The sequence below is a fragment of the Cetorhinus maximus genome, chromosome 27 (assembly GCF_964194155.1).
Source record: "Cetorhinus maximus chromosome 27, sCetMax3.hap1.1, whole genome shotgun sequence".
Taxonomy (NCBI): Eukaryota; Metazoa; Chordata; class Chondrichthyes; order Lamniformes; family Cetorhinidae; genus Cetorhinus; species Cetorhinus maximus.
This window is the reverse complement of record NC_135905.1, coordinates 15,805,629-15,945,910: the sequence shown is the minus strand read 5'-3', so window position 1 is coordinate 15,945,910 and position 140,282 is coordinate 15,805,629. Positions and strand designations below refer to the sequence as shown.

At 40.3% G+C, this 140,282-nt stretch overlaps 2 protein-coding genes across 4 annotated transcripts; both read right to left on the bottom strand.

The window, feature by feature from the left end:
* Positions 1 to 7,392: 7,392 nt before the first annotated feature.
* LOC144668611 (erlin-1-like) lies at positions 7,393 to 42,391 on the bottom strand. Of its 3 annotated transcripts, none has more exons than XM_078530798.1 (12): positions 42,289 to 42,391; positions 34,270 to 34,392; positions 23,845 to 23,926; positions 21,719 to 21,765; positions 20,686 to 20,747; positions 18,952 to 19,077; positions 18,129 to 18,202; positions 17,597 to 17,655; positions 16,792 to 16,883; positions 12,246 to 12,335; positions 10,661 to 10,740; positions 7,393 to 9,710 (listed from the first exon to the last, which is right to left on the bottom strand). In XM_078530798.1, exons 2-12 carry the CDS (start codon positions 34,380 to 34,382, stop codon positions 9,462 to 9,464), a joined length of 1,074 nt encoding a protein of 357 aa, XP_078386924.1. In that variant the 5' UTR covers positions 34,383 to 34,392; positions 42,289 to 42,391; the 3' UTR covers positions 7,393 to 9,461. The 3 variants fall into 3 exon arrangements, with proteins under 3 accessions (XP_078386924.1, XP_078386925.1, XP_078386926.1); XM_078530799.1 differs by having other exon boundaries at positions 34,270 to 34,387; positions 42,223 to 42,321; XM_078530800.1 differs by lacking the exon at positions 42,289 to 42,391 and adding an exon at positions 28,063 to 28,180 and having other exon boundaries at positions 34,270 to 34,344.
* A 12,549-nt stretch (positions 42,392 to 54,940) lies between these two features.
* chuk (component of inhibitor of nuclear factor kappa B kinase complex) lies at positions 54,941 to 135,842 on the bottom strand. Its single transcript, XM_078530797.1, has 22 exons — positions 135,701 to 135,842; positions 115,687 to 115,811; positions 108,507 to 108,601; positions 106,108 to 106,225; positions 104,107 to 104,176; positions 102,651 to 102,739; positions 100,910 to 100,999; positions 99,882 to 100,006; positions 98,375 to 98,482; positions 94,378 to 94,513; positions 91,943 to 92,134; positions 90,913 to 91,015; positions 84,282 to 84,405; positions 80,187 to 80,338; positions 72,514 to 72,575; positions 70,460 to 70,569; positions 69,088 to 69,137; positions 67,705 to 67,804; positions 60,961 to 61,108; positions 58,370 to 58,512; positions 57,788 to 57,887; positions 54,941 to 57,008 (listed from the first exon to the last, which is right to left on the bottom strand). Exons 2-22 carry the CDS (start codon positions 115,789 to 115,791, stop codon positions 56,961 to 56,963), a joined length of 2,268 nt encoding a protein of 755 aa, XP_078386923.1. The 5' UTR covers positions 115,792 to 115,811; positions 135,701 to 135,842; the 3' UTR covers positions 54,941 to 56,960.
* Positions 135,843 to 140,282: the final 4,440 nt, after the last annotated feature.

Sequence of the window (140,282 nt, the reverse complement as noted above, 5' to 3'; positions counted from 1 at the left end):
CGTCCGGACAGTCTACACCCAAGCCATGCTGGGACATTGTTCTAGCAAGCCATGTAACTAGGGCCATAGAGAGCGTTTTAAACTAAAGAGTGGGGACAAATTTAGGAAGATGTGATAAATCAAAGTACAGAGACAAGGGAAGAGAGAGAGGTATCAATATGGGAAATGATAAACAGACCATGACAGGAAGGGAGTGTGGACAAATCTAAGAGTAAATCAGTCGATAAGGCTAGAGGTCGCAAAAATAATAAAAGGACTAAACTGAAGGCTCTGTATCTGAATGCATGTAGCAGTCGAAACAAAACAGATGAACTAATAGCGCAAATAGAAATGAATAACTACGATCTGATAGCCATTACAGGGACATGGCTGCAGAATGACATACATTGGGGTCTGAATATTGACGGTTACATGACATTTAGGAAGGACAAGAAGCTAGGAAAAAGGTGAAGGGTGGCTCTGTTAGTTAATTATGGTATTAGAACAATAGAGAGGGATAAAGCAAGTTCAAGGAACCAGGATGTAGCAGCAGTTTGGGTAGAGATGAGAAATGATAAGGAAAGAAGTCACTTATGGGTTTGGTGTACAGGCTGCCCCAACAGTAACCACATGGTAGGACAGAAGAAATAATGAGATTGTCAGAAAGGTGCAGCAAGTCATGGGGGTTTCTAATCTTCATATAGACTGGAAAAATCAGATGTGCAAAGGTAGCCTGGATGAGGAATTCATAGAATGTTTTCAGGAGAGTTTCTTAGAACAGCATGTTCTGGAGCCAGAGAGGTGGTTATACCAGACCTTGTATTGTGCAACAAGATTAATTAATTACCTCGTAGTGAAGGTGGCCCTAGGTAGCAACAAATCATAATATGATTGAATTTTACATTGTTTGAGGGAAAAAGAGTGGGTCTAAGGCTGGTATTTTAAACTTAAATAAGGGCAATTATAAGGGCATGAAAACACAGCTAGCTAAAGTGAACTGGCAAATTAAGTTAAGGGTTAGGTCAATAGAGATGTAGTGCAGACATTTAAAGGGATATTCCATCGTACACAGAATTGATACATTCCAACAAGTAAGAAAGGGGAGGACCCGCCATCAGTGGTTAACTAAAAAAGTTAAAGATAGTATCAAACTTAAGAAAAAGCATATAATTACACAAAGATAGGTGGCAGGTCAAAAGGTTGGTCAGAAAATGAAAAACAGCAAAGACTGACTATAGGATTAATAAGGAGGAAAAAAAATTAGAGTACGAGAGAAAGCTAGCTAGAAATATAAAGACAGGTAGTAAGAATTTCTATTGATATTTTAAAGAGTTAAAGTGAGCGTTGGTCCTATAGAAAGTGAGTCTGGAGAATAAGGAAATAGCAGATGAATTGAACAGGTACAGTGTTTTGCATCAGTTTTCACTATAGAGGATACAAGTATCATCCCAGAAATGGCTGTAAATCAGAAAATGGAAGGGAGGGAGGGGCTCAAGAAAATTACAATCACCAGGGAAGTGGTACTGAGCAAATTGTTGGAGCTGGGGGCTGACAAGTCCCCGGGTCCTGATGGACTTCATCTAGGGTCTTAAAAGTGGTAGCTAGTGAGATAGTTGATGTGTTGGTTTTAATTTTCCAAAATGCCCTAGATTTGGAAAAGGATCCATTAGATTGGAAAGTAGCAAAGGGAGGGAGACAAAAAACAGGAAACTACAGACCAGTTAGCTTAACATGTCATAAGGAAAATGTTAGAAGCTGTTATTAAAGGTATTATAGCAGAGCACTTAGATAAATTCAAGGTAGTCAAGCAGAGTCAACATGGTTTGAGAGTGCGAAATCATGTTTAACCAATTTATTGGAGTTCTTTGAAGAAGTAACGTGCTGTGGATAAAGGGAAACTGGTGGATGTACTGTACTTAGATTTCCTGAAGGCATTTAATAAGGTGCCACATCAAAGATTGTGGAAAATAAAAGCGTATGGTATAGGGGGCAATGTATTGGTCTGGATAGGAGATTACTGTTTCATTTAAACTAGTCAGACATAAATGGGTCACTTTCTGGTTGGTAAGATGTAACACATGGTGTGCCACAGGGATCAGTGCTGGGGCCTCAACTTTTTATAATTTACATGAAGGGACCCCAAGGTATGGTTGCTAAATTTGCTGATGGGACAAAGATAGGTAGGAAAGTAAGTTGTGAAGAGGACATAGAGGCTACAAAGGGATAAGTGAGTGAGCAAAGATGTGGCAAATGGAGTATAACGTGGGAAAATGTGAAATTGTCCATTTGGCAGGAAGAATAAAAAATGCATTATCTAAATGTTGAGAGATTGCAGAGCTCTTAGATGCAGAGGGATCTGGGTGTCCTAGTGCATGAATCGCAAAACGTTAGTATGCAAGTAATTAGAAAAGCTAATAGGACATAATTTATTGTAAAGGGGATTAAATACAAAAGTAGAGAGGTCATGCTTCAGTTATACATTGCTTTGGTGAGACCACATCTTGAACACTTATGTACTGTATTGGTTTCCTTATTTAAGGAAGGATGTAAATGTGTTGGAAGCAATTCAGAGAAGGTTTACTAGACTGATACCTGGAATGGGCGGGTTGTCTTATGAGGAAAGGTTGGACAGGCTAGGATTGTATCCACTGAAGTTTAGAAGAGTAAGAGGTGACTTGACTGAAACATAAAAGATCCTGAGGGGTTTTGACAGGTTGGGTGTGGGATGTTTCCCCTTGTGGGAGAATCTAGAACGAGGGATCACTGTTTAAAAATAAAGAGGTCACTCATCTGGGGGGAGTTGAAGAAGGATCTTATAGCAGTTGTTTGGGGTAGCATCTGTCAATTGATGTCAGGTGTGGGGTGCCTGACTATAGGTCACCTATTGTTTTACATGGACTGTGTACTTACTGTGTACATTAGGGTATAAGATAGCTTTTATAGCTTGTGTTATCCTTACAAATCTATATAAATCTGTAAAGGTATAGTTGTGGTGAAAGAGTATTGTAATATAGTTTCATCTTTTTTTGTTTAATAAATGTTTTATTCTTTTGTTAAAAGTTCATCAGCTAACTCCTATGACTGTTCAGTAGCTGCCCTCCATGTTTCTAAACAAAAAATAAAAATTAGGATCTATCAAGCCAGATTCCACCCTGGGATCTGCTTGTCCAGTAGTATCAGCTGGGATCATAAGATGAGTTTCACTGAAACAGTATAGGACGCTTGAGTGTCATGGAGGGATCAGTACCCTTGGAAGTCTGAAAGGGAATATGAGGGAAAACGTGTTTGATAGTGGCATCATTATCAACATGCTCAAGGTGGCCGAAATAGCAGAGAATAGTCGAGTGGGTGTGGAAGTTTGTGGGTAGATGATAAGGGGAACCTTATTGTGGTTCTGAGGGGGGCCATTCCCTCTTAGACACCCAACCACCTTCCCCTTGATGAATGGGATTCCATGCCAATTCTACACATCATACACATATAGCTATGGCTCTATTACCTGCTTCCCCACCCCAATCCATGGACTACAGTTGCCCCTCACACAGTAACCCTATACATTTCATTTTATTTACAGTAACTTCCTAATTGTATTTCCAATCCACAGAAACCCATTCCTATTGGTTGCATTTCTCCTCCACAGTTGGCTGGGTCAATCAGCCAAAATGTCACTGATAAGAGTTCCCTTTCCCTTCTTCTCCCTCACCATTGTCCCACTTACCCCACTTCCTTTAATTGGCTTCATCCTCCTTACCCCTTCCGACATTTGTTCCAATAACCCCCCACCCACTAATCCTGCTCAACCCAAAATATTAAAATTGATCTCACCTTCTCATGTGCAATGCCATAGAAAACCAACTAGTAACTAATACAAGGGCATCAAAACTGTAACATTTTAATGCACATGTAAATCAATAGTCACCTTAGCAAGATGTTTAAAGAATTTTGAATATATTGCACTGCAGGACTGAGTAGTAAGGGTAGTGAACAGGTTCAGGCTTCATTACCACAACTTCCCCAACTTTAAAAAGCTGCTATAAAGGCTTGGAGGTGGTCAGGTGTTTAACTTTAAGAGCGGAGTCATCATTAAAGCTACTTATTTGTATGTGGCTTTCACACAAAAATGGTTTGAATCATACAATGCCATCCCCAATCGCCAGTAAAAATATTCTGTAATCAAGGTCTATTCAGTCACTGAACCAGAGGAGCTGGTCACTCTCCAAATTGACAAATACTACTCTGCATGGTCCAGTCCTCCCCTACAAAGGTGTAAATAGTTCAAGGAGATAATATTTAAGAAACAAGTTGACCCAATTTATGATTGTTCACACAGCTGTTAACCTGTACTTTAATCCAACATGTAAACAGCAATTAGGACGACAGTAAAAGAAAGTGGAATTTCAATGATGCATACAAGTCAGTAATTAGTTAGGATTAGACTTCAGTGGGGATGTCAATTATCAATTTGATTATGCAGCTTTTCTAAATAAACTTGGCAAACACTTTCTTTTAAAAAACTTATCTGATATACTTTAAGAGAAGCGTTAAATGTTAGGGAATTGTAATATTACCATGAAAGGCAGTCTATGCCAGTAGGAGCTTGACAGGGTAGGTGCTGAGAAAATGCTTCCCCTAGCTAGGGAATCTAGAACATAGGGTTACAGTCTCAGAATAAGGGATCAGCCATTTAGGACTGAGGTGAGGAGAAATTTCTTCCCTCAAGGGGTTGTGAATCTTTGGAATTGTCAATGTGCCTCCACAGCACCTTTGCTGTAGCAGTGAAATGTTTTTACCCCATTTCCAAACCAGACAGATTGACAGTCTGTCAATTTTGTGTTGCGGATCTTTGCTAACCAACAGAAAGTGTTTACAAAATTATGTCGTCTATTCACTCAGCAAATAGTCTTCTCATTGGATGCCAGTACAGACAGGATCTGTAGCTAGTTCTCAGTTTAAAAGGCCAGCATTCTAATCGCTAAAAAGCAAGACACATTTCCAGGTTTTTTTTTAAAACCTCTTTCCAATGGTTCACATGACACCAATTTTAGACTTTACACACCTGTGTGTGCCTCAGCAGTAATTTACACTAGAATGAGCTATGCTGGGTAGAGTTTGTGCTAACTTGGTAGGAGTCTTGAAGGAAGCCTCCAGCCCGTTTGGGGTCAGTGCCTCTGTTGGTGGGCCTAACCCTGCCAGGGGTATCCTCCATGGGCCTCGGTCCATGTGCTGCTGCTGCTTGGTTCTCTTCCAAGGTCAACCCTAGCTCCTGCCCCAATAGATCTAACCTTGCAACTGGTCTCTCTTTTCTGCCACTTTTGGAGGAGGATATGGGAGTTAAAATTGACAGGTGTTTACCCAATTGCGATCTTTCCAAATGGTGTGACCACCAATGAAATACCAAATGTCTTCCAGATAAAGAGAGTCTGGTCACCCCCTTATCACCAACCTCTCAGAGCACAAGGCGTTCTCAAGTGGTTCTCAAGATTCCATATCCCTTTGGTTGACCAATCATTGGCCTGTTACATTAGAAAAGGTTGTTTCGCATCTTTTCTCATCATAATTCTTTTAAAGCTCTCATCAGTAAATTTGGCCCTGTTATCTTATATCCCTGGTCTGTTCTCAGGCTTGTTACCTCGTGTCTGCTTGGTCCCACACTACTTGTTCTGAAGCCCTATTGTCAGAAGAGTCTCTTGTGATGGAGGAACAACTTGTTAATGTAGCTGTAGTTTCTATGTTAGCTATTTCACATTTTATTAATTACGTTAAGTGAAGAATGTTTCTTTTACCCATCAGTTTTGTAAAGCTTGACAGTTTTTAGGTTATACAGTGGCAAACACCAATGAGGTTATTGTATACCTATGAGACTAATATAAAAAGGTGATAATACTAAGTTAGTAAAGTTACATATTCAAAAATGCATGTTACAATAAATCGAGGCAAATTAATTTCCAATATTTCCCATCTGTTAATAGTCATTAGGTATATCATTTGTTAATACAAAAAGTAATTACAAAAAAAATATATATATACGGAAGAGAATTTCTGTGCACATGAGAACTCTGCTGATCAATATGTCTCCAGTACAAGTTGTAAGGAAGTGGTATTGGATCTGGTCTGCGAAGTAAGGCAAGTACATGTTGTAGAAAGACTAACATTTTTAGAATTAATATAGGAAATGAGTCAACAGAAATAGCTTTCAAGAACTGTAAATAGGCAGAATCATAGAAACTTATAGCACAAGAGACAGTCATTTGATCTGTCGTGCTGGTTCTTAGAAAGATCAGTCATGCTGGGTTCTACATCCTTTAACTAACCCTGTTAAGTTCCTCAACCTCAAGTACCTGTCCAATTCCTGTTGAAAATTCTTTACGAAATCAGCTTCCACACCTTTTCAGGTAGAACGTTCTAGATCTCAACTAGTCAATCATGTGTTATCTTCCCTCTAGACCATTTTCCAATGGTTTTGGGATCCATGCCCACTGGTTATTGTGCCAGTCAACAGAGACTATATTTTCCCTATTTACTTCATCAAAACTTCTTATAGACCACTTCTTAGCCTTCTCTGTTGCAAGGAAAATGGTCCTAACTTTTCCAACCTTACCTTATAACTGAAGTCCCAAAGCCCTGGTAGGATCCTGGTAAATCTCCGCTGTGCCCTTTCTAACACCTTTAATCTTTCCTGAAGCATGGTGTCCAGAATTCTCCACAATATTGAGGCCGAACCAGTGATTTATGAAGTTCAATTGTGACCTCTTTAGTTTTATATTCTATTCCTCTATTAATAAACCTGATTCCCCATATGCCCTTTTAACCACCTTATCAACTTGCCCTGCACCACGTTTATAGGTATGGATACCAATGTGTCTCTGCTCATCTACATTTTTCAAGATTGCCCCATTTATGATGTACTGTTGTTCCATTATGTCCTCCTAAAGTGCACACTTAACTGCATCGCTCAGTTGCAGTTTCACCCTAACTTTTCCAATCTAACCGTGTTATGTACCTTCTGAAAGCAGGTTAAATTAGCTCTTTGCCAGTTGAGCATTTTTACCTTCAATATTTTATGGTTTCTTTCCACAATTACTTTAAATCAAATTGTGTGGCCACTTATCTAGATGATCCCTTGCTGTAAGGCATTTCATGTGCCTTACTTCATTTCCCAGACCAGATCTAGTACTGCTTGCTTATTTGTTGTACTGGAGACATGTTGATCAAGAAAGTTCTCCTGTGCACAGAAATTCTTCTCCTTCCATATCCATAGCATGATGTTTTCTCCAGTCTCAGAGTAATTAAAATCTCCAAATATTCCTACCCTATCTTTAGGAACAATGGCGGTACTTACTTGAAAACAGCTTAAAATGTAAAATATGTACAATAGAATTATCCCTTTTAAATAACACAAATAGTCAGATAATATGGTATTAAAATAAGTTTATTTTTGAGTTATTGGAAAAGGTCAATTTTGTGCCTTTATATGGTTTACAAAATTTGTTTTAGAAGAGTTACTCATGTTCTTCATATGCTCCGAACCCATCCACCAGGTATTTGTTTTTAAAAACATAAAATTCCAGACCCCTGCTCAAAAGCATTCAACACTTGCACACAATCAGCATCCTCCAATAGATGGTTTCAAAATGTATGTAAACTTAAATTTCCCAGATGCAGAAAAAAATCCTAAGATGCTAAACAACTGAAAAGAGATAAGACATCAGAATTTTGGAATTACTTAAGTGCAAATGATTTTGTATGTTTCACATCAAAAATACCAATCTAAGACACAAACCTGCATCGTATATTCAGTGCCAAAAGGAGCAACATTAAAAACCCAACAAATCCCAATATAATGAAATCAAATTTAAATCAATCCAAAACAAGTTGTTTATATAGATTTTTTTGAAGACTTTTTTGGTACATCATTTGAGACAGGCACAGCTTTATACCATGAGAAATAAGTCAGACCCACTGGAACCAATATTTAATTTTCACATCAAAACCTTAAATCTGGAAGGAAAGGTAAGTATTAGCTCAATACAAACATTGCATATAAAAGCTACAACACTACAAGATATCAACTACACAGCATGATGTAAAATGGTTCTATTGTATGACGAATTATCAAAAATAAACATTAGTATCTGCATATACCAACTGCCCAGAAATCAGAGAAGGGCTCTTTGCAAGGAAAAGTGCCTTTAACATTTGCCTGCAATTCAACCAACACATTTAATATTTATTTTAAACTCATTTAATTTTTCCAACAATTAAGCAATACATGTGTGGGAAAACTCAATTAGAAAAGGCTATTAATGAAATCTAAGAAATTTGCATCATCGCCTAAAGTTCAAGGTAAGTTGTGAACGTCTACAGCAAATTTTAAGGGCAAATCTTTCGACCTGGCAGTACTGGTTCCCACATCAGGACTGTAACTTGCAACTTTGAGAGTTAAAGACAAGTGACTATGCACTACAGCCTTCAATGGCATTGTATCCCTGCAATGGGTGATTTCTAGTCAGCGTGAAAAATGTTGATAAGTTGGAAAAATAGCCTTATAAAAATGATTTCCCAAATTTTACACTGCAGGAAATATGACAATGCCAAAAGAGTTTCCAAAACCACCAGCACCCAAATCTACCCAAAATGGCAATGATGCACCTTCAACAAAAATCAACACTTCCTTTCACAAAGCTACCTAAAAGGTGCTTGTTGCAGTCTACAAGTCAACATCTTTTTACTGCCTTCCAAAAGTAGTCATAGAGCACAGCTGCCAATGTATTTTTGAGGCTGCGATGTATTTTTGAGAGGCAGTGTAAAGTTATGTACTATCAGAAATAAAACATGTTTAACATAGATCATGGTATTAGCCAACTGGTGACTAGAAAGGTTGATTTTCATCATTTCCAATAATAAAGGTAAATAGGGGCATGTGAACTGTGAAAATACAGTGGCATCTTGATAATTCTAAAGTGTATTTTCCAATTCCACTGATCTGTTTTCAAGAGTACTGTAGCTTGTCCAAAGTTAAAAAGGATTTCTTCACACCTGTCAATCATTTTCCTGTTGATTTGATCATAACCAAAATCACAATAGCAAAATACTTGATCACAGCATTTAGACATTCCAACCATAAATCTCTACAAATACACAAAGTAATCCTTATTACATGTATTTGTAAATTCACAGAATGTCACAATCAGCTTTCGGTTAGGCGCAACATTTTGTATCAGACACACAGCAGCTTTTGACATGGAAGTAGTGTTTGGGAACACTGGTCATAGTTAGAGTTTTAGGCATCAGTAACATGTCAAAATTTCATCCTGTTGCCATGCCAGCATTGCTTTATAAAACCACTGAGTACCCCTTAATATAATGCTGCACCCAATCTGATGGTAGTCATACCAGAGTCCATGTGAGCATAATCCAACAACGTTGTGTAATCCATATTCTGCCACATTTAACAAAACATTGCCATCTTTCACATGCTCACACTAAGTTGCAGTCTCTGTGGAGTCCTTTATTGCATCTTTTTGTTTCTTGCTTGGTGCTGCTTTAGGTGCAGACATTACCTTGTCCTTCTCCTTGCTGGAGGAAGCTTCCTCAGTCCTCATTTCAGTGTTTTGCTGAAAGATATCAGTATCCAAAAACATGTCTGGGATGTCACTACCAAAATAAATCTTGCTGTTTGCTGCAATTGCCTGGTATTTAGCCAGCTCCAAATACTCTTTAGTCAGTTTCAACTATTGTCAGGAAGGAAGGTAGAAAAAGCACAAAATATCAATTCACTTCTCAAACATGAATAATCCCATACCCACTAATCTTCATGAATGGCATATAATTAATAGCTGAAAAGAATTCCTGAGTCCTTATCATGATTCATTTGCTTCCATTTGAAATGAACTGAACACTCTCTTTTCTACTCTCCCCCTTTGTTCTCAGTTGGAATCTTAATTTATTCAATAGATTATTTACTTTAAAAAAGACAAAATTACAACTTAGCATTTTTCTAAACCAAGTAATATTTGCCAGTGTCAGCAGGTATCTTCTAGTGTACATGTGCATAAACATCCCAAGTGTCATACTGATAAAAGCAGAAGAGATTATAGAATCACCTGCTCAAGTCAAAACTTCATTAGTTGAGCACAGATGTACACTAAAAATTGAGTGGAAGCACGGAATATTTCTTTAATGAAGTGAAACTTGTTAATTGCTTACATTGTAGAAAACCATTGCTGAAAGCTAACTTGGTAGGTGATAAAATGGACAACAACACTGTCTAAACAACTTCCATAGTGTGAACGCATTCAACAGCTAACAGACAACAAAAATTTCAGATGATCATTTAAAATTGCACATCAGAATGCCTGAGCCTTCTCTAAACCAACCAGTTCTGACTGGAATAGTGACATAATCATAAAATATCTATAACTTATCAAAGTTGGTTTGACGGAGTGGACGGTGGGAGAATGATTTTTTAAAAATCAAAACAGGGTCTGTATACTGAAAAAAAAAAGGAAAACCAGGGACCCATTCTATACATTGCCAAGTCACATACAGTTCCTGCTTATCCATACATGTGGAATCTCCTCTTTCATTACAAATATTCTACAATGGAACATATAAAACACTGTTGCTTGTATTTAGCAATTATATATGGAAATTAAATGCACAAAAAGAATGGGTTCCATACCTGGTTGGCTTGTGCAGTCTTCTGAGCAGTATAGAAGTTTGCATTTGCTTTAGCTTTTTCTTTAGCTAAATAAGTAGTATCTACAAGCAAACAAAAACTATTGAATCTCTATTTCTCACTTTAAACATAGGATGCTATCTGAAAATTACAGTAAAAATTATTTTAACATTTAATCTATGTAGTGACTATAGATTGCCACTTATTTACCAATGAGAATACAGTGAACCAGGCTGTTAAAACCAGGGGCCCCACATTACCTCTTCCTGTGCTCCATTTTGAAACTGCCACATCAGGAAAAAGTTTGTATGACACATTATTATTGACAAAGAATTCAAGTTAAGAGTTATTTGTTTGTAAATTCCAAAACTATAAAATAAAAAACTAGCCAAGACCTCTTTAATGCACATGAAACTCTCTTGCCTCTTCCCCCATGACAAATAATATGAATGCAATAATGATGAAGCACAGACCAAATCTACAGACTGTAAAATAAAAACATTTATTTAACAAGGTTTCAATAGAATCAAATAGGAAGTAAGATTATTTGCATGTAGCTTTAGTGGTAACTTTTTGCATGGACGTGATACTCCATATATTGAAAGTATTGCAGACAGACAGAAGTGGGGGTCGGGGCGGGTGGTGAAGTCAGAGATACCAGCTGAAATTAAGTTCTACTTTGTCGCGCAACTTAAATGAATTCTGTCCTAGGAGCTGGAATTCACCCACTCTTATTATTCCACTTTGGGAGGTAACCGCATAATCTGGTCAAGGGTTGTACAATTCCTGAATGTATTCAAAGACGACCCATAAGAACTGTTTATTGAAGGGAAATGAGATTACATGGAAGAAGATCTTAATCCACGAGTCCCTAACGGCTTGGGATGCAAACTCTTTGGACATAAATGTCTCCAGGGACTAGAATCATTAATACTGTCTCAACTGGTGGCTTCAAGACCTCTCTTCCCTTATGAGGGACAGAGATGGCTGCCGTTTGAAGCAGGTCGACCAAGATTTTCAGAGTGGGCTGTATTCCTGCCTTGCCAGCTCACAGAATCCATTTGCAGAGATCCCCAATGATGCATGGCATTTATTCAGTAAAGAGCTGGCCACAAAAACTGAAGGTCCCAGGTTTGATACGCGAGTTAGCATCAGGCTGCTAAAATTGATCCTGCGCCCATTGAGGGGAAAACGTATTGCAGGATTCTAGCTTGTGATCACTATTCAGCAGCAATAACTGAGAAACAATTGTGAACATGGTCAAATAGTCCTCTGCTACTCACTGAAAGGACTATTGCCCATTTGGGTCAGGTACTAGAGGGTGATTGGCACCATAGAATTATACCCAGAAAGAAGTCAATGTCTTTTACAGGAGATGAGAAATTGGAAGAAAAGGGACATGAATTAGATGGGTAGTTAGATAATTTGAGGCCGAGTAACAAGTATATGAATCTAGTCATGAGATTGGATAATTAAGATTCAAGCTATTAGGAATCTGAGATACAGAGCATGTCACCTCCCAGATTAAGAGCACATATTGAAATTAGTTTACACGTTAAGATGACAATCAGATGTTGACAAAACACACCTTCAATTTCTGAAATCTTCTTGTGTGTTTCCTTTTCCATAACCTTCTGTTGGAACTGAATCTGTGCTACTTGTGCAACTTTTTCTGCCTCTGTACATTTTTAAAAAAAGATAAATCTAAATATACTGTAATGCACAAGTCACAACATTTAAAAACCCAAGCACAAGTCTTTAAAAATTAAAGCAGTCAATACAGTATTTCTCAATTTGCTGAAGGTTGTATAAAATCGTATGCTTGATTATGGTACAAAAAATGTTGTTTCTGATCAACTAAAGAAATTTTTCTTTTTGTGCCATTTATATTAACTGTATTCTTAATGTGCAATACTTATTTAAAGTACCAAGCACTAGCATCATATACATAAAAAGTGGAATACCAAGTATGTCTTGTACTACTTTGTTCTGCAAACCTTCACACTAAAACGTTACAGGACAAATCCACATCTCTCTAGCAAGCTAGAACATGGGCATCTAACCAACATGTGAAAAATTGGCTAGGTATGTCCTGTCCAGAAAAAGCAGGGCAAATTCAACCTAGCCAACTACTGTCTCATCAGCCAACTCCCTAACATCAGCTAAGTGACAGAAGATGTCATCAACAGTGCTATCAAGCGGCACTTACTCAACGATAATCTGCTCACTGATGCTCAGTTTAGGTTCCGCCATGGCCAACTCTGCTCTTGACCTCATTACAGCCTTGGTCCAAAAGATCTGAACTCCAGAGGTGAGGCGAGTGATTGCTCTTAGCATCAAGGAGCCCAAGTGAAATTGAAGTTCATGGCAATCGGGGGGGAAAACTCTCCACTAGTTGAATCATACCTAGCACAAAGGAAGATGGTTGCATCTGTTGGAGGCTAATCAGCTCATCCTAGGACATCGCTGCAGGAGTTCCTCAGAATGGTGTCCTAGGCCCAACCATCTTCATCTGCTTTAATGACCTTCCCTCCATCATTTGATCGAACTGGAGATGTTTGCTGATAATTGCACTGTATTCAGTACCATTTGCGGTTCCTCAGATCCTCAGCAATCAGTGTCAATATGCAGCAAGACCTGGACAACATACTGGTCACTTATCAGCCCAAGCCTGAAACATTTGTGCCACACAAGTGCCAGGCAATGACTATCTCCAACGAGAGAGAATTTAACCATCTCCCCTTGACATTCAACGACATTTCACTCAAACCTTTCATTACTCATTGTGCCTGTAAGGCTCAGAAGCCTAAGTCTTATGGGAAACATGCCCCCTTTCTATACAACAAAAACAAGGTGACTTCAGTGAAGTAACTTTGCTACATTGAGGTTACCAGAGAATAAAACTAACAGGATTATTTTCAGATCGCTGATGTTGCAGGAGATAAATGTTTGTTGGTTGTTACAATATAATTTGTTGTATACCTTTTTCAGATCCCATAAAGGTTCCACTGTGGGTACTGCCACCATTGTCAAAACTCCTTTTCATGTATCAGTTTCCTTACAGACTTAAAAAGTTGCATTTAATAAAACTAGCAACAATTACAAAGGAAACGGAGCTGAAAAAGGACTATAGATCTCATTGGAGGCAAGAAACACACTATTTGAAAGAAAATTGCAGGGCCAAGGGGAGCGAGTAATGGAGTGGGACTAACCAGATACCTCTTTCAAAGAGCTGACGCTGACGTGACAGCCTGAAATAATCCTCCAGCAAGGAAGGAAGCTTATGGCTGAGCTATAGTGGACAATAAAAAGACATCTTGAGGCCTTTTCAGTTACAACTCATCAGTCCCAGACAAAAATTGTTGCTGCTGCTGAAGAAAATACCAACTCAATGTGATCCTTGTACATGGAAAGCAATAAATATAAAAATAAAATTTCACACTATTGCTACTGAACTTTTGTTCAAAGGATCTTTCACATCATGAGCTGATGAGATGTAAAAAAAAAATACACATCTGGAAGGACTGAAATCTCAAGGTGAGTTAGATATTGCGCATTAATAAACCTTTGGCTTAATGACTTGAGCCTATTTCAAATTTAAAATGACATTTTGTTCATCTTCCCACAACATTTTTTCAGTATGTGAAGATCCAAGAACTTAGTTTATTCTTCACTCTCCAGACCCTCACTACTTTTTCAGAGTTATTTGCATGATTGAGAGATTTCCTCCTTGCTCATTCATCAAGGTCTGGGCTTACCTGGCTAGATGTCGTACCTGGTGAGATGCCTCAAAAGATTATTTCACTGCCTGCCCACCACCCTTCCTGGCACTTTGAAGCAACAGTACCCCCAGCAACACCAGAAACTTTACCACAACCCCACAATAAGCTCTGAGCTTGTATTTAATGAGCCAAACTTAATTGAACATACAATGCGGCGAAGAGCAGTGGAAAACCAGGGGGTTGGGAAGCCTACAAAAACCAACAGAGGACAACTAAAAAAGAAATAAGGAGGAAGAAGATTAAATATGAGGGTAAACTAGCCAGTAATATAAAAGAATATTGCATGAGTTTTTTTAGATATATAAAGGGTAAGAGAGAGGCAAAAGTGGACATTGGGCCGCTGGAAAATGACGCTGGAGAAGTAGTAGTGGGGAACAAAGAAATGGCGGAGGAACTGAATAGGTACTTTGCATCAGTCTTCATGGTGGAAGACACGAGTAACATCCCCAAAGTTCAAGAGAGTCGGGGGGCAGAGGTGAGTATGGTGGCCATTACCAAGGAGAAGGTGCTAGAAAAACTGAAAGGTCTGAAGGTGGATAAATCACCTGGACCAGATGGATTACACCCCAGAGTTCTGAAGGAGATAGCTGAAGAGATAGTGGAGGCATTAGTGGTGATCTTTCAGGAATCACTGGAGTCAGGGAGGGTCCCAGAGGACTAGAAAATCGCTAACGTAAGCCCCCTGTTTAAGAAGGGAGTGAGGCAAAAGACGGGAAATTACAGGCCGATTAGCCTGACCTCAGTCGTTGGTAAGATTTTAGAGTCCATTATTAAGGATGAGATTTCAGAATACTTGGAAGTGCATGGTAAAATCGGGCAAAGTCAGCATGGTTTCATCAAGGGGAGGTCATGCCTGACAAATCTGTTAGAATTCTTTGAGGAGGTAACGAGTAGGTTAGACAAAGGAGAGCCAATGGATGTTATCTACTTGGACTTCCAGAAGGCCTTTGACAAGGTGCCTCACAGGAGGCTGCTCAGTAAGATAAGAGCCCATGGTGTTAGAGGCAAGGTACTAGCATGGATAGAAGATTGGCTGTCTGGCAGGAGGCAGAGAGTAGGGATAAGGGGTCCTTCTCAGGATGGCGGCCGGTAACTAGTGGAGTTCCGCAGGGGTCAGTGTTGGGACCACAACTTTTCACTTTATACATTAATGAGCTAGATGAAGGAACTGAGGGCATCCTGTTTGCAGATGATACAAAGATAGGTGGAGTGACAGGTAATATTGAGGAGGTGGGGAGGCTGCAGAAGGATTTGGACAGGTTAGGAGAATGGGCAAAGAAGTGGCAGATGGAATACAATGTGGGCAAGTGTGAGGTCATGCACTTTGGTAGGAAGAATAGAGGCATAGACTATTTTATAAATGGGGAGAGAATTCAGAAATCTGGAGTGCAAAGGGACTTGGGAGTCCTAGTCCAGGATTCTCTTAAGGTTAACTTGCAGGTTGATGCGGTAGTTAGGAAGGCAAATGCAATGTTGGCATTTATTTCGAGAGGACTAGAATATAAAAGCAGGGACGTGCTGCTGAGGCTTTAAGGCTATGGTTAGACCACATTTAGAATATTGTGAGCAATTTTGGGCCCCGTATCTCAGGAAGGATGTGCTGGCCCTGGAGAGGGTGCAGAGGAGGTTCACGAGAATGATCCCAGGAATGAAAGGCTTAACACATGAGGATCGTTTGAGGACTCTGGGTCTATACTCGATGGAGTTTAGAAGGATGAGGGGGGATCTGATTGAAACTTACAGAATACTGAGAGGCCTGGATAGGGTGGACGTGGGGAAGATGTTTCCATTAGTAGGAGAGACTAGGACCCGAGGGCACAGCCTCAGAGTAAAAGGAAGACCTTTTAGAACAGAGATGAGGAGAAACTTCTTTAGCCAGAGAGTGGTGAATCTATGGAATTCATTGCCACAGAAGGCTGTGGAGGCCAGGTCATTGAGTGTATTTAGGACCGAGATAGATAGGTTCTTGATTGGTATGGGGATCAAAGGTTACGGGGAGAGGGCGGGAGAATGGGGTTGAGAAACTTATCAGCCATGTTTGAATGGCGGACCAGACTCGATGGGCCAAATGGCCTAATTTCTGCTCCTATGCCTTATGGTCTTATGAACAAGTTTTATTTTTCCTGCCATACTCAACTCAAATAAGGTAAAACAGCAAATTCCCATTATACATCACACACACACACTTGACTGTTATGATATGGATTCCACTTGTGTACTCTGGGTATTGTAATTCCACAGGAGCAGAGCAAAAGCAACACCACAAAGTCAACAGCAGCTGGGATTGCCACCACACAGGCAGGTGTTAAATTTTCAACTCAAGCAAGAGGTTCTCCAAATTGGCACACATACCAATAATAGCTCGTTTTCTTTCAGTTTCAGCCTCTTGTTCTACAACCTTTTGCCTCTGTGTAGAAATAAGCAACTGTGTCTTCTCTGCTTCCCTGAAATAAACAGTATAGAAAATGACAAGGCTAAGATGCTCACCAAGAAGCCACAAATATTGTGTGCTGTAATAACTGCTAGGCCTCCCAAGTGAAAATCCAATACACAAGTTTTGGGGGTCAAACAAGAAATTCCAAAGGTTGGAAATGAATTACTACGATTTTTAAACCCATTGGTGTGTGTGTATGTATACATCTGTGTGCATGTGCATATTTGTGTTGACACAGAATTTAAGAGATCAAGAGCAAATGGTAATCCATTTTGTATTAAGTCCCAAGGTTAAAAATGCGCAGAAATTTGCCAACAGTGGGACTTATCGCAGAGGTCACAAATAGCTTGGTTTTGAGGTCAAATGCATTGATTACACTCATATGTATTTAGAGACTAGCTTATCAATAGTTCAGCTATAGAAGGTATGTTTTGGTCTTATGCTTGTTTTAAACAACAGCAACTCCTCCTGGGCCACAGAATTACTTGATAAAAACTGATAAGTGTACAAAGATCATGGAATATAGATGGAAGTACATAAGTAAAGACAATGAGAGTAGGATGAACTTGATTTAAAAAGCTGAGCTTAACAACTACAATGTACAATCTTCTACAGCAAAGCATTGCTTCTACGTGGACTTTTGTTTAAAACTCTCATTCCTAAAGCAACAAATATTGAAGAGTTGATCTAATATTGCACAAGATTGCGAAGCAATCAACTTACATAAGTTCAAAATTTCTTCTAATTGCCTCTGGAATTTTAGGTTTTGTAACTCGAACAGCCTGTTGGTTCGCAAGAAAAGCACAGTTACTAAGAAAATAGACCTTTCAACAGAGACAGTCATTTCAATGGTACAAAAAATTCCTCAAGACTTCAGCATGTTAAATTGACCAATTCCCCTGAACTTAAGTAGCGAAACTTCCACATATCTCATTATATTGCAAGGGACAAAACCTTCCAAATGTTGTCTTTCAGGAAAGACTGAACATTTAAAATACCACACTATTCAACATGCTCCTTCGTCCAACTATTTTCTTTATTAGACCATCTGACAGTATAAAACTTTGGATACAGAAAGAACCACATCAAGTTTCAGTTAGAATTCAGTTCAAGTGAAGGAACTGAAAATAAGAACAAGGTTTAGAAAGTGCCTAAGGAAAATTGCATGGGCTCTCTGCAATTGATGAGTATATGCAAAGGGCACATCCTATAGACCTTGAAAAGGTATTGTAAAGTCAAAAATTTTTTCACTTACTTGTATTGTAAGGCCTGGTGCCATAACGGTTAAGTCTTTTTGTAAAGCCAATTTTAAGTTCTCATCTATTTGATCTAGAGCATAAACAAGACAAAATGTATGAATACAAACAAGGCTGAAACATGTATGCATGTAGTCATGTGCCATATTAAATCATTTTATTATTCAAAATGCCAATTAATCCAAGATAAAATTTCTAATTTTAAACATTGTTGTCCCACAATCGCTGCTTCCATGTACTGTACAATAGCAGAGGTTCAGTATTCCACATGACAGAGTGAAATTTGCAGCCACATCACCCATGCGCTGCTCTCACACCCATTTGTGACCCCCTCGGTGGCAAAGGTCTATGATCAGGTCCCCAACCTGCCCTCTCAGCAAAAGAATGCTGTGCAGGTTAAATGAAAACCAGATAGGTTGAGTAATATTTAGTATTTTACACTCCATCATCTGCTCTTCCAATCTAAAGCATTTTGCTTAAAATAAGACTATCAAAAGCAATTCCACAAACTGGGGTTCCTCATCATGCCAAGAGAAATTAAATCGCTTTTCATCTAGAATTACAATTACAGTTAACTAAATAATTCTAGCTTTTCACCTTTTCAAATGACTACGTGCAACTTTTTTGTTTACATTCAAGTGAACACTTGTTCACTTGGATTAACACATTACAGTATTATGTTTAATAGTGCATATTTACAACTTTTGGCTGATTTTAAACAATGTCAGTAAATGGAACAAATGATTGAAAGGTTTCATAAGCGAATAGCAACCTTCCATTACAATTAAAGGTCTCTTCAAATTAAGATTAATAAACCCTCACCAAATAATTCAATGTAGACCTCCTGTAAGGTGTGCACACTACAAAACTGGTTCAGCTCATGGTGAATTTTGTTGAAAATCAAAGTCTTGTCATAGTCAGCTGTGTAGTTCTTAGCAATATCATACACTGAAGGAAGCAAGAGAAATGTGTTATTGTTACATTTGTTCAATAATCGTGATTTTGCAAATTAGAATCATGGAATCCACAGATATCTACATCCAAATTATTCAGATAAGAGGAATGATATAGAAATTTGTCATCAATATAGGAGGTATGACAAACTGTAAGGTATAATACAGGAAGGCACAAAACACATTAGCAGAGTATATCAGCATGTCTGACAGCATCTGTGGAGAGAGAAACAAGAGTTAATGTTTCAGGTCTTGTGACCTTTTAATCAGAACAGACCTGAAAACTTAACTCAGTTTCCCTTTCCACAGACCTGCTGAGCACTTCCAGCATTTTGCTTTTTGCTGTTGTAGCAGAGCAGGTCATCGCTGGCAGATACAGTTCAATGTACACAAACGTAAGTACAGTTTGTGCTTGATAATTCAAAGTTGCTTTTTGTACTAAAAACGTTTGCATTATCCAATAATCGGTATTCAGTAACACAGCAAGTAGGAATTTGTGGATAAACATTTTCTCTAATACTCCGAATAAAGCAACTTCTATTTCAGAGTAAATTGTAGTACATTTTGGGAAATAAAGAACACAGGAAAAGACCTAAGGGTATCAATTAATAAATCTTTAAAAAGGCGACAGTAAAGATAGAAAATGCCATGAAATGGCAAATCACATTCAGGCATCATATATCGCGGCACTGAATACAAAAAGTGTAAATATCCTAGTCCCCTTGGGGATGATTACAGTGGCTCCTCTGTTGGCCTTAAGAGATACTTTTTCACCTGCACAATTGAGTTTGATTAAGGAAAAAGACATTAGCATCGTAGGAATGGAACAGTTCCCACATTCGTCATCAGTATTTCACACTCAGGTCAGATTCAGGTTAAAACTCCCAGCACGCACTTCAGCCCACCTCAACAAACCACACCAGTTTTAACAGTTAAACCGGTCACCTTAGAACCTTGTATACACTGAAAATGAAGAAAGCAACAAAAGGTATTTATGAAGCCCTGTTACTTGCTTAAAAACACTGGGGGAATAAGGCCGTGGCATTTTATGTTGAAGTCTCATTTCAAAAATTGAGGGCAACAATTCAATTTCTTATTCACTCATTTGGGGTTTGGCAGGTAAGATGCTGAGAGGGTGTTTTCCTGGCTGGGGAGTCTGGAACAAGGGTTTCACCATCCTCGAATAAGGAGTCAGCCGTTTAGCTCCAAGACAAGGAGAATTTTTTTCACTCAAAGGGTTGTGGATCTTTGGAATTCTCTACTCTAGGGTGCTCAAGTCATTAAGTGTATTAAAAACAGGAAAGACAATAGTTTTTTTTATACTATGGGAATTAAAGGATATGCAGATAATACGAGAAAATGAAGTTGAGGTAGCTCATCCACGATCGTACTGAATGGCAGGGCAGGCTTGAAGGGCCAAACAGCCTATTCCTGCTCCGATATCTTACGTTCTTGTGAAATAACTTGTTCTAGATAGCAGGTTGTGCCTTAATGTTGTTGGTCATTGTTTTTATAAGGAAGCGGATACACTGAAGCAAGTTAAATCCTGAATTAACCATTGTGGCTGAAGTCTCAAAAATTACAGGGCTCACCAAATGCTGACCTGCACTTGGAGCAAGGCTGTTTACCACCTCTATTCTGTCGAAATAGATCATGACACCGCCACTGCAAAGAAAAAAAGCAAAAATGTTAAGCATTTCTTAAAACAGATCAGCCATCAAAACAGCCTCAAAAGTTATGGTCTGCAACAAAATAACTAAAAAAGCCTTCTGTCGACCAAGAAGCACAAAATATTTTTAAAAAACACCTGCATGAAAAAACTCGTAAGGTAAACCACACAGGACGAATAAGTCATGATTCATTACACCTAACCCAGTTCCACCTGTTTGCTCGATTAGCTGCAGCAGTAAACAAGGTGAGGACATATTTCACAATTATATAATACACTACCTGGGTAGCATGCTTAGGACACAAGCACAGCTTCAATCTGTTTAATATGCCCATGTTATCAATCACTCCACCACTTCAAAATAAAATTCAATATTCAGTGTATTTTTAATGGGCAAACTGGTAAAATTTGGTTGAGTTATTGGCTCCACCAAAGCCATGCCATTTAAAAGTGCATTTAATCTTAGGTAAACTGCGTGAATCATTTAAAGCTGGTTACATGACTGCACATTGGAGAAACAAGTCTGCAGTTCACACCTGACAAACCTCATGCAGTTATGTTGCAAGTCACAGTGAAAGCTATTTCCAGACAAAACAAATAATACACAGGAAAATCTGATAAACTCTCCTCTCCCTAATTTATCCAATGCACAAACACCCATAGCAAGTTATTAGACAGTGGCACAAGCAGATTAGAAGATCACTAATCTGGCCTCAGGGTCGAATATGAATGTGTGCCATAAGTTCTTAACTATCCAAAATGATTTCTCCAAAGTGAAATACTACAATTGCAGTCAATAAATAAATCAAAAATGTGAATAATATTCCCAAGTGATATAACCTTAACTAAAAACCCAATGATTGAAAGAAGTTACTAAATCTAAGAACTTCTCCCAGCTCTTTTCTATAAATTCAAAAAAACTGTAGTCACACGAGGACCCAACCCATAAAACAAAAACGTAACATACCTCGTTCCACAAGGCACATTTTTCACTTCATCTGTTTGTAAAGTTGTCTGAAAGAAAAAAAATTAAATGTATTTTTAATATAAAAGTGTCCATTGTTACCATCAAAGTTCATGTATTGCGCTGGAGAAAATACATAGTTCAGTGGGAAACGACTTATAGCACCTCATCGCACGGATTAACTTAGATCTCCTGTGCTTACTGCTAGACTAGCTTCTATAAGCAATAGAGTTTCACATGAACTGAAAACATTTGTCTTTATTGTTCAATACGTATGGATTTAAATATCCCCCGGGTTTAAATTAAATCTTTCTTCCCTGCTCCCCAGCCACTCAAATTTAATCCCTTTCTGGGAAATATACGGTATTTCCATCACTTCATAAGGCAGAAAAATCAGAGCTTTAAACTACTGCAAGCAGACTAAACCTATCTGCACAAATGTTATTAATATACAGGCAATATACAATAGCATAATCAGATTTATATTCAATACAAATTGCATGTCATTTTTTTCAACCATCTCGGCATGCTAATTGCAGTATTCAAGATTTCTTTAAGCTCCAAATATGAGTAAAAGGGTAGAATTTGCTGAAGTAACGTTCATGGCTGGGATGATAGAATTGCACGGGAGCGGCAGAGACTGAATCCCAATGGCGGAAATCAATAGAGGAATTAAGTGGCTGGTGGGTCGGCAGCGAGGCAACAAACCGACAAGAAAGCGGTGGGAAACCAATTAAGATTGTTAAGTGGACAGTTAAGAATCATTTGCATGCTCCTGAATGCTGCCAAATGCACCTTTTGGAATTAAGCGAGTGACAAGCAGAGATCATGGGCCATCAGACCCCTGGCCAATGAAAGCTGGCAGTGTTGAAGTGAGGTGCCTCTCCAAGATGGTAGGTCAGCTATTTGGCAGCTGCCTTCCACTGGAGGATAGCAAGAGTTTGCAAAGTTGTAGTCCGAGGAGGCGTAGACATGGACTGCAGCAGTTAAAGGCGGCGGCTCACCTTCACCACCACGTTTTTATTACCCTTGAAAATGATGGCCTAGCCAGTGATACCCATGTCCTGTGAAAGAATTTTTTCTTTAAAACAATCGGAAGGGGAGGAACAGTCTGAGGGGCATACATTGGCACTTTAAAATCAAGGCTCAGCTGCCAGTGAAAGGGCTAAAATCAGATCCAGGAGATCACAAACTTGTTGGAAATGTGAGCGGTAGAGGAGCAGTGTTAAGAAAGGTGACTGCAGGCACCATTATTGGAGAGGAAGGAGCTGTAAAAGAGCACATTCCTGCTACGTAATTGGATGGGCCCCACACGTCACTTCCCCAAAATGGCTGGCTGCTACGATCATGGTTGCCCAGCCCTTTCCTGTATGCTTGGGAATTCCACCAGGAAGGGCCTGTCACCTGGATTAAATTCTACCCAATGTGTATTTGGATACCATGCCCAAAACCACATAAAACAGGCCTAGATCTCATTTTCTCTTTCTTCCATACTCCAATAGCTCACTGTCCAGGCTGGCTGATGAAGGAATGGTCACTTGGCTGATGTACCAAAGGGCAATCAACAGTCATGAAGTCACAGCCAAGCACTGGTCCTCAACAGCAGGTGGGGTAACAAATACTGGCTTTGACAATGATGCTCACATCCCAAGAAGAAATTAAAAAGAAAACCTAAGCCACAGCTCCACCATCAGTAGCTGGCTCCACAGCTTCCTTCCTTCAGTAACTCCATCTTTCTCTCCACCTTCAAAAGACCCAACAAGATCCTCTAATTGCTATCCATTGCAATATTATGTTCTCCCAGTTGTCCCTTTGAATTCAAACAGTGCTATATGGAAATATTCATTATCAATGCATTCTGAAGTGGACAAGTAAATCTGTGGCAATAAAAAAATGCATTTTGACTAATCATTACAGTTTCTACACTGTCAATGGTCTCTTAAACTGATTTCCAATAACTACGAAGGTCAATTCATAACACTGTCAAAACTAAAAAGGATTTAGGAAAAGAGCATTCCAGAAAATCACAACAGCAGTACAATTCTCAAAGCTATTACAGAATGCAAACCAGACAAGTCACACTGCATCCTACCTTGCACCATTTGGCAACTTGAATAAGGATTGCTAACCTGAACAGATCTGAAGGATGTAATGAATGGTATCATGATGTGGTATCCTGGGGAACTTGGACTGGCCAATAAAGCACCACCTCTAAAGAGGAGAAAGTTAAATATGTTTTAGCAAAAATAAACTCAAACAGCATCACACAAAAAAATGGTATCACATTGATGCAGCACACAACAGGTTGTTGTCTAAATTTCAGTAAAACTGTGTACTGAACTTGGAGAAATTATAAAGTATTAACAGCACAGAATCATGCCATTTGACGTGACAGGTGTATGCTCTACAGAAGCCTCCTCTAATCTTACTTCATCTCACCCTGAATGTGTCAGCCGTGGCTTAGTTGGTAGCATGCTTGATTTCGAAATACTTAGTTGAAATGTGATTGGCACTTATTTGCATACAGAACTTCTTTCCTCGTTCTACCTACGTTGTTGGCCACGTAGACCACCACTACTGGATCCTCTCCCTCCCACTGCAAGTTCCTCTCTAGTTCAAAGCGGATGTTCCGAACCCTGGCACTGAGCAGGCAACATAGTCATCTGGACTCCCGTTCTCGGTTGCAAAGAACAGCTTCTATCCCCCTGTCTATACTGTCTCCTACTACTGCTACAGTCCTATCAACTCCCCCACTTGTACCATGGTCAGTTTGCTCATCCACATTACAACCACCACTTTCATCCACACAGGTTGCAAGAACCTCGAACCTGTTGGACAATTGCAAAGGCTGAGGCTCTTCCACTTTTACCTTCTGGGTCCCCATAGCTACCTCACTCGCAGTCACATCTCCCTGTCCCTGACTACTGACCAAATCAGAAATCCCTACCCTAAGGGGTGTGACTGCCTCCTGGTACAAAGCATCCAGGTAACTTTTCCCCCTCCCTGATAGATCACTGTCTGCAGCTCAGCCTCCAGCTCAATGGCTCTGAGCTAAAGTTCTTCAAGCCGCAGACACTTACTGCAGGCATGTTTGCCCTGGATTATCCTGGTGTTCAGAAATCCCCACGTTCTGCAATTGCAACACATCACCTGCCCTGCCATCTTTGTTGTGAAAATTTATTATAAACTAATTAATAAATTAACACTGCTACTCCCAATTAACCTTTACTACTGCGAGTAAACCTTACAACCAATAAAACCTTACAATTACTAATAAATTACGTGAGTTTTGAAGATAACCAAGCAAAATATTCACCAATCACTTAAGTTTTCCTGTGGTGCCACACTTCAATTTCTCTCCGAAAATAGCCACGCCACTCAGAAGCCACAAACTGGGCTGGATTGGATAGCTCTTATAGGTAGTGGTTACTGCCTCTGGGTGCTCTTTTTCCCCCCAGTCTCCCAATCCACCTGTCATTACCTTGTTCACTTATCCAGTTCACTTGGATTTTTACTTGTCTTTCTTCCTTAAACTCCTTCATTTTTTTGTTTATTTCCTCTTTTTTCATTACTCCTCCCCTCAACTCCTGTCATTTCCTTCAATTATCTCTTGTTCCTCTTTTGCCTTTGAACTCCCACATTTCCTTGCATTTCTTCAGGTCCTCATTCCCAAACCATCAACCCACAGAGGTATCGAAGGAACGAGCAAAAGGCTGAAGGTGAAGCTTCAGTAAAATTCCAAGTCAAGAATTCTACATAACACACTGTGCCCGGGGGTACCAATCATCCTTATGGCACAGAGCGGAGACAAAAAAAACTCAACAACAAACAAAGTTGAAGGATTGATAAGCTTCTCTTACAGATCAATGTGTGGTTACTATTTCATTTTTTCTGCTTCATGGAAGCAAACCTTTCTGAAAGCATAATGACAGGCCAACAAAACCTGTTGATAGTTTTGTAATAAAATTTTAAAAAAGGATATTGGATCAATGAGTAAACCCATGCACGAAGCACATGGATCAGCAAATGATCCATTTCACAAGAAAATGCATAAGCTTAAAGTACAGCTGAAAACATTCTATGCCCCTCGATCTAAACAACTGATTACATTTTATAATGTCATAAATTAACTTGTGGGCTGGAGCAAATAACAAAAATATAAATAAAACTGTGTTTAAAAGCCATGCAAAGGATGAGTGATTTATACAACAGCTCACATCATTGCCAGTATCAACAACCATAAGCAGCAGAGAACTTGCTGGCCATCATTATAATCAATTCTCAACAGTCAATAAGCCAGGCATATCATGTAAAGAACTTTTTACTTTAAAGAAAATAATCTGTCAGAAAGGGAAAGTGAAACAAAAAGGAACTGTGCTGTTTCTCAGGGTACAATTTATTCCCTAGAAATCTTCCAGACTCATGCACTTAAGTCATCTGAATTATACTCTGTAATATTAAAAACAATGTAAACACATAAGTAATATGATTAATATGCTTCCAAATATTTCATTCATATTGACTGTTGGAATCATCTCTCTCAAGACTGAAGCTTTCTATTACAAGATGGAAAAACTTGACATAATCTGTACATTTGGATGTTGACCTGGGATTTTTTTTAAAGATCACCTTGGAATTGTCAACAAGCAGGCCTCTTCCAAGAATCACCTGACCTTTATGGTATTTCAGGAAGATCTGGCTGTTTGTTTGAACTTCAATCACTTTAATTGACGGGGAAAAAAGTTTGAAGACAAGCAAAGGTTAGTAACTTGCTGGAAGTCATACGGCAGAGAGAAAAACCTTGAGTTTTGAACCTGCTGGCTTTGAAGGCTGTCATGTTGGGGAACAAGCTGAGGAAGGAAGGCTACCCTAACTGGCGCACTTTCTCTCTACGTTGCCTGCAATTGTGTGGCTATCAACCTGTAGCCAGAGAACCCTCATCTGAGTGTAGCTAGTCTGCATTTGGACCTGCAAAGCAGAGACCAGTTGATGAGAACTTCCAGACATCCACCGGGACCAGCAGCCCATCTTCACATGAGGGTGACAGCATCGAGACCATGCAAACTTTATCCTTTATTTTATAACGCCCATTCTCTAAAGCCCATCTCTGCAGAGAGACCATTTGTCCTTTGTTTGTCTGCATGCACGTGTCTGTGCGCGCACGCTGGGGGAATTATTTAGGAGAGATAGTTAGTTCTACTTCCCGATTACAATCATGCTAACCAGTACTTGCAACTTGTTGAAAAGAAGTCGTGTGTTATAATAAACAAACAATCATTCTGAGTTTATTGGAAGAAGCCTGGGTGAAGACATTTTCATTCTGGGCACCAGTAGGGGAAATAGACGATTGGCTATTTTGGTGAGAAAATTAAACTTTTATATTAATGGCACAGTCTGCGTAGTAGTGAGGATCATACACACACTCCTCCCACCCTAGTTGTAACAAACTGAATGGGGCCTTAACAGTTTCCAAGGCAAAGAACTATTTGGTGGGTGGGGGGATGAAAAAGAAAATTGCCACTTGGACTTAAAATATATAGCATTTGGTGGAGGGGGGGGTTGGCGTAGCGATAATGTAGTAAGCCAAAGGCCCAGGTTAATGCTCCGGGGACAATGGTTCAAATCAGCTGGTGGAATTTAAATTCAATTAATTAATAAATCTGGAATATAAAGCGCTAGTCTTAATAGTGACCTTGAAACTACCTATCTAAATGGTAGTTAAAAAAACCCCACCTGGTTCATTAATGTCCTTCAGGGAGGAGATCTGCTGTCCTTACCCAGTCTGGCCTACACGTGACTCCAGACACCCACAATGTGGTTGACTCTCAACTGCCCACTCATTTGCATCAAACCGCTACAGAAAAGTTGAAAAGGAATAAAACCAGTCAGAACTCCCCCAGCACTGATCTAAACATCAGAAATAGCAACAGCACACCAGCCCTATGGACCTTGCAAAGTCCTCCTTCCTAACAGCTGGGGGGGTTTCTGCCAAAATTAGGAGCTGTCAGGACAATATTCAAGACCTCAGCTGAAGTGGCATGAATGTTATTTGCTACTTAAGTTCCAGGCAATGACCATTTCCAACAAGGGAGAATCTAACCATCTCCCCATGACATTCAATAGCATCACCATTCCTGAAATTAGCACCAACATCGAATCAGACTTGCTAAAGCACAGGAAGCAGCCATTTGATCAATCTTGTCTGTGCCAGCTCTCTGCACGAACAATTCACCTAGTGCCATTCCCCACCTAGTGTTACCACTGACCAAAAACAGGATAGGACTAGGCATATAAATACTGAGGATAGAAGAGGTCAGAGGCTGAGAATTCTCTGGCAAGTAACTCACCTTCTGACTCCTCAAACCCTATCCACCATCTACAAGACACAAGACAGGAGCATGATGGAATACTCTCCACTTGCTGGATGAGTGCAGTTCCAATAATATTTCAGAAGCTCGAAATTATCTGGAACAAAGCAACCCTCAATCAGCACCCAGTCCACCAACAGCACAGTGGCAGCGTGTACCATCTTTTAGAACCATAGAAAAGTTACAGCACAGAAGGAGGCCCTTCGGCCCATCTTGTCCATGCCAGCCCGAGGACACCCAGGTGCACTTTCTAATCCCACCTTCCTGCACCCGACCCATAGCCCTGCAGCTTACAGCACTTTAGGTGCAGATCCAGGTACTTTTTAAAAGAGTTTAAAGTTTCTGCCTCTACCACCAACTTGGGCAGCGAATTCCAGACACCCACTACCCTCTGTGTAAAAAAGTTCTTCCTCATGTCCCCCCTACACTTTCTGCCACTTATCTTGAATCTATGTCCCCTGGTTCTAGAATTCTCCATCAAGGGAAACAATTTTATCCTGTCCACTCTATCTATTTCCCTCAATTTTGTACACCTCAATCAAGTCACCTCTCAGCCTTCTTTGTTCCAAGGAAAATAACCCCAACCTATCCAATCTCTCCTCGTAGCTACACTTTTCTAACCCTGGCAACATTCTTGTAAACCTCCTCTGCACTCTCTCCAGAGCTATTATGTCCTTCCTGTAATGTGGTGACCAGAACTGCACACAATACTCCAGTTGTGGCCTCACCAGTGTTTTATACAATTCCAACATTATATCCTTACTTTTATATTCTATACCTCTACCAATGAAGGAGAGCATTCCATATGCCTTCTTTACGACCTTGTCTACTTGAACTGCTGCCTTCAGGGACCTGTGTACTTGTACGCCAAGATCTCTCACTTCATCTACCCCTCTTAGTATATTCCCATTTATTTTGTAATCCCTGTAACTGTTTGACCTCCCTAAATGTATGACCTCACACTTCTCTATGTTAAAATCCATCTGCCACTTTACCGCCCACTCCACCAAGCCATCTAAATCGTTTTGGAGATTATGCTTATCCTCTACACTATCCACTACTCGGCCAATCTTTGCGTCATCTGCAAATTTCCCAAATTGTGCCCCCCATGTTCACGTCCAAACCATTAATATATAACACAAACAGCAAGGGTTCCAACACTGAGCCCTGTGGAACACCACTTGAGACAACTTTCCATTCGCAAGGGCATCCATCAGCCATTACCCTTTGTTTCCTGTTACAAAGCCAACCATTTATCCAGTTTGCCACATTACCCTGAATCCCATGGGCTTTTACTTTCCTGACCAATCTGCCATGTGGGACCTTGTCAAATGCCTTGCTAAAATCCATGTACACAACATCCACTGCACTACCTTCATCAACCCTTCTCGTCACTTCCTCAAAGAATTCAATCAAATTTGTGAGGCAAGACCTTCCTTTAACAAATCCATGCTGACCATCCCTGACTAGTCCATGCCTTTCCACATGACAGTTAATCCTATCGCTCAGGATTGATTCTACTAATTTGCTCACCACCGATGTAAGATTAACTGGCCTATAATTATTTGGCATTTCCTTTAACCCCTTTTGAAACAACGGAACTACGTTTGCATTTCTCCAGTCCTCCGGTACCTCCCCTGTATCTAGTGAAGATTGGAAAATCATCCTCAGAGCATCTGCTATCTCCTCCCTGACTTCCTTCAGCAGCCTCGGAAACAATCCATCTGGCCCTGGCGACGTATCAACTTTCAAGGATTTCAACCATTCGAGTACTCTTCTTTACTATTCCTTCATGGGATGTGGGCTAGACCAGCATTTATTGCCCGGTCTTATTGCCCTTGTGAAGGTGGAGGTCTACTGCCTTCTTAAACCACTGCAGTCCATATAATGAAGGAACATCCAGTGTTGTTAGGAAGGGGGTTCCAGGATTTTGACCCAGCAACAGTGAAGGAACAGCGATATAGTTCCAATGGTTTGTGACTTGGAGTGGAACTTGCAGGTGTTGGTGTTCCAAGGCATCTGCTGCCCTTGTCCGCCAAGGTGAGAGGGGTTGTGGGCTTGACAGGTGCAGTGCATCTTGTAGATGGTACACACTGCTGCCACTGTGCATCAATGGCAGAGGCAGTGTATGCTGAAGGTGGTGGGTGGGGTCCCAATCAAGCAGACTGCTCTCTCCTGGATGGTGTCAAGCTTCTTGAGTGTTGGAGGAACTGCACTCATCCCAGCAAGCGGAGAGTATTCCATCACACTCCTGAGTTGTACCTTGTAGATGGTGGACAGGCTGTGGGGAGTCTGGAGTTGAGTTACAAGTTGAATTCCCAGCCTCTGACCTGTTGTTGTAACCACAGCATTTATATGGCAGGTCCAGTTCAGTTTCTAGTCAATGGTAATCCCCAGGATGTTGATATTTGGGAATTTAGCAATGGTAATGCCATTGAATGTCAAAGGGAGCTGGTTCAAAGGTTCTCTTATTGGAAATGACCATTGCCTGGTATAAATGCTACTTGGCACTTGTCAGCCCAAGCCTTTATATTGTCCAGGTCTTGCTGCATAGAGACAAGGGCTGCTTCAGCATCTAGTGCTAAACATTGTGCAATCATCTGCGAACAGCCCCACTTCTGACCCTATGATGTAGGACAGGTCATTGATGAAACAGCTGGAGGTGGTTGGGCCTAGGAAACAACCCTGAGGAACTCCTGCAGTGATGTTCCGGGACTGAGATGACAGACCTCCAACAAACACATCTACTTTCCTTTGTGCTAGGTATGTCTCTGACCAACGGAGAGTTTTCCCCGATTCCCACTTTTAGTTTGGCTGGGGCTCCTCGGTGCCACACTTGCTGCCTTGATGTCAAGGGCAGTCACTCTCACCTCACTTGAGGAGTTCAACTCTCTTGTTCAAGTTTGGACCAAGGCTGTAATGTGGTCAGGAGCTGAGTGGCCCTGGTGGAACCCAGACCAAGTGCCTGCAAGCAGGTTATTGCTGAGTAAATGCCACTCGATAGCATTGTTAACGACACTTTCCATCATTTTGCTGATGATTGAGAGCAGACTGAAAGGGCAGCCATTGGCAGAGTTGGATTTGTCCTGCTTTTTGTGGACAGGATTTAACTGGGCACATTGCCAGGTTAGATGTGCTGAGGCAGCTTGGTTAGGCACACAGCAAGATCTGGAGCACAAGTCTACGGTACTATTGCCAGAATGTTGTCAGGGCCCATAGCCTTTGCAGTATCCAGTGCCTTCAGCCGTTTCTTGACATCACGTGGAGTGAATTTAATTGGCTGAAGACTGGTATCTGCGATGGTGTTCAACATGGAGTACTGATCCCATCAGCTGAAGATGACAGCAGGTGATAACCAGCTGGAGGTTTCCTTGTCTGTGTTTGATCTGATGCCACGAGGCTTCAGGGTCCAGAGTCAATGCTGAGGACTCCCAGGATAACTCTCCCAATACTATATAACATTGTGCTGCCACTCTGGTGGGTCTGTCTTGTCGGTGGGACAGGACATACCCAGGGATAGTGTGGTGGTGTCTGGGATGTTATCTATAAGATATGATTCAGAGAGTATGGCTATGTCAAACTGTTTGTCTGTAGGATAGCTCTCCCAATTGCGGCACAAGACCCAGCTGTTAGTAAGAAGAGTTTTGCAGGGTCAATATGTCCAAGTGTGCCATTGTCATTTCCAGTGCCTTGGCTGATGCAGGGTAGTCCGTTCAGTTTCAGTCCTTTTAGATTTTGTAGTAACTTGATACAACTGATTGGCTTCCAAGGCCATTGCAGAGGGCAGTTAAGAGTCAACCACATAGCTGTGGGTCTGGAGTCACGTGTAGGCCAAACCAGGTAAGGATGAGGATGGCAGATCTCCTTCCCTAAAGGGCATTAGTGAACCAGATGGGTTTTCCTTTTTAATGACAATCGACAATGGTTTCATGATTCCAGATTTATTAACTGGATTTAAATTCCACCATCTGCCGTGGTGGGATTTGAATCAGTGTCTCCATTAGCCTGGGCCTCTGGATTACGAGTCCTGAGAGATTATCACTACGCCACCGCGCGCACACCTCCCCCCAAACAAAATGCACTGCAGTAATTTGCAAGCCTCCTTCAACAGCATCTTCCAAACCTGCGACCTCAAGCACCTAAAAGGCCAAAGGCAGCAGATGCATGGGAACACCACTGCCTGCAAGTTAGCTTCCAAGCCACATACCATCTTGCCTTGGAACTATATCACTGCTCCTTCAATGTCACTGATTCAAAAACCTGGAACTCCCTCATTAACAGCATTTGAGTGTACCTAGACCAGATGGACTGCAGTGGTTCGCCACCAAGTTCTCAAGGGTTAAGGAGGCTCTGGATAGGTAGATGATGGGCTGATAATGTAGCATGAGTGCCTAATATATCACTATGCGTATTGCTGGAAAAAAGAGACACGTCGAAGCTTTTCCTCTTGCTCTCATCAGGACACTTCACAAGAATACCAATATAAGAGAAAAAGGGTGAGGCTGAACCAGTGTCTTATATTGGTCCTGATGAGTACAAAACAAAAAGCTTCAACATGTCTCTTTTTTCCAGCAATACTCAAGTCTGTATGACCAAATGACTATATTACTATGCATTTTTCCACATGCATGTCATAAATATTCAGTTTTCATCATGATTGCCAAGGGATCCATCAAGAGTAGGAAGATGAGGGAATAATTCTGGTCTCCTCTTTTGGTAGAGAACACAGTAAATGCAAGTTGGTAAACAATTTTAAGCCAGTTTCTAAGACAGTTGTCATGAAACTATTAACGTATGTAATATTTTGGAAAACATTTTTCTTTTAAAATAGAGGTTTAGACTGGGGGTCTGTCTTAATTGGATTAAAGCCAGCTAGTCTGGGTGCTTTGATGGGTACTGGTTTTGATATGGAAGAGAGATAGCGTGCATTTGCATTTTTTGAAGAGAGCATTCAAGAAGTGGAGTAAAAACTTGACACCTAGCTAGCAGGCAGATACCAAGCCTTATGTTTATATTACTAATAAATTTGGTACTACGAAAGGGGTTTCATTGTTGAAAAGTGAAGTTCAAAGAGGTTGTTGATACAATGAGAATTAATATTCAATCGGGCTGGTAGGTATAACTTCAGCAGTTTTCAGATGTACAGGGCAGAGGCAATGTAAGATCAAAAGGCAGCTGCAAGCCTCCAACTGGCTCCACAGTGAAAAGAGCCTCATTCTGAATTCGTAAGGTGAAAATGCTTTGCCTGGCGTTTGGTTAAGTCTACGTTGCTGTTGCCTTAATGGAGATGAGTTTGGGAATTTATTAGAAGTTATGATTGTAGTAATTTGTAGCCATGTCTACATTAATTTTAACCTGTATAAATTAAAACAATTTAGTTTAATGTAAAGCCTCAAGAATTAGTGGTCTGATTCCTGAGTTTAAATTAGAGTCACATCTTAACATAACATTTAAAATTATTGGTTATGACAGTTGTTTAAAAGTTTCCCTCTGGGATTTTTTAAATAACTCCGCTTCACCAACTGCATGGGTCATAACACTGTTGTAATGATTACTTTAGAACAGATATCCAGAAATCTAATCTACTCAATTAAATGACTGCCCTACATCCAAGGAAAATACCAAGGTTAGCGTAGCTGTACTGGTGCACTGGTGTAACATGTCAAATAAGCCGACAGGCTTACTACACGTGTATCTAACCCATTTTCTCTTCTCCTTCAAAAGATGAGCGGAAAAATGTAGAAAATCAGTCCATTAAGTACCATCCCTGTAAAAAGTTTCATGGTTATTACGAACAAAGCTTCTGAGCAAGGATTGGATGGTGGTGGGCAGGGAAAAAACATTCTAAAGGGTACATAACCTAACTATTAACTTATCTGTTCTCTCCATAACAACCGAGTTGTTCTTTCGCCTGCACTTTCCATTTCTTGGTTTCACATTTCCAACAAAGAGACTTCACACCCCCACACTACCATTATATATAAATCAACTTCTCACTTCTGAAATTCACCAATGGGATCAACTATACATTCTGAAATATCTATTCTGAGGGAAAATTGGAATTGCTTATCAAATATCTAAATTTACTAAGCAAATTTTGACAAGTTGGTCTGCTTACATTTTTTTATTTTATAATCTATATGCTACATATCCTCAAGTCTGCTTCCACTAAAATTATTTTAATACCTGTAGTAAATGCCGAGATGCCCCTCTTCAATCTTGTGTATGGAAGAGTAAAGGAAGAAAACTACCACTCCAGTTAATGCAGCCACGATTGCTCCAACATGAGTCATGGTCATCTCGCCTTACCTGCAAGAAAGGATATGTAACAGCAGATCATAATGAAGCAAGGCGAGACTGAAACAAATATTTCACAATAATAATCTGATGTATAAGTTAGGATTTACTTCTCCAAAGATGAAGGCATGGAATATTCAGAAATGAACATGTGCCGGAGAAGCAATTTTATATCATAACTTTGTAATATCGGAGCAGCTTAAGCAGGATTCTGACATTTGATTAATTAGCAAAATGTTTAGCAAAACCTATTTATACTTTTAAAAATGACAATTTTATGCACTTATTTAACACCTTTAATATAAAATAAATTAAAGCACCAGAATCTTATGCTTAGTCATCTGGAAACTGATCAAAATTAAACTTATGCCCCATTTCAACATGGGGACATTTTTTTGAAACTCTCAATTTCTTGGCAGCACCAGCATTTTTTCTGAAGCATTGTTGAGATTACTCTAAAAAGGCATCTGCAAAAGGTTTTAACTTTGCCAAGTAAAATTTCCACCCTTTTTCTTTGAATCTGATCCAGTTTCAGGAATCCAAAGTTTTGGCCAGTTACACGTAGTCAATTTCAAACCCAACTTCCTGGTTTCTTAATCATCTTCAAGTACAAAAGTACAATAATTGTTGTCAACAGTGAAACATGGACATGGTAGAAGAGGAGAGCAAAAAAAGAAAGATTCCAATGCAGTAAAAATTACCTGCAAGTTGCTTAGTAACTAAAGTAAAACCTATTCGGTCAAGATGGCTTAACTGGTTTCTTACATGCTGAACCAAACCATAAACTATTACATTTGAAGAAACACTGGAAATTGTACATGTAGCAGTCAATAATCAGTTAAACATTACTTCTCCCAAGAGTTAAAAATAGTACAGATACTGTGCCAAACATTGCTTTTAAAAGGTTGAGAATTTATTTCCAACATTATAACATAAATGCCTGGTCTTAGTTCAAACATCATTTATATATTCAGCAAAGGCCTTTTAAAACACACTTCAAAATACAATATTGGATTGCTTTCCCCAATCAAGATGCAGCTTCAGAAATTAAAATCACAGGCCATCAACTCGGTTGAGTCAGGCATTCTTATTATCAGGGAGGTCTTGAGGTGCAGTGGTTGCCTCTTTACCTTTGGGCCAGAAGCCCTGGGTTCAAGTCCCACTTCAGGGCTTGATGGCCATGGAAGATATGTGCATAACCTGGCCAAACAGGTTGATTATCAGACTGTAAATCTTTCCAACATGCCTGATGGCAGGAGCTAACAGCAGGAGAGTTTCCTGGTCGGCCATACTGCAGAAGGCATTGCCAAACCACCCAAGTACTTTGCCAAGCATAATCATGGACCAATCCAATGGAAGTCCATGGTTGGCAACACCCTCTTAGGGCATGATACCTGATGGAGAGCATTCTTAGTATCATTGCTTAATTAATTACCTTAATACACTAATTTGCTGATAGCAGACACCCTGATATTTAAATTTCTAAAACATGTATTGAGGCCGATGTCTTCCAGCAGCAGTTAACAATTCTGGTCACATGTTGGGGACTGTTACATGTAGGACAACAGTTTATTCACGAATGATATCAAAAGTTAACAAAATAGAAAGAACCAAGTAATACAGGCTAAAAAGACTATACAATTTTCACAAGACAGAGGGACTTGCAAAATAGTGTTGAGAAATAGCTAAAGAACAAAGTACTGCTAATTTTCCAGTACAGTATGGAATAAATTGTACTTGCAATATTTTTTTGAAATCAAAATCATACATGTTAGTGTAGTCTCAAAAAGGTCAATTTGAAGCAAGTAATGTTAAAAAACATTCTGGGAACAAAGTTGTAAGTATTGTCAGTGACTGTGTGGAGAATTTCCAATTGAGTATAGATGATTATTTTAAATCAAGGACTATCTCATAGGTAGTACCTATCACAATGCATTCCAGGTCCAGGTTGCTATTATCTTGTAGCAAATCAGAGCAGGAGTTTCACATTGCTCGATTTCTTTGGTCAGGAGATACACTTTAGGTATATGGAAAATGCCACAGGTGTACACAGTGGCTCTACAGATCCTGCAATCAACATTCAGTGTCACAGGGAAATAAAATGGCTTGGCAAAGTTCTGCGCACATGAACCAGGGACTGTCCAAGAGCCATATAAAGTTAATGTTGTACACATTTGTTTGCTCTTTAGCTTGTCCATTGACATTTTCACCAGGTGCTGGGCTTTTATTTCCATACTTTTAGTATTATATTGAGCTGATTCTGAGTCAGCTATCGTTTTGCACCATTGCAGCAGCAATGCCAAAGCTGCTGTGTGTGTAGACATTAAAGCCAGTGTGTGAACCTAACCCAGAAGTAGCTCTTTAGCACGTTCAGCATATTATGATCCTCAATTTCACTTTAGGGTTTTGATTTCCTGTTTATTATAGAATAACATTTTTTAGTTTTATGCTATCTTCTGGTGCTTTAGCAATAGTCACTCCAAGACCATAAGACGTAGGAGCAGAAGTAGGCCATTCAGCCCATCGAGTCTGCTCCACCATTCAATGAGATCATGGATGATCTGATAATCCTCAACTCCACTTTCCTGTCTTTTCCCCATAACCCTTGATTCCCTTACTGATTAAAAGTCAGTCTATGTCAGCCTTGAATATATTTAATGACCAAGCCTCTACAGCCCTCTGTGGAAAAGAATTCCAGATTCACTGCCCTCAGAGAAGAAATTCCTCCTCATCTCTGTCTGAAATGTGCGACCCCATCCTCAGATTACGCCTTCTGGTCTTAGACTCTCCGGAAGGGGAAACAACCTCTCAGCATCTACCCTGTCAAGCCCCCTAAGAATCTCATAAGTTTCAATAAGTTTCATTCTTCTAAACCCTGATGTGTACAGGCCCAAGCTACTTGATCTCTCCTCTTAAGAAAATCCCTCCATACCTGGGATCAACCTAGTGAAGCTTCTCTGGACTGCCTCCAATGCCAGTATATCTTTCCTCAGATAAGGGGACCAAAATTGTTCACAGTATTCTAGGTGTGGTCTAACTAGTGCCTTGCATAGTTTCAGCAAGATTTCCCTATTTTTATACTCCATTCCCTTTGAAACAAAGGCCAATATTCCATTTGCCTTCCCTATTACCTGATGAACTTATATGCTAGCTTTTAGGGATTCATGCATGAGAACTCCTAAATCCCTCTGTGCTGTAGCTTTCTGCAGTCTTTTGCCATTTAAATAATATTCAGCTCTTCTATTCTTCCTGCTAAAATGCATAATCTTACATTTTCACATATTATATTCCATCTGCCAAATTTTTGCCCATTCACTTAACCTGTCTACATCCTTCTGTAGACTCTGTCATCCTCACCACTTGCCTTCCCACCTATTTTTGTGTCATCCGCAAACTTTGCGATAGTACATTCACTTCCCTCATCCAAGTCATTAACATATAGTAAATAATTGTGGCCCCAGCACTGATCCCTGTGGCACTCCACTAGTTACAGGTTGCCATCCTGAAATTGCCCCCCTTTTCCCAACTCTCTGTCTTCTATCAGTTAGCCACTCTATCCATGCTAATATATTACCCCCAACATCATGGGCTCTTATCTTATTAAGTAGCCTTATGTGCAGTACCTTATCGAATGCCTTTTCAAAATCCAAATATATTACATATACTGGTTCTCTTTATCTATCCTGCTTGTTAACTCCTCAAAGGATTCTAATAAATTTGTCAGGCATGATCTCCCCTTCATGAAGCCATGCTGACTCTGCTCCACTATATTATGCATTTCTAAATGCTGTTATTAGATCCTTTATAATAAACTCTAACATTTTCCCAATGACAGATGTTAAGCCAACTGGCCTATAGTTAAAAACAAAAACAAAAACAGAAATACCTGGAAAAACTCAGCAGGTCTGGCAGCATCGGCGGAGGAGAGCACAGTTGACGTTTCGAGTCCTTATGACCCTTCAACAGAACTTGTTGAAGGGTCATGAGGACTCGAAACGTCAACTGTGCTCTCCTCCGCCGATGCTGCCAGACCTGCTGAGTTTTTCCAGGTATTTCTGTTTCTGTTTTTGTTTTGGATTTCCAGCAGCCGCAGTTTTTTGCTTTTATTTTTTGGCCTATAGCTACCTGCTTTTTTTCTCCCGCCCTTTTTAAATGAGGACATTATATTGGCAGTTTTCCAATTTTCTGGGACTTTTCCAGGTTCTAAGGATTCTTGAGAGATTACTATCAGTGCATCCACTATCTTTGTAGCTACTTCCTTTAATATCCTAGGATGCAACCCAAAAGGTCCAGGGGACTAATTGGCCTTTAGCCCCATTAGTTTCACTAGAGAAAAAGTACTAGGGATAGTTATTGTACTTATTTCACCCCCCTTTGCCCCTCGATTATTTAGTATTTTTGGAATGCTATTAGTGTCTTCTACAGTGAAGACTGATGCAAAGTATTTATTTAACTCCTCTGCTATTTCCTGGTTCCCCATTATTATTTCCCAGCCTCATTCTCTAAGGGGCCTATATTCACTTTGCCCTCTCTCTTCCTTTATATACATTTAAAGAAGCTCTTACTGCCCATTATTATATTACTCGCTAGTTTACCCTCAAAGTTTATTTTCTCCCTCTATTATTTCTTTGGTAATCTTTTGCTGGTTTTTAAAAAACTTTCCCAATCCTCTGACTTACCACTGATCTTTGTCACATTGTATGTTTTTTCTTTCAATCTGATACTATCCTTAACTTCCTAGGTTAACCATGGTTGGTTTATCCCCTGCCGAGAATCCTTCTTTCTCACTGGGATATATCTTTGCTGTGAGTCATGAACTATTTTCTTAAACGCCTGCCATTGTTCATCAACCATCTTTTCTGTTCAACTCCTTTCCCAGTCCACTCCAGCCAACTCTGCCCTCATTCCTTTGTAATTACCCTTATTTAAATTTAGCACAGTTGTTTCTGACCCAAGTTTCTCACTCTTAAACTGAATGCTAAATTCTATCATGTTACAGTCGCTGTTTCCAAGGGGATCTTTTACTCTGAGATAATTTTTAAACATGCCTCATTACACATTACCAGATCTAAAATAGCCTGATCCCAGGTTGGATCCACAACATATTGTTCTAGGAAACTGACCCGAATACACTATGAATTCTTGCTCGTGGCTACCTCTGTACTAATTCCATTACTTCGAGTATTTTTATTTGCTTTGTCCCTCTTGCAAGTTAGAGTAATTATTATGTGACGGCATCACTAAATTGTTCAACAAAAGCTGGAGCTCTGAAAGTCTCAAGAACCAAATATCAGACACAGCTTCTACTAAGCTCCCTAAGCACAGAGGTAACAGCATTTCACTACATTAAAAGGCTCTCATTTCCACTTTAGCCCTCTCAATGTGTACGGGCATATACGAAAGCCCTATCTTAATTCTCTATCCCCAACCCCCAACCTATCCTCAATCCCATCATCCAAGGCTAGCCACATTTCCGCATTCCAATATGAATTTAGTTCAACCACTACCTTCCTGCTCTCACAATTGTCCTACTAAACCAATCTCTCTATATTGTTCTCCTGCATTTGTACATCATTTGCTCCCTCTATCTTTTAGCGCCATTAAAAAAGGTCCACAAAAGACAAAACCCATTTACCTTAGAGGACCAGTGAATGCAGGAAAGCCAGGTGCCAATCACTGACATAACTCAAAAATAAAAACATATTTGTCCTGAATTATCCTCCAGGTCTAGGTGACATTTCCAGAAGTTTATCTTCAAACTGTCACTGACAGGGAGAGTACCACACATTGGCAGTTGACAAAACTCTCAAAAGGAATTTTAACCATCCATCTGGTTGTCTGCTTATATCATCCAGAGGTTTAACATACTGTCACTGGTTTAGTGTGGATCTTGATACAGTAGGTCCAATTAACCAGATATCAGGACTTATGGCATTAAACCTGGTTTGCTTATCCCAACACCATACACACCTCAAAAATTTAGTTTAAATGGAGCTTAATTAACAAAGCTATACTTATTACAGCTTCCAAGTACCTTCAGCCTACAGTTTCTAATGCAGAATGGCTTGAAATCAGACACTCAATGCAAATTAATCAAATTTGCAGCTGATACCAAACCAGGAGGGTTAGTGAGCTAGAAAATAGCAGCTCAAATTACAGAATAACCTAAACAAAAAAGCTAAGCGGACAGAACAGAGGCAGATTAAATTTTATATCGGTATATGTGAAGTGCAATACTTAAGGAGAAGAACCGGAAAACATAAAACGCCTTGATTGAAATAGCAAAAGATGAAGCTGAAAAAGGCCTTTGTACACCATATGCAAAATGGCAGAGTGCCAAGGGATCATTAAAAGAAAAAAGAACTTGCAATTATACAGCACAACCAATAAAATGCTTCTGAAGTGTAGTCACTGCTGTAATATAAGACACAGCCAATTAGCGCACAGCAAGGTCCCACAAAAAATATTGCACAAATAACCAGTTAACCAACATCAAGAAAAAGCGGAGGTATAAATATCGTCGAGGAAAAATAGCATTGTGGGATCTTTGACATTCACTCAATTATTCAGCCAAAACAGTAGAATGCATCAGGAGATTTGATCACACTTTGCAGTGCTCTGGTCAGAGCAGACGAGCACTGTCCAGTTCTGGTCACTGAAACATTTACACCCTGGAGGCAATACATAAGTCTTAGCAGTTCTCAATCATGAAGAAATTTGGACTCCTTAATCTTGAAAGTAGATGGGTGTGAGTGATTTTATAGGAGATTTACAAGATATAAACAGTGTGGAAAAGGAAAATTACTTTAAATTGTAAGAGTAGAACGGGTCACAGGTTCAGGGACTCTCAAATGATTAACTTGCCTCCCAAGTATGCACCATCCTCTATGTAAAGTAAATTTGAAGCTCTTAATCTCATTAACAAACTTTCCTATCATTTTTGCATATGCCATGTACTTGCACCTGGCATTTTTAAGTTTGTTCAAACCTATCAAGTGGCACTTTCAGGCAATTAGCAACATGTCAAAACATCCAAGTTATCCCAACTGCACCCAAGAAAAGGGAAAACTTTTATCAGCTAGTAAGCTCACATTTATAACTCAAGCAATTCACACCAAGCAGGGGAGGTGACTGAAGCATTGAGATAGGCCTTACAAAGCTGAGAGGATCAGTAAAGCAAAAATAAAGCTTAGGAAGTGAATTGTCAGGAGAAAACAAAACATAGCACATAAGTTGGAACAACAGAGGGATGACAAAAACTCAGAACTGGATAAAACTGCACCAATCAGGGAGAGTAAAACCTGCAGAGTTTAAAAGTAAATACAATAATTTAAAAGTCTATTATGATTAATTAACATGGGGGGGGGTGTAATCAGTAAAAACAAGAGAGCTGACTGTACAGGGTACGAATCAAGAGTTCTGCAGCTTGTCTGGAGTCAGGAAAGGGGAATTATTGGAAGATTGTGTTCTGGATGAAGATAAAGGCACAGAGCAGGAAATTAACACAATTATGAGAATTTAAAACAGTTTCGACATAAACAGGAAGTATTTAAACATAGCTTCACATGCAAGTCAACTGGGGGAAAAATGCATCCATTCAGTTACAGTTTAAAATGGTGTTGCCTGGAAAGCTGGGGGGGGGGGGGGGGGGGGTTTGCCTCTCCCTGCAGCAGGTTTTCGTTACCAAGTTTTAAAATAAAACATATGTAATTTTTTTTTTCCGTATAAAAGTTGCTCGCTGGAAAGGGAAATGGAGGGAGCGCGCATGGGGGTGGGGGGGTCAAGCGGCCCACGAGGCGCCCACTGGGCCTGGGCCTGGGCCGGGGCCGGAGCCTCACTCACCGGGACCCGGCCCGGGCCCGAACCCGCATCTCCCGCTCCGCACAATCCCCGAACGCCGGTACTCACCGCCCGCCCGCCGGCCGGCCACCCCAATCCTGCCTATTGCCGCCGACACAGCAACTTCTGACTCACCCGCCCGGCCCCCAAACACATAAACACACCCACACTCACCAGCAGCAGCTCCTTCACTACCGGGTCAATTAACAACCCCTCCTTAAAGGGGAGGTCCCTGCATCCCCTTTAACTGCACTGCCGACAAATATTTAAGACCTTCACTCATGAGGGAAGAACTGATACATCTTCTATCCTACACTGATGTGATTTTTTTTTTAAAAAAGTCTCATTACTTTCAACAATCTGATATTCCCAACTGTCAGAAACCAAATGACTTTTGATTTTAAAAAAATAACCTTTCAAATTGCACATGCATGTTGTACAGAAGAGGAAGCAGTTACAAGGAAAAAATGTGACCTTCCTGGAATTAAATTAGTACCATCAAAAGCAGTAGTGGCCATGCCCATCAGGGTTCTGAGTGCGAGACATTTTGTTGACCATTGCCTGCACGCAGGGCTGCCAGATTCCGCTGGTTTCTGTCCACGGTTTTTTTTTCCTACCGGTATTACTAAAATGATACACATGCAAAGTACAGGTATGAGAAGTAAGGTGCATGCTGATTGCACACAACATTGACTGTGAGAGCCATGCACTCCCTCTGCATCCAATCAAAGCACTGCTACGGTTCAATTGGCACACCCTGCAAATTATTATTCATGGGATCATGGTTAGTGCACATGCCCAATTTCAATCTTGCAGCCCACTGAGATGAAGGTGGGCCACTCATGTGGCCCACTCACTAGCCTAGGTTACCCTGCACTGATCAAAATAAATCATCATTCATTGTGAATATCACAAAGGCATTTAACTATGCACCACTCAATATGACTCAAACAGATTACCTGGTCATTTTCACATTGTTATATTTGTAGGAGCTTGCTGTGCACAAATTCACTGGGCGTTTCCTACATTACAGCAGTTGGCTGTAAACTGCTTTGGGAGGTTCTGAGGTTATGAAGGTGCTATATAAATGCAAATATTTCTTTCTTAGCAAGTTGCATGTTTTTCATGCTCCAGGTTAGTGCCGGGAAATGGAACTCTTCTACAGTCCCGGCATCAAGCACTCCTGGATCACATATAACACAGTCAGGTTCAGAGTAAAGCCCCTCTACACTGTCCTACCAGCAATCTCACTGACAAAGTCATTGCTCATACTGTATTAAACGTTCCAGCTATTTTGAGTACACTCAGCTGTCTACTTTGTAAAAGTGTAATTACTTTGGCTACTTCATTTCCTGTCATTGGTATTGGATTACAGTACACATGGATGGACTGCAGCAGCAAACAAGGCTGGAAAGAGAAGAGCAATGCAGAACAAGAAGGATGAGCTGTCAAAATTTATTTCAAAATAAGTAACCCTCTACCACCTGTCCCAACCCCTCCACTGCCACTATGTTGTCTGACTGCTTGTCAATTTTTGGATGAACCTCAATTTCCACCAGTTAAAGACCTCAACCATCATCTTCAGTGACTACCACAGGTTTAATACTCTTGCCAACGATTCCATCCCTCTTCCTTACATAAGTTCATTTGAACTAGGTTGTTTGCAATCTTAACATCCGATTCAACCCTGGGTTGAGCTTCTGACGATATATCCTTCTATGAGAGTTGGCTTATGCTACCTTATATCTGTTTGAATGATAATGTAACCCAGGGATGTAACATTCTAAATCCTTTGCAACCTGAACTGAAAGTGTATATCATATGCATGTGTACCTCTTCATTTCCTCTTAAGGGGGAACAAGAATGCACTGGGAGAGATGAGGCCTGGTATGAAAAAATAAGTTAACTTCACATTAAGATAAAAATAGAGAATAGCACTAATGATTGTAACTCAAACAATACATGTCATTTTCATGTAATGATAGAAAATGAAGAAAATAACAAGCTTTTCCACATTAGTGGGTTGTGTTAATTGAGTTAAATGAGAAGTCTTCTAACTATTCTCCCAATATTTCCGCCTTTCAGAGCCTAAAGCTTTTTTCTGCTGAATTCTTTTAATTTTGCCTGCCCTCCCAGTCTTCATGTTTCAAATTGCCTCTCTGCAAGACTAGGTGCTGGCCTCTATCTTTTATTCTTCCACGGACGGACATATGACAAAGGGCATAACACTAAGTATGAGCAAGCAAAGACACTGACTTAATATGGCTGCCACAAGTCACCTGACATCTGGTATTACAAGTTGACCAGTTTTCTGGAAGGTTCCAATGTGGAATACAAGTAAGACATGCCCAGACATCCTCCTATGGAATTTCACATCTGCTGACATCAAGAACTACTTCAAAGGATGAACTGAAACTGCACTGTTTCTTACCATTTGCAATTCTGTAAAGCTACCTCTCAAGCAGAGACAGAAAGTCTACCAGGACAAAAGCTATATGGAAAGGTATTCTTCCTATCTCATCATGATGGCTAATGGATCACTCAGAAGTTAATGGCTGAGACATTACAGAATCTAATCACCTCGGCCATAAAACAATAACCACGGTCTGTCCAGACATGGGGCAGGATTTTCCCGTCGGCGAGCGGGGGGTGGGGCACGCTCGCCGACGCGTAAAATGATGCACGGTGACGTCGGGCAGAACTCTCGACATCCGTCACCGCGCCCTGTTTAAATTTTCTGGTAGGCGGAGGCACAGCAAAAAAAGCTGCACGCCCGCCGACCTGTCAATGGCCAATTGAGGCCATTGACAGAGTCATTTAACTAATTAATGGACCTGCCTGTCCAACCTTCCCAGTGGGAATTAGAAAAAGCATGAAACCTCATCCACGGGCAGGATGAGGTTTCATGTTGGTTTTAAAACATTTTATTAAAGCTTTTGTAAAAATTATGGACATGTCCCAACTCATGTGACAGTGTCACATGAGGGGCCATGTCAGGAATTTTTTTTTCTATTTTTGATTTTTGTCACAGAACAGCCGATCTCCCTGAGACAGCACTTAGCCTCAGGGAGATGAGTGCGCTTTTTCGTGCGCATGCATGAAAGAGTGCACTCTCAGGTTTAGGGAATCTCCCCACCCCCCCATTCCTGCACAGGGACTGCATATCGCTTCCATGTGGACATCATGCTGGGCGGGCCATGTAAAATGGCACTGCACTCCTAATCGGGGGCACTGATCGGAGGCGCGCCTCCGGCATTCAACATCACCTCCGACAGACAGAAAGTCCTGTCCATGAGCTTCTGAATACCTTTTGAAACCATTATGGGTGGAGCAGGCTCAAGGAGCCAAATGGCCTACTCCTGCTCCTAATTTGTATGTATGTTCATTCGTAATCCAACAAAAAAGGGGCAGTGAGGCAGCAAGACTGGAATTGGTGTCAACTGCAGTACTGCCAGAGAATGAATCTTAGTGAAGTGTTGTCCCGAGCACTGTGGAAAACTGGATTGGATCTGTGTTTTAACTGTGGGTGCTAAGGAGTTGGGTTAGAAGGAAGTCTCCAGCAGAGCCTTTTAGGCATGAAAATGAAGTACAAACAGAGAAAAATAGCCATTATTGATTTTTCTATTGAGGAACTGAATGGAGTAAGATTCGTATAAATTATTTTTATATTACATTTGGTACATTGCATAAGAATAGGTGGCTTACAGTGTTTATTCACCAGTTAGCAGCATTAGTGAATGGAGTTGAAAGATAGACCAAGGAAGAACTTAGTCATAACAGACCAATGGAAATTAGTATTTTAAAGTATTGTAAAAGTCATTGACAGATATGACAGAATTATAACTAAAGTAAGTTGAACAGTACTAAAAAAGTGTTAGAACCATATCTTCAAAAACAATATTTTCTTTTAAAATTTGGAAGGACATCGCATTGCATTATTTGGACACTTGGAAACTGACCTGGGTTTTTTCAAAAAAGAGGTCATAAGCTCACCTTGGATTGTGGGCACGCTTGCCTTTTCCAAGAAATCACGTGACATCAGCCAAATGACCAGCATGGCAATTGTGGAAGAGAACTATTTGTTTATTTGAACTATAATCACTTTAATTGATGGGAAAAAAAACTTTTAAGGGCAAAGGCCTGGTGATTTACTGGAGGATGGAGGAGCTTTATGTTTTGAATTTGTTGTTGTGAACTCAGTTGGGAAGGGGGAAATCTGCCCAGCTCACACTCTCCTTGCCTTGCTTGAAATCCAGTGTGGCTATCAGTATCCAGCTAGGAATTCTCATCTCAGGGGACCTTGTCTCTATTTGGAAACCCGAGAGGCTGAGACGAGAAGGATTGATCTGGTTCTGTTTTCCTCTATGCTCAAGCTCCGTTGGTGAGTTTCTCCAAACATCTACTGGGACTAGCAACCTGTCCTTGCACAAGGGAGCACAAAATTGACAGTGTCAAACCTCTGCGAACTTTATCCTTTTTATAAAGTTTTTTTCTTCAACCGCCCATCTCTGCAGAGACACTATTTGTTTCTCCTTTGTTTTTTTGTGTGTGTCTGTGTGCATGCATGCAAATTTTAAAAGGGTTAGATAGTTACACTTAAAGATTACAAATAGTGTGTTAACTAGTTCCTGCAACCTGCTTTAAAATAAAGTATTGTTTTATAATAAATCAATCATTGAGTTTATTGAAAGAAGCCTGGTTAAAGCCTCTTTTATTCTGGGTCTAACAGTAGCGAAGGTAAATAATTGGCCATTTTAGTTAAACATCTACATTAATGGTACAACTTGGGGAGTAGTGGGACTAGATAAACTGTGTGCTCCTCCCATCCCAGTCATAACAGTGTGGTATAGTGCAAAATGTTTACAACATTACACATATAGTGCAGTCAAACATACAATCTCTCCACTCACTTATATATACTTAATTACAACTTTACACAGCAGTATTTAATCATTTGCAGCTTTGTATGACCAAACAAATATTAGCACACTTAGCACAGAGTCAGAGCTTGTAAGTTCAAGTGCCTTTCCTAAAGAAACCAGCCCCCCAGCAAAGAATTCCAACACTTAATACAGACTGGCACTTTAGTGAGGAGTTGAGACACTGCTACATTGTCATAGTTGCCATCCCCGAGATGAGATGATTTTAACAGTTGACTCAGAACTCAGAGAAGGGTTCTCCACCCAAGACATTAATTAATCTGCCTTTTCTTTCACATTTCTGATCCTGCTCTGAATTTGCAGCAATTTATTAAGGAAATAAGTTTGCGAAGAATGTTCCACTTTTGTATCACAAATGACAGTAAAACAGTTTTGTGGACTCAATGTTGGCCTGATGGTAGTATCCAGTTACAGGAAGAATGTACATAAGATTACATAGGATATATGGTACAGAAACAAGCCATTCGGCCCAATCAGTCTATGGCCTTGCCAACCTGTGGCCCAACCTTTAGTGATTGATGTATTTGTACTCTGAAATCACTTTGTTCCTCCACACCACCTAGTTTTGCATTTTCCATGTAATAAGTTTATGCTCCACTTGAGCCCCTCCCATCTTTCCTCATCTAAATCTACCATCGTAACCTTCCATTCCATTCTCCCTAAGATTTTGTCTAGCTTCCACTTAAATACATCTATAACTATTTGCTTCAATCCACCCCTTTGCTGGCAAGCTCCACATTCTCGTCATTCTTTGGGTAAAGAAGTTTCTTCTGAACTCCCTATTGGATTTCTTGATGACTATCTAATATTGATGGACTCCAGTTAAGCTCTTCCCCACAAGAAACATTCTCTCTGCATCAAAACATCTCAATTTTAAATACCTTTTAGGTCACACCAGCCTTTTTTCAAGAGTAAAGAGGCAGAGTCTGTCAATCTTTCCTGATATGTATACCACACATTTCTGGTGTTATCTTGTGAATTCTCTTTGCACCTTCTCCAATGCCCCCATATCCTTTTTATATGACCAGGGATGCACACAATACTCCAAGAGTGGTCTAGCCAAGGTACGGTACAGGTTTAGCACAACTTCCCTACTTGTCAATTCTATCACTCTAGAAATAAAGCTGAGCGCTTGGTTTGCTTTTTTATGGCCTTGCCAACCTGTGGCCCAACTTTTAGTGATTGATGTATTTGTACTCTGAAATCACTTTGTTCCTCCACACCACCTAGTTTTGCATTTTCCATGTAATAAGTGACCTCTCTATAAGCATACTCTCTCACATTTGTGTTGATATTTATTTATAAATTATTTATCCATTCTGCAAGTTTATTAATGTCCTCCTGTAGCTTGTCATAGGCCATAGTATTGACTATCTTTAAATTTAGAAATTGTATTTTTGATTCCAAAGTCCAAGTTGTTAATGTGAATAGTAATCATCCCAGCACTCAATCCTTGTGGAATATCACTTCCCACTTTCTGCCACTCTGAATATCTACCCTTTACTCCCACTCTCTATTTTCTGTCTTGACTTACTTAGAGGCTTACCCATGTCCGGTGACACATAAGGCAGTCAAAGCATGTGCTTATATCTGTTTCCAGAGTTTCCCTGGAACAAGTCACCAGCCTGACACCAGGGCTTTAGCCTGGGGGGTGCCACTCCAATTCAAGCAAGGCTGATCACAAGACACTCCCATTCTTAACGTCTGCCATAGATATATTGGAAGGACTTACAGGTTGATAATCAACCTGTTTGGCCCCTTATGAACACACAGTCCTGGAGTGGGACTCAAACCCAGAGAGCTTCTGGCTCAGAGGCAGGAACGCTACCCACTGCACCACAAGACCTCCATTCTGTCTTGAGGCCAGCTAGCAATCCATTCTGTCACTTGTCCCCAACTCTAAATTCCCTAACTTGATCTATTAATCTATTATAGGGCACCTTATCTAAAAATCAAGATAAATTGCATCTACTCCATTATCATTGTGTACTCTCTCTGTTACCACCCCCTCAAAGAAATCAGCAAGATAAAGTCCGATAGAAGTTTAAGGTAACTTCTCTGCTTTTGAATACTAGATTTCTAGGCCCTCTTTGTCCTCTCCTCCATTTCTTTTTTTAATTCATTCACAGGATGTGGGCATTGCTGGCAAGCCAGCATTTAATGCCCTTGAGAAGGCGATGGTGAGCCACCCCCTTGAATACAATTGAGTGGCTTGCTAGGCCCATTTCAAGGGCAGTTAAGAGTCAACAACGTCGCTGTAGGTCAGGAGTCACAAATAGGCCAGACCTATCAATTAGAAACTACATTTGAGGTGGGTTTCTGTTCTGGATACATACCAACTGTGGACCAAATCGAGACGTTTAGAACTGTTCTGGAATGTAACAATTGTTATAAGACCATAAGACATAGGAGCAGAAATTAGGCCACTCGGCCCATCGAGTCTGCTCCGCCATTCAATCATGGCTGATAAGTTTCTCAAACCCCATTCTCCTGCCTTCTCCCCATAACCTTTGATTCCCCTACCAATCAAGAACCTATCTATCTCAGTCTTAAAAGGGTACATTGGAACCCCACAGATTGACATGGTTTTCTTGTCTCAATACCAAGTGGGAACATTTTGTACCAGCCAATTACATAATAGTAGCTGATCAAAAAAAAGTCAGAAAGGATATTAATCTGTAAAATTTCCAACTGAACCAGTTGATGGGTCCCATAACTAATGCCATTGGCCTGCTTTCTGCTGAATGTTGACATGTAAATAGGTTCCTGCAGTGATGGGAACACTTAAACCACAGACATACATACATTTAAGGTCCAATAGCCAAACGCAATATGAATGTGAAATTTAAAACATTACTAGGTTTTGGGACTGTCTCTTTAATTCCAGGTAAGATGGAGACATGTACACAACTCTGAATTTTGCCTGGTTTGGTTGCTGGGGGCAGGGAGGCCCAGGTTGGGTGCAAGATGGTCATACCTATTCGTATGACCAACCACACAGAATAACATGAAATGGGTCCTGTGACTGAGACTAAAAAAAAAGCACATGAACAGTGTAGGAGACAAAGGACAGAAAGAGGTCAGAGTGGGACTGAGAATTAAAATGGCAAGCGACCAGGAGTTCAAGGTCACGCTTGTGGACTGAACAAAATGTTCTGCAAAGCAACCACTCAATCTGTGTTTGATCTCTCCAATGTAAAAGAGACCGCATTGTAAGTAGCAAACACAGTACACTTAAGTGAAAGTACAACTAGATTGGTGTTTCGTGTGGAAAACGTTTAGATCCATGAACTTTGGGAAGGGAGAAGGCAAAAGTGTGGATTGTTGTATCACATGGGAAGGTGCTGTGGAAAAGGGACATTTTCTTGGGGGTGGTGGAGGAGTGGACCAGGGTGTCACAGAGGGAATGGTTCCTTTAGAATGGTGAAAGTGGAGAGCAAGTTGTGTTTGGTGGCAGCATTGCATTGGAAGTGGCAAGAATGGCTGAGGATGATCCACTTAATGTGGAGGCTGGTTGGATGGAAGGCAAGGGGAACCTTGTCATGGTTCTGAGAGGGAGGGTAAGCAGTGAGGGTACAGTCGGGGAAATGAGACAGAAATTGTTGAGGGCTCAGTTAACAACAGCAGAGGGGACTCCTTGGTGAAGGCGTATCAGAAGCACTGGTGTTGAAGGTGACATCAACAGAAGATGCGACAGCGATGGAGAAACAAAGAGAGTAGAATAGAGTCCTTACATAAAGCAAGGTAAAAGGAAAGTCCCAAACCTAAAACATTAACTGTTTTTGTCTGACCTGCGTACTTCCAGCGTTTTCTGTTTATCTGGCAGACTTCCAGACTTGCATTTAGGTTATGAATATTCACCTTAAAATTAAATCCATCAATATTCAAGTCAAGAAAGAAATTATTTCAATTGCATAAAACCTTAAATACAAAGAAACTTTCATGAAAGCCACCCAGTTTATTAATGCCCTTTAGGAAAAGGAATCTGTCACTTTTTCCTGGTCAAGTCTATATGTGACTCTGGCCCTGCAAGTATGGATTCTTAATGTCCTCCTCAGGTGGCCAATCAAAACACTTAGTTGTCAGGGAAATTAGGGATATACAAGAAATGCTTTCACCACACCTCAAGAATAAGCTTTATAAATGAAAAATATTAAAAGAACTTTCTCATTAGGATTTCTATTGCAGAAAACAAAATTAAAACTCCCACGGGGGTTGCAGCGTGGTACAGAAAGATTCATTGGTATTTTCATATACATCTTAAAATTAGTCAACTGACAAAATTATTTTAATGATCTGAATAGAAGCATAACTTGCAACTGAGATCCTCTTCCATGCCTTTGATACCCGTGGAAACGATTGTTCCAACGCATACCTGCCTGACCTCCCACAAAAGATCATTAGAGATGGACTGCATAGGTGCACGGTCAATCCGCTGTTGAAATCCTCATCCATGCCTTTGGTACCTATAGACATGATTATTCCGAAGCACCCCTCTTCAGCCTCCCACATTCTACCATCCATAAACTTAGGGCAATCCAAAACTCAGCTACCAGCATCCTAGATCACACTAAGTCCCTGTGCTTGCTGACCTCCCTTGACTCCCAGTTAAGCAATGCCTTGATTTTAAAATCATCCCTTGATAGCCTCGCCATTTCTATCTCTGTAACCTTCTCCAGCCCTACAACCCTCAGAGATCTCTGCACTCGTCCGATTTGAACTTCTTGAGCATCCCTGATTTTAATCGCTCCAGCACTGGTGGCCATGCCTTCAATTGCTAATACCCTAAAACTTTGCAATATCCTCCATAAGCTCCCGCACCTTCAAGATGCTCCTTAAAACCTATCTATTTGAACTTGCCCCAATATCACTTTATTTGGCTCAGTGTCAAATTTAGTTTGACAATGCCTCTGTGAAGTTACTTGGGGCGTTTAATTATGGTAAAGGCACAATATAAATACAAGTTATTATTGGTAAATTGCGTCCCAAGAATGGAAGGGGAGGAAAAACTGACTCAAATGAAGAGAACAATGTTTAAATCTGTAAATTTATAGTTCTTTAATGTCAGTTTTATTGCAACAAAATAGCTCCACAGCAGTGGATTTGAGAACCATTTATATCTCACATAGTTTAAAACATTGATTCAAGGTGATCTTAGAGCATACAAAAAACCAAAGATGTCAAAAGTACAAATGAATGACAGAAACAAAATATATATTTTTGCTACCTCAGAACTAATTAAATTAAAGTTTAAAACATAAAAGTACAAAGACAATAACAAATTCAACATGAGCAATTGTGTCGGAACTTAAAATGTACAAAAAAAACAAAACTTGAAGTTATCACAATCAATACTCACATACGTCTCTTTTTCTTTGGTTACTGAAGGAATTTGGATATGTGACTACACTTTAAAACAGAAACACTCATCAACAGAATTCATTTGCTCAACAACTTCTTGTGTTTTGAATAAATGTTTCAGGTTTTGTTATGATAAATTAAGCCAATCGCACATTAGCTTACAGGGTATGAGTAAAATAAGTATTTTCTTATATTAGCTAATGTCGGAGAAAAAGACATCACATACATAAAGCAGACACATCAACAATTTTATTATCAATAGGTGGTGGTGGATAATACGCCCATTGCTGAGCAAGTTGCATAAATTATAATGATCTGACAGCGTTTTATATAATGTAAACAAAACAATTAAAATTAAAACAAGATTCAAACAATGTTACATTTTAAAAGTGCAATCAACGCTGTCATGAGTAAAATTGGAAATTATACAAGAGATACATGACTGACAGCAGTACAATCTGTTTGGCTATAAAAGATGTAAGTGTGCTACGATGAACTGAGTATATTCATTGTCTCTCTCCATCGATCTCGTAACTCTTTACATCATATATAAAATTTAGACAAGCACTAAAATGTACTTCCAACTCGTCCCAATATTTGTTGCATTAACCCTGTGCAGTCCCAGTTTATACATAAAGTTTTAAGTGGTTTATACTTTCATTGAAAGTTTATTTCCCTAAACCATTGTAAACATGTATGCATGAATGACACTGCTTTACAAAACGATACAACATTTTGTGAGGGAGTTACAAAACTTTTCATGTGATTTCATACTTCAAGGTTCAGCCTCAGCCAGCATGATCGCAGAAACATGCACAAGATCAAAAAAAAAAGAAATTTTCCACTCATATAGCATCAACAGCAAAAGCCCAGGGGACAGGTAATTATATCATGTCAGGTCACTGCAACACACGAACAGTAGGCACCATTATTATGCATAAACATTGGGTTATTTGGTATAAATAATTGGACATGTATTCGCCACTTAATTATTTTTGTCACACAAACAATGTAAATCATTTTTGGTGCTCATTCAATGACTCCTATCGAACCAACCCATGACCAGAAACACATCTATCTCCAGCTGTTTGTCAATTACACTATTTCAATTTATATTTGTCACTTAAAAAACAAAAATAGATGGATTTGTTACAGTGCCAGATGCAATCTACAGTTGGTCACAGAACTGGTAAAAGGTTTTAGCACAATGGCTGACTGAACAGATCATTGAAAAATTAAATCATCTTGCATCTGCTATTATCACATACAGATGGAAATTTTTCAAAGGGTATTGAGTCAGTTAGGAACTATACAGAATGTTTGAGGGTCAATGCATTGAGCCAAGCAGCAAGTCATATAGGCTCAAGATCAAAATTTCCATCAGTCAAGTTGCCAATTTCAGTTGTACTGCTCATGTCAGATTCCTTTGTATGGGGCAAAAAATGCTCAGCAATCCCTTGGCTGCTGGGTCAGGTCTGCAATCAGTTTTGTAGCAATACTAGTAGTACTCTAGGAGCAATTATCTACACTTTCAGCCATGTGCTTGGTTCAGGAAGATGAGGAAAGAGGATTTGGGAAAAATATATTTAAAAAGAGTTTCATCCTCAAAAATAATAAAGTACAGGGCTGATGTAGCTCATACATAATTTGGCACTTGTCTTTCAACCGATAGATCCATTAGGTCAGTTAGAAATTACAATAAGTAGGACATTATACTGCAGGACACAATCCAGCAAACCCTTAGACACAGGGGCAGGATTTTACCGTCGGCGAGCGGGGGCAGGGCCTGCATGCCGACGCATAAAATGACACAGGATGACGTTGGGCGGAATTCCCGACGTCGCCCCGCCCCATTTAAATTTTCAGGAAGGCAGAAGCACAGCAAAATCAGCCAATTGAGGCCATTGACAGATCAATTAAAGTAATTAGCGGACCTGCCTGTCCAACCTTAAGGTTGGCAGGCAGGCCAGGAGCCCCGGCAGGAAGTAGAAAAAACATGAAACCTCATCCACAGGCAGGATGAGGTTTCATGTAGGGTTTTAAAAATTTTAATAAAGTTTTGTTGGAAATTATGAACATGTCCCAATGGGACATGTAAGGGAATTTTTTTTTCTCTATTTTTAATATTTTTGCATGTACAGCCTATCTCCCTGAGGCTGCACTTAGCCCATGTAAAATGGTGCTGTGCCTCCAATCGGGGGCGCCGATCGGAAGCGCACCCGCACGAGCCTGCCCATCAACATCCCCCCTGACAGGGGGAAAATTCTGCCCAGGATGAAGTCTCAGCTATTCTGTCATAAAGATTAAAATATTTAATAGGTGAAATATGAAAACATTGATCCTGTATTACATAGATTGTCCATTTGAACAATTTCAATAAAGTAGACAAACTAACTGAACAACACTGGAAGCTGTCTTTGGAGTTAAAACAGTTGTATTTAGAATAGCTTTTGTTTGAACCACAATTGGTGAACTTTAGCACTCAAAATGGATAGAGTAAACCTCAAATTTTCCAAAAACACATCAGTGGAGAACATGTTCTCCACTTAACCACAAAGTAACAAAACATTCTTTAAATATATTCCTAAATCTGAAAAAGTAGAAGAGGTGATTTGTAGAGTGCAGACCTTTCCTGCTTCTGCGTATAAATCATTTTTTACTTAAGCTTTCATTGCAATCTTGGTTCAAGATTTGCCCTTATTTCCAGTCTGGTTTCTTAGTTTCCATTTCCACAGTGCCCGCCAAACTAAGTATTATCTGAGTATTTTCCACACCTTTTTAGTTTAAAATGGTGAAAGCAACAAAATATTGGGTGAACTTTGAAATGATTGTTTTTTCCCCCCAATCTACAGAGAGCTGAACACAATTAAAATCATAGCACCCAATCCTCTGAAAGTTAAAAACTAAAGTGACTATTGGGATAGGACAACTAACTTGGATCAGAAACAAATTTCAAATCCACCACAGACAAAGCCACGTTCCAGATGTTATAAATGCAATTTAACAAAGGTTATTGTCATTGGCATGCTTAGTCTTAATACATTCCACAAGTAGGAACCTTATTTTCATTAATTTTTAAATCATGATGCTTTAGCCAGAATATCAGATATTCTTATAGTATACAAATTGTGTTAATGAACATTATGGCTGCTTAAAATCCTATTCCGAATGGTAGTCAACGCAATGTTAGAGAGACAACAGGTTTTAAAACTGACTTCTACAAACATCATGGAAGTTTTCAAAAAATTAAAGCTCTTCAAACAACTACACACTCATGTCACAAACATTGCAGAGGATATTTATAAAATTTAGTTCCTTTAAATGAATGCAGCTTCTAAGCAGTGAGGAGCGCTTGTGGGTTGCTCTGCAGAAATTGAAACTGGAGTGGTAGGAAAATCTGCACACCGTCTTTTTATTGAATAAAATGACAGCCAGAAGAATTTCATTTGATGTTTATATAAAATTCAATTTGAAAGCTGTATGCGAAGTCTTCAATCGGTTTTTCCTCCTTGGTAGGTTATTCTGTGTACATCAGCAGTGGGAAATGCCATTGTGCAGGTGCCATAACTTCAGACCAAGCTAAGAATGATGAGACACCACAAAACCATGGTAACTTTGTAGTTGTTAATCAATTAAGTAACCCCCTAGGGCTCTATGGATCTTTGGCCACTTTAAAGTCATGGCCTACAAGACTGCTCCAAGATGCAGGAGGATACTCATCCATCAGTGGCATTACCCAAGTAATATAGTAGGGAGATGGATTTCATTTGGTTGTAGCTACACGGGACCAAGTAGGTTTATTTATATGTTATATATTTTTTTAAATAATTGAAGTGGCCAATAAAATTCTTCTGGGATTATTTTCCATTTCATATATAATATAGAGGAGAATTTGGAAAAACATTACATCTTGAGATTTCCTCCCCTTTTAGAAAATACCAATGTAATTTAACAAGCAAAATAAAAAAGAAGAAATGGCAAATGTTGTGGTATACAGCAGGTCTAGCAGCTGATAAAAAAGCATGACATTTGAGGTGTAGATCCTCCAATTTCAATGAACAACCTCCACTCAAAATGTAAATCCACCTTTTTCTTTCCAACTGCTGACAGACTTGTATATTTTCAGCAATTTCTGTTTTCATTAAACATATAATACAATTTTACCTGAATTATTATCGTAACTGTGGTATAAAAATGGATAGTGACAAAGCTATAAGCAGTATAATATACAGGTACAGTACTTTCTTGCATTGTCCTGCACTGAACTGAAACAGTGTGATTGAAGTCCAAGAGACGTAGGTCTGAGGCATAGCAGGATTCAGTTGCCAGGTCCAGAAATATGTTTTTCTTTATAGTGTTCACAACAGCAAATCATCACTGACTCAAAGTCTTCTGGTGTTCAGCACTCAAGAAATCAACTGTCATGCCAAAATATGTATTTCAGAGTCTGTCTGATAACATTTCTTCAAGCCAGCTCCAATCAAGAGACTGAAAAAGAAGAGCTGATCAATACTGACTACTGGGTACTGCAATGAAAATCAATTTTTCATTCACTCTACCCATCAAACAAGGAGGCTGTCTTTTATCTTAGGCTGTAAAAGTCTAAACTTGGTAACAGTGATACTAAACCTTCAGGTCAACTAAGCAATACAAGTCAGAGTTCAAGAGGTTACAAGGCACCAGACTGCTCCGGTGTGCAGAACATAACAAATTTCAGATTTAGCTGTTCTCTGCTGAATTGGTTACACCAAACAACCTCATGAACATCAATGCATATCCCTTAGTTTTGATGAAAATGTTTACATCATCATAAAGAATGGTCATTGAGTTTATTACTATAGGAGCACTTTCATATTGTAATCTATTATAATATTATTTCATAATGTTAAGATATTCAGTAATAGTTGAAATTTACTCTTCCAAAACTGTTGAACTGCGAGAGTGTTTTGGTGGTAGAAGATGATTGTACGGCCAGGATTTGTAACAAAAGTGCATTGCAGCAGACATGGTTACCTACTGCAGCTATAACTACTTTGCAAAGGAAACCATGTTGTTGTAATGCCAGTGATTCAGGAGTGCAAATAAACTCATCAGGCTAACCATGTCATTATGCCCTCCCGTGTATAAATCAGGGTACATATCATGGAAAAAAACTTCACAACAGCAAAACTGTACTTTAAGGGAATCTCAGCATTCTAAAGAGAGAATCAGTCATTGTCATCTAAAGACAAAAAATACTGTTAGTTAAAATTCTGGATAGTGCTTACCGATATGCTATTATTCTGTTCTAATAGAGTTTCCCGCATCAAACTATGCAACTGGCTGCAGAAATTTTGGTTCTCTTCAATTACAGACATTGAAGATTCACTGTAAGAAATATGCATAGGATTGTACAATGAGCTCATCGAGTGGATTATTTGTGTTCAGCAATTAGACTTGGTTTGAACTCAAGACTGGTGGTGTATGTAACAGAGAACACATTTTGAAAAACAAAATATCTTTTTGTAAAAGCCACATAAACGCCATCACATTGATTAGCTTTTTTTCTTCTCAGATATTTGTGTTTACACATTTTGAAAGCATTTCTCAGATGATGATCAGCATCTAAAGCAAAGAGCAAGTTCAGAATGTTCATGAAACTAACGAAGTATAGAACATTAAAATGTCATTGCATCAACAGGTTTCAAAACCAAACATTTTCACTTTTGTACACTTTCTCCATAAATTTTAGCCAATTTTCAATGTATATTAATCAAATGTAGCTCAGTTATAATTCACACTGAAAATCCTAAGAGTAAATATTGAAGTATCTACAAAATAAAAGCAGGCAATATCCTGATAGTTCCTACCTGTTTTTCACTACAGATATAGAGGACAAAGGGTTAGGTATGGCATTTTGTGGCATAAAATTCTGCCCTTGCTGTGCCCACCCTAAACCATGGGGTGAACCAGAAGACATTGGACTCGCACTATCAGGGCCTCGAGCTGTGCTCTGAAAGAAACAAAACATCCAAAGGAATGTTAAAGATCAACTCGTTGCATTAAACAGGTTCTTTTCATTTCAAAAAAGGGCAGTGTTAAAGCTCATTGCCATACAGTAGACATGGATGCACGTTCAAGCTGCTTCCCATTCAATTCCCAAGCACAAGCTACAGCTTATCCCAGTAGGAAGAGTTAATTAAAGCTGGGTTTGAAGTACTGCACCAAGGAATATCAGTTTTCATCAAAAAATCTCCCCCATAATAAATTCCCGATTTTGGCTGGGTTAGGATAACGAAGCACCAAGAAGGTAGGAAATATTGACAGGGAATCTATTCTAGTTACACTCAGATATTTCACAGGCTGATGTCAAAGTTTCTCAAAAGGGTCTCTAGCAGTCAGTCACCTATCAGTTCATGTGGCAGAGGATGATGTGCAGTGATATAAGAGCATTGGAAAAGAAAGAAATATAGAGAAGAGAATGCTCTCTTGTTTAAAAGGTGACTAATTAATCGATTGTTAGCAAAACTACAAAACGGGAGAGACATAGCACAGGCATTGGAAGATACATTACATATAAATTAAAGATCTTTGTAGTTGTGCCTTTGAGGAAAAAATTCTTTCCTTCATCTGCCCAATAGGTGCCACAACGCATTCAAAGCAGAGGCTAAATTTGTGTGGACTTCAAACTCTGCTAAATTCTAGAGTAATAAGGCAGGAGATAGCTTCAAGACGACAATAGATTCATGTTTTGCTATAGAATCACAGAAAGTTTATAGCACAGAAAGACGCCACTTGGCCTAATATGTCTACACCAGTCAAAAAATGAGCCACCTAGCCCAATCCCACTTTCCAACATTCGGCCCGTAGCCCTGCAGGTTACGGCACTACATAGCATACAGAGTAAATTATTCTACATCAGAGAAAATAGGAGGACAATGACCAGAAGAACGATCAATTTTTGTGGTTTTATGGTGTCACGTGGTGGCAAAGGGACGTATAAGTGAACGTTGAAAGATATGAAATGTACTCAAGCTAAACTTTTTTTGGCAATTCAAAGAACTTCCCGCATATAAGCAAAGCTGATGTTTTAAAAAAATTCATTCATGGGATGTGGGCTTTGCTGGCTAGGTCAGCATTTACTGCCCATCTCTAATTGCCCTTAATTGGTGGTGGTGAGCTGCCTTCTTGAACCGCTGAAGTCCATCTGGTGTAGGTACATCCCAGAGTGTTGTTAGGAAGGGAGTTCCTGGATTTTGACCCAACGACAATGAAGGAACGGCAATATTTTTCCAAGTCCGGATGGTGAATGGCTTGGAGGAGAGCTTGCAGGTGGTGGTGTTCCTGTGTGCCTGCTGCCCTTGTCCTTCTAGGTGGCACCTGTCGTGGGTTTGGAAGGTGCTGTCTAAGGAGGCTTGGCGAGTTCCTACAGTGCATCTAGTAGATGGTACACACTGCTGCCACTTAGTGTCAATGATGGAGGGAGTGAATGTTTGTGGAAGGGGTGCCAATCAAGCGAGCTGCTTTGTCCTGGATGGTGTCAAGCTTATTGCGTATTGTTCATCCAGGGAAGTGGAGAGTATTCCATCACACTCCCGACTTGTGCCTTATAGATGGTGGGCAGGCTTTGGGGAGTCAGGAAGTGAGTTACTCACTGCATGATTCCTAGCCTCTGACCTGCTCTTGTAGCCACAGTATTTATATAGCTAGTCTAGTTCAGTTTCTGGTTGATGGTAACCCCCAGGATGTTGATAGTGGGGAAATCAGCGATGGTAATGCCAATGAATGTCAAGGGTGGATGGTCTGATTCTCTCTTGTTGGAGATAGTCCTTTCCTGGCACTTATGGTGTGAATGTTGCTTGCCATTTGTCAGACCAAGACCGGATGTTGTCCAGGTCTTGCTGTGCTTGGACATGGGACTGCTTCAGTATCTGAGGAATTGAGAATGATGCTAAACGTTGTGCAATCAACAGCGAACATCCCCACCCTGACTTTATGATGGAAGAAAGGGCATTGATGAAGCAACTGAAGATGGTTGGGCCTAGGACTTGAAATATAAGATCCTGGGACTGAGCAATCATAACCAAGTTCGGAAGTGAAGTTACCATCCTATCCAAAAGCTTTATTACAGGTGCAAGAGTCAAGTCACCTGTTCACTCCCAGTCAGAGAATTTAGCACAGGAGTAACTTGGATGGAGAAAAATCATTAAGCAAATGTGACAGTGAACAAACAATACTGGTGATATAAAGAGAAAAATAACACAAAAAATCCGAACATTCATTATCTTAAAGATTTACTACTTGGTGATAGCATGGAGTAAGAAAAAAGCATACCCATTGCATCTAAGTTTAGGGTAATTGAGATGACAATAGTGATGATATTATAATAAAAATGACTGTACTGATAGATTTTTTTTACTCTACCTCAATACCTCTAGATTTTGGGGAAGGAAGTACTTACACAAGCAATTTTTAACAAATACCAAATTTCTTTCTGCCTCTTTTCTTGTGATCTCAATAACATTTTTTCATTTTCTCTAATGTTATCAAGTGCTTGTTCAATCTTTGGAAAAAGATCAATGATCTTCTGTTTGCAAGCTAGAAGTTTACTGTAAGACACAAAGAAAGCCAATGGTTAAAGGAAGAGCTATCCAGACAGTTTGGTGATAATATATCACTTACAAAGGAAGCATTGATTAACATCAAAACACACAGCAAGAAAGGAAATCAACAAACTTGGTTTGACAACAGTGTAAAACTTTGTTTGCCAGAGCTAATAATTTTCATTTAAGGAGTTGAAACAAACAAAGGGTTTTTTTCAACACTTATACCAGTGTTGGGAGTGTTAAATAATGGGAAGACCAAAGGCATTGGAATCCCCTGGACACATCCTGTTCCCTAGCCACTGACTCCTTCTCTTTCCCCAGCAACTGTCTGAGGTTGAACCAGACTGTTTGCAACCTTGGTGTGATACTTTATCCCGAGACGAGCTTCCAACTATGCATCTGTGTGTCTTTCTTCCTTTGCAGTAACGCCTGACTCTACCTCTGCTGAAATCCTCAATGTCTTTGATAGCTCTAGGCTTGATTATTCGAATGCACTCCTTCCTGACCTACCATATTTTTTACCTTCTATAAACTAGAAATCATTCAAAGCTCTGCTGCCCGTATCCTAACTCACTCCAAGTCCTGTTCACCCATCATCCCCTCACTGACCTACAATTTCTCCTGGTTAGGTGATGTCTTGATTTTAAAATACTCAACCTTCTTTTCAAACCCCTCCATGGCCTTGCCCCTCCCCATCATCATAATCTCCTCCAGCCCCACAACGCTCCAAGTTATCTGCGCTCCTCTAATTCTGGCCACTAGAACATCCCTAGTTTTAATTACACCACCATTGGTGGCCATGCTTTCAGCTGCCAAGGTCCTAAGCTCCAGAGTTCCCTCTCTAAACCTAGTCACCTCTCTAATTTTCTTTCTTCCCCTAGTCACTCCTTAAAACTTGCTTCTATAACTAAGCTTTTGTTCATCTGACCTTATACTTTATGTGGTGGTGTCAAATTTTGCTTCATAACACACCTGTGAAGAGCCTTGGGATGTTTTATTATGTTAAAAATGCTATAAAAATACAAGATGCTGTTCTTTTCATCTCACCAATAAATGTAGTGCGCAGTATAAGCCTTCTCTCACTCTCTCTTTTAAAGCTAAATAGTAGGAAACATAACCAGATCAGAAAGTGTATTGTTATAACCATTTAGAAGCGTTATATAAAACATAGACATTATAGGTTCACTGGATCCAATTTTTATCCAGTGAGTGAGTTTTGTCACACATGCATTTTTGAGTTGCATGGGTAATGAATGCACCAACCGATATGGAACAGAACTAAATAGGTCAGCAGGTGAAATAAATGACTGGGAACTAGTGAATATGGCCAGAAGGACTAAGAGGAAGAGCAGGCAGGGAGAAGTTACTGAACACAGTGGGACTGGGGGGTCTGAAACGTATTTGTTTCAATGCGAGAAGTATAACAGGCAAGGCAGATGAGCTTAAAGCTTGGATTAGTACTTGGGACTATGATGTTATTGCTATTACAGAGACTTGGTTGAAGAATGGGCAGGATTGGCAGATAAATGTTCCAGGATTTAGATGTTTCAGGCAGGATAGAGAGGGATGTAGAAGAGGTGGGGGAGTTGCACTGCTGGTTAAGGAGAATATCACAGCTGTACGACAGGAGGACACCTCGGAGGGCTCATGCAGTGAGGCAATATGGGTAGAGCTCCGGAATAGGAAGGGTGCAGTCACAATGTTGGGGGTTTACTATAGGCCTCCCAATTGCCGGTGGGAGATTGAGGAACAGTTATGTAGGCAGATTTTGGAAAGATGTAAAAGCAATAGGGTTGTTGTGGTGGGTGATTTTAACTTTCCCTATATTGACTGGGAATCACTTAGTGCTAGGGGTTTGGATGGTGCAGAATTTGTAAGGTGCATCCAGGAGGGCTTCCTGAGACAATATGTAGATAGTCCAACTAGGGAAGGGTCAATACTGGACCTGGTATTAGGGAATGAACCCAGCCAGGTGGTCGAAGTTTCAATAGGGCAGCATTTCGAGAAAAGTGACCATAATTCAGTAAGTTTCAAGGTACTGGTGGATAAGGATAACAGGAGTCCTCGGGTTAAGGTGCTTAATTGGGGGAAGGCTAATTATAACAATATTAGGCAGGAACTAGGGAATCTAGACTGGAGGCGGATGTTTGAGGGCAAATCAACAACTGACATGTGGGGGGCTTTCAAACGTCAGTTGATAAGAATTCAGGACCGGCATGTTCCTGCTAGGATGAAGGATAAGTATGGCAAGTTTCAGGAACCTTGGATAACAAAGGATATTGTGAGATTAGTCAAAAAGAAAAGGGAAGCATTCATAAGAGCTAGAAGGCTAGGAACAGATGAAGCCCATGGAGAATATAAAGAAAGTAGGAAGAAACTTAAGCAAGGAGTCAGGAGGGCTAAAAGGGGTCATGAAGAAAGGGGTCATTGGCAACCAGGATTAAGGAAAATCCCAAGGCCTTTTATACATATGTAAAAAGCAAGAGGGTAGCCAGGGAAAGGGTAGGCCCACTCAGGGACAGAGGTGGGAATGTGTGTGTGGAGCCAGGAGAAATGAGAGATATACTAAATGAGTACTTCTCATCAGTATTCACCAAAGAGAAGGACTAGCGGTCGATTTGTGTAGGGAAGAGTGTGTAGATAGCCTGGATCATGTTGAGATCAAAAAAGAGGTGTTAGGCGTCTTGAAGAATATTAAGGTGGATAAGTCCCCAGGGCCAGATGGGATCTACCCCAGAGTACTGAGGGAGGCAAGGGAGCAGATTACTGGGGTCTTGACAGAAATCTTTGTATCCTCACTGGCTACAGGTGAGGTCCCAGAGGACTGGAGAATGGCCAATGTTGTTCCATTGTTTAAGAAGGGTAGCAGGGATAATCCAGGAAATTACAGGCCGGTGAGCCTTACGTCAGTGGTAGGGACATTATTGGAGAAGATTCTTCGTGACAGGATTTACTACCACTTGGAAGCAAATGGGTGTATTAGTGAGAGGCAGCATGGTTTTGTGAAGGGGAGGTCGTGTCTCACTAACTTGATTGAGTTTTTCGAGGAAGTGACAAAGATGATCGACGATGGAAGGGCAGTGGATGTTATCTACATGGATTTCAGTAAGGCCTTTGACAAGGTCTCTCATGGCAGACTGGTACAGAAGGTAAAGTCGCAAGGGATCAGAGATGAGCTGGCAAGATGGATACAGAATTGGCTTGGTCATAGAAGACAGAGGGTAGCAGTGGAAGGGTGCTTTTCTGAATGGAGAACTGTGACTAGTGGAGTTCCGCAGGGATCAGTGCTGGGACCTTTGCTGTTTGCAGTATACATAAATGATTTGGAGGAAAATGTAACTGGGCTAATTAGTAAGTTTGCAGACGACACTAAGGTTGGAGGAGTTGCAGATAGTGAAGAGGATTGTCAAAGGATACAACGGGATATAGATTGGTTGGAGACTTGGGCGGAGAAATGGCAGATGGAGTTTAATCCGGACAAATGCGAGGTAATGCATTTTGGAAGGTCTAATACAGATAGGAATTATACAGTAAATGGCAGAACCCTTAAGTGCATCGATGGGCAGAGAGATCTGGGTGTACAGGTCCACAGGTCACTGAAAGTGGCAACACAGGTGGATAAGGTAGTCAGGAAGGCATATGGCATGCTTGCCTTCATTGGCAAGGGTATTGAGTATAAAAGCTGGGAAGTCATGCTGCAGCTATATAGAACCTTGGTTAGGCCACACTTGGAATATTGCGTGCAATTCTGGTCGCCACATTACCAGAAGGATATGGAGGCGTTGGAGGGGGTGCAGAGGAGGTTTTCAGGATGCTGCCTGGTCTGGAGGTTATTAGCTATGAGGAGAGGTTGGAGAAACTCGGATTGTTCTCACAAGAGCGATGGAGATTGAGGGGCGACTTGATAGAAGTTTACAAAATTATGAGTGGCATGGACAGAGTAGATAGTCAGAAGCTTTTTCCCAGGGTGGAAGAGTCAATTACTAGGGGACATAGATTTAAGGTGAGAGGAGAAAACTTTAGAGGAGATGTGCAGGGCAAGTTTTTTACGCAGAGGGTAGTGAGTGTCTGGAATTCGCTGCCAGAGGAGGTGGTGGAAGCAGGTACGATAGTGGTGTTTAAGAGGCAGCTTGACAAATACATGAATAGGATGGGAATAGAGGAATACGGACCCCGGAAGTGCAAAATGTTTTAGTTTGACAGGCAATATGATCGGCGCAGGCTTGGAGGGCTGAAGGGCCTGTTCCTGTGCTGTACTTTTCTTTGTTCTAAACAAAAGCACTTTCAAAATGTTAGGAGATGCAAATTAAAAGGAAAATTGACTGTGGGCAAGGATAATGCAGCATATAATGATTATGCTGTCACGGAAGACATAACCTAAATCAATAAAACAAATCATAAGTTTTGTAAGGGCATCCATGACAGAGTTTTGAGTCTGTTGGATAGTCTAGATCTTCTGTTCATTGGCTGTGGTGTGGTGTGGTTGCTAAAAGGAGTATTTTGCTATGTATCACAAAATACACTGCATAATGTGGCTGATGGGAACAAGCTTTTAATATTGAAAAAGCAAGTAAATGTTGTCATCCCCATAAACAGAATGAAAACAGCCCTACAGATTAAGTGGACGATGCAGCCCACAACTTTAATGGCAATTTTGAAAGACTGCACAATGAGTCGAGGATCATGTATGTCATTAAAGATAAAACTGTATTAACATTCTGTATTTTTAATATCCAGTTGAAAAATTACATGGCCAATACAACTGATCTGCCAAACTGCAGCATTAATAATGTAAAGCAGTTAACAATATAGTTACAATGACCAGAAACTAAACTGGACCTGCCACAAAAACGTCATGACTACAAGAACAGGTATCCTCTAGCGACTGGCTCACATCCTGACTACCCAAAGCCTCTCAGCCACTTGCAAGGTGCAAGTCAGGAGCATGAAAGAATACTTTCTACTCTCCACTTGCCTGCAAGGGTGCAGCTGCAACAACACTTGAAGTTCTGCAGGATAAAACAGTCTGCTTAGTCAGCGCTTCATCCACAAGCCTAAACATCCACCTTCTCTAACACTGGCGTACCGTGGCTATTATGTGTACAAGGATACTTTGCAGCAACTCAGAAAGGCTTAATAACAGTTTCCAAACCTGCGACCTCCACCATCGAGAAAGGCAAGGACAGCAATACCATCACCTGCAAGTTCCCCTTACATCATGACTTGGAAATATATTGCTGCCCTTTACCGTCACTGAGTAAAACTCCTGGAAATCCCTTCCCAACAGCGCTGTGACAATGAACACCACATGAACCAAAGTGGTTCAGGAAAACTTCCCACCACAACTTTTTCCAAGGACAATGAGGGGGGGGAAAAGAAATAAATGTTGACCTTATAATGATGTCTATACCCAAGAATGAATTAAAAGAATTGTAGTGTTAAATTCAGTGACAACCAGTAAGAAGCAGAGCCAATAAATAGTGAATGAGTTACACCCATACAGATTTACACGAAAACACCAAAGGTAAATCCGTTAGTAATGAATAATGATCAACTGGAGATGAAATTCAGCCCACCTTCTCAAATGTGCAACTTTGTAGGTCCCTCATCACAATTCTTACAAAAACACCAGATTTACAAATTTTCATTTTTGTAGCAGCTATAAATCATAGCCTATGTCTTTGTATTAAAAGCATAACTTAGAAATATTAAAATCATGGCACTCTAGCTTTTCAAAACAACACAATCTACATACAAAATTGAATAAATACAACATTTCTTGTATAAGAACTGGTGGGAAGAAAGAAAACTGGTAACTTAAATCTAGTGCTATAGCTGATGCAGATACAAGTTTCAATGTTATAAATGCTGGATGACAAGATGATTAAGCAGGAGGTATGCCTGAGCTTTTTAATTACTACTGTGTTCTTGTGCAGCTCAGAGGCTCATTGAAATATTTGTTGTAATCATTAACAGAATTTTCAAATCTATTCTTGGAATGCAGTGGTGCATGGAACCATTAAGATTGCATAAGTGACACATACATTTGATCTGCTACGATTATTTCAAAATGTGGTTTTTTTAAAAAACAATAAATTAATGCCCAATTTCTTGGCCACTCTGATTGATGGCTTATTACCAACAATCTATTAATGGTATACATCAAATGGCCACTATTCATATGCAAGTCTTGACATTGATTATTGACATTGATCATGGGAGAGGGGGCACAGGTATTGCAGCGAAGCCTGACCTTACTCTAATCCAACATCAATACATGCAGACACTCCGTGGGGGTCAATAGTCAGGAATCAGGGCAAGAATTATGGCTGATTTTTCTGCTCCCTAAGCCTATTGCAATGAACTCAAATGGATTCCCCTTAAAACTGGCTCAACTGAACGGAAGATTGAGTTACAAAAACACATTGTATGAATTTTATCTGTGGTTTTTTTTAAATCATTCTTATACTTTCAATAACAATCTTCCCAAAAAATTGCATGCTACTTCACTGTTAGCTTTATTGTAGACTGTATCACTGAAATGTTAATAAATCTTTCAACTACTTATAAACTGGCTCCAATGACTTGAGTATTCATACCTGAGGTGGGCATATAACTCCTTCAGCACCCGATCTTGATTCTGAACTGTTTGAACAATGATCTTTACCATTTCTGTACTGTCTCCATATTGATGTGAATCTTAAAACAGAATAATATATTACTATTTCACTTGGAAAGGGTATTTTTTGGAATGCATTGAACTTAGAATGATAAAGAAAAGCAAGCTGCTCTATCAATTATTTTGTAAAATAATCCTATTTCTAGCACTTGTACATGGAGCCTGCACTGAAATATTTCAAAAGGCCAGATGCACTGGAGCATATCTATTCAATAATATTGATGGCAGTGGGATTGGTGCCATCTGTTAACAGACAAATCATGGGCTTCTCATCCTCCAGACTCTGAGGTTATTTGTTTTGAAGAGACTAAAATAAATTGCCCCATAACCAGGTTGTTAACAGGTCAAAGATAGACCAATTCCACTGCCACCAATGTTATTGAGTAGATACACCAAGGCTTTAAATGATTAGATGAGCATCAAATTTGTGCAGTGTCAAGGATTAAGATGGTACTGCTTTGTTCCAGGAGGTTTCCAACCCAGGAAATTCCAACAATTAGTAGATGCTGCAGCGTATGTTTCTAGCACTAAAGCTCCTGCTCAAGCCAGACCAAAGCACTGAATTCTATGACAGCGAATAGATTTGATGTGGACCGTGCCAATAAACCAAACAATTGGAGAAGCCTGAACGGAAGGACAGAAAAATGAGTCATTAAATTGAAAGTGATCTAATATATCATTTGTTTGGACAACAAATACTATTTCATTCCTACTACTCTGCCTGTAAGGGTGATAGACACTGAAATTGCATTTAAAAAACACTTGGAAATACACTTGAGGTGGGCACTTTGCATGACAGTTGCTCAAAGGCATTACCCAGAGACTGGTTACAAGAATACAGTCATATATTTAGAACTCAGTGACTGGGTTGAAAAGAGACAAGAATGGTTTTTGGTGAAACCATTGTTGCTAAGGGATAGCATGTGCCCACACTTTGGTCAGAAAGATGATCGTAATGTATCCCCATGCATTCTATGAGTTTTGCTGCTCATTTTCATCATTTATTCTATCCTAACATGGTTCCTCAAATTTCCACGCTCTTCCCTCTCTGCAACAGTTCCCAAATATTAATTCAGGCCCTCACAAATATTGACTGAGTTCAGACAAACTAGAGCATCACACAAAACTGGTTACTCTTCTTTCTGAGAAGGACCCTAACACCAGCTTGAAGTCAATGAGGATCAAACGTTTATGGGTTGTCAAGGATAAAATTTAATTATAAATCTGAGAAGTGTATTTTGTTTGCTGTTCTACATTCACAAAGATAAAGCTAAGTCTGCAGAGTTAAAAACATGCACAATACCTTTAGGTTTTCCCTTGAGCTTCCTGTATAAATCAACGGCTTTCTGTTCTCTAGAAAGGAAAATTATGATTAGCAAAATGATTTATTTCGTCAACATGCTTGTAAATCAATCTAATGAATTGTTATGTCTGTTGAAGGACCATTACTTGCCATAAATAGTTCCTTTCATAAATTAATCTAAACATGTGGATGATTGCACTGATCTGCTGAAAGCATACTTATAGATTTTTCTGGTTTTATTCAATCTAAGCACAGTCTTAAAGCATTTGTCCCCATGAAAGCTCTGAATTAAATTACTGCTTTCTGTTCAACTGCACAATACATTTTCCTTTAAGTTTGGAAATATATTTACCCTCCTGTTTGTTCAGGAGCAAAGCACTTCCCATATCTGTGTTCTCAGGTTCAAGTTTTGCATCTATTAACAGAACTGGACAATGATAGATTTGCTTGTCCTGAACCCAAATTTGGATTTTTTCCCACTCAAAAACAGATTCTATGCTATTCAATGAAATCACACCTGACAACGATTGAGAAGTAACAATGTCTAAAACACACTAAGTGATTGAATCAGATATGAACAGTAGTTTATAACCTATTTGACTATTGTTTTCCATGATATTGAATATGAAATTATTGTTTTTCTAGGAATCAATGTATGCCCTGTCAAGGGACTGGAGTGCTAAAAGGAAACACCTCTTTCAATTATATCTCTTGTATTCAAAAGTTTATTTTAAATATTTTTATTAAAAAAATATGATTTTGGTCATTGTCAGTGCATAGCAATTGGCCTCAGTATCCAAGGTTCTGCAGAGCAAACTTCTTAAGAGGAGAAAAGCTGTAGCTTAATGGGGCAGGGTATTGGAGGAAATATTCCTGGAATCATTTAAGAAATATTTGGGTGCTGAAGGCATTTTCTGAATGGATTAGCTAGAATAGACTGAATGGCCTTATCAAATCTGTATCTACATTTACATGGGTGGCAATTAAAGCATGTCTGCATATTTTCATGATTGTTGTGGCAGCGGAAACAAAGATATTTGAGACTCTCTGCACAATATCCTTTTATTGTATATTTTATCACTACAGTCACTCTTGACTGGAGAAGAGCAATGAGTTTAATGTAAAAAATTAAATAGAAATGAGCAGAACTGAGTTTATATTGAGACTTAATAGCCATCAAGAAGTCAAGACTTTTGGCAGTTAATCCTGCTCTTGTTCTTTGAATTAAGACTGACTAGGGATTGAGGATGGTACTTTTGACCACTGCGTTAACCCACTGATTTCCACAATTTTCTTTTAGGAAGATACCAGTTGCCACTTTAGAAGATTATGCAGAAATCTATTGTATGAGGAATAATAATTTTTTTCTTACAGGTTTTCCATAACATCTCCCTGACGTCTTGCATATGGGCTCCTCTGCAGTTCCACTATTTCACTGTGCAGTCCCACGATTTGTTCTTCCAAATGACCAATTTCAGCAGCCTAAAATGTCCAAAACATGCTTCTGTAAATGAAATGGGCTGTAGATTTCATTATTGCTGCTATTCTTGAAGTGAAATATCCCAAAAAGGCTGTTAAATATAGAATAATTAGCTTATTCAGTTGCTTAGATATACATATAGAATATCTGAAGGACAGTAATAGGACTGCATCTCTCCCTCTACGCCATTATAGAAATAGGCAATAACATAGTCTAACTTCCTACTATTGCCTTTCACCATCTGCCTAAGAAGGATGGCACTTAGGCAATGTATTGCCACATCTAAGGAGTCACATCGAGTCCTCAGAATTGGCATTCCATTGGTGTTACAGCAATTTTTAAACTGGTCAGATTTCTGCACTGTTGATGGGGACAATCTCCAAGTTTGACCTCCTTGCATGAGCAGTTTTGTCTTAAAGTTGCTCTGCCAGCTCAAATGAATGTAACAAAATGATTCTAGTACCAATAACCAAACGGTGCTTTATTTTTACCATAAGACTGAAAAATGCGGCTCAACCCTTTACCAGCAATGTGCCAACTGTATGCTGCTGCAGTTGGCACAGATTTCAAAACTAGTCCATATGCTAACCAACATAAATTTAATTTCATCCCTTCCCAGTTCAGGTTGATCAATTTGAGCCGCTAAATAGCAATGTATAAATACAAGCTGCTATTGTTATTGTTAAGTAGATGCAAGTATGTGACTATGCAAGTGAATTAAATGCCCCTTTCCCCCAAACTGCATGCAAAAGCACAAAGGTGCAGCTGTTTGTATACATGCTCAAGTTTTGAAAGATATTTTTGCACTGCTGAACAACCAGCCAACAATACTTATAAACACAAGCAACATAACATTGTTTGTATTCCTTACTACCCTTGGCATAGCATGGTGATAAGTTAGTGTTCTTTGAGTAAAACAATGAGGATATTGAGAGTCTGAAACACCATATCCTAAATTTTAATTAAAATTTTTTTTTAAACTTCTTCAGGATTCATCTCACATATAGAGGCATTAGAAACTGGCCTGTTGTTTGCCTTATGCACACATATATTTGCACAGTTTTACTTCTTGCTTTAGCTCAAACATGAAAATTAGCTTTCTGGAGGTTAAATTTTAAAATCCATCTTTACTTCAAACAACTGCAGTGCTAACTGCTGACATGTTGTGTACGGGAGGAACAAAGTGCCATTTAAATGCCGTTCTTGTGCTAGTAGCTGGTCAGAAAAGCTATTTGTACAATTAAATGCTATATCACTGTACCAGCTCCAAAACTGGGTCAAGTGTGTCATTAAGTTTTTTAAAAAGCACATGTTTTACTAACTGGCACTTTACTTCCTCAGCTACAAACAATTGTTTATTAATTTACTATTTTAAGTCAAGGGAAATTAAAAAGGTACTTAGTAATGTATATTTTATGTTCACAAATTGTAACAATTGTAGCATTGTAACAAGGTGCAGCCAGAGGAAAATGTTGGACAAATTTGAACTGAATATATGTTGAGAACCCGAGAATCTTTGGAGCGTATATACTCAGTTGGTACAAGGCTGAGTCATAGACTTTCCATACCCTTATCCCAGGAGCACAGCTGTAAACAGCATTACTGTCATGATCTCCTGCACAAACACCAAGTAAACAAAGCACTGTGTTTTGATCTTTCTCACTAACAGGGCCAATAAAAAGCTAATCATCCCAGCACACCAAAGAACATTTCATGGTTGTGTAAAAGGTCACCAGAAATATATATTAATTCAAACAATCATTCATTTAGTGGAGCTAACATTCCACTACATACTGTTAAATCATCCCAGAGTGCTGTAGACTGCATTGAACATCAGAATTTTTAATGTGTTACTTATCACTCAGTAAGTTTTGAAGCATAAAATTAGGAATGATTCCTTCCAGTTAAACAATTTTAAGCACTAACAAAGCTTGTGATTTACTCACCTGTTTACAAGCCTCTGCCTTCTCCTCCATTTCCTTCCATGCTTTCAACATCTTCTCAGAGGCTAAGAATAAAAATATACTTTCATTTCAAACTTAAAATTCACAAAGATCTTAATAAACAACTTATTTTACCTCAAATTTCAAAATCAGTTTTCATCCAAACATCATGGCAGCAGTTCCTCAGGATAGTGTCCTAGGCCTAACCATCTTCAGCTGCTTCATCAATGACCTTCCTTCTGTCATAAGGTCGCAAGTGGGGAAATTCGTTGAGGATTACACAATGTTCAGCACCATTTACGACTCCTCAGATACTGAAGCAGTCCACGTCCAAATGCAGCAAGACTTGGACAATATGCAGACTTGGGCTGACAAATGGCAAGTAAAATTCACGCACACAAGTGCCAGGCAATCGTAGAATCACAGAATTGTTACGGTGTAGAAGGAGGCCATTCGGCCCTTCGTGTCTGCACCGGCTCTCTGAGCATTTTAACTTAAGTGCCAACCTCCTGCCTTTTCCTCGTAACACTGCACATTGTTCCTATTTAAATAATCATCCAATGCCCTCTTGAACGTCTCAATAAACCTGCCTCCACCACACTTCCAGGCAATGCATTCCAAACCCTAACTACTCATGATGTGAAAAGTTTTTTCTCATCTTGCATTTGCTTCTTTTTCAAAACACTTTAAAACTGTGCCCTCTGGTTCTTAATCCGTTTATGAGTGGGAATAGTTTCTCCCTATCTTCTCTGTCCAGACCCCTCATAATTTTGAAAACTTCTATCAAATCTCCTCTGAGCCTTCTCCTCTCCAAGGAAAACAGTCCCAACTTCTCCAATCTTTCCTCATAACTGAAGTGTCTCATCCCTGGAACCATTCTCATAAACCTCTTCTGCACTCTCTCCAATGTGTTCACATCCTTCCTGCCCAGAACTGTACACAATACTCCAGTTGAGGTCTAACCAGTGTCTTATATAAGTTTGTCATAACCTCCCTGCTCTTGAACTCTATGCCCCTATTAATGAAGCCTAGAATACTGAATACTATGGAAACAGCTCTCTATACCTGTCCTGCCACCTTTAATGACTTATGTACATATACACCCAGGTCTCTCTGCTCCTGCGCACCCTTTAGAAGAGTATCCTTTATTTTGTACCAAAGTGTATCACCTCACACTTCTCCGCATTGAACTTCATCTGACACCTATATGCCCACTCCACCAATGTGTCAATGTCCTTTTGAAGTTCTACACTGTCCTCCTCACAGTTTACAATTCTCCCAAGTTTTGTGTCGTCCGTAAACTTTGAAATCGTCCCCTGCACATCAAGATCTAGATCATTTATACATATATATATCAGGAAAAGCAAGGGTCCCAATAGCGACCTCTGGGGAACTCCACTACAAACCTTCTTCCAGCCCGAAAAATTTCTATTAACCATTGCTCTGTTTCCTACCCCTCAGCCAATTTTGTATCCACGTTGCCACTGTCACTTTTATTCCATGACTTATAACTTTCCTCGCGAGACTGTTGTGCGGCACTGTATCGAACACATTTTGGAAGTCCATATACACCACATCAACGGCCTTGACCTCATCAGCCATCTCTGTTAGCTTTTCAAAATACTCCAGCAAATTAGACACGATTTTCCTTTAACAAATCCATGCTGACTCTTCTGAATCAATCCACATTTTTCCATGTAACTATTAATTCTATCCCAAATAATTGTTTCTCCATCTCCAACAGAGAATCTAACCATTGCCCTGTGACATTCACTGATGTTACCATTGCTGAATCCCCCACTATCAACATCCTGGGGGTTACCATCAACCAGACACTGAACTGGACTAGCCATATAAATACTGTGGCTACAAGAGCAGGTCAGAGGCTAGGAATCCTGTGGTGAGTAACTTACCCCCTGACTCCCCAAAGCCTATCCACAAGGCAGAAATCAGGAGTGTGATGGAATACTCTCCACTTGCCTGGATGAGTGCAGTTCCAACAACACTCAAGAAGCTTGACATCATCCAGGGCAAAGCAGCTCACTTGACTGGCACCCCTTCCACAAACATTCACTCCCTCCACTACTGACAAACAGTAGCAGCAGTGCGTACCAGGTACAAGATGCACTGCAGAAACACACCAAGGCTCCTTTGGCAACTCCTTCCAAACCCAAGACCGCTGCCATCTAGAAGGACAAGGGCAGCAGATGCATGGGAACACCACCACCTGGAAGTTCCCCTCCAAGTCATTCACCATCCTGACTTGGAAATATATCGCCATTCCATCACCGTGGCCAGGTCAAAATCCTACAACTCTCTCCCTAACAGCATTGTGGGTGTCCCTACGCCACGTGGACGGCAGCGGTTCAAGAAAGCAGCTCACCGCCACCTTCTCAAGAACAGAGATGGGCAATAAATGCTGCCCTAGCCAGTGACGCCCACATCCCGTGAATAAACAAGAAAACAAATTTCTAAGGCAATTATAAGTCGCAAAAACTACAATAAACATATTGTCTGAAGAGCTGTCAGGAAAGACGAAGAAGCACATAAGTATTTTAGGAATAAAAAAATGGGCATGAAATTCAATAAGCCAGTGTTTCTTGCCCTGAAGATAGAAAATACAGATTTACATGGTTTCTTACCATTTCCCTTAATCTGTTTGCTCACACTCCAGTAACGCTCCCAATTGCTCTTCAAACTCACTTATACTCACCACCTCAATGGCCTTGCCTGGTATTTCACAAGACTATTGTAGCTTCTTCTTATTCCTAACTGATTTTTAAACTTGCATCTATCCATGTGTGAACTTTTCACCACAGCAAACAATCTGCCTAGACCAATTTTATTAACTCTTTTCATGATTCCTTAGTAATTTTCCTTGCTGCTTTACACTAATATCTGCATGCACACAAACTTGAAAGACAAGTATTGTTTAAAGCATCAAAGAAACAAGATTTCCATCTTTTAAAGTTTCTGTTCAAATAACACAAAAAAATTGGTCATAAAAGCTTTGCAATACAAAAGGTAAAGAGATGTTTGATGAGCTTAAGGACAGCATCACACAGACCTGCTTCTGATTTCAACTAGTTGGGAGTTTTGCTTCTTTTCAATGAACTTGAGTATTTAATATGGAATTTGTTTTAGCAATGCAGTACAATAACAAAAATACAGTATTGGTTATAAAATTATCAAGGAAGTGTCTAAGCAGTAGCACTCTGGACTCCGAATCAGTCAGAAATGCCTGCTTTTACAATCCTGACAATTCCCAGTATACCAATTCTCTGACACCTCCTGCCTACTTCCCCTTGGACCCAATACTCCACCACCAAACATCAAGCCATCACTTGCGAGATTGTCAGTGGTCTCATATGTTCTGGAATTCTTCCCTCCATAACTTCTAACCTCACAGCCCCACAGCCCACTTCCACCTCTTTCCAAGATCCACAAACAGGAAAGCCCTGGTAGAGTCAAAGCAGAAATTGCCATAATTTTTCAGTCTGCATTGGACTCAGGGGTGGTGCCAAAGGACTAGAGAATTGCAAACGTTACACCCTTGTTCAAAAAAGGGTGTAAAGATAAGCCCAGCAACCACTGGCCAGTTAGTTTAACTTAGGTGGTGAGGAAACTCTAGTAGCAACAATTTGGGACAAAATTAATAGTCAGCATGGACAAATGCGGGTTGATTAAGGAAAGCCAGCATGGATTTAAGGGAAAATCGTGTTTACTAACTTGGGGCTGAATTTTCCCCCCGTTGTGGGGGGAAGTTGATGGGCGGGCGCATATGGGCGCGCTTCCAATCGGCGCCTCCGATCAGAGGCGCAGTGCCATTTTACGTGGGTGGGCCAATTAAGGCCCGCCCAGCGTGACACCTGCACAGAAGTGCTATGCGCTCCCAAAATCGAGAGTGCGCTCTTTCACACATGCGCACAAATGAGCGCACTCATCTCCCTGAGGCTAAGTGCTGCCTCAGGGAGATCAGCTGCAAATGTAAGAAAGACAAAAATGGAAAAATAAAATTTCCCTTACATGTCCCCTCATGTGACAAGTTGGGACATGGCCATAATTTTTACAAAATCTTTATTAAAATTTTTTAAAGCCTACATGAAACCTCATCTCGTCCGTGGATGAGGTTTCATGTTTTTTCTAGTTCCCACCGGGGCTCCTGGCCAGCCGCCAACCTTAAGGTTGGATGGGCAGGTCCATTAATTACTTAATTGACCCTGTCAATGGCCTCAATTGGCCATTGGCAGGTCAGCGGGTGCGCAGCTGATTTTGCTGCGCTCCTGCCTTCCTGAAAATTTAAATCGGGCGCAGTGAAGTCAGGAGTTCCCCCCAACGTCACCGCATATCATTTTGTGCGTTGGTGAGCAGGCCCTGCCCTCACTCACTGACTCGTAAAATTCTGCCCGTGGCGTTTTTGAAAAGGATTGATGAGGGCAATTCTGTTGATGTAGTATACATGGACTTTCTAAAGGCATTTGAGACAGCGCCGCACAACAGGCGTGTGAGCAAAGTTATAACTCATGGAACAAAAGGGACAGTAACAACATGGATATGAAATTGGCTGAGTGACTGGAAACAGAGTAGTGGTTAATGGATGTTTTTCAGGCTGGAGAAAAGTTTGTAGTGGAGTTCCCCAGGAGTTAGTTTTGGGACCCTTGATTTTCCCTGATTTATATTACTTTGGTGTACAGGGCATAATTTCAACATTTGCAGTTGATACGAAACTTGTGAACAGTGAGGATGATAGTGTAGAACTTCAAAAGGAAATAGACAAGTTGATAGAATGGGTAGACAGGTAGCAGATGAAGTTCAATGCAGAGAAATGTGAAGTGATTCATTTTGGTAGGAAAAACATGGAGAGACAGTATAAAATAAAGGAGGGGTGCAGGAGCAGAGGGACTGGGTGCTTATGTGCGTAAGTCATTGAAGGTTGCAGGACAGGTTGAGAGAGCAGTTAATAAAGCAGACAGTATTCTTGGCTTTATTAATGGGACATAGTGTACAAGAGCAAGGCGGATATGTTGAACTTGTATAAGATGCGAGTTCGGTCTCAGTTGGAGTATTGCGTTCAGTTATGGGGGCTGCACTTTAGGCAGTATGTGAAGGCATTGGAAAGAGTACAGAAAAGATTCATGAGAATGGTTCCAGGGATGAGGAATTGTTTCCTTGGAGAAGAGAAGGTTGAGAGGAGATTTGATAAAGGTATTCAAAATCATGAGGGGTTTAGACAGAGGAGACAGAGAGAGTGTTTCCACATGTGAAAGGGTCGAGAATGAGAGGGCACAGTTTTAAAGTAATTGGCAAAAAAAAGCGAAAGCTTATGAAACAGAACTTTTACATTCAGTGCATGGTTGGAGTCTGGAATGCAACTGCCTGAGACTGTGGTAGAGACTGGTTCAATTGAAGCATTCATGGGGGAATTAGACTGTTATCTTAAAAGGGAGAATGTGCAAGGTTACAAGGAGAAAGCAGGAGAATGGTACTACATGAATTGCTCATTCGAAGAGCAGATGCAGACACGATGGGCTGAATGGCCTCCTTCTTCACTGTAACAATTCTGTGAATCCATGATGTGGAACATTCATTCTTCTAGTCCTACTTAGATTCCCTCCTTCATCTCTTTATCTAGTACATTGATTAGTGTTAGTGGCATTTTCTGCTTTCACCCCAAACTGAAAACCTACTCAAACTTCCTTCTATTTTCCACCCTTCCCTCACTTTCACATGGTTCATTGCTGGCTCATCCTTTCCCTTCCTTGCCTTCTTTGTCTCCATTTGAGGGGTAGACTATCAACAAATATCCACCGTAAACTCAATGACTCCCATAGCTATCTTGACTACACTATCTCCTATCCCACTTCAAGTAAGGGCTCTATTTCAATCTTGTATTTGTAGGTGCATCCCATTTTCCGACTGTGCATCCCATTTCCCACAATTCTGCTCTCACCCAGTCCCCTCCCTTCCAGAACCTCAATAGGGTCTTCCCTCATCTTCACCTACCAGTCTCCACATTCAACTTATCCTCCGCCGTTTCCAGTGTGATGACGCCACCAAAACAGATCTTCCCCTCCCATCCCAGCACTCCAAAGGGGCCATTCCCTCCATGACATCCAAGTCCATTCCTCAGTCACCCCCAAAAACCCCTACCCTTCCTGCAGCATGTTCCCATGCAAATACAGGAGATGCAATGCCTATTCTTTTACCACCTGCCTCTCTCCACCCCAAGAGTCTTAAACACTCATTCCAGGTGAAACATGTCCTTTCTTTAATTTAGCATACGGAATTTGCTGCTCATGATGTGGTCTCCTCAACACTGGGGAGACCAAACGCAGATTGTGCGAGCGCTTTTTGGAACACCTCTATTTATTCCACAAGCCCCACTCCCACTCTGATCTCTCCATCCTCAGCCTCTTACATATAGCTCATGGACAGCACCCCACTATTCCAACTCAGGATTTTATAGGCATCTGCACTCATCTATATAAGATTATAGATATAGATATATATTTATATATCTGCCCAATTTTTTCAGAAAGCAGCTTCTGGTAATAATTCTCCTAATAATTTACACCTCCTCCAGATCCATCTTTTCTTTTTTGTTTCATTACCATCTCTTTTGCTTGCACCATCATCCCTTTTGTCTTCTAATCTCCCTTGCCAGCTAAGTAAGGAACACAAGGCTGCCAAGGTAAAATCCTTTGGGACCCCAGAGTAACTGGTGCAAGGCAGGAAGGAAAGTCATTGCTGGTGATGCTCTAACTAAAAGTGGATAAGTTACAGTGGAACCCAGCAAGGCACATACACCTCAGCTTCAGAGGAAAGGCATCTGGCGGAGGATGGTCAAAGGTTGCATAGATGAGTCATAATCATCACAATTGTCATTTGTGGTTTTTACTAAGGCTGTAGGTTACATGGCAGAAGCAGATTCTTGATTTGAGAGATTAAAACATGAAGTTATATGGAAAAATAGCTTTGGGAGGCAACTACACTTAAAAGGATTTTGGGGAGGAAAGGGCAGCTGGAGATGAGACCACAGTTTGCAAGGACAGAGGGGCTGAAACTGGCCTTTTTTGAAGAGGGAGATGAAGGTAGCAGTTTTGAAAAGGTGGAAAGGGAACCATTTACAACATCGGCAAGTGTATGCCCAGGAAGGGAAACTGGGCAGTCAGTAGTTTAGTGGAAATAGGATCAAAGGAGCAGTTTGAGGGGCTCATGGGTAATGAAAATGGGAAGACGACACTGAACGCTCCTCTACCAATTTAAATTGTACTTATGTACACAGCCTTGATAACATATCAGGAAAATCAGTTGCTCCATCGCATAATTTTGTTCTTGTGATGTTATTCCCCGTTACAGCCATACGGTCACAAGGGATCAACAACACATGAGGATTTTCCAGTCACACGACTCCCAATTACTATGCTCTCAACAAAATAGCAGGTGAACAGACATGTGGTTATTGACTGTATAAATTCAAGAAATTCCTGTTCCCACCTACAGTCCCACCAATTAAACAAGGAGCAGTCAGGTCAGTCATGCAATTAACTGTAGCCAACGGGATTTGCGAGGGAACATCATGAAAAGGAAGGTCATTTGATCACTTCAAATCAATTTAATTGTTGAAAACACAGTTATAATTCAACAACACTTTTACAAAAAGGTTGAACACTTACATATTCCATATGCCATTTGTTCACTGTATTTTACCAGATCAAGCCCAATGCTTGACTGAAAAAAGTCCAACTTGGCCTTTAACTGCTGGGAGTTAGAAAACATTGTTGTCTTCATTTTTGTAAGGTTATTGTTGTAACGAAGGAGACTCAGCCTGGGAATAGATTACAATTCATAATCACAATGAGGGTCCATGAAATATTTGAAAAAGTATTTAGTTACAAGTGAAGTAAAGAAGATTCCATTGGACATCTCTTCATTGGGATACCAGAAAATAACCCATAGAATGATAGCGAAGTGACTGGCTAATAATCTCTGTATTATAATCTTCAAACACAGACAATTAAAAACAAATACACTGAATTTGCAGGAAGAAATCAAACACAGAAAGGACACTGGAAATGCTAATATTGCAAAACTAAATTAATAAAATCCATTTATAAAATCAAATATTCCTGCAAACTAATGTAGTTTAACAATGCAGTCCACATTAGTGACCTAATGCACAGGGATGAAAACAATTAATTGCTCAGAAAGCAAAAAGAACAAAAAGAAAAACTACTTGGTATAGTTGAAAACACACATTCCAAACAGAACAATTAGGTTCCATTTACGCTATGACTAAACTTGCAGCATTAATGCACTCGCCATGTTGGATAGTCATGTCCAAATATTGTGAGCATTAAGCTATTTTCAGTCAAAAGATTTTTCCCACCTCCTACCAAAGCTATGTGGTTCAAACACACATGAATAGAAATTGAAAATAAGCCTGTCAGGAAATATCAACCTTTGCTTTTTGCAGGGATGTAGCAACTGATAATGTTCTAATACACTGGCTGACTGGTAGTAATGTCATACAAACCCTGAAATTGGGGTAGAAAAGAGTATTCTGTTATATAAACGAATTAAGGCAATTTTTAAAAAAACAAATTCAATTATAATTTTCTCCCTCCAATCACCTCAATTAAATCATGGGTGAATTTTCTGCTCTGTTTCACTTTAAAGGGACACGAATTTGTTAGGAAGGTTAAACCATCCACCCGATAGGAGATAGCTAAAACAAGAAATTAAGTATAGAAAGATTTTCGTATCTTCATAATTTCTAAACTATGCATGCAAAATGAACATTCAGTCGTGGATTTCTGCTAAATTTTAAGCCCTTCAGACTAATTGAAGCAGCTCACTGATGCAATGCATTTCAGCTCATTTCTTCTAGAAGCCCCAACCCATGTCATTGCTTTTCACACTGACCTAAATGTTGCCTTCAGGAATATAGTATTTAAGGAAACAACTCACATTTTTGGAAGGACATTCCTAATTAAACATAAATTGCCTACAAATAATGTTACTTTTAAAAGTTGTATTTGTTACAAAAGTTCATTAATTGTAAAAATTACCCCAGAACACATTTTGGCAGCATTTCCCAAAATATTCCATGTAGTTTTGCTGAAAATTACATTTGAGGAATGGCGATCCGAGGAATAGGCACCAACTAAAGCCACTGCATGAGGCCAGACAGGAACCACAAAAAGAGGCAGTGGACAAGGGAAAAGAGGAAACAAATCATTGAAGGGAAATTCACCCCAGATTGCTCTTGTATGCCACCTAGTGGGCAGCTCTGTAAAATACCAGATGGCTGCTTCTCATCTGTGCCAATGCATGGTTTGGAGCTACGAGGGGACCAGGTTTTGCTGAAAAAAAAATCCAAATGACACATGCTATTATTAATCCACCAGGGCCACTCAGCTCTTGGCCTCATTACAGCCTTGCTCCAAAGATGGCCAAAAGAGCTGAATTGAAGAGGTGAGGTGAGAGTGACTGCCCTTGACATCAAGGCAGCATTTGACTGAGTGTGGCACCAAGGAGCCCTAGCAAAACTGAAATCAATGGGAAAACTCTCTGCTGGTTGGAGTAATACCTCACACAATGGAAGGTGGCTGTGGTTGTTGGGGGTCAGTCATCTCAGTCACAGGACACCGATGCAGGAGTTCGTCGGGGTCGTGTCCTCAGCCCAGCCATTTTCAGCTGTTTCATCAGTGACCTTTCTTCCATCATAAGGTCGGAAGTGGGGATGTTCGCTGATGATTGCACGATGTTCAGCACCATTCCTCAGGTACTGAAGCAGTCCATGTCCACATGCAACAAGATCTGGACAACATTCAGGTTTGGACTGATAAGTGGCAAGTAACATTCGCGCCACACAAGTGCCAAGCAATGAACATCTCCAACAAGAGAGAATCTAACCATCACCACATATTTGATGGCATTAATATTCAAGAGCATTCATAACATTAATCCCCCTCTATCTGGGGGTCACCATTGACCAGAAACTGAACTGGATCAGCCATATAAATACTGTGGCTGCAAAAGCAGGTCAGAGGCTGGGAATCCTGCAGCAAATAACTTACCTCCTGACTCCCCAAAGCCTGTCCACCATCTACAAGGCACAAGTCAAGAGTGTGATGGAAAACTCTCCACTTGCCTGGATCAGTGCAACTCCAACAACACTCAAGAAGCTCGACGCCATCCAGGACAAAGGAGCAGGCTTGGCTGGCACCCCATCTACCACCTTAAACATTCACTCCCTCCACCATCAAAACATAGTGGCAGCAGTGTACTCCATCTACAAAAAGCACTGCAGCAACTCACCAAGGCTCCTTCGACTGCATCTTCCAAACCCGTGAACTCTGCCACCTCAAAGAGCAAGGGCAGCAGATGCATAGGAACACCACCACTCGCAAGTTCCCCTCCAAGACACATCCCATCCTGACTTAGAACTATATCACTGTTCCTTCACTGTCGCTGGGTCAAAATCTTGGAACGCCCTTTCTAACATCACTGCGGGTGTACCTACACCTCATGGACTGCAGCAGTTCAAGGCGGCGGCTCACCACCACCTTCTCAAGGGCAATTAGGGATGGCTGATAAATGCTGGCCTAGCCAGCAATGTTTGCATCCCTTGAAACAACAAATTTTTAAAAAATGTCCTGCTCCTACAAAATCTGTCTCACTGTGGGTGACTGGGGATAAAATAGTGGAATTTTATAATCCAAATTAAAAGTACATATAATAAGCGCATTAAGCTTACCCAAACACTGGAACTCAGAGATGCAAATCTAAATTTATGCTTCACATTTTCTTGCATTATGACAGTAACTATATTTCAGAGGTCATTGACTGTGAAGTGCTTTGGTCGTAAAGTCATAACAGATGTTATATAAACTCTTTCTTTCACATTGGCCAAGTTCTGGACTTCACCATGAAACGTGGCACATTAGCAATGCACTTATTTCACATTAAATAGTAATGGTAGGCAGAGATGAAAAGTGGTGTGAAAAGTGGAAGGAATTTTAGCTCATTGGGATCATTGAAAAGTTTTGTTTTTAAAATAAAAAGAAGTTACTGGCCTAGGCTTTCAAGCTCTACCTTAACTGGGGTGCATCTCCTGCAGGGCTGGACCTCCACCTTCCTGTTGCAGTTTGACCAACAGAAGCCAGCAAGCTGCCTTTACAGAAATTTCTCATTTAAATTTTTTTAGTGACAATTTTAATTTCACTAATGGAACCTGAGCTTAGCCACGCTCAGATCATCTGCGTAGATTTTTCAATTTCTGCTCCAGATTTCATCTGCCAATCTCTGAATGACAATCCTTGAACCCAGCCCTCAAAGAATGAAGGTGGCAGGAAACACAGTTGTTGCCCTGTTTCCCTCATTTGCACGCCTTTGATGCAGGCAGGTACAGTTTTCCTCAATGGGATAAATCAGTGAGTTCAACAGGCAGGGATGGGGAGGAAATTTGGAACGCAGGCAAGAAACCTAAGAGCTAAGGAAGGTGATTCAAAGTGGTTTTGAAGGGCTTTTAAAGATTGGGGATGATGATAAAAGGCAGAAGGGTTTAGGAAAGGATTTCTAGACTTCAATGGACAATTCTATATACAAAGGAAAAATAATTGAACAGTGCAAAAATATAAACAGAGTTGCTGATGTTTCCAAGCGAGAAAATGATGAGTTGAATATAAATTTGAGTAAGTCTTATATCCTGTATAAGCTGATTTCCTGGTGTATTATCTTTCGTCTCCTCTCCAATATCGACTTACATTGCAGCTCTTTGTCCCTGGAAAAGTCTGCTGTAGTCCTCCTTCAATCCACAGACATAATTCACAGCTTCACCCCATACCTTCCTCAGTTGTATGTTAGGCAACATTATCTTAGCATCCCGCACTGTAACAATATAGTATGAAACATTAATTGCAGTTTCTGGATTTTAATTTGGATACTAAAAGTCCTAAAGAATTAAAATATAGCAGTTCACAAAACTTTTAATCTTTCATTCGGGCGGATAAATGCTTATTTACACATCACAGTCCATTTTGGTCTCTTATCTAAACATTTGAAGTTTTAAGAATTTATAAATGCTCAGAACGAAAGACTGTTAGCCCACAGAAGCTCATCACGAGCACAACTCATCATATCATCTAACTATGCTTCGAAAATTCAATGTTTTTGGTCTGCTTGGAAAATCATTCCAAACATTTAATGCTCTTGGAATAAAGATATTCATCAAAATAATTGTTTTAAATTTACTTTCCATCAATTAAAATTTATGTTCTCTGGTCCAAACTTTCTCCACTTCTTGAACTGGTATTCTGCAATTACTTCATCCATGTTATTTAATATTCTAGAAACCTCAATGAGGGCCGTCCCTTAATCACCTTCTTTCTATATGCTGCAGTTACAGTTTGTCTAATCTCTCCTCATTGCTCACACATGTTGCACCTCTCCACACTCAATCCATTCATACATAGTTTTTTGTGATTGGTTACCAGATTGAACATCGTAAGCCAAGTCTTAAAATAACTGCAGACAGCTGTACCCTGCAGTTCTAATCTATTTTCTTTCTTGATTGTTTGCCCTCATTCTCTACGAGGGGGGAAGGTCAGACAAACAAAGTGAGCGCTCCTCAAATAACGAAAGAGATAGAGAGTAAAGTGAAGCAGAAAAGGGTGCATATGACAGATGTCAGGTTGATAATATAAGTGAGAACCAGCCTGAATATAGAAATTCCAGAGGATAATTGGAAAAAGAAATAAGAGAAACAAAGAGAGAGTATGGAAAAAGGCTGGCAGTTAACATAAAATGGAATCTAAAAGTTGTCTATAGGCATATAAATAGTAAAAGGGTAGTAAAAGGAGAGGTCGGGTTGTTAAGGACTAAAAGTGGGATTGACACGAGGATGCAGAGGGCATGGGTGTGGTACTAAATGAGTACTTTGCATCTATCTTTACCAAGGAAGATGCTGCCAAAATCATAATGAAAGAGAAGGTAGTTGAGATACTGAAATCAGCTAAAAATTGATTGGGAGGAGGTATCAGAAATGCTGGCTGTACTTATAGTTGATGAGTCACTAGGACCGTATCAGACGGCAGATTCAATCATGGCTTTCAAATGGGAAGATGATAATCTGAATGGAAAAAAATTGCAAGGCTACAGGGAAAAGGCAGGACTGGCCGAGTTGCCCTTACAGAGAGCCAGCATGGACAAGGTGGGCCAAATGGCCTCCTTCTGTGCAGTAACAATTTTATGATTCTATGATTCTAATGTCATGAGTTCACTGTCAGTCCTTTCTAAATCTTCCTCTCTGCAACAATTGAACTTCAATGCTTGAATACTTAGCAACTGACAAACCTTTGAAGGTGGTAGGGCAAGTTGAGAAGGCTGCTAAAAAAAGAATGAGAGATCCTTGGCTTTATAAACAAAATACACAAGCAAGGAGTCATGTGAAATCTTTACAGATTATTGGTTAGTGTTAATTGTGACCAATTCTGGGCATCACACTTTAGGGAGGAATTCAAGGCCTGGGTTAGGGTGCATGGATGATATACCAGAATAGCATCAGCAATGCTAAGTTACAGGGCAAGACTGGAGAAGCTGGGATCGTTTTCCTTAAAAGCACGGGAGGTTAAGGGAGGTTTGATAGAGATGCTCAAAATCATGAAGGGTTCTAATGGATTAAATAAGGAGCAACTGTTTCCAGTGGCAAAATTGTCAGTAACCAATGTTTCATCCTGACAGCACAGCAACACATCAGCGTGGATATTCCCACACAGGCCGAAAAAACAAATTGGCGCCTTTAGGCTACAGTACCATGCATCACACATGCATGGCCACACAAAAAAAAATTTAAAGGTCCCACGCATTTAACATAGGCCGCACATAACAAAAAAAAAATGAAGGGAAGTTGTCGGTAACCCTTGTGAGGAGACAAATTTAAGGTAATTGGCAAAAAAACTGGAGGCAAGATGAGAAGAATATTTTTTAAGTGCAACAAGTTGGGTATGATATGGAATGCACTGCCTGAAAGAATGGTGGAAGCAAATTCAACAGTGACTTTCACAAAGAAATTCCATGACTACTTGAAGGGAAAACAATGCAGGGCCATCGGAAAAGGGCAGGGGGATGAGACTACAAGAAAAAATGCTGGAAAAACTCAGCAGGTCTGACAGCATCTGTGGAGAGAGAGAGACAGAGGTAACGTTTCAAGTCCGTATGACTCTTCTTCAGATCTAAAGGGAGGTAGTGATGTGGTGAAATATATACTGATTAAGGGGGGTGGAACCGGTGAAGCTGGATAGAGGGCCAGTGATAGGTGGAGGCAAAGGAGAGATGGCAAAAGATGTCATAAACAAAAGGTCAAAGAGTTGTTAATGGTGGTGGTACTGGCTAAATGAGGTGCTGATGGTGACATTAAGAAAGCAAAATGTGATAATGGCCAGACCAGGGTAAGCACTCTGGAAAGTGACAGATGGCCCTAGAGGGGGTGGGGCAGGGGGAGCGGACGGTGGTGGGAAAAAAGATCGAAAATAGGTTCTTCCAGCCATACAAACAACTTACCCTCTAATCTATTTGTAGCTCATGGCTGATTTATTTAAGTGCTTTTGTTAGCTGAAGTGGATGGGCCATATAAATACTGTGGCTATAAGAGCAGGTCAAAGGCTAGGAATCCTGTGGCGAATAACTCCCCTCCTGACTCCCCAAAGCCTGTCCACAATCTACAAGGCACAAGTCAGGATTGTGATGGAATACTCCCCCAACTTGCCTGGATGAGTGCAGCTCCAACAAAACTCAAGAAGTTTGACACCATCCAGGACAAAGCAGTCTGCTTGATTGGCACCCCATCCACAAACATTCACTCCCTCCACCACCGACGCACAGCAGCAGCAGTGTGTACCATCTACAAGATGCACTGCTGCACCTCACCAAGGCTCCTTAAACAGCACCTTTCAAACTCACGACCACTACCATCTGAAAGGACAAGGACACCAGATGCGTGGGAACACCACCACCTGGAGGTTCCCCTCCAAGCCACTCACCATCCTGACTTGGAACTATGTCTCTGGGTCAAAGTCCTGGAACTCTCTCCCTAACAGCACTGTGGGCGTATCTACATCACATGAATTGCAGCAGTTCAAGAAGCTCGGCACACCTTCTTAAGGGCAATTAGGGGTGGGCAATAAATGCTGGCCTAGCAGCGAAGCCACTTCCCAAGACTCAATAAAAAAAAATGAGCCCTTGAAATTTTACTGCGTGGTCACACATGTGCGGTAACTTAAAGGAGCCAACTTCTGTGTGACCTTGAGGAAATCTATTTTTTTTTCAGGATTTCAGAGTGAGCACAGTGGGGTCGACAGTGAGAGTGTCTCCTGTTGTCGGTGCTTCTGCCATGTGTTACCATGCTGACACTGACGAAAGTGCAAAGCAGGACAGGGAGACAGGCTTGGTTTCTGGCATTTTTTTTTTTAAACAGCAGCAGGGATTGGGCGGTGTGCCAGCATGGTGGTGTGGTGCCAAACAATGACCACGGGACCGGGATGCCACATGAAGTGCTGTTGTTAGCTCTATGTGCAGCTGGGGCTCAGAGAAGCATGTCAGGAGCTGGAGTGGTGGCAGAAGGTCACTGAGCTCCAGGCAGCTGGAATGTTTCTATTAGCTCCGTGCCGCTGAGGGGGCTGGGGCTCAGAGAAGCCCTGGGAGCTGTTGATAGTTTGGTGCAGATAGGAGTTGGGCTCAGGGACTCCCAGGAGCAGTTAGTTTTGCGGTGCAGATGGGATTTGGTGCTCAGGGACACCCCCAGGAGCAGTTAGTTTCTCAATGCAGATGGGAGCTGGGGCTCAGAGAAGCCCAGGAACAGGTAGTTTTCCAGTGCAGATGGGAGTTGGGGCTCAGGGACACCCTGTAGTAGTTAGTTTCTCAGTGCAGATGGGAGTTGGGGCTCAGAGTCACCCAGGAACAGGTAGTCTTGCAGTGCAGATGGGAGCTGGGGCCCAAGGAGACACAGGGGCAGTGGTATTATGCTCAGAGCAGCTAGAGAGCTGGCATCATGCCAGCAATTGTAGGCTGGGGTGCAGCCTTATGCAGCTGAAATCCGTCTTGATGAAGAGAGAGTTTTACAGGATTTTTTTTGTGACTCACAGTGATCATTGCACAGCAATTTTTGGATTGTAGCTGCACAGCCTAGAGGGAACATTGCATACAGCCCTCCGAGATCATTTGTACATCCCCGCTCTTAATCGCTCCACCATTTACATATATACTTTCAGCTGCATAGCCGGTAAGCTCTGGAATTTTCTCCCTCAACCTCTCCGCCTCTATTGCCTCCTTTAAGTCTAGCTCTTTGATCAAGCTTTTGGCCACCTGCTTAAATATTTCCTTAAGCAGTTGAGTGTCGATTCTGTTCGATCACACTGCTATGAAGAGTCTTTGAACATTTTACTATGCTAAAGGTGCTATATAAATTCAAATTGCAGTTGTTGCAGTGCTTTCTCCATTTCAGTGACATCAGTATATCTGAAAACATAGTATTTACTTTTGTTAGTCAGATCATTAATGTAGATTCCATGCAACAAAGGCTCAAATACAACCACCTACAGAATTCAACTCCGTAACTCCCCCCTAGGAGGTTACTTGCTTGGAGGGGGTGCATGTGGCTGTACTGCATCAGGATGGATGGGCTTGAAATGGATAGTCATCTCTCAGCCTTTTTTTTGATATGTCTCAAATTACATTGTTTCCTTTTTTTTGAAATCGACTTCTTATCCAGCCTCATGTTCTGTCCTGGATTCCTTATGCTTTTTAGTTTAACTAGAAGGGTACCACAGGAGACTTTGTCAAAAGGGATATATTTAAAGAACTACTGATTTTGAAATCGGCCTCAGGTCTTGCTCACTAGTAATTAAATCATGAAGCTCTATTCAGTCAGATGTGGTTCATTTCTTTTCTCTGCTTCCTGTCCAGAGGCTTCCCCCCTCAAGACAGCTACCTTTCTTCTATCAGCCTCTACCCTACTAATCTTCTTTGCCATGCCAAGCTCTCTGCCACTGGTCCACGTAACCTAAGCCTTTCTGAGTGTCGGTTTGCATTCGTATAATACCTGCTACTTAAAACTCAATGCCCCTACTTCCGCTTATTCTTTCCAACTACTGTACTCCTCTTCCATCACTTCCAGCCATGCCCCTTCACATCTTCATTTTCCAGCACCATTCAACACACTATTCCACAGCCTGTCTTTTTCCCTGCCATGTGATCATGGCTCAAGTCCTTCTCAAATCTATCCCTCTTCCTTCCTGCATGCCTGACCCTTCTATTATTAATCATTAATCATTGTTCCACTCCATACTGCCCTCCAGAACGTTTGCTCCTTCACTAACAAGGCTTTACAAATATAACTTCATTAAAAATGAAACTGGCTTTGTGGCATTGACAAAACGCCTGGCTTACTGGAGACAATTCCTTCTCCCTCATCAAAGTTTCCTAGTCTGAATATTAATTTCATAATATTTCCAACCCAAATGTCACATTGGTAGCACAGCTCTCAACACCAAATCTCATCTTAGCTTCTCTTCCTATTACTCTGGTACCTTCTTCTCCTTTGGGGAGTTCTACTATTCCACCACTCCACCCACCCCCCACAACCCCTCCCCCCACCTGCCGACCCACCCCATCAAAAGACTTCTGTCTGAACAGCACATTGTGTTTTTGTTTTACTTCTAATAAAATTTAATTCAAAAATAAAATCATTATTTCTCAATACTTTGGAGTTCATGCACGTTAGGATTGCAGCCATATCCCTGGTATTTAAATAGTTAAATTTCAAATCGACCCTTCTTCATTTAAACCTGAGACTGCCTCTGTAGTGTTAAAAGAATATATTTTTGGGTAAATGGTGTTTTTTAATAAAGCTTCCATTTTTGTTATTGAATTTCTGACTATTCCAGCTGACACTGTCTCAATTATTGCATTTCATAACCAAACAAACATTGTGCTGTCTTAATTTTCTTCAAAATATAAATTACTTCAACTTTTAATCTTTTAGAAAGGTGTTCATCTTTTGTTGAATATACCAGCAATTGCTTTAATAGTTGGACAAATAAATGTAACTCTTAATGGTGAACATAAATGGAGAGAGGAAGATAGAACAGCTTGAAAGCAAATGGAATTGGAAGGAACAATTGATCAAAACTATTTCTGGAATATGCAACAATTATGTAAAGATGATCAGAAAATTTGTAACATGACCACTTTACATCAGAGGCACTGATGCACATTGTCCATTAAGCTCAATCAAGGGTAGAGTATAAAGTAGATTCTATTTTGATTAGATCATGGGTCTGAAAACATATGAATCTTGCTAAAATTACTTGAATCAAATTTCACATACAAATACATTCTTACCAACATAATTCACATGTTCTGGTAATTTTCTGGCAACAAAGGGTCCTTCATAGATAGTGCTACTTTTATCAAATAGGTACACCATGTAGCTATCCCAGCCTCTCTGCAAAAAATGAGAAAACAACATTTCAAAACAAAATATTACATTGCACAAATTTATAAGTTCACAAAGGTCATTAGAAATTGAAGACTCAACGGAATATATCACATTGGCATTGTTTAGGATATCCACTAACTTACTTACTTTGTTTTTCTTAAGAGATGTTAACCGCATGTGATTGAAATAGTTTAATTACTACTAAAAACAGACAGCAAAATTTCATGCAAATATATTAAGCTTTATTATTGCACAGAATAATTTCAAGGCTTCTATCAGGCTATTTATCACACTTCTAGTAATTCCAACAAATGCCAAATAATTCACACTTCTAATCTAACATCAACGTTTTTAAAATAAATTACAATGATCATGAAGTACATTGAAAATGCAATTTTTCTACACTGAAGCACTCATTTAAAACTAAGGGCAGCAAGGCTAACCCTATTTTCAGTGGTTCATTTTGGTTTGCAAAGTTCCTTATAATAGATTAATCAAGTTTTTTTTCATTCATTGGATGTGGGCATCGCTGGCTAGGCCAGCATTTATTTCCCATCCCCAAATGCCCTCGAAAAGGTGGTGGTGAGCCACCTTCTTGAACTGCTGCAGGTACACCCACAGTGCTATTTAGGAGGGAGTGCCAGAATTTTGACCAGCAACAGTGAAGGAATGGCGATATATTTCAGAGTCAGGATGGTACAAAATCCAAGAGGCTTTTTAAAAATGCATGACTAACTTCATCATGGTTTAGTGTTTTTCATATCAACCTCCTAATCTTTTAGATGTCTTTCTTAGTAAGAGTAAATTTGGGCGACTTTTGGTAACAGGGCCATATTAGTAATTCAATCACCAAAGTCAGATAAAGGCATACAGTTCCACTAACACAAAAAAAATGTTACCTTACTTATTATTTTAAAAAAAGACAATACACACCACATCCAGTACACACTGATTGGCAGGTTTACGAGGATCTAAGGAAATTCCGGTTTCTAGAAGCAACTCCTGATTTGCAGCAGCAATTGCTGTTTCAGTATCAATACGCATTTGAAGAGAATGGAGGCTTTCATCAGGTTTGATCAGAAAGGAGTGGATGCGGGCAGAGGTCATATTTAATATGTGCACATACTGCAACAAAATGAGATTTTTTTTACATGCTAAAAGTGATATAACATAGTAATGCTTTGCAGAAAAGACAATTAACGCATCTTGGCTCATCTTTTCAACCTTCCTGCCAAATTCCTTAACAATTAATTCTAATAGCTCTGCATCACTTCTCTGAATAGGGATTCATCCATTTATTTTCTTGTAAATTTGCCAAGATTTTTTTAAATTCCACCACATGACAAATAGATAGTAAGAAAAGCCATATCATGGCCCGTCAATGAGACTGTCCACTTGGCTAATTCTGTGTAATTGCACTAAATAGGAACCTGAATGACACTGGCTATGCATAATATCATTTATGACTCTTACAGCCATTTGAAGGATAAAACTTTCATCTCACTGGTTTAGGATGGATTCAAGTCACAAGTAGAGGTGCAAGAGATAACTAAGATGCCCCTGTTCATCAACTGCTAGAAAATGTAAATAAAATTGGAGCGATTAGTGATATACAGAATCATTAAAAATTAACAGCACAGCAAGATACCATTCACCCCATTGTGGCTGTGCTGTTGTTAGAGCAATCCAAAGTTGGATTGATGATAGGTGTTTTAGGGAGATATTATGGCTTTGCACAAGGGAAGATCTTGACTGGAAGGTACAAGCAGCATCTGTCCCAATTGTTGATTTATGTTGATACTCAAGAGTCCTGGCCTTCCAAACTAAACCTGAACACAGTCCTTCAAGACCAAGCTAAAGGGCTAAGAAGGCACTTAAGGCCCTTCTTGTCTTTCTTTAAAGACAGAACAGTCCAATTCAGGTTAATTTTATTTACATGCAAAATAGAGATGACAATTGAGGATAAGATTGGACTCAGTCATGAAATGCCATCTGCCATAAAATCTTTATTGCCTTTAACCAAGAATTGCATTGTTTGTCTATCACATCACAAGTGCACCAATACTGAAAATGTTATAAATGAAATTGACCCAGTAAAAAAAATTCTAACATCTGTGAGAAGCAAAAAATTTATGGAGGTTCAATTAGCATTAGGGCTAGTGGTTTCAGCCTCTGCACACATCACCTTTTACTCTCTATTAAAACCAAATTATGGGAAAATTGCCTACCAGTGAACACAAAAGTGGAAAATTCCGTCCTCTTCCCACACTCAAGTTATTTGCATTTGACCACTAGAGGGCACTCAAGGGCAAATAATGATTTCGGGAACTAAAAACATTTGGAAAAACACATATATCTATAAAAGCAACAAAGCATTATTTGAAAAAAATTCGGACCGAATTATAGGCACATAAAGGAGAGAGAGAGCAGGCGATGAAACCGCAGATGTTCAGGGACAATACTGCTCAGGGCAGTATGTGTTTTGTTATATTCGTTCTGGCTAGGCTAGCATTTATTGCCCATCCGCATTTAACATTTCTGTGGGTCTGGAAATCATAAAGGACATTAGATTGATTTTAACGACAATCAACAATGGTGTCATGGTCAGCATTAGACTTTTAATTCCAGATTTTTATTGAATTCAAATTACACCACCTGCAGTGGTGGGATTTGAACCCAGGTCCCCAGACCATTACCCTGGGTCTCTGGATTACCAGTCCAGTGAGATTACCACTATACCACCACCTCCCCCTAATGAAGCTCTTGGACCAAGGCTCTGCCCAGGTACACTCAAAATACAGGAGTTGAAATTGCATCATGCTGGTTGTCATCACACCCGCTGATACCAATTGATCAAGAGACCTGGAAATGATATGGTAATTCCATGAATGGGTTAAAAATCCACTAGCACATTCACTGCACCTACTTCTAGATTTCCCATACACTACCAGACCCCACACCTCCCACCCATCACTCGTAGAAGGTCCTGCACCGAATATCCAGCCCATTGTGTTCCAATTTAAATGCTTTTAACTCAAAAATCTTCCTCAATCTCTTCATACTCATAGATAAAAAAAAGATCTAAAATAGTGTATTCTAGACAATTAAAATATCGTTTTGCCCAATTTTCACCCTGAGCTGTTCTACTTTATGTAAGTGTTACACACTAGGTTCACAATGAAAATGTAATACTTCTGAAACAAGGTGACATTCTTTTTGATTCGAATCCTGAATTTATAATCCAGATTCTCACATGGCTGGAATTGAGTATTTTAACCCAGAGAGGAGGTTTTCAATTAAAACTAAAAGCAATATTGCACACCACATACTCAACCAACATTTTATTATGCTGCCTCAGTATTCCTAACCTTCTGACTTAAAATGTGTTCCAGAAGTAAAAAGCATGCTGGTCGATGTGTGTTTGGGTCTATATTGCCACCTCGCTGTTTTGGATCCCATCTCAGCATCATTTGTAGCCATGTCTCCAGTGGTTTTACCATTAGGCTACAAGAGAAAATGAAAACATTGGAAATCAAAAGTTAAACTTGCTGCATTTGAGCACAACATGCAGTTATTGCAAATCAGTGACATTTTTAATTCTCTTTTTCAAATATAAGTTACAAAATTTAATTGCATTCACTGTAATCCAATTATATAACAGCCTTGTTATACAACCACACGTACCATAAAATATAAAGTCATGTTCCAGGACACCTGGTGGCTGTCAAGCTGTCTGCTACAAAGCTCCTTTAAAAAAAATCCTACACATAACAGCATCATTACACATGTACCATCAATCACCCACCCATTTCTTTGACATTTTATATCTAACACTGGGCTCCTGCAGAAGTTAAAGTTGATAACCGAGGAAATTTGTAGTTCTTGAGCAACATATAAAACGAACAAATACTAGTACTTTGATAGACTTACCTGGACATCTATCTCTGCATTATTTTGGGAGTGCTGGGCATGAAGTCACAGTTCATTATCATTCATTTTGATGACTCCTAGTTCAGTTGATTTCACAAAAGAACACACTCCCCAAGCTTCTTAATGAATTTAAAGGCAATTTATTCGAACTTAGCTGCACGTAACACCTGCTACCAGGCTATTCCACCACACAAGCGATTGTGTGAGCTATCCAGTGACATAATACTTTATCAATTAATTATAAATGTTATATTAAATCAATATTTTTAAAAACTCTTGTTCCCCCTCATTATCTCTGGGTGGGCAGTAGTGGGGATCAATGTACCTTTCAGCAATTTAATTAGTTAATTTATGTGCTTTAAGGAGACATGGTAGAAAGAATAAACAGATTAGACTAAACAAAACTGCCAAAACTGTATTTACTCTAACATTTCAAAAGAGAAGCTGGTGGGATGGAACAAGGGAGGAAGCTGAATGGAGAAGAAGCCAGAGAAGGTGGGAGACAGACCAAGGTGTGATTTAGAGATAAGAGTTATATCGTCACAGTGGCAGTTTGAACAAGACAAGTGATGGAATAAACAGCCAAGAGGGGAGGTTTCACTAGAGGAAAAGTGCCAGTCACCGCTCAGTCATGTCTCCGTCAAGGCCATAATGTTGATGCGATCATCCACAATAAACATATGGATGGCCAGGGCCTTGTTCACAAATGAACATACCCTCACATCTCCTTACAGAGCGTGAGATACAGCCAATTCTATGGGCATACATTCATACAAGCCAATCCTCAACACCCCATTGAATGCTCATCAATTATAGACTACTCTACTGAGTCAGAGTTATGGCTGGAACTCTCAGTTCCCAACCAGTGCTCTGCCAGCACACAATGCTGAAACATTACAATACTCAAACAGAAGGACAAGGGCAGCAGACACATGGGAACACCACCACCTGCAAGTTCCCCTCCAAGCCACTCACCATCCTGACTTGGAAATATATTGCCATTCCTTCACTGTCACCTTCACTGTCACTGCATCAAAGTCCTGGAACTCCCTCCCTAACAGCACTGTGGGTGTACCTACACCACATGGACTGCAGCGGTTCACGAAAGCAGCTCACAACCACCTTCTCAAGGGCAATTAGGATGGGCAATAAATGCTGGCCTAGCCAGCGACGCCCACATCTCAAGAATGAATTTTTTTTAAAATTCGTGTTTCATGCAATACTGAACAAAAGAAAATAAAAATAAATTAATTCTCAGCTACCTGTTAATTACAACACTGATTTTAAAACTAGATACTAATAGCTTCAAGTACCAAATCTCTGTTCCTGGAAATCTGCCTTCAGATCTGACAAGAGTTTTACTACTTCCCTTTGTTCAGGTGATGAAAAAGTAATTCTACCTACAAGTCAAAAGTTTAGGTTACCAGTTAGGTTGTATAAAGAAATGATAAGCTCATGCATATATATGTTCAACTGGGAAATGTCTATACTGACATTAAGTGAGCCTTATCTGCTAATAAATGGTGGAATTTAGGATTGAGCGATTTACATGTCAAAATGTTTTGTAGAGTTTATTCAATTAAGCAAAATGTAGGTTGGGATCATTAATTTAAAATACCCCCAGTAGTGTAGAAATGGGAATAACTCGATATCATACATGTTCTGGATTCAGAATTTATCACTCTGCTCCTCACTAGCACATGTGCATTAAAGGTAAATAATACCTGCCATACAAGCATAGTGGTGTCAGGCAAATGCTACAATTTTGAGCTTACTGTACACATTTTTACAAAAGGGAACAGAGTAACTACAATTTATGAAAATTAATGCATGCCATCATTTGGCACAGAGATCAGCAAATGTATATTTTTAAAAAGCAAAGCAACAATGTTTGTTTTGTGCTGACTTTGCTTATCTCAGTCAGGGTGGTAGAGAAGTGTTGCAACTGATCTTGATATCCCTGATTTGTTCAGAAAAAGTGCAAAGAATTCTACTCCTCATCACTTTCATGTTGTTGTTGTTGGAAGTACATCTCAATTTGTATTGGATAGGAGAGGGTTAAATTCATCTACAATGATTCCAAAGTCACTATCCAGTCTGTCAGAGTAAGAATGATAACTTAGCCAAGTGCTACAGGCTGCTGTTAGTGGAGGAACTCTACCCCAGCACAGGTTGTCACATTCAAATGGAGGGAAATGATAAGAGGAAAACTGAGGAGTTTGAAAAAGAAACCTTTTCAAAATTGCACAATAGTTGTGAGGTGAGGATGGAGGAGATTTTTTTGACATTTGACTCAATTTCCTTTAGGCAAAATTTAACCCACCCATGACTAGTGTTTCAACACAGTGCTTTGACTGCTTTGCATTTCTCCATACTCAACTTGTTTACCACTGAGCAGCTCAGATGCATAACGGGTAGAACTCTTTGCAAAATCATGACTGCCTCTTTGAAATCCAAATCCTACTTCCCCTCGTTAGCTCAGTGTCATGTGTGCATTGCAGCGCCTTGCACTCAGGCTACAAGTCCAGGCCATTTGCTACAGGCTGCTCCAGAAATAGAAGTGGCCCAGTACAGACCTCCAGGACATACCACTTCATAACTCTCGGTAACTCAACCTAGATGAAGGCCTGTTTCATTATTTTTAGCAAGCTGCCAGCCCACATTTATACCTCACTTTGATACCTGCTTACTTCTTTTGTAAAGGAAGTTCTCTCAGTCCCATATTGAGGAGCTTTTTTGAAAGTCTAGGTGCTTCCTATATCAAATTGGGACAATAGCTCTCCAAAAAATGAAATCAGCAAGGCTCCTTAGGTAGCACCTTCCAAACCCATGACCACTATCATCTAGAAGGATAAGGGCAGCAGACACATTGGAACACCACCACCTGGAAGTTCCCCTCCAAGCCACTCACCATCCTGACTTGGAAATATATCGCTGTCCTTCACTGTCGCTGGGTCAAAATCCTGGAACTCTCTCCCTAACAGCATTGTTGGTGTGCCTCTACACCACATGGCCTGCGACAGTCCAAGAAGACAGCTCACCACCTTCTCAAAGGAAGTTAGGGATGGGCAATAAATGCTGGCCTAGCCAGCGATGCCCACATCCCATAATGAATAAAAAAAAATCAACTTAAGAGTTTTTTTTAAATAAACACAGTTCATTCAGTAGACTGTCCTGCCAAACATTGCCATTAAAGCAAAAAAGTTTAGATTTGGTTGAAGAAAATTTAAAAATGCATCAACATGTATCTCTCAGCCCATGACAAGATATGCATACGATAAAATGATTGTAATAAAATACAACTTATATAATAATTAAAGATCTGATACTTTCTACTACAGATGCCAAGACTGATCTACAATAAGTTTCAGCAAAAGGACTATATGAAAATCTCTTTAGTCAAGATGCAAGAATTCTGAAAAAGGTATTACTCACTTGCTAAGGCCATTGGGCTGTGGTAAGTTTGAGGAGTACTTGACTTCACCATTCATCTCTTCAACAGCCATAATATCTTGTTGGCCTTTAATTTTAACTTTGCCATGCCTAAAAATAAATGTATTTATACTGTTAATTTCTCCTGCAGAAAACAACCTCAGTGTTTTATGTAAGTGCATCATGTGAAAACCAACAGCAGATTGTGGCATGACCATTTCATCATTAAAGAGCTTTAGCAGCATCATTGCTGTGGCACATTTTATAACATCCCTATTGACTTAATATAGACTGAAATAAAAGGTGAATATTGTACATTTCTTATTTTGGAAAGAAAGTCAAATTTATTTTTAGGTGCAGTGCTTGCCTTTCAAGTTCTGGTTTATTCATTTATGGGATGTGGGCATCACTGACAAGTCCATCTCTAACTGCCCTCAATAAGGTGGTGGTTAGCCATGTTCTTGAACCATTGCAGTCTGTGTGGTGTAAGTACACCCACAGTGCAGATGACAGGGAGCTCCAGGATTTTGACCCAGCAACATTAAAGGAACAGTGATATAGTTCTAAGTCAGACTCTAAACTAAAAGGTTATAAGAACAGCAATCCAAACCAACTCCAAATTAGGAAAAGTCCTGAGCTTATCTTGTTTAGCAGAACCAGCCCCAGCTCTCTGGACCCTATAAACTGCTAACCACCCAACATCACTTCTTGGCTTTCATGCTGGCTGACATTGTATATGGCTCCTTCTGCTCTGTCCCTCCCTTTTAAACTTACCTTTATCACCCCTCCTCAAAAGAAACCACCCTTGATCCCACTGTTCTTGCAGACTACCACACCTCCCTCTTCAAAGTCCTTAAATTTGTCACCACCCAAATCCATGTTGGAAAGTTCTAATCAGCTTTCCAACCCTGCTACAGCATCAAAATGGTCCACTTTCATAACATAACCCCTTATCTGCTGCTGAAACACTCATCCATGCTTTTATTACTTCCAAATTTGATTATTTCAATATTCCACTGGCCAGCCATCTTCCACCTTTTGAACTTGAGCTCACCCAAAACTCTGATGCCTGTATCTGAACCCACACCAAGTCCTGTCCACCCACTGCAGTGTGCTTGCTGGCCTTCACTGGCTCCAAATCGATCAACTCACAATTTAAAAATTTTCATCCTCATGTTCAAATTCCCCCTCCCGTGGCTCCGCTCTTCCCTATCTTTGTTATGTCCTACAGCATTACAGCCCTCCGAGAATCTGCATTCCTCTGCTTTGGTGTGCATTCCCCACTCCCTTCACCTTGCCACTAGACTGTGCCTGCAGCTGTGTAGGCCCTACTTGTTTGAACAGGTTTTTAGTCACCTCTTTCAATACTTTTTCTTTGCTTCAATGTCAATTTTTGTCTTATGCTTCTGTGAAATGCCTTGGAATGTTATCCTGTGTTAGACCACGATGTAAATGGAAGTCGTAATTGTTACTTAAGTGCAAAAATAGGATGTATAGATAGTCTGCTTACCATTGGAAAGGCTGCATATTGTGCAAAAATGGTCGAAATCCTGAGATGCACTCAAAAATTAATGTTCCAAAGCTCCAGTAGTCTACAGTGACTGTATATGGCTGTGATTCAAATAACTCTGGAGCCTAGAAAAATATCATATTATTCTTTAACTACCAAGCCCATTTAGATAGTTTCTCTCAAAAACTAAAGAATGCAAAAATGAATTTATATTGCTCATTTTCAAGACATGGGAGCAGAAACACACAAACACCATTCAAAAATCTGAAATGTTAAAGATTTTTAATTACAGTTTAAGTCTGATTAAATACAAAACCAAACTGAGAGGGGAGAAATTCATCACTTAGTGACACTACCATTTTAGTCATCATTTTAATGTTATACATTCTGTCCTTATATTTGTTTTCCCATTTAAATTGAATATGGAAATTTAATAATGGAAAATGCCTAAGTAAACCTGTCAACGTGTATGTGGCCTCCTGCCTGTGATGGTGCTGCAGCACCTCCATTGGATGTAGGGGGTAGTCACAAAGTTTGCATTCACGGGTTATGTTATAAATATGAATAAAAGAACTTATGAAGTGGAAAATTAACAGAAAATGTTTGAAGACATAACATTTTTATTACCAATGTCTTAAGCTAATTTAAAAGTTTAAAAAAACTATTGTGTAAAAAGTACTAGGGTGCATCAATTACTACATCCTTACCGTAGAGTCATTATGACTCAGAAGGACCATCAAGTCCACGGCGATTTTTTGTAGAGCAATTCAATCAATTCCATTCCCCACTCCATCTCCATCATCCTGAAAGTTTATTTCCATCAAATTTCTTTTTGAAATCATTGATTCTACCACCCTTGTAGACAGAAAGTTCCAGGTCATTACCACTTGTTCTTCCTCATACCCTCCCTTCACCTCTTGCCCAAAACCTTAAATCCGTGTCACCTGGTCCTTGCATGCTCAGTTAACAGGAACAACTTCAGAACAATTAAAAAGCACATTTCTAATATACAAGGCATTAAAACTTACCAGGTATTGCAATGTCCCTACAAAAGATGTGCATAGACTTCCTTGGTCCAGGTCCTTTGCATAGCCCAAGTCAATTATTTTATGTACCAACTGTGGTGAACATGAAAAGATTTATTCACTCTATTTGCCTTATATTTTTGCAATTAAATAATTCAGATATCCTTTCAGCAAAAACTAAAAACAGTGAGTCAGCTATTTTGTTTGCACTTTACATTAATTTGTTACTTATTAGTGCGTATGTTATGAAAATGATTGGTTAATAAATGTTCAATTTCACTTTATTCCCTTTCAATGTATATAGTGTGCTATAGTGTGATCAGGGACTTCCTGTCATGTCTACAGCCAAACCAGTTGTTGCTACTGTTCTGGAACTAGCTGATTTCTTGTTTCTGATGGTGCCGTATTTCAGTTATCCAGTGCCTCAATACTCAACATCACCTTGGTCAGTCTGCTGTAAGCATGTCCTAATTACTTGTGTCTATGTCTACCAGAGTCAGGTTCGGCTTCTCAATTTACCCTTCAAATGGTCCCACTTCCCACCCTGCAAATACTTCTCAAGTTTGAATTTGCTCCACTTGGAAGAGTTATTATCTATCTAAAAAATGTTTTGCCCACCATCACTCTGCTTTCGTATCATTGCCTTTTTGATTTCTCACACTAAGAATTTATCCAATTACTTTTTTTATGTACTATCATGCTTTAATAGAGTGCTGAAAATACAAACAAGTTAACTTTAATTTGGAAAAAAAAACATATTTTAAGACAGGCAGTGGTGGTTTTCTGACCAATATGAAACTGAGCAACTCTGGCTGACTCACTCTTACATGGGTATCATACAGGCCCAAATTAATCTGATTATATAGTATTCAGTGAAAACAAACACTTTAAATTCATGTGAACAAAAATAATTCATCAGCTCTTGATAATAAACAAAAACTGAGCCCACGCACCTGTCACGTGCTATTTGCATATAAAAAATGATATCTTAATGAGAGAAAAGTCAGGGGAAGCTTCTTTTTGTTCATCGCCAATGAAGAATTCCCTGAAGTAGATTTCACTGGAACCTACATGGGCCTTAACTTGACCCACGCTACTGAGTTGATACTCAATTATGGAGATAATGAGGAAGGTGAACAGACATCACGTCTTCCTGCAGCTCAGGAAATGGATCACAGACATGAGAGGAGAAGCCATTGCAGGAGATTCTCTGGCTACAACTGGATAGACAAGAGTAGAACCAAGTGAGGGAAGTCCCACTCAGCTGGATAATGGAAGAGAAGCATTGGGGGAGGATGGGATAGTTAACTGTGTCAATGACTGCTGCAGATGGGATGTTGCACCATGATTGAGTCACTTGTGCCTTGGACTAGGGATATTTTAGTTCTGTGGCAGGTACGGAAACCTGATCAGAGAGGTTCAAACATGGGGTTGTGAGGAAAGTGGACAGAGTTTTGGGAGGTGATAACACATTCAAGGACTTGAGAGGAAGGGGAGGTGGAGTGTTAGTTGGCAAAAAAAGAGAGGGTTTTTTTTTAAAAGAGGGGTGATGATGGCAGGTTTGAAAGATGGGGGACAAGTCTAAGGAGAGAAAACCATATACTACATACAATATTAGCTCGCATGGGACGCTATCAAAACAAGGAAGTTTGCCGTACTTAATTTCTAGGCTTTAAAAGGCAAGCTACAAAGTGATAAAAAGCTTAGAATGTAACAGTTTAAATTCCTGATCAAACTTTATTACCTTCCCACTGGCTTCTTGCAGTACAATGTTCTCCGGTTTGAGATCTCTGTGGATAATTCTGTTATCGTGTAAATACTGGATGCCAGAACCTGATGTATAGCAAATTCAAAATAGTCACCAAAAGTAGCTTGGTTTCTGTTTTGCTAATATTTATTATTAGTTATTAGAATTGAAAACTGGAAGATAAGCAAGTTCCTTTTGTGATGAACAAAAAACAAAACAACAAAATTTGGGATGAAAGGGAACAATGCATGTCAGTAGTCAGTTAATTGGTTTGAATAGCCAACAAAAGAGGTTCTTGAAACACTGGACTGAGAGGAAGAATTAGGGTAATGTCAGAAAAGATTTTGGACATTAAAAAAAAGAGCAGGAGTTGTGAAGGAATGAAAAGGCATTGAAAAGGTTCACACAAGGAATAAAAGGCAAGGAAATATAGGAAAATAAATGCAAAAACTGCAAATGCAAGAAATTAGAAATAAAAAAAACAAAATGTTGGAAAAAAGTTGACAATAGTTTTTAATTAACTCCATAATTTTTATGACAATAAAAAAGCAATCTCTTGTCAGGCTGCTAACAGGTTGCCATGCCACTAGTTTCACATTTACATGGAGTTTCAGATGCAAATTGATAAAAAAAAGTAGTGCCTTCAGCATGTGGTTCACGATCTGACTACAAGGGTGCATTGATGCCAAATAGTGTGAAGTAGCGGAAGGTCGTCTGACACGGCCTCAACTTTGTCTTCAACAAAGATACTGAGCTCAGCTCCACAACTTACTTTTGACTTTTCCCAGAGTTAAGAGACAGCCTGACGCTTCTGCCCACTTTCATTATCGTTAAAAATTAATGTTGCAGAGTACACAGACAGGCATGTGGGCTTACAGCTTCACAGTCGACCTTAGTGCAACTATAATGGAGTGATAGCCTGCAATGGTAACTTGGATCTATCAGCTACATACCAAACTCTACAAGTTGTGTGTCTAATTTGGCTTTCTGTTGCACCAGGTGGTTTTCAGAGGTGAACCCAACTTAAATTGTCTTCAAATCTTTAGATTCCCTCCTCAGGAAAACAGGAGTACCTCACCTCCATTCATCACTAATCAAGGGACTGACTCAAATAGAAAATTCCTTTATTGAATGCTACATCTACAACCACAAGTTTAATACCTCCACATCACAGTATGCTGCTTAATCAATACGCTACACCACAGAATGAGAGCTTATGTAAGAGTACAATTAGTTAAAAAGGATCTATTTTAATCTTTTGAGGTGTGCAAATATTTGCTACTGTAACTCGGAATTTTATACCACATCAACCATGGTGTAAATAACAATAAATGTTATCAGCAAAGTGTGATGGGGAAAACGTGCTAGGAAGTGTGACACAAAAAATGCACGTTATAGGCAAGAATGTTAATATAACAATTATAAACAGACATTTAAAAAAAAAATCACATACCAACATCCTGTAATAAACTAAGCACTTGGCTTTCTTTAAGTCCACAGCAATTTTCAGGCTTGTTTAATATCTTGAAACATAAAACATAATCAGCAAATAACTGACAAGGAAAATAAAAATTAAAAACAAAAATTGTCACACATTTATCCTGCAAGAGCATGGAATAAAGCAGTACAAACCAACTCCAAAAAATATATTGCCGAATAAAAATATTAATATTAACCTAAACGAAGGGTTTTAGACAGAATGTAAAATATAAGCTTGCAGATATAACTGAGAATCAAATAACTTCTAATGCAGGTTCTTCAGAATCTTCAAAAATTCAGTGTCAATTATCTCTTCAAATTCAGTGCAAATGATACCTCAAATGTACACTGCTGTTACGTACAATTTTAGTGATATACAAATTCTGGTTAGCAGGTAAGATTTAATTTTCCAAGAGTAAACATTAAAGCCTAATGAATTATGATAGTGTTGAAATTAAACATTAAACAATACCTTGGATTTTTTTTCTAATGTATTCGAAAGATAAATCAATAAACTTGGGAGCAGTCAGCATTACTTCATACCAAAACGTACTTTAATACCATGGCTAAAGTAGCCAACACAAATAGGAAAATACCAGAAGATGACTGCCTTTTTAAAATTATAGAACAGTGAAGCAAGGCCAAGGGGAGTTCTAACTGGACAAGAAACAAAAGATGTGTCTAGAGGGGGTGTGAATGGCAGAATCATGAATAGCTGCTGGCTGCAAGTAAAAAAGTAAGAGAGAAAACAAACCAGCAAAGAGAAAGGAAACAAAATGGGGATGATCTAAAATTGTTGAACTCCATGTTGAGTCCAGAAGGCTGTAAAGTGCCCATTTACAAGATGTGGTGTTGTCTTTGAGTTTACATTGAGCTTCACTGGAATACTCCAGGAGGTCCAGGTCAGAAAGATTAGAGCTGGAATAAGGAGGAGAATTAAAATGACAGGCAACTGGAAGCTCGGGGCCACACCTGTGGACTGACAGAAGTGTTCCACAAAACACTCGCCTAGTCTGCATTTGGTCTCCCCAATGTAGAAGAGTCACCTTGAGCAGCGAATACAGTATCCTAAATTGAAATAGTTACAAGTAAATCACTGCTTCAGCTGGAAGGAGTGTTTGGGGCCTAGCATGGTAATAAGGGAGGTGGTAAAAAACATAGGTGTTGCTCTTCCTGCACTTGAACGGAAAGATGCTGTGAGAAGGGGTGGGGGGTTGTGTTGGGGATGACTGGGGAGTGGAGCAGGGTATTGCAGTCCCTTCCAAATGCTGAAAAGGGAGGGAAGCAGAAGATGTGTTTGGTGCTAGCATCATGCTGGAGGTGTTGGGAATGGCAGATCCATTGAATGTGACAGCTGGTGGGGTGAAAGGTGAGGATAGGGGAACCCTATCGTGGTTCTGTGAGGGAGAAAGGGTGACACTTCCAGTGCGTGAAATGGAATAGACATGGTCAAGGGCCCTTTCAACTGTTGGGGGCTGGGGATGGAGGAGGGGGTGTGGGTGGTGAGGAAAAAGGACACACAGAAGCACTAGTATGAAAGGTTGCAATGTTTTTATTTTGCTTTGTTTACATAATTTATAATTGAGTTCTCCTAGCCTGCCACTCTGAGCTTATGCTTAATTTTTGAAAAATCCTTACACACTGCACTTTGTATTTTGCTGAATTTGATAGTGACATTATTTAGAATCCCATGAACGGAACAGAAGGATAGTTCCCACCATTCTCATTCTAAAAGGTGAACCATCATAGAGTACAAAAGTATTGTGAACAAGTGAAGAATAATGGTAGTTTTTAGGTCAAGATCTAATGTAAGATAATCACCAAGATCATTTTTCTTTTAAAGACCCTGTCCAGCAACATGCAAGGGTTTTTAATACATAATATAATTCAATTTAACATCTTCAGTAACTCCATTAGCTCTCATTAAGTTCAACGTTCCACTTACTCAGATCACAACATAAACTTAAAATGTTACCTTACGCAAGTCACCTCCTGTACAGTATTCCATCACAAGAAGAGGGACATCATTAAATGCAATATCCTGCATTTCTTCTGGAACTTCACATGCTGTTACAACATTTGGGTTGTTTAACCTTGTTTTGAAAAGGAGGGAAAGAAAGAGATGTAGGTGACCCTCATTGTACACAACTGATAAACAGTCAGTTTATACAAGCAAAAGGAGGCATCAACGTTTAAACTCAAAAATACATTGAATAATCTAATCAAGTATCAATCTACAATGGCCCTTCCTGGAAACTCTAATTTATTAAACATATGATTTGACAATAAGAAGAAAATTGGTAAATTACTGCCATCTTGCATCTATAAAAGAGAGACACTAGGCCTGCTATCCACCTTGATTAACAAAAACTAACAAAATTCACAGCTTTTATTGCACATTCCTGCCTTAAGCCCAGCAGGATTTTGGTGCACAGCGGCAAATTTGGCCTTGATCTGGCTACATCAGCGTTTAGTGTTGCCCATTACTTTCCAGAGGACCTTGTGTACACAGAACATCACTCTGCCAAACATGGGGGTGGGGCGACCAGAGGAAGCCTAGGATTTCCTTGACCCTTCCCTGCAAATCCACTGGTGCATCAGTTTGTTAAATGAAAGGCGGTTTACTTGCCCGCCAGCCAGCATAAGTTGGGCAGGTGGAAGACAGCATAGGCCTGGATCACTGTGCCTGGACAGCTTAAGTTATTAAAAATGTAATCTTTTGTTTTATCTCCCCCTCCATCATAATGCAGCCATTCCATACCAGGGTTCTCTGGCAGACACCAGAGATACATCACCAATGGAAAAGGAATCTACCACCATTATAATAATGTGATCTCCCGATCCTGCATACGCCATCACAATCAGAGTCAAAGGTTACCCCAACAGTTAAACTGGGATTAAAGGTCCATGGATTTTTGATGCTACAGAGCAGAGCTCATGTGCCATCCTTGGCTCAATGGTAGCACTCAACTCTAAGTCAGATACTCCTGATTTAAATCTATCACAGAAACTTGAACACACCATCTAGGCTGACAGTTTGGCGTCATACTGAAAGAGTGGTGCACTATTGGAGGTGCCATGTCTTGGATAAGCCATTAAACCTGCCCTCTCAGATGAATGTAAAAGATCCCATTACACTATTTGAAGAAGAGGACAGGGATTCTTGCAGTCTTTGACAACATTTATCCCTCAATCAATGTAATCAAAAACAAAATTACTTCAATGTATCTCAATGCTGTTTGCGGGGCCTTGCAAATTGGTTGACACATTTTCCTACTACATTACAATAGTGACCACACTTTTTTCTTAAAAAATGGCACTTAATTGAGACATTCTAAAGGTGTTAAAGATACTATATAAATGCAATTTTTTTCTCTTTTAACTGCATGAATCTACTAATAAAATTGTGTTGTTCTAGTTGTGCACCAAGGTGTTTTTGTGGAGCAGTGAGTAACATCCCTGCCCCTGAGCCAGGAGCTCTGAGTTCAAGTCCCACACCAGGACGCGATAGCCAAAGAAAGTGCATCCATAACGTGACCAAAGAAGTAGTAGTTGTGCACTCAATCTACTTATTCAGAGTATCTTAAGCAAAGTCTGAGAAGCAGGTGTATGGCCACACTCTTGTAAGCTGTAATTGGCACGTTAAAACACGAAACAATGACTGAGGTGGGAATAATTTTTAGAAGTTAGATCAGAAAAATATCAGATGACAAAACTAAATTATTTATTGCCCAATTAAATATGAATGAGGTTATATATCCAAAAACCCTTTCAGATTCTCTCCCTCTCTCCCAGTGTGCCATTTCATTTTTCTTGAATGATTCCAGAATTTTCACATCCAGTCCTCGGCTTTGTTCATTCATTTCAAATATGTTATTCTTTCTTTGAACATCTGCATGACATCAGTGCTGGATTTACCTCTGGTATCCCATTGGTGCTGCATTTGCAATTCATTTTGAAGTAATATTCAGAATTTAGCTTTTCCCTACTGTTTACTGTTTTATACAGGTCTTTAAGATCATGTTTTAAATCACCTCCTTTCAAGGCTACAAAGTCCAAGATTCCCTTGGATTTCCCCAGACCACTGAGAACAACCAGCTCCAGGCTTGCAAGTTTCCCTGGTGTCTTGGTGACTATACTTGGACACATGGAGGGGGTGGGTGTGGTCAGTACGACAATAAGTGGAATGCCCCTTCCCAATTTGATGGTATCTACGTGTTCAATCACAAATCATATATTAATTCGCCCAAAAATCCTTCACTAATGGTTTATATGCTATATACTTCTCTAAAATATACAAACAGCTAATCTTTTTGGCAAATTCTGAACACATCGCGAATGAATTCTCTATATGATTTCAAAAAATACACTTACTTTTTCATAATTTGAATCTCATGGCACCATCTCTCTTTGTTTCTTGTGCTCAACTCCAAACGACAGGCTTTAACTGCAATCCTTTCTCCAATGTTCTGGAACAGAAGTTTGGAATTGTATAAATTTTTTTATGTAAAGTCATAACAGTTTGTAATAAAACAGAATATCTGTTATAACTGTTTATAATAGAGCATAATATTTGTATTATGTAGTCCTATTAGCTTCATTCAATTAGTTCTAATGAAAGGTCATTGACCTGTAACACAGGGCCTGAACTTCCATCAGAGTCTGATTGCCACTCTGCTCCTAGTTTCCTAGCTGGGAATCCAGCCGCTCCTTTCTCATCCAACCTTCCAACTCAGGGCAGGCGATAACTGTCTTGTGCAGTGTGCTTCTGAGGCCTTCAGCTGAGGACTGGAGAGTCGGAGATAAGGAAGCCACACCCCCTTTTTTACAGCACTAGCTGCCGTAAAGAAGATAAATTTAAAGATCCAGCCACTTTTGGAAGCCAAGGAGGAGGTAGGTTTGTAAGGTAAGTGGGTAGAATTGGGGGGCTGGGTTTTTGGGGTGAAACAGGGGAGGGTGGGGGGGGGGTGTTGGGTGCTCAATGGGTGGGGAGTTGGGTGGTCAGTGGGGGTCAGTTGGTCAGGGTGGTCATAAGAACAAAAAATAGGCACAGAAGTAGGCCATTCGGCCCCTCAAGCCTGCTCCGTCATTCAATAAGATCACGGCTGATCGTCTTGTGTTTCGATTTCCACATTCCTATCTAACTCCGATAACCTTTGATTCCCTTGCCTAACAAGAATCTATCTTCCTCTGCCTTAAAAATACTAAATGACCCCACCTCCACCGCCTTCTGAGGCAGAGAATTCCAAAGTTGCACAACGCTACAAGTGAAAAAATTTCTCATCTCTGTCCTAGTTCTGGACTCACCTACAAGAGGAAACATCCTTTCGATGTCCACCTTGTCAAGGCTGTTCAGGATCTTGTATACTTCAATCAAATAACCCCTCACTCTTCTAAACCCCAATGGAAAGAAGCCCAGTCTGTCCAACCTTTCCTCATAAGACAACCCACTCATTCAAAGTATCAATCTAGTAAACCTTTGTACCGCTTCCAATGCGTTTATATCCTTCCTTAAATGAGACCAAAACTGCACAAAATATTCGAGGCACGGTCTCACCAATGCCCTGTACAACTGAAGCATAACATCCCTACTTTTATGTTCAATCCCTCTCGTAATAAAGGATAGCATTCCATTAGCCTTCTTAATTACTTGCTGTACCTGCATACTAACTTTTTGTGACTTATGCACCAGAACACCTAGATCCCTGTGTACCTCAGAATTATGCAGCCGTTCTCCATTTAAGTAATACTCTGCTTTTTGTTCTTCTTGCCAAAGTGAACAACTTCACATTTTCCCACATTAAACTCCATTTGTCAGATCTTTGCCCACTCACTCAACCTATCTACATCCATCTGCAACCTCGACATGTCCTCTTCACAACATACTTTCTTACCTATCTTTGCGTCATCTGCAAATTTAGCTACCATGTCTTTGCTCCCCTCATCTAAGTCATTGATGTAAATCGTAAAAAGTCAAGGCCCCAGTACAGACCCTTGTGGGACTCCACTTGTAACATCCTTCCAGTCAGAAAAAGACCCATTTTTGCATACTCTCTGCTTTCTGCCAGCCAGTCAATCTCCTATACATGCTAATACGTTGCCCCCTACACCATGCGCTTTTATTTTTCATAATAATCTTTGATCTGGCACCTTACCAAATGCCTTCTGGAAATCCCAGTACAGTACGTCTACAGGCTCCTCTTTATCCACCGCGCATGTTACTCCTTCAAAAAACTCCAATAAATTGGTTAAACATGATTTTCCCTTCACAAAATCATGCTGACTCTTCCCTATTGCCTTGAGCTCTTCTAAAAGCCCAGATATAACCTCCTTAATGATCAGTTCTAATAACTTCCTTATGACAGACATCAAGCTAACTGGCCTATAGTTTCCTGTTTTCTGCCTCCCTCCCTTCTTGAATAGAGGGTTATATTTGCTTCTTTCCAATCTGATGGAACCTTTCCAGAATTTAGCGATTTTTGGGAAATTAACACCAACGCATCAACTACCTCATTAGCCACCTCTTTTAAGACCCTAGGATATAGTCCTTTGGGACCCAGAGACTTGCCAGCCTACAGCTCCATTAGCATCCCTGTGCAGGGAGCAGGGGGTGGGCGGGGGGGGGTCCAGTGCTATAGTTAATTAGGAGTTAGAAGTAGCTTTTGTTCTTCTAACTTTTTCTGGGTAACAATTACTGTAAGACAGTAGGAACCATTCAAAGTTTGCGGTTTAAATCGTACTTTCGGATGGTTCTGATTGCAGGGCAATTGCCCAATGGAAGTTTGAGCTTCCCGGGCAATTGCCATGCAATCCTCACCTGGGGACTTCCCGGGAGGGGGTCCCAGCACATCTTTGGGGTTACCCCACCTTGGGGTTACCCCCCCCACCCAGTCATGATGCCCTGGAGCCCAAAAGTTATGGGCTCATTAACATTGTTTCTCTCTCCACAAATATTGCCAGACCATTTCCAGCATCTTCTATTTTTATTTCGGTAGTCTTTGGTTTATTTTTTATCTGAATCCTTGGGTTTGCAAATCATTCCTTCTGAAATTAGATAAACGTCTGATTGACAATCATAATAGTAGAGGGGGCAAATAGGCACATGAATAAAATGGAAGGTTTATTATTTAAAAGGAAAATTTACAAGTTGAAATATAGCCAGGACATAACTCACTGGTTCAAATGTATAACTTATGATGTAGTCCAAATCTTTGTTCGCTCCCAACAATCACCAGGGTCAAACTTAAATTATCTGACCACCTTAGAGATAGACACTTTTATGGCAACACATTTATAAAAAAAAATTGTACATGAAATGGAAGCAATCTCGAAGCATACAACAACTTGCATTTATATGGTGCCTTTAAAGTAGTAAGACATTCCAAGTCACTTCATGGGAGCATTGCCAGCAGAAATTTAGCATACAGTCAAATAAAGAGATATTATAACAGGGGATCAAAAGTTTGGTCCAAGAGGTACGTTTTAAGGAGTATATTAAAAAAGAGGGAGAGAGGCAGAGAGGTTTAACGGAGGTATTCCAAAGCTTAGGGCCAAGGTAGCTGAAGGCATGCAGCCAATGTTGGAGAGACAAAAAGATGAGATGCACAGGACAAAATCAAAGACAGCAACTCACACTTGTATAGCACCTTTTAAGTAGGAAAATGCTTTAAGACACTCAACAGCAGCATAAGTAAACAAAAACTGACACCAAACCGGAGGAGGGGTGTCTAAAAGATTAGAGAAAGAGATAGACTTTCAGAAGGATCTTAAAAGAGGAAATCAAAAAACAAGGAGATTTAGAAAGGGAATTCCAGAGTTAAGGGTCTACATAGCTGAAGGCATGATCGCCAATAGGGAAGCAAAGGTAATGCACAAGAAGGCCAGGGTTAGAGGAATGCAGTGATATTAGAAATTTGAGGGCTGCAGAGGGTTACACAGAGATAGGGAGCACTGAAGCTATGAAGGGGTTTGAATAGAAAGGGTGAAAGTTTTAAATTGGAAGCACTGAGGCACCAGAAGCCAACGTAGATCAGCAAGCAACATGGGCGATGGGCAATTAGAACTTGGTACATTAGGATACGGACAGCAGAATTTTATGATGGGTGTATATTTCGAGGTTGACGAGTAGAACTTTGCAGTTGTCGAGTCTGGAGATGACACAAATACAATTGAGGGTTTCTACAGCAGATAAGCTGTAGTCTTACCTTAGTGTGGTTCCACAAGTGCTGGATGTTGGCAAGATAACAGGCACAATTCTCTCCTTTTTTTATTCATTTATCGGATGTAGGCTTCGATGGCTAGGCCAGCATTTATTGCCCATCCCCAACTGCCCAATTCTTCATTTTCAAATTTTTCAGCTGACATCTACATTATAGTACTTTAAACAATGGACTATCAAATTATGATTAGGAACCCTGGCTGATTTTTCCCCTGTCTAGCTGAGGTGCACCAAGACCAACTAATTCCCTTTCTGACAGCTTAACTAATCTGGCAGAGACCAGGAGGGAATCAAAACAAAAAGCGCCCCCTTGTCCTCACTTATCACCCCACCAGCCTCCGCACTCAAAGGATCATGCTCCGCCATTTCCGCCAACTCCAGCATGATGCCACCACCAAACACATCTTCCCTTCACCTCCCCTGGCGGCATTCCGTAGGGATCGTTCCCTCCGGGACACCGTGGTCCACTCCTCCATCACCCCCTACTCCTCAACCCCCACTTATGGCACCTCCCCATGCCCACACAGATGCAACACCTGCCCCTTCACTTCCTCTCTCCTCACCGTCCAAGGGCCCAAACACTCCTTTCAAGTGAAGCAGCATTTCACTTGCATTTCCCCTAACTTAGTCTACTGCATTCGTTGCTCCCAATGCGGTCTCCTCTACATTGGAGAGACCAAACGCAAACTGGGCGACCGCTTTGCAGAAGACCTGCGGTCTGTCTGCAAGAAAGACCTAAACCTCCCTGTCGCTTGCCATTTTAACACTCCACCCTGTTCTCTTGCCCACATGTCTGTCCTTGGCTTGCTGCATTGTTCCAGTGAAGCCCAACGCAAACTGGAGGAACAGCACCTCATCTTCCGACTAGGCACTTTACAGCCTTCCGGGCTGAATATTGAATTCAACAACTTTAGATCTTAAACTCCCCCTCCCCCCATCCCCACCCCGTTTCTCCCCCCTCCCTTTTTTTTTCAATAATTTATATAGATTCTTCTTTTCCCACCTATTTCCATTATTTTTAAATCTAAAACTAAAACTTTGTTAGTCTTTCCACCCCACCTCCACTAGAGCTGTACCTTGAGTATCCTGCCTTCCATTCTTAATTAGCACTTTTCTTAGATAACATCACCACCTTCAACACCTCTTTGATCCTTTTGTCTGTGACATATTTTGATTATCTGCTCCTATCACTGCTTGCTTATCCCCACAATCACCCCACCCTCAACTTCTCTCTCCCCCCGCCCCTCCACCTTAGACCAGCTTATATTTCACCCCTATCCTAACTATACTCAGTTCTGCCGAAGGGTCATGAGGACTCGAAACGTTAACTGATTTCTTCTCCACCGATGCTGCCAGACCTGCTGAGTTTTTCCAGGTAATTCTGTCTTTGTTTAGGAGGGAATCAAACCTGGGCTTCCAGCTTGTTTGCACAGCTGAACTATTCACTGGATTAACTTCGTGAGCTACTGGGAAGTGATCAAGTTTACTGAAAACAATCTTGATCAAAACTTTAAATGAATCAAAAGGACACTTAAAATATTTTCATTTGGAGGGAAATTTTAAACAAACATATAAAGAAAGTGCTCGCAAGTCTTGGAGCAAGCTTATAACTGATGTGTATGTTGTTGGGTGGTTTGGGGGGGGGGGCGGTGTTAGAATTTAGAATTCCTTTCAGAATGCAAATAAGTTGAGGAGCATCACATCTTATATCAACCCTCATATCACTTTCATCATCAAGACTGTTCACTTTCATTTCCATCACATTCCCTGACCCCATTGTCATTTAAATCTTTATCCACTTTTGTCACCCGCAGACTCAATTTCTCCCACATTCTCTGTGTTGTCCTCTCTAAACTCCAATTTGTTCAAAAATCAGCTCTATCTTGTCCCACAATAGTCCTATTCATCCATTATTCTTGATCATTTATCCCATCTCTCAAGCATTAAAATTGATATTCCTGTTCTTGACTTTAGAATCACTCCAAGTCCTTTCCCCATTGTATCTAAAATCTCCTCCAGTCCTCCCATTCAATCTTCTGGCTCTGGTCCTTTGTGCATTTCGTACCCAACTGACTTCATCCAACCATTTTTGACAGAACCTTTAGATGCTTCATCCCTACTCTCTTAAACTTCCTCAATAAATCCCCCTGCTCCTCCATTTCTTCAAAAGCCTTACCAAAGTCCACATCTTTGGCCAAACCTTCAGTCATCTCTACTAACACCCATGACTCAATGCCCCTTTCTACATTTCTTTTAATTATTTTCTTTCTTTAGCTTTCTCCCCTTTTCCATAAAACTGCATATTACAATCCAGAATTGTTGCATGATGTGAAAGAAATTGGATAGATACAAATCTCGCCTCCTATCTGTACCCAACCAAATTACATAGGCAGAAATGTAATTTAATATTTGAACTGACAAAGAGAAGAACCTTATCAAGCCATTGGTCTTGATTGGATCTCTAGCATACTCTCAGAGTCTATTCCAATCAAACCTAAGTTTCCAATAGAGTTGCCATAGACCACAGATGCCTATACAGACATAATAATGCAGGTCAGACAGCTTGATGCTTTAGCAGGTTATAGCATTAAAGGTCAGCATAATTAAGTTATAAGAACCAAGTTTGTTTCCCCAATACAGAAATGATTCAATGAATTCCTGACCTCAAGTACTTTGTTGTTCCCATAGAAATAAAATTATTCCCAGATCACCCTTTCTTAGCAACTGTTCAGAATAATTTTTTTTGTCCGTTCATGGGATGTGGATGTCACTGGCTAGGCCAGCATTTCTTGCCCATCCCTAATTGTCCTTGAGAAGGTGGTGGTGTGCTTCTTGAACCACTGCAGGAGCACCCACGGTGCTGTTAGGAAGGGAGTTCCAGGATTTTGACCCATCAACAGTGACTGCATGGTGACAGCTAGAAGCAAGCTGTCCACCCACTCAGTTGCAGTGTATGACTCAGGATGATTTATCTAGCAGCTGCTTTCCAAGCATAATCACATTCCAAAGCTTCCTGTCACACAGATTACTAGTTTGAAGGAGATGTAATCTCAGTTGATTCATCTACGTCACGGATGCCAAACATTCCGACCAAGTCAGGGAATCTTCGACTTACTCAAGTTAATGAATTATAAGCCATAACAACAGTGGCTAAGGAGAAATCAGCAATCTTGAGTTCACTAGTTGAAGGCATGAAGGAATCAGGGATGGAAGAGTCAAGGAGAATATGAGGTCCACCAAAAAGAAATCTTTTGTCATCAAGTTTTATTTGTTTAATCTTAAAAAAAACTTTGTAGATTACAAAGGCCAGATTTCTCAGTAGTGTATAACATTTACCTTATGTTCATACATGTAGACATGTCCAAAGCCTCCTGTTCCAAGACGCTCCTTTAGATCCCAGGGCCCACATGTCTGAACCTGTTTAAAAGGTGGTTTCTCCATTCCTGATAGAAACTTTATCACTGTAATTGCAAAAATATGCAATATTATTACAGGTTAAAAAGAATGTTGGAAAGCTTAACTGCAAACAGAAATACTGGAAAACATGGACGATTAGTCAGCATTTGAAAAAGAATGAACAGGTACAGTTTCTACTGTGTCCCTTCATTAGGTCTCCCTTTTTTAATACAGTGTGGATCAAAGACAAAATTGCCAGTGTGAGAATGGGAGTATAACTTTAACAGCTGAGTCAAAGGAAGTTAGGGTTATGATTTACGTGCAAAATAAAGATATTCAGCAAAGCTGTCACCCACATACATTGCTCATATCCCCAACATAAAGGATATTCTATTCTAAGCAACAAAATAGAGGTTGCTTATGTAATTCACTCATGTGAAAGAAACATTTGGGCTACTGAGTAACAGTGTGGGAATAAACATGGGTTCTGATGAAGTGTTCTCCCTGGAAAGGTTAACTCATGTTTTTCTATCAATACAATCTAATGACTAATTTTCAACATTTTCTGCTATAACGATTTTGAAATAAAAACAATCTCTTTTGATTACATAATCGCGGTGGATACACCCAATCCTGACCATATATAGAATAAAACAGCTCCCACTTATGTATGAATTTTCAGACACACATCGAAAAATGAAATGGATATACAAATTGTTGCTGTCAGCTTCAGATTTATGAACACTTAAATGTGTGCTTCAGTTATACCCAACATTGCAAATCCTTTAATGACATTATAGTTTAATAGTCACGCCCTAGAATCTTCTGTTAATTTCATAATGTATCAATTATCATCTTTAATAATACTCCAAATTTCAAATGCGTACCAAGTTTCTAAGCCACTGTTTACAGTAATGAGATCCATAGAACATATTAAGCATCAAGCATTCTCATCCAATTGATGACTTTTTATTGTACATAAATTTTGGGAAAGATGTTAAACTGAGGCCTTTGCTCAAACATACATGAAGATTGCATGACACTGAACAGAAAGCAGAGAATTTGCCTGTTATCCGGCCAATATTCCTCCCTCCATCAACACTATCAACAACAGAGCTTGAGACACCTTCGGTGTGCAAATCAGCTTCCACATGTGCCAAAGTAAACCACTGCAAATGAAGTGTCTTGAGATGCCCTGAAGATTAAATATTTTGGTGGGGTCTGCTGAAATAAAAGAAAATTAGCAATCCAAAGAAGATCAATAAAGCCTCTGTATATAATACCAGCTGCAGGATTACATGGCGATTGCAAGAATGCACCAACAGAATGGAACAGAACGGCTGCACTTCAGCACAGTATGAACATGATAAATAGTGCAATGGAATGGGAGTAATGTTCTAAACCCGTTAAGAAATCTGATCTACTTTTACTGCTAAGTGAGGTAGTCTTCTCTCAGTTCAAAGTTGCTTAATTTATCTCATCCGTTAACTCAAACTTAACCCATGAAGCGAACATTTCCGGTGCTGTTTTATTAAAATTGTTTAATTTGTGCTACTGGATACAATTATTTTGAAGCAAGAGTAGAACGTTGAACTAAGTAGATTGTCGAGGCAAAATAATGGGAGACACTTGGATCCATGCTAGAGAGAAATAACAGCTATGGTGCTGGATGCATCATCGTATATTACTGTGGAATACTGAAGCAGGCTTATGAGGACTGTGTGCATGTGTATGTGTGTGTGCGTGTGCGTGTAGTTTAATTAAACTGCAGACAGTCAGACTGCAAGGTTTGAATCATCAAAGGGAGTTAGGTGTAAAACAGGCATTTGAAATGGAGATGGATAAACTAGCATGAAGTCTCAGCAGATACAGTGTGAAAGGAATTTGCATTTTCAGATAAGGTGAGAGGTTGTTTGATTTTTCAAAGGGACATGATGACATGTTTACAACTGGCAAGATAAATAAGGCAAAGTTATTAAGTTTATTTTTCCCGAAAGTGCTAGCCATATTGACAACAGGAAAGATTTTTATATTCTGGGAAAAGTAACTTCCAAAGAAAGGTTGAAGCAATGGGATTTATAGAAATATATTTAAAGTAAGATGGAAAGCTGTGTGGGGAGTAGCTGTATGAGATCTTGAAAGGTGTACTGTGTGAAACAGACTTGTGGAAAAGGCCTCTAGCCACCCCGAAGAAATTTGCTGTTCCAGTAACCAAGGTAGTATTAAAAGCCAAGATAAAAGCAAAAAACTGCGGATGCTGGAATTCCAAAACAAAAATAAAAATACCTGGAAAAACTCAGCAGGTCTGGCAGCATCTGCGGAGAGGAACACAGTTAACGTTTCGAGCCCGTATGACTCTTCACCAGAACGAAGGAAAAACAGAAAAGAGGTGGAAACCCTAACCCTTCTATTTTTACTTAGTTCTGTTGAAGAGTCATACAGACTCGAAACGTTAACGGTGTTCCTCTCCGCAGATGCTGCCGACCTGCTGAGTTTTTCCAGGTATTTTCATTTTTGTTTAGTATTAAAAGCCTTTGGAGATCCATTATCAAGTGAGAGGGAGAAAGAAGCTGTGAAATACCCCCCCTTACAGCAACAGTGAGTGCTTGTGGTAATATTGCTGGATGTTTTATAGATTGAGAATCTATTTGGACTGTTGCCTAGAAGGGGTGTGCAGTTGGAGTCTAGTTAATTAGAAATCTTGTGAGAACTGTTGTAAAACTAAATGTAACTGTATAACTGTAGTCTTGTGTGATTAAGTTTTCTTTTCTTTTGTTAGTAAATGTTTTAATTTAAACTTTAAAATCTCTGAAGATGGTAGTGGATTCATTACTTCTGACTTCAGTGCACAAACCTTATCATAATAAATATAAATTGCAAACTCATTGTGATTTGGTCAGCCTGGCAAAAACCACCTGCTATGCCATAACTAGTTCCATTTGAAATTCATTTAGTAAGACAGATAAGATTACCAAGATTGCCCTTTGATGGGTGTTGAGTTTCATATTGCTGCCAGAATGTTTGCAGTCTATTCTATAAATACTGCTCTCAGGTCAGTAACTGTACATCATGAGGGACAGCCAGCAAACCTCTATTGGACTGCCATCTCCACACTTCACTGAGCTCAACAACAAAGGAATTCTGCATGAGCAAACCTGCAGCTTGAGTCTCCAGACAGCTTATTTTTGAAGTTACCAAAGCCTTAGTGGGAATGTTGCTCCTCTCCAACACTAAAAAAATTCCAAACCAAGTTTAAAAACGCCCTATGAGAACAATAGAGCATTTTTAATATGTGCTTCATAGAGGATAAGAGGTATAAATCACCAGGGATCTGATAACAGTAGATGACTCAATAGTTGCATTGGTATTTTTAAAATAGTGATTCAAAATAACACTTTCCTTATTTCATATCAAATATGGAAATGGTAAATATTTAGTAGAAAGCTTCGAAGTGTGAGACTACCTATGAAAATCTCTCAGCTCTTGGCTTTAGATTACCAAACTGATTTTAATGTTACACAACTACTTCCATGCCAAGGTGTACTCAAAACTGTTTGATAATACTGCAAGAGCAATACAACAACTCCATGAAGCCACATCTATGTGGTTATTAATTTATTGCCACCTATTATATAATTATCAAATTTAACAGCTACTGTCAGAATTGTCAGAAAACAAAATTTACTAATTCACTTCTATCCAGCAGAATCAAAGTTCAATATCAGAACCAAAGTCTGACAGGTACAGCAGATATATTGATGGACAGCCTTATTTATTACAGCAGTCAGAAAATTAGGGAGTAAAATTTACAGGAGCTGAGAGACAAGGAAGGAAGTGTAAGGAAATCAGTAAAGTGTAAGGACATGAGGTCTGATAACAATGCTTGACAATCACATTAATATTTTTAAATTAGTGATTCAAAATAACCACTTCCTCATTTCACACTAAAAATGCTAAGCAAATAGATCAGTCCTGCATCACAGGAGTGTAACTCTGATTTACAGATAATGGTACTACACTTAAGTGCAACCCAGGCCATATTGCAATAATTTTTCAAAAGTATGAAATAACTCCATTTTCCAATTTTTGAGTAGTTTATCATAGTTATTGACCTACTGTGAGAAAGATGGTTTCTATTAAAGGCACACTTTAGCCACTTGAAAGAAGATTTGCTCTCACTCCAATTTTTTTTCCTCCTGAAGCTGTTGGGAAGATTTCAGAAAAGCGAAAGGGAAAAGAAAACATCTCTCTCCATTTCAAGGTATCAGGCACCAATTCCTACCATGTTTTTCATCATACCATCTCCAGCATAGCCATCTTGAGGGCAGTGTTGATGGAAGGTAGTAGTGACAGCAATCAACACTGAAGGAGAGGAAAGGTGAAGAGAGAGAGAGAGAGATCAAGTAGAAATATGAATACTAAAGAAAAACTTTAAATCACTCCATCCCTTTCTTGTTCTATTATAGAATGACATGAGTGTACATTATGTGGAACATAACTAAATGGTTAATTATCACAGGATGAGGTTTTTGCCAGGTACAAATTCCAAAATCAGAGTTACACTCCTGTGTTGCAGGACTGATCTATTTGTTTAGCATTTTTAGTGTGAAATGAGGAAGTGGTTATTTTGAATCACTAATTTAAAAATATTAATGTGACTGTTCCAAATTCCAAATAAAATTAGAAAATTTATTTTCACCGCACAATATTGTTCATCATTTCTTACACGACTCATCGATCTATGACTCAAATAATATTGTGATATAGTATTGATAACGTAACATAATGATTAGATTAATTTCAATTTCCAACCATGGAAGAGCAACCAAAAGTTTAAATCCAATCCAAGTGTATCAAGTACACACTACTTTATTTTACGACAACATAAAATATATCATTTTCAAAAGGGAATATGCCACTGGCGCCTTTAGGGTATAAAATAGCCACAAATCAGCCATGGATGACAATTTACAAGCGATGCATCCACATGCCTTGCAGCAAAGTTTGAATTCCTTTACTTTACATAAAGATCAATTGTTCCTTTGATCAGAAAAATACAAAATGGCATGTCTCTTAAATAGCAGTATTATGCTGTTGAAAAGAACTGGTTTGTTTCACATTTCACATTTAAAGGTGATGTGCAAGCGCTCATATCTCCCGCCATACAACAGAAATATTCGCCTAAAACTTTGTAGCAATTGCTTCCCATTGGACATATATTAAGCATTTTTGAGTTTGCTTTGAATCTTCACTTCAGAGTTAAAAGATTTAAACCAGGAGCATGTTGAAATACTCAACACATTTGGATGCATTCAGCTGCAACAACACTTGGGTACAGCAAGTTTATACAATTCGCACTCCTGTCACTGGAGTTGATCCACCCCTCCACCACTAGTGCAGCATTGTTGCAATATTTGCAATTCAAAGGGTGCACTGCAAAAACCTACCAAGGTTAGGCTCAACCGCATATCTCCCTCCAAGACGCCTAAACATCACGAAGAACAATGTTATGGAAAGAAAATGGCAGATGGATCTGAGATGAAAAACAATCCAAGAAGAAACTGCAAGTCTAAGTAGTTCTGACACATCCCATAGATATGGATTTTCATGTGAAACTATGAAAATGAATGGTCACAGAGCTCACCAAGTTGAACAACCTTCAGAAATCCATTGAGATATGAAGAACTGTAGAAAGATACTGATCTTTGCCCCATGAACTTGTTTTAAGAAAATAAATTTCTTAATTATAGACCATGAGGTAAATACTGACATCTGAATCCGTTGACCATTCCTCAATTATTCCTGGTGTTCGTTCTTCTGTTAAAGTTACCAATTCCTGTCATCTGTTAGAGCTGCCAAAAGGGTCTCTATCTTCATTTCTTCTGTTTGTGGTTCTTTCATATTGACGCTTGAACTCCATATCCAAATGGTCTTGAAATGCCGTGAGCATTGAATCCTCCATCTTTTATGTTACAGCTGATGGCCCCATTTTGCCATGCAAGTGGCTGGAAATTAAAGCTTTCCCAGGAATATTTTTTTAAAGCTTCAGACATCTGATTCAAAAGCGCATCCTTTTATGAGAATCTAACTCCAGTTAAGACCAGTAGACTATCCATGTTCTATATTTAAGCACAATCCAACAATTTGAAAGCAAGCACTGAATTAAGAATCTCCAAATAGAATTTCTGCAATCTTATGTATAATCTGTTAAATTCCATTATATATTTTTCTTTGGAATAACCATCCATCTTTCTAAATTTATCAAAGTCTGACCATGCCTCGTATGCATTTAATAGATTGTCCTTCTTATAAATTTTTCCATACATTTTAAGAGGTTATCCTTCAGTGTCCAATTGATGAGCCTCTAGCTCCGAAAATATGTTGCACCTGATCCTGCTTCTGGTGGGAAGTGCCAAGGCCATACCTTGCTTTTTCTTACCCACTTCATTCTTCCATTGGTCATAAGCCTCACAGAACGGTGGAAACTCATACCCTGATAACTTACACTTGATTTCAATCATTCTTCTCCAAAGTAACTCCAATTATAACCTTTTGTCTGAAAATAAATCTTAGTTTCCAATAGGCCACAACCTTTGCTGCCAATGTTAATAGGATCCAAGTCGGTTGATGAAGCCAAAAAGAAGCAGAGCTTTACCTTATTGAGAGAGTTTATTGACTTCTTCAGTCTCACAGCTCTCCTCCCACACACCCAGTGTCCCAGCTATCCATATGTGCTCAAAGACAATACCCATCAGCTGTTTCACTTAACCTTAACAATGTAATTGACAAGACATTAATAAAGCAGACTGGCAACACCAGACAATGGAGGGGTTGGGAGCAGTGGTGAAGATGAAAAGGTGGGCATCATCAGTGTGCATGCCAGTTGACCTCATTTTCAGGTAAGGTTGTCAAGGGCATCAACAAATAGATGCAAAAGAGGAGAGGGCCATGGGGAGATCTTTAAGGGACTCTGGTGAAAGGGAAGAAAGAGAAGCCATTTCTGGATACGTATGGTTATAATTCGATAACTAAACATGGACTGAATCCAAATGAGAGTAGTCCCACTGAGCAGTACAATGGAGAGAGACATTAGAGGAGGATGGTGTGCTGACCATTTCTCTGATTAGGGCCAATTTTAGTGGTATGGCAGGTTCATACCACTGGTTCAAAAATTCAAGCAGATGGGCATGGACTTAGAAGGCTACAAGGACTGGCAATTGTTTGCAGGCACGGTATAGTCAAGCAACCACATGACACCATGTACAGTTTACAGAAATAACCATCATACATTGATAGTTTTCAGTTGGTGTAAATAATCTCCTCAACCTGCAGGGATTTGAAACTTTCTTTGCTTTCTCGAAAAAGCAAACATGGCGACTAAATCCTGAAAGATTTATATCATAAAAGTTTAAAAAGCAACAACTCTTATTTTTCTATTATGATCTGCTCACTTTCACAACAGCAGTTTTTTCTTGGTTTACATTTTGAAACAAAATAACATTTTTTACTATAAACATTTTACCCAGAGGAAAAGTTGGCAATAATTCCAGTTTTTTTCCTCCCAGTTAAATCTGATTTTTTGGATTCCCTTAATGTCTATTGTGCACATTAGTCACATGGATGGCCATGTGGATAGCCATGCTATCTTCATTTAGTTGCTTAAAAGTAATAACTGGAGACAGCATTAAAGTTAAACTTGGTGTTTTTGAGGTAATTTTTGTGTTTACAAAAATGTAAATTAAAGACTGTATAAGTTGCAGACACTAATTGTGCAATAAATGTTTGTTTATGAAATGTGTTGATTAAAGTCAGTATAAGTTGCAGACACGCCAACCATGCACCAGGAACTTGCTGATGCTGGGACAATCAATGGATCGCAGAAGGGAGGAATGTTGCCTGACAATGTTAAAGAGGTCACTGACTGGTTGGATGAGGTGGTTGACAGGTCAGAACAACCCTCTTTCACCCAAATCTCATCCCCAGTCCGACTATAGATACCACTCCCTTCCCCACCGACAGAGAGAGCGAGAGCGAGGCAGGGAGAAGGCGCACCCAAGCGAGGGAGGGAGAGGGCGCGCCCAAGAGAGGGAGAGAGAGAGGGAGGGAGTGGGTGTGGCCACTGCCCAAGAGAGGGTGGGAGGGAGGGGGCGCGGCCGCGCCCATGAGAGGGTAGGAGGGGGCGCGGCCGCCCCCAAGTGAGGGTGGGAGGGAGGGGGCGGGGCCGCGCCCGAGGAGGGAGGGAGGGGGCGGGGCCGCGCCCGAGAGAGGGTGGGAGGGAGGGGGCGGGGCCGCGCCCGAGAGAGGGTGGGAGGGGGCGGGGCCGCGCCCGAGAGAGGGTGGGAGGGAGGGGGCGGGGCCGCGCCCGAGAGAGGGTTGGGGGGGGCGGGGCCGCGCCCGAGAGAGGGTGGGAGGGGGGGGGCGGGGCCGCGCCCGAGAGAGGGTGGGAGGGAGGGGGCGGGGCCGCGCCCGAGAGAGGGTGGGAGGGAGGGGGCGGGGCCGCGCCCGAGAGAGGGTGGGAGGGAGGGGGCGGGGCCGCACCCGAGAGAGGGTGGGAGGGAGGGGGCGGGGCCGCGCCCGAGAGAGGGTGGGAGGGAGGGGGCGGGGCCGCGCCCGAGAGAGAGAGGGAGAGAGGGGGCGGGGCCGCGCCCGAGAGAGAGAGGGAGGGAGGGGGCGGGGCCGCGGCCGAGGAGGGAGGGAGGGGGCGGGGCCGCGCCCGAGAGAGGGTGGGAAGGAGGGGGCGGGGCCGCGCCCGAGAGAGAGAGAGAGGGAGGGAGGGGGCGGGGCCGCGCCCGAGAGAGGGAGGGGGCGGGGCCGCGCCCGAGAGAGGGAGGGAGCACACATGAGAGAAAGTGTGTGTGTACATGTGTCTGCATTCATGCGAGCGTACACGTCTGGCTAACCCGTCTCAGGTTTTTCACTCACTCCCACCTCGACACACCAACACATACTTACACCCGCTCACACGGTGGCTGCGGGTGATTAAGTGAGCACCCTGAGATTGGGAGTGAGCCAGACACACACTTGCCCTCTCACGCCCTAATGGTTAGCTTCATTAATTGTGCACTTTTTTAAATTAGAAATTTATTGCTTTGACATTGTTTTATTTTTGCTTAGCAAATTGTTTCTTTTCTTCACACCTCAACTTTTTTGTGAAATTCAAATTTAATGTAGAGCCAACCTCATCTTTCTGAAATTTGCTCATCAGCCCCTTCGTAAGAAGAAAATGGAAATGTGGCCACCCCACGTGAAAATATTGAAGAACTCGGTCTAAGGCATCCTGATTCTACAGATGCCTCTAAACTCCCAAAATTCAAGGCAGACCCCTGCCATTGCTCCCAGAAGACCATTCCCAGTTCTCCCTGATTTAAGATTGCCGTCAAAGTGCTGGCGGACTGTAAGGTTCCGTCCCCACACTGACAGACCCCTTGCCAATGCATCCATATCCAGGACAGTCCCCAATGCTGATGTAATTCCTTACTCCTTGTTATAATAGCTCTGTTCACATTTACTGTCCACCTCACTTGCAATGTTAAACTCAAATTTCCAGCAGAAACAACTGGGTCCCAAAATTAATTTGCTTTGAGGTAGGCAAACACTAATTTCTAACTGCAAACAAAAGACAATTAACCTTTACAATGCAAAAACAAGAATTTGGAATTAACTTCTACTAAATCAGTGTTTAAGATTCTTACATATAACAAAAGCTCTTCTTTTTCTAAATTCCACAATTTGATTCCTGTTCCTTCCTTATTGGTATTCTCCTGTTTAAAGTGGGCACATGGTGAGGAAGCACATGGCTATAGGATCAGCTTATTACAAATTTTTGCTGACAACTTCCTCCACACCCAGGCAGGGAAATGTAGGGCACCTAGATTTAAGATACTGCTGATTAAAATCAACTGCCCACAAACCCAAGAGAAAGGGCAACAAACCGAAAATTCTAAGAACTGTTTTTTTTGCTGGACGAGTGCAACGCAGCATTCTGAAAAAGTGCACAATTAACCAATATGGTATTACATGGCCTTCATTGCATTAAAATTCCCAAAACTGGTCACAGATATTGAAATTATAGACAAATTTCTTGCATTACAAAACATCACAAAAATATACAACCACTCAATATCTTAAAAGTGCCAACTCTTAAGAATTTGCTTTCTAAGCAATCAAAGGGGATACATTAAAAAACACATTAACAATATCATTGTGCAACACTTAGAAATATCACAAGATGCTTTGTTGCAAAGATGAAATACAAATTGTTCTGAAATGGGAAAAAATCAATATCTAAGATATCAGGGTGCCACAAAGCACTCTAAAGCCAATGAGGAACTTTTCATAAAAATATAGTCACCATTTTAATGTATGAAGCACAGTAGCCAATTTGCACACAAGGTGCCACAAACAGCAATGTGATAATGGCTGGATAATCTGATTTTCACTAGTCAGGAGACTGAAAACAGCGCAAGAGAAGAGGCAGTCGGGAGATTGAAAACAGTGTGAGAAAACAAATAGAAAACAAACAGCAAAGAAACAATTTGATTGGTTTGAGAAGAAGCTAGCTGTTTGGTGAGTATCTACTCAGTGGTTAAGGTTTATTCTGTTCCTACGGTTTAAAATAGTATAGATACTGTACTTTTGTATTTTGTTGGCCAGTAAGTATTTAGTGTTAGGGACAGTGTGATAATAGCCAGCTTCGGGCACAGGGGTTAAGGTAGATCTATAAATAAAATAGAACTAAAACTTTAAAATTAAAATAAAATAAACACCTAAAACACATACCTGTGTAGTTAAGATATGTGTACCTTTTAGTTGTCAGTGGGACTAGCATTTAATAAGCACAGTAAATTGTAAGATAAGTAGGAATTACTCTAAGTTAATTAAGAAAGTAATTAAATTAAATCAACTGAATAACATAAGTAACAATGACAGGACAAGTGTTACATTGTATCTGTGGAATGTGGGTCCTTTTGGACACCAAGGCAATCCGGAACACGTCTGCAGAAAGCATAAGCAGCTAGAGGAATTCCAGATCAGGATTATTGATCTGGAAGCCATACTGCAGACAATGCACAACGAAAGGGAGAGTGAGAAACACCTGGACACTTTGTTCCAGAAGACAGTCACACCTCTTGGAAAATGGTCGTCTGTTTTGGTCAGCAGTGAGGGACAGGGGGATGTGACTGAATGAGGCAGGCAAAGGGACTGAGCAGACAGTAGTGGAGGAGCCTCAGACTTTGCAATTGTCAAACAGGTTTGAAGTGCTTACAAACTGTGTGGATGAAAGCAAGGTCTACATGGTGGATGAGCAGGCTGGCCATGGCACCATGGTACAGGAAGCCGTACAAGCAGGGTGAGCAAACAGGAATGTAGTGGTAGTACGGAACAGTATAGTGAGGGGGAATTGACACTGTTCTCTGCAGCAAAGAGCAAGAGTGTTGCCTGCCTGGTGCCAGGGTTCGTGACATCTGCTAGGGCTGGAGAGGAACTTGCAGTGTGAAGGGTAGGATCCAGTCGTCACTGTCCATGTAGGTACCAACAACATTGGACAAGGAAACAGGTTCTGCATAGTCAGTATGAGGAGCTAGGTACCAAATTAAGTAGAACTTCAAAGGTAATAATCTCTGGATTATTACCTGAGCTGTGTGCAAATTGACATAGGGCAGATAAGATGAGAGAGATGAATGTGTGGCTTAAAGACTGGTGTGGGAGAAGTGGGTTCCGGTTCGTGAGGCACTGGCATCAGCACTGGGGAGGGTGGAGGCTGTCCCGTTGGGATGGTCTACAACTGAACCATGCTGGGACAAATGTTCTTGCAAGTTGCATAACCATGGAAGTAGAAAGAGTTTTAAACTAAATCATGGGGGCAAGGGGTCAAATGTGGGAAGATATGGTAAATTAAAGAGTAGTGACAAGATAAGAGAGGAAGGCATTCATTGTGGAAATCATAAACAGACCATAACAGGAAGGGACAGAGAGTACAAGTCTAAAAGTAAACCAACAAATAAGACTACAGGTTACAAAAATAATAGAAGGACAAAACTTAAGGCTCTGTGTCTCAATGCAAGTAGATTCGAAACAAAACAGATGAACTAATAGTGCAAATAGAGCTAAGTAAGTATGATCTAATGGCCATTAGAGACATGGCTACAGGATGGGGTCGACTGGGACCTGAACATTGAAGGGTATGTGACATTTAGGAAGGATAGGAAGTTAGGAAAAGGTGGAGGGGTGGCTCTGTTAATTAAAGACGACATTAACACAAGACACGGATGGCCTAAGTGCAGGAAATCAGGATATAGAAGCGGTCTGGGTAGAGATGAGGAATGGTAAAGGCAAGAAGTCGCTTGTAAGCCTGGTGTACAGGCCCCCTAACAGTAATCACATGGTAGGACAAGGTTTCAAAGAAGAAATAGTGGGAGCTTGTCAAAAAAGTACAGCAATTATCATGGGGGATTTTAATTTACATATAGACTGAAACAATCAGAAGGGCAAAGATAGCATAGATGACGGATTCATAGAATGTTTTTGGGATAATTTCTTAGATCAGCATGTTCTGGAGCCAACCAGGGAGCAGGCTAGACTGGACTTGGTATTGTGCAATGAGATAGGATTAATTAATTACCTCATAGTGAAACTCTTTCGAGTTATCAACAGTCACAGATTGCAACTCTTTCGAGTACAATCACAGTTCTTGGTTTCCGGGAGTGGGACATGAACCCACAACCCTCTGATTCAAAGGCGAGGGTGCTATGAACTGAGCCACAGCTGACACCTCTTACCTCATAGTGAAGGCGCCCGAGGTAGCAGTGATCATAATATGATTGAATTTTACATTCAGTTTGAGGAAGAGAAGACTGGGTCTAACACCCGTATCTTAAACTTAAATAAGGGCACTTATGAGGGCTTGAAAACAGAGCTAGCAAAGTGAACTGGCAATTTAGATTAATGGATAGTCAGTGGGGCCCAGTGGCAGACATTTAAAGGGACATTTCTGAATACACAGAATAGATACATTCCAACAAGAAAGAAAAACACCATGGGGAGGATCCACCATTTATGGTTAGCTAAAAGATTTAAAGATAGTATCAGACTTAAAGAAAAAGAATATAATTGTGCAAAGATGGGTGGCAGGTACGAAGATTGGACAGAATATAAAAAACAGCAAAGAATGACTAAAAGATTAATAAGGAGGGAAAAATTAGAGTACCTAGAAATGTAAAGACAGACAGTAAGAGTTTCTATAGATATCTATAGAAAAAAGAAAAGAGTTAACAAAGTGACCATTGGTCCTTTAGAAAGTAAGTCTGGGTATTTAATAATGGAAAATAAGCAGATGAATTCAATAGGTATTTTGCATCGGTCTTCATTATAGAGGATACAAGTAACATCCCAGAGATAGCAGTAAGTCATGAATTGGGAGGGAGGTACACAAGAAAATTACAATCACCAGGAAAGTAGTACTTAGCAAATTGTGGAAACTGCTGGTTGACAAGTCCCCCGGTCCTAATGGATTTCATCCTAGGATCTTAAAAAAAGTGGCTAGTGAGATAGTTGATGCATTGATTTTAATTTTCCAAAATTAACTAGATTTGGGGAAGGTTCCATTAGATTGGAAAATAGCTAAAGTAACTCTTTTATTCAAAAAAGGGGGGGAGACAGGAAGCAGGAAACAATAGACTTAACATCTGTCATAGGAAAGATGTCAGAAGCTATTAGTTAAGAGGTTCTAACAGGGTATTTAGGTAAATTCAAGGTAATTATGCAGTCAACATGGTTTTGTGAAAGGGAAATCATGTCTAACCAATTTATTGGAGTTCTTTGAAGAAGTAACAGGTGCTGTGGATAAAGGGGAACTGGTGGATGTGCTGTACTTAGATTTTCAGTTGGCATTTGAAAAGGTGCCTTATCAAAGGTTACCACGGAAAATTATAGCTCATGGTGTAGGGGTGTAACATATTGGCATGGATAGGAGATTGGCTAGGTAACAGAAAACAGAGTAGGCATAAATGGTTCATTTTCTGGTTGGCAGGATGTGACGAGTGGTGTGCCACAGGGATCAGTACTAGAGCCTCAACTTTTTACAATTTATATAAATGATTTGGATGAAGCAAACGATGGTATGGCTGCTAAATATGCTAATGACATAAAGGTGAGTAGGAGAGTAAGTTGTGAAGAGGATATAAGGAGGCTAAAAAAAGGATATAGATAGGTTAGGTGAATGGACAAAGATCTGGCAAATGGAGTATAATGTAGAAAAGACAAATAAAATAGAGGCATATTATCTAAACAGTGAGAGATTGCAGAGCTCTAGGATGCAGAGGGATCTGGGTGTCCTAGTGCATGAATCACAAAAAATGAGTATGCAGGTGCAGCAAGTAATTAGCAAAGCTAATGCAATATTATTGTTTATTGCTAGGAGAATTGAATACAAGAGTAGGGATGTTATGCTTCAGTTATACAGGGCATTAGTGAGGCCACATCTGGAGTGCTGTGTACAGTATTGGTCTTATTTAAGAAATGATGCAAATGTGTTGAAAGCAGTTCAGAGAAGGTTGACTAGACTAATACCTGGAATAGACAGGTTGTCTTATGAGGAAAGGTTGGACAGCTTAGGCTTATATTCACTGGAGTTTAGAAGAGTAAGAGGCAACGTGATTGAAACATAAAAGATCCTGATGGGACTTGACAGGGTGAATGTGGAAAGGATATTTCCTCTTGTGGGAGACCCTAGAACTCTAGGTCACTGTTTCAAAATAAGAGGTCCCCAATTTGGGACACAGATGAGGATATTTTTCTCTCAGCGGGTTGAGAGACTTTGGAATTCTCTTCCTCAAAAGGTGGTTGAAGCAAAGTCCTTGAATAATATTAAGGCAGAGGTAGATAAATTCTTGATAAGCAAGAGGGTGAAATGTTATCGGGGAAATGTCAGCAGGAATATAAGGTTAAAATCAGATCAGCCATGATCTTATTGCTTGGCAGAGCAGCCTTGAGGGGCTGAGTAGCCTACTCCTGCTCCTAATTCGTATATTCGTATGATTTTAGATGTTGTTAAAGGGATAACCATTGGCTTCAATACCAGAGATAACTTCCCTTGTTCTTCACACTGGAGTGTCAGCCTAGATTTTATGCTCAAAAGTCCCTTGTGCAGGACTTGAACCAGCAATCTTCTGATTGACAGGAGAGTGTTACCACTGAGCCATGGCTAACACAATCAAGCCAATGTGTAGAGCTTGTTATGAGGCAATGCCCCTTTATTTCTGAAAAAATGATTTTTCAACTTGTGAAGAGAGAGACATTTCCTATAATCCAGACACCCATCGAAATTCGTAACTGTCTAAAGAAGTGACATTAAAAATGCAAAGTAATGGGTACTGAAGCAATGGCCACCACAGACACACTGACCCAAAGCCTCTTGGAAAAACACAATGGGTGAAGTATTTCAAGGCAAGGTTACCAGCCACTAGAGAGAGATTGCAAATGACACAGGCGGTGTCCAGAAAGTTTTCAGCAGAGGAAATAAGATTAGGGCTCTCTCTCTCTCTCCGTCTTTTGGGATAAGCATGTTGCCCAGTTCAAGAAGCCAACTCTACCAGCAGCCTACAGCAAATCAAGATCTCATAATAATTGCAACATCTACATCTGACTGCATCCAAGAAAACAGCTAACCTAAATTGGCCGCAACGTTTAAAATCTACACCCCAAGGACATTAAAAGGACATTTAACCGTATATTCTTTTACTTTTTTTATTGGACTCTAACTGCCCTTATATCTGATACATGTGTGTGTTTGTTTGTGCACACTTGCACGTGTGCGTGTGTGGGCCCTAATGCTTGAAGTTGCGTCTTTATTATTTAGTTAATAAATTTGCTCTTTCTCTGACTCAAGAAAACCTTGTTTGATTGCCTCCTTATTGCTCACAGCTCAAATAGTTAAATATATTCTGATTTGGAAAAGGCATATCCTCATAAAAAGAAACTTAAGCTTTTGTTGTGACCAACCAAGGAGTTTGCATAAATGGGAGCCAGTTCACCCCTTCTCACCTCGTCATAACACGCTATTTAACTCAGTTTCACAATGAGCCATAGTGGGAGCTGAACTCAATTTTTCGTTGCTGGTACTTTATTATAACCATAGGGAGGCCGCACAATCAAGATGAGAATTGACAGCATCCCAAAAAAAGCAACCTAACTTTACATTATTTTTTTTTGGATACTGGAGTTTCACTATCCTTCAGTCCCTGTATTTATGGAGCCAGGTACTCCACTCCTTGTTGATCTCGTATTTCTAATACAGTCCACATTATTATTGATTTTCTTTGTAAAGATATTTTGCCAACCTCTAAATGTTTTTGATTACTAATCCAAATTTATTTAACCAATCTTTATTTGTGAATAATTAATCCTGCACATTTTTGAATTTCTAGAGGAAACCTATATCCAAGTTTATGTTCAGAAGACCTGCAATCCATCCATCTATTGTTACCGACTCTTGTCCTTTACAATATGCATTTTTCCTTTACTCTTTCACGTTGCCTATTTCACCACTGCAGAACATCTTCCATAACTGTTGAGTGCTAATTCCCAACTGCCTTTCTTATTTGCTTAAGTAGCTTTCTATCCTGTTCACCTACACAAGCTGGAAGTTTTTAATTATTATTTTGTTGACCTTAAAATTAATTTCTACCCAAATTATTTCTGGCACCTCTTTCGCTTCCAACCCATAAATACCTCTTAATACATCTCATACCGTTAAAGCCAACATTATGCATATTCTTTTTGCAGGAAAATGAGAGATATTGAGGAGCAAATATTTTGCACTGAGACTCCACCAATAAGCCCAAGACTGCTATTTTAGTTCTGGGTGGAGGCCAATGGTCATTTACTTGCAGTGTAATATGACCCATAGATACTCCAACCATTTTTAATGTGAGGAAGTGCTGCATTCAGCTAGAGGAGGGACAGGTTCTTAAAAAAGTTTATGTCCACAAAAGAACTGCTCAGCTTTCACACTCGGATTTCCCCTTTCTCCAGCCAAAACCTTGCTGTTAATATCTGCTACTCCAGTCACTTTTAATGTGAGGAAGTGATGCATTCTGCTAGAGGAGGGGGACAGGTTCTTAGAAAAGTTTATGTCCATAAAAGAACTGCTCAGCTTTCACACTCGGATTTCCCCTTTCTCCAGCCAAAACCCTGCTGTTAATATCTGCTACTCCAGTCACTTTTAATGTGAGGAAGTGATGCATTCTGCTAGAGGAGGGACAGGTTCTTAGAAGAGTTTATGTCCACAAAAGGACTGCTCAGCTTTCACACTCGGATTTCCCCTTTCTCCATCCAAAACCTTGCTGTTAATATCTGCTTGGCTGAGTAACATTTGGTTATAAATTATTGTTTGTTGGTTCAATTTGTGTGACATTTCTCTCAACCATGCCACAAAACATCATTAAATAGCAGCTAGAAAAGTCAGGAATGATCAATCAGAAACTTTCAGGGATATCAACAATAATGTTTGAACTTTAAGGGGGTAGAATTCTTGCTTTGAGCACAATCAGCGACTGGGTGCTAATTACACTAGTTTTGAGAAGTATTTTTCCTCAAACTCATTTGCATATCACCAAAAGTAAAATCTACCATGAGCCAGCATTTTAAGAACATAATTCTTCATATAATTAAGAGTTGGTGCAGTCTGATTAATTCAGCTGGAAATGCATTTAACACAAAACCTAAGCATTTTAATCAGTGTCTAGTCCAGCAACTGTTAAATAACCCAATTTTAAATGACTGAAAAGGAGTATTACTGAAAAGAGGGACATGTTTTGACAACGCTTTTCATCTTGCACTCATCAAGGCAATTCACAAGAATGCCAAATGTAAAGAGAATAACAATTTATTCTGTATGTAAAGAGAGTGCTGATTAGTTGGGAAGTGGACCCTGATTGGTAGAGCCATTGCCACTGAGAATGCAGCAGTTAATGGTGGCTGCCAGTTAACTGCCAAGCATTGTTTTAAAATTTAAACCAGGCAGCTTAACTTTGATTGGTCAAGACATTGCCTGTGAATGAACCAGCAAGTGGCTGTCACTTATTCTGTTTAGCTGAAAGAGGCACAATCTGTGTACATGTTCTTTCTGTCTGCAAAGATCAGGACCCAAAGATCAGTAGCTTCCAGTACATGCAAATGCACCACTGTGAAGTATGGGCTGTAACCAACCAATCCATGTTTGCAAAACTCAAAACTAGACTGTCCAACATTAGACATGATTCCACGATTGGCCAAGATTTGCTAAATAATCCTCAGCGTGCTAGGAATTACACTGAACAACCAATTTAAGATGGTTAGAAGGACTCGCAATGGGCTTGGAGGCAATAATAAGTCTATTTTTTCAGCAATACGCAAGTTCTGTACTATCAAACGACTAACTGAAAGGACTTTAAAAACCTATACAAAATGTTGCGTTATATTGGTGTACAGGAGTCAGTTTCTTCATAAATAAAAAACTATTTTGAAGCTTTCAAAACATGCCTATTTGTGTCCTTGTTCCTGAAAAAGGCTTAATTTTCAGAACCTTCTTGAAGGCCTGCAAATAATCGCATTTAGCAGAAACTTACAATTATGGTTAACAAGTCTGAGGACATGGTCGACTTCTAGCAAGACGTCTTTTAGACTAACGTAAAAGATCAAGGAAACTTGAGTTATGTTGAGATAATTTACACTTAAAATTCAGCAATCTTTTACACTGGTTTCATAGAATTGCTCCAACAAAAAAAGTGCTAATCCATACCATCCTTTCCACATAAAGTTTGGGTTGAAACGCAAATACTAAAGAACACTTCTGAACTTCAAATCAAATAAATATTAAGTGAGAAACACTCTACCACAAAAAGCAACAGATGCCAGTTCAATTAATAATTATATGTCCAAAACTAATAAGATTTTGCTAGAAAAGTATAATAGGATGTGGAGCCAGGGCAGTTGAATGGAAGTAAGGCATGATTAGTTATGATCTCATAGAATGGCAGAACAAGCTTGAGGGACTGAATGGCTTACTCCTGTTCGTGCACTCTTATGTCCTGACAAATGCTACTACTGTTATGACATCCAATACTGTGTGTTGTACTCAGTTTTCATAGCCTTCATTACATTTCGTGTCTAAACCATCACAAACTGTAGTTTGCCCAATATACTTGCTATATATCATGATGCAGGTTGGAGGGACAACTTTGCACCTGACAGCAACTGGATGCCCTACTTTGTAACTTGAATGCAAATACATCACATTTTTCCAATCATTAAAAATGAAAGACAAAAAAAATGAAAATAACTGCAGGTTAAATAGATTATGGGGCTATTGCAGCAACCAAGAAAAGCTGTAAAAATCCCAAGGCAGCATAAATGGCCATACAGATGTCTGCTCTGTTTTCTTGTGTACTATGCCCAAAAATAACATGTCCTGGACTCAAAGCAGAGGAAAATCAGCCCTTTCATCTCTTTAACTGTGCATGATACCAAAACAAAATTTGACATGTCATTCATAAACCAGTGGGCAAGTTGTAAATTGAAGCGATTGTACAATACCATGCTCAAAGTACTGGTTTAAAAGAAATCCCAGTGTCTGTTAGAATTAAAAGAAACTTGGCTTGGTCAGTCAACATTAATCACTACACTTGGACATGGGCCTCGGGTCAGGTCCGGGCAAAGAGTTGATTGCATTACTGTGGCACCATAAGTTACACCGTCCTGCCTCAGAATGTCCACATAAATTTCTAGAACCGCTGAAAGCAAGAAATGGCGGAAAAACCTGCCAAAGTGTCGTGTTATCCTGAACTACTTTCAGGGAGGCATATTTTCCAAGGCAACCATTTGATGCTAAGCTGATGGAAGCGAATGACACGTTAGGCCTTACTTTAATAAAAAAAAAACTTCAACAGCCAAACCAGGAGCTCGTTAGGATACCTACCTTAAAGTTTAGCAGAGGAAAAAAAACGTTTCCTGGAAGGCAGAAATGATTAAATTTCGAGACGGAAGCATTGAATATTCTTTAAAAGAGAAAATAGTTTGTTTTTTTGATCAGCCTATCTATCTTGGTCAGGAACACGCAGCTGCGACACCGGGCGAACCCAAAGAATGCTGGGAGTTGTAGTTCTTTTCTGACCGACATTGTTTAACGTACGGCGCCTGCGCAGTATTGTGCCCCGCCCACCACCGCACAAGGTCCGCCCCCATGACTAATTGACAGTTGCATCTTCAGCGCCTCTGATGATGTCAAGGGGCGGGCGTCCAGACACGTGTTCGGAGAAAGGCAGGGTGCAGATGAGAAAAAGCAACATTGTGCAAATCCTATCGCAAAAGTTAAGCGGCTGCAAACGGGGCATTGTGATATTCAGCATCAGTCAAGAGAATAATCAATCAGCCTTTGCCACTTGTATCCTCCTCAAGAACTGAAAAGTAAAAAAAAGACCCATAGCACATTACAGCCAATTAAGTATTTTCTTTAATACGGTTGCCGACCCTCCAGCATTGGCCTGGAGTCGCCAGGAGCTGAAAATTAGTCTCCATTTGGAAACGGCGATGGTGAGGGGATGTGGAGGGGAAAGGTTGTTGTAGTATTAGGGCGTTCGGGACTGTAAAGATTAATCTGAGACTTAGAAAATAGTACCGAGCACATTATGATGTAGAGTCACATGGGAGTAGTAGAGTGTAGTGGTGAGTCAGATAGAAGCATGAAGATAGCACCTAGTCAGGACTGTATCCTATATGTATGTATATAGCAATGTGTTTTTAATAAACAGTTATTGTTCAACCACACAAGCCCATAGACCTCTTCATGAGACAACATACAACCTTACAACAGGTGTTTGGCTAACATTCAAGCGTCATCCAACTGGGTAATGAGTCCTTTTGCTTTCCAATTGGCAAAGGAAAGCAGTGCATCACAAGGACGGATGGGTTGGCCAATTAATAGAGTGTGGGGGCAAGTCATGTGATGAAACCTCCAGGAATACATTTAATCACATTTGGCAACCCTATTTTTTAAGTCACTTTGATAATGTAGGAAACATGGCAGCCAATTTGCACACTGCAAGATCCCACAAGCAGCAATGTGATAATGACCACATTATCTAATTTTGTGATTGAGGGATAAATATTGGCCAGGATACTGGAGATAACTCCCGTATTCTTGTTCAAAATAGTCCCAAGGGATTTTCTACGCCCATCTGAGGCGGCAGACAGGGCCTCAGTTTAAAATCTTGTTCGAAAGATAGTGCCGCAATGAATGTGTCATTAATTAATAGATTCTTGTGTTCAAATCCTGAAATGGGACTTGAGCCCACAACCTTCTGACTCAGAGTGATCTTTATTTTTATTCATTCATGGGATGTGGGCTTCACTGGTTGGGCCAGCATTTATTGCCCATCCCTAATTGCCCTTGAGAAGGTGGTGGTGAGCTGCCTTGAACCGCTGACAAACTGAAATCAAAACTGAAAGAAAAAGAGGGGGAAAACAAGCAAATTAGCTGAATTCCACAGGGATAGGAAAGGAAAATGCACACAAAACGGACTCACAAATGTCAATGGAATGATTGCTTGAACACCTCAGCTTCTGGCTGAATGTCTCCTCTGAGGTTCCCTCTGAATTGCACATTGATAACTTCCACACTGGTCTTGTGCATTGTTACAACGCAGCTTAACTTGCTCCAGGAACAAAATTTGGAGGAATTTTCGGTTATCTCAGCTAGCTTGATGCCCAGATTCCAGGGCAAGCAGGGCAGAATGGGCAAAATCATAGCAAATAATCAGGGAATTTAAAATATAGGTGCATTACACACAAAGCCACTTAAAGTCATGTTTGCAATTATCTTTTACGCTGGTTCAAGAATCAATTCAGCCAAATTAGATCCCACTCAGAAAACTGGACCTGCTCCAAAAATAAAATTGCAAAATCTGCCGATTGAGCCATTTGAGAATGCTCCTGAAATTATGTTCATCTTCTTTCAGTATAGGAGGTACTAGTAGGCAAGTTTTAAAAATAATTAAACCAATTTTTCTTTAGGTAGTAGAGAGTTAATGAGGGGTAATGTGGTCGATGTGATGTGCATGCACTCCAAAAAGCATTTGATAAAGTGCCACATAACAGGTTGTCAGCAAAGTTAGAGTCCATGGAATAAAAGGGAGAGTTTTTCTTAATTTTTTTCATGGGATGTGAGCATCACAGGCAAGATTTCATGTCAATCCCTAATTGCCCTTGAGAAGGTGGTGACGAACCACCTTCTTGAACTGCTGCAGTCCATCTGGTGCAGCAGTTCAAGAAGGTGGCTCACCACCACCTTCTCAAGGTTAATGAGGGATGGGTAATAAATGCTGGCATCCAGCAACATCCACATCCTCTGAAAGAATAAGATAAAACCTCTCCCTTTTATTCCTTGGGCTCTAACTTTGCTGACAACCTGTTATGTAGCACTTTGTAACTCATAAAGCAACGTGGTCTAAATGGCCTTTGTACTTGGAACCTGGGGCAGAATTTTACCCTTGGCAGGGGTGCTCAGCAGGGGTGGGTGCGGGTTGTCAGGAAGCCGACTGCAAACCTGCGATCGGCAGCACACCGCGATTTTATGTGACGTGGAGAGGCACCATGCACCTCGGTCAAGCAGCCGCAGTGAGGTTGGGGTGCCAGAGGGAGGTAAGAGTGCAGTGTACTGAGGTGAGAATTTGGTTTTTTGCAACCATTCCAGTGTAGTCTGTGTATTGATGTGAGCCTCGAACCTGGAATGCCCATTGATAATGGAAAGACGAGGGCACCATGAGGCAGATCTCTGTCTCATCAGGGTGCCAGGCATGCACACTGACAATCTAATGACTTAAACTAATGACATGTCCTTCTTCTCCCTTTTAGGAGCCAGCAGCCCTTCGTTAGGAGGAGCCTGAAGGCCCATCCCTGACCCCTGAGGACCAGCACGCACCAGCGTCACACCCGCTCTGTCAAACAGGCACCAGCGCAGATACGAGCACCTCAGTGGGCATAAGATCGGCGTCTAGTATCTCGGTGCACATTGGTGAGGGCACTTCACACTCGCTTGGCTTGCAGGCAGAGGCAGAGAGTGCCCAGGGCGCTGGCAGTCGGGGGACTGCTGGGGACCAGGACAACGTTCAGTCGATGGCTGATGATGGGCCTCTGGAGTCGCCCATGAGGCAGTTGCTGCTGGATGTCCAGCAGGGTGTGCAGGAGGATCTGGCAGAGATACCTGAGGGAATGCATGCCATGGTGTCCATTGTGGAGGAGTCCATGCGCAGCATAAGCACTGCGTTGACCTTCATGGCTGAGCACAATGCCTCCTCATGGAGAGAGCAGTGACTCTCTTGGAGAGGCTCTTCCAGGGGCTCAGCTGGTCAATGTGGGAGATGGATTGGGCACCCAGTATCCCAGCTAAGCGCCCGCCCATCAATTGTGAGCAAGGAGGTTCAGAGCGACCTGACGTTGGCGCATGAGTTGCCTGTCGGCTCTGCAGGCTCCTCTCAGGGTGCTCTGGATGACGGCAGCAGCTCCTCCACCCCTCTGCCAGTGACAGTGGCATCTGATGAGACTGCAGCAACTGGGGAAATGCCAGCCATGGCACTGGCCGCTTCCTTCCAGGCAGGGCCAGCACAGGCTCCCCGGGCCAGCAGACGCCCATCAAGGTCATCAAGGCCAACAAGACAGCAGAGTGAGCAGGCTGTCGCCATTGCGAGCGAGGTGGGGGAAGCACCTAGATGTAGCACTCGCAAGCAAAAATTTAAAGCACCTTAAACACAACACGGCCTGATCATGGGTGATATTCATTTCCCTCACTTTTCTGTTTTTTTTAATGGTATGATGTAAAACACTGGTTAATGTTAACTTCTGCAATGTTTGTCACTCAGAAGTAAATGAGATTTTTTTTTGCAGCTGGGCTCTGGGTGCTTCATTTGCTCTGTAGGTGCAGGGTAAGCCATAATCTTATGATGGACGTGTGAATCCTTAAACTTTATTGCATTGGTACATAGTGTATGTTGTTGACCAAGGAACTGGTCCTGTCAGGGATAGAGTATGGAGCCTACAGCCCTGGCATGTGGCGGTGGTTCTTATTTGGTAGGCTAGCTGAAGGACCATTGGATCAAAGCTTCCTGCATGTCCCTGCCTCCCTGGAGGTCTGCATCTATGCCCTCAGCATTCTCCTGAGCGTGCTCATCCTCTAACTCAGTACTGGAGTCATCGTCTGTTGCCTGTGCAGCTGCGTCAAGATCTTCTTCCTCCATTGTGTCTCCCCTTTCCAGTGCCAGATTGTGTAGAGCGCAGCATGCAACCACTATCAGTGACACACGATCTGGGGGGTATTGCAGTGTGCCCCTTGAATGGTCCAGGCATCGGAAGTGTATCTTGAGAAGACCTATTGTTCTCTCTACCACCGCCCTTTTGGAGGCATGGCTCCTGCTGTACCACTGCTCGGCCTCTGTTCTTGGGTGGCAGAGAGGTGTTATGAGCCACCTTTTGAGCGGATAGTCCTTGTCACCCAGCATCCATCCAGC

Excerpts from the sequence above, each read along its gene's own strand:
- LOC144668611 (XM_078530798.1), bottom strand. The coding sequence starts at position 34,382 with ATGACCATGACTCATGTTGGAGCAATCGTGGCTGCATTAACTGGAGTG. Across the intron at positions 17,656-18,128 it reads CACCAGGCCTTACAATACAA|GCTGTTCGAGTTACAAAACC; the intron begins GTAAGTGAAAAA and ends GCGAACCAACAG. Across the intron at positions 10,741-12,245 it reads GAAGATTTCAGAAATTGAAG|ATACTACTTATTTAGCTAAA; the intron begins GTGTGTTTTGTC and ends GTTTGCTTGTAG.
- chuk (XM_078530797.1), bottom strand. The coding sequence starts at position 115,791 with ATGGAGAAACCACCTTTTAAACAGGTTCAGACATGTGGGCCCTGGGAT. Across the intron at positions 108,602-115,686 it reads TCTACATGTATGAACATAAG|AACATTGGAGAAAGGATTGC; the intron begins GTAAATGTTATA and ends CTTCTGTTCCAG. Across the intron at positions 106,226-108,506 it reads GAGATTCAAATTATGAAAAA|GTTAAACAACCCAAATGTTG; the intron begins GTAAGTGTATTT and ends TTTCAAAACAAG.